Source organism: Ornithodoros turicata, chromosome 6 (assembly GCF_037126465.1).
Source record: "Ornithodoros turicata isolate Travis chromosome 6, ASM3712646v1, whole genome shotgun sequence".
In the NCBI taxonomy this organism is placed as follows: domain Eukaryota; kingdom Metazoa; phylum Arthropoda; class Arachnida; order Ixodida; family Argasidae; genus Ornithodoros; species Ornithodoros turicata.
This window is the reverse complement of record NC_088206.1, coordinates 1,208,483-1,348,737: the sequence shown is the minus strand read 5'-3', so window position 1 is coordinate 1,348,737 and position 140,255 is coordinate 1,208,483. Positions and strand designations below refer to the sequence as shown.

General features: G+C 45.5%; 12 protein-coding genes and 1 long non-coding RNA gene across 20 annotated transcripts in view; 4 read left to right on the top strand and 9 right to left on the bottom strand.

Moving 5' to 3' along the window:
* LOC135397542 (galactosylceramide sulfotransferase-like) overlaps positions 1-14,332 on the top strand; it is a 15,718-nt gene extending 1,386 nt beyond the window's left edge. The window contains exons 1-4 of one of the 3 annotated variants that reach the window (XM_064629137.1): positions 3,773-3,885; positions 5,492-5,545; positions 8,764-8,842; positions 13,098-14,332. In XM_064629137.1, coding sequence (XP_064485207.1) covers positions 8,811-8,842; positions 13,098-14,148 — 1,083 coding nt within the window. In that variant the 5' untranslated portion in view covers positions 3,773-3,885; positions 5,492-5,545; positions 8,764-8,810 and the 3' untranslated portion in view covers positions 14,149-14,332. Of the gene's footprint in view, positions 1-3,772; positions 3,886-5,491; positions 5,546-8,763; positions 8,843-13,097 lie in introns of those variants that run through there. The other 2 variants (XM_064629135.1, XM_064629136.1) reach the window with 2 other exon arrangements.
* Positions 14,333-16,486: 2,154 nt separating this feature from the next.
* LOC135398784 (galactose-3-O-sulfotransferase 4-like) lies at positions 16,487-21,396 on the top strand. The gene is made up of 3 exons (XM_064630231.1): positions 16,487-16,687; positions 17,768-18,131; positions 19,661-21,396. Exons 1-3 carry the CDS (start codon positions 16,605-16,607, stop codon positions 20,468-20,470), a joined length of 1,257 nt encoding a protein of 418 aa, XP_064486301.1. The 5' UTR covers positions 16,487-16,604; the 3' UTR covers positions 20,471-21,396.
* A 1,187-nt stretch (positions 21,397-22,583) lies between these two features.
* LOC135398782 (uncharacterized) lies at positions 22,584-25,344 on the bottom strand. The gene is made up of 2 exons (XM_064630229.1): positions 25,028-25,344; positions 22,584-24,212 (listed from the first exon to the last, which is right to left on the bottom strand). Exons 1-2 carry the CDS (start codon positions 25,107-25,109, stop codon positions 22,666-22,668), a joined length of 1,629 nt encoding a protein of 542 aa, XP_064486299.1. The 5' UTR covers positions 25,110-25,344; the 3' UTR covers positions 22,584-22,665.
* A 1,884-nt stretch (positions 25,345-27,228) lies between these two features.
* On the bottom strand, positions 27,229-35,913 carry LOC135398783 (neuronal acetylcholine receptor subunit beta-2-like). Its single transcript, XM_064630230.1, has 6 exons — positions 35,781-35,913; positions 30,886-31,016; positions 30,031-30,075; positions 29,849-29,955; positions 28,275-28,771; positions 27,229-27,771 (listed from the first exon to the last, which is right to left on the bottom strand). Exons 1-6 carry the CDS (start codon positions 35,836-35,838, stop codon positions 27,443-27,445), a joined length of 1,167 nt encoding a protein of 388 aa, XP_064486300.1. The 5' UTR covers positions 35,839-35,913; the 3' UTR covers positions 27,229-27,442.
* Positions 35,914-36,283: 370 nt separating this feature from the next.
* LOC135398780 (ADP-ribosylation factor-related protein 1-like) lies at positions 36,284-41,501 on the top strand. Its single transcript, XM_064630228.1, has 7 exons — positions 36,284-36,615; positions 36,679-36,766; positions 36,831-36,913; positions 36,971-37,052; positions 37,119-37,189; positions 38,921-39,021; positions 39,940-41,501. Exons 1-7 carry the CDS (start codon positions 36,523-36,525, stop codon positions 40,025-40,027), a joined length of 606 nt encoding a protein of 201 aa, XP_064486298.1. The 5' UTR covers positions 36,284-36,522; the 3' UTR covers positions 40,028-41,501.
* Positions 41,502-45,704: 4,203 nt separating this feature from the next.
* On the bottom strand, positions 45,705-50,851 carry LOC135398779 (inositol hexakisphosphate kinase 1-like). 3 transcript variants are annotated; one of them, XM_064630225.1, is made up of 8 exons: positions 50,681-50,851; positions 50,211-50,336; positions 50,023-50,149; positions 49,640-49,784; positions 49,397-49,572; positions 49,154-49,329; positions 48,074-48,241; positions 45,705-46,960 (listed from the first exon to the last, which is right to left on the bottom strand). In XM_064630225.1, exons 2-8 carry the CDS (start codon positions 50,268-50,270, stop codon positions 46,688-46,690), a joined length of 1,125 nt encoding a protein of 374 aa, XP_064486295.1. In that variant the 5' UTR covers positions 50,271-50,336; positions 50,681-50,851; the 3' UTR covers positions 45,705-46,687. The 3 variants fall into 3 exon arrangements, with proteins under 3 accessions (XP_064486295.1, XP_064486297.1, XP_064486296.1); XM_064630227.1 differs by having other exon boundaries at positions 50,211-50,332; XM_064630226.1 differs by lacking the exon at positions 50,681-50,851 and having other exon boundaries at positions 50,211-50,674.
* A 358-nt stretch (positions 50,852-51,209) lies between these two features.
* LOC135398774 (neuronal acetylcholine receptor subunit beta-4-like) lies at positions 51,210-118,209 on the top strand. Of its 4 annotated transcripts, none has more exons than XM_064630216.1 (8): positions 51,210-51,495; positions 56,318-56,509; positions 58,974-59,058; positions 111,573-111,721; positions 111,817-111,861; positions 113,153-113,453; positions 115,097-115,426; positions 117,298-118,209. In XM_064630216.1, the coding sequence occupies exons 1-8, from the start codon at positions 51,403-51,405 to the stop codon at positions 117,618-117,620; spliced, it is 1,518 nt and encodes a 505-aa protein (XP_064486286.1). In that variant the 5' UTR covers positions 51,210-51,402; the 3' UTR covers positions 117,621-118,209. The 4 variants fall into 4 exon arrangements, with proteins under 4 accessions (XP_064486286.1, XP_064486287.1, XP_064486289.1 ...); XM_064630217.1 differs by having other exon boundaries at positions 51,213-51,495; positions 56,318-56,473; XM_064630219.1 differs by lacking the exons at positions 51,210-51,495; positions 56,318-56,509; positions 58,974-59,058 and adding an exon at positions 110,857-111,017 and having other exon boundaries at positions 111,576-111,721.
* On the bottom strand, positions 67,801-75,757 carry LOC135398776 (neuronal acetylcholine receptor subunit alpha-3-like). The gene is made up of 8 exons (XM_064630222.1): positions 75,454-75,757; positions 75,240-75,379; positions 75,137-75,181; positions 74,809-74,918; positions 73,581-73,683; positions 72,550-72,701; positions 70,132-70,388; positions 67,801-68,189 (listed from the first exon to the last, which is right to left on the bottom strand). Exons 1-8 carry the CDS (start codon positions 75,521-75,523, stop codon positions 67,888-67,890), a joined length of 1,179 nt encoding a protein of 392 aa, XP_064486292.1. The 5' UTR covers positions 75,524-75,757; the 3' UTR covers positions 67,801-67,887.
* LOC135398777 (acetylcholine receptor subunit alpha-1-B-like) lies at positions 76,876-83,721 on the bottom strand. The gene is made up of 8 exons (XM_064630223.1): positions 83,095-83,721; positions 82,868-83,007; positions 82,764-82,808; positions 82,497-82,606; positions 81,120-81,222; positions 80,174-80,325; positions 78,228-78,484; positions 76,876-77,397 (listed from the first exon to the last, which is right to left on the bottom strand). Exons 1-8 carry the CDS (start codon positions 83,162-83,164, stop codon positions 77,096-77,098), a joined length of 1,179 nt encoding a protein of 392 aa, XP_064486293.1. The 5' UTR covers positions 83,165-83,721; the 3' UTR covers positions 76,876-77,095.
* Positions 86,748-93,404, bottom strand: LOC135398775 (neuronal acetylcholine receptor subunit alpha-5-like). Its single transcript, XM_064630221.1, has 8 exons — positions 93,268-93,404; positions 93,039-93,178; positions 92,937-92,981; positions 92,607-92,716; positions 90,555-90,657; positions 88,897-89,048; positions 88,339-88,595; positions 86,748-87,149 (listed from the first exon to the last, which is right to left on the bottom strand). The coding sequence occupies exons 1-8, from the start codon at positions 93,335-93,337 to the stop codon at positions 86,848-86,850; spliced, it is 1,179 nt and encodes a 392-aa protein (XP_064486291.1). The 5' UTR covers positions 93,338-93,404; the 3' UTR covers positions 86,748-86,847.
* LOC135397541 (acetylcholine receptor subunit beta-like) lies at positions 98,140-105,716 on the bottom strand. Its single transcript, XM_064629134.1, has 6 exons — positions 105,500-105,716; positions 105,019-105,176; positions 104,901-104,945; positions 103,914-104,020; positions 102,653-103,161; positions 98,140-98,542 (listed from the first exon to the last, which is right to left on the bottom strand). Exons 1-6 carry the CDS (start codon positions 105,561-105,563, stop codon positions 98,241-98,243), a joined length of 1,185 nt encoding a protein of 394 aa, XP_064485204.1. The 5' UTR covers positions 105,564-105,716; the 3' UTR covers positions 98,140-98,240.
* On the bottom strand, positions 106,944-108,172 carry LOC135397540 (uncharacterized). Its single transcript, XR_010423655.1, has 2 exons — positions 107,785-108,172; positions 106,944-107,715 (listed from the first exon to the last, which is right to left on the bottom strand). It is a non-coding gene; the product is annotated as an uncharacterized LOC135397540 (long non-coding RNA).
* LOC135398778 (uncharacterized) lies at positions 118,144-139,053 on the bottom strand. The gene is made up of 2 exons (XM_064630224.1): positions 138,587-139,053; positions 118,144-118,896 (listed from the first exon to the last, which is right to left on the bottom strand). Exons 1-2 carry the CDS (start codon positions 138,786-138,788, stop codon positions 118,478-118,480), a joined length of 621 nt encoding a protein of 206 aa, XP_064486294.1. The 5' UTR covers positions 138,789-139,053; the 3' UTR covers positions 118,144-118,477.
* Between the last annotated feature and the right edge of the window lie 1,202 nt (positions 139,054-140,255).

The window sequence follows — 140,255 nt, the reverse complement described above, 5'->3', positions numbered from 1 at the left end:
CATTCCAGTCGTGAAAGGTATAGGTACGAACGTACAAATAAATACTAATACTAATGGTGCCGTGATGTTTGCCTAGTGTGGCGACATGCTGCACGTGCCGCCCGAATAGGACTGCGGACACAAAAAATATGCTGATCATACTCAAAGTATGGCGGGCTAGAATGAATGGTGTGCTGAGCGAAGGATGAAGTCGGGTCGGGACGATGGGCCTGCCGACAGGTGGCTACCACGGGCTGCTTGCGCCAGAGCCGTATATAGGGAGAGTTTGGCCATTCTTTGATCTTTTGCCGCCGCGAGGGAGGAGCTTGTTGATGCGTCAAACGCGTCGCTTTCCGGCCAAGTAGTTCGCGAAAGCGAACTTAAGCCAAAGCTGAGCCAAGCCGAGTGAGCGTGGTCTGCTCCAAAGCGGATGTTCCGCCATTATGCGACTACTGCGAATCTGCGCTTCGTAGCCGATTGCTGTAAACGTTCAAACAATGTCTTGTGAGTCGTTTTCCGACCGAAAGTATCGGCTTGCGCTGTCGTTTCCGGCGCCCTCACCCTCACGTGATAGGGTATGTGAACAGCATCTGAGCGCGCTCCGGAGTGCAGCGCACGAGAAAAATAGATGGAATCTTCCGAAAATACAAAATAAATAAAAGCGAAGCGTGCGCGTGCTGTCTGTCTCGGCAGCTGCAACAAATGCACTCTCAAAGACAAATCGTGTTTCCTTCAACATGTACAGTCAACCCTCGGTTTATGAACACCCCTGGTTTCTCGAAAAATCGTTCATTGATCGAGGGATTCATAAATCGAGGTGCAAGGTGCGCGGAAGAGAAATGGACTAAAATACGACAGGAAATGCACTAGGTTATGTTTATTTTTGAAAATACTCCTTCATTGTGCTCTGCACCGTGCATTCGGCTGTATTTATCCTCTTCAGAAGAGACGATAGAAGACTGATACTTGACTCGTCCGCCTGGTCCTCCAAGTACTGTATCGCACTATGCATGTGATTGCACGTTGAGCGAGCTGTTACAACTTCGGAGCAGTCCTGCTAGTTATCTTCACTATCACTATAATCACTCTCAGCACCATCATTTGACAACTACACTACAGTACCATCATCAGACTGCTCACATAATGTGTAAAACCGTGCAAAACCACAGGAAATGCACTCCTCTGTTCTCACTCTCTAATTGTTGTGGGTGAGGGACAGTGCACGGGTGCTTGACATTCACTATTTGTTCATCTTTATTGCCGCTATCCTAGAACTTCCCGTGAGTCAACCTGTGGACGGCTCTCCCGTCCCCGTTCATAAATCGAGGTCAGAACACATACATTTTCGCGGTTCGTTCCCTGAAAATCCGTTCACAGTTCGGATATCGAGGGTTCATAAACCGAGGGTAAAATACATGGAAAAAGTGTGGTTCCTTCTGACGCAGTTCATAAACCGAGGGAATTCGTAAATCGAGGATTCATAAAACGAGGGCTGACTGTATATGGCAAACATAAGCAGAAACGGTAATGTGCGAACATCATTTGCACGACTGGTGAAGCACACAAATAGAAACTTTAGAGTGCCGCACGGCTCTTTACACATAAAAAATTATGCGGCGTATCAATTAAGTGAGCTACTATCGATGTGTACTGTGATGGGCGGTCTTGCATTGGCAGCTGAGGCAAAGGTGGTTGTCCCAAATAAAAAGTCATCATGAGGCATATTATTACCTGTTTCGAACACAGTTTTGGTAGAGCATATTGGTGGATGACGAAACCAACGCGAGCCGTCAAACTACTGGGTAATGAAATGTGTCCCATGCGGTACATCTCAAAGCGTACGAAAGGAGACTGTTCGTGTAGAGCTGTCACAAAAAGGCACGATTTGATTTCCCCATCAAAGCAGATTGAGGATGACGAAGAATAACAAGCATTGTGTCCTGGTCTAATGCGCCCAGTGATAGTACAGATCGTGTGTGTGTTACTCATACAGGTTACTGCACTGTTTCAGATATTGTTTTAGTATATTCAGTAGCATATTCAAAGTTGCGGAAGAGAGCTTCTTATCTCCGCGACGAACACTTTTAATAGCATGAGAGAACTGATGTTCTGACGCTGGAATCCAGAACCGGTAATCCAGAAGATGTGGGTTCGAATCCTACAGCTGGCTAACCTTTTCAGTGACTTTCATCTTTCAACTTTTAATAGCAATTGACTGCGAAAAGCTACACGAACTGCCTGTGGCCTTTAACCACAGTGCAATGAAATAAGCTGCGCCTCTACGGTTTCATGGTTAAGCAGCATGGTTAGGCTGTATATGCCCTGACAAGTGCGGTTTCGGAAACGATATTGTCAAACGCAACCTCTTCGAGTGCAACAGGGGAAAGTGGTGCGGGGCTCAAACCCTGTGATCATTTTACATATACATACTTGAGGCATTTTTGATATCGTTTTGATATCAGTGATGTAGCATGAACTCCTCAACGTTCACGTTTGGGAGTCATGGTTGAGTGGTAATTCAAAGTTGAGGAACCTTTGAAGTATTAAGCGACGCTTACAAAAGACAGTTTATGAGGACCGAAAAATTGATCGCACATAGCACCTCTATGTATTCCCAAACCACCCGCAACTTCGCCCTAAGGGCACTCGTTGTCGTTGCCCAGGGACTATTGACTAGGGACTATTGACTCGGCATTGCCCTTAGCTGTGGTTATCGTCGCGATGTTTGTTTGTGTTTCCGGCGATTATGTGAAGGTGTATGCCGGCTGATATCGCACGGATACGATACCTTCATCTCACTGATACACGCGAAAGTGGTCGCGTTCGCTCTGTGGGGCATTTTCAGATTTGTGATAAAACAAACGAGGATGCACGGGGTCTACTGGAAAATTTATTGGGGTTGCTGTTCAGCTTTGCGCGTATCAATGAGATAACAGCATCGTATCCGCGTGATATCGGCCAGCATATACCCAAGCAGCACAATGCACTGAAAGTCGAGTGCAATGGGAGTGGTCGGTATGTGTCTTATCAGCGCTCTTTAGCTTCACCAGTCTGTTCAAGGCCTTACACCTACCCGTCCACCCCTGTTGCACTCGACTTTCAGTACATGGTGCTGCTTGGGTACCTTTACATAATCGTCTCAAACCCAAACAAACATCGCGATGATAACCACCCTTGAGAATAATGTCGGTTCAACAACTCATGCCAAGGCGGACACCCTCGCAGATCATGGCCAGTGGTGGTCATTTGGTGGCCACTTTTTTTATTTTTTCGCCAGATCCCGAGCAGTCAAGCGATCTTGCATGTTCGCGTGACACTTTCCGTGCGCCCGGAATTTCCCAGCTCTATTACTTTTTTCGTCCGGTCTCGAAACGATCAAGCAGCGGGTTGCCCAACTATATCCGGTGTCGTCAAATCCACACTGCAACGGTGGCGAGTGCTCTCATTGGACCGCACGTCGAAGTTCACGTTACTTAGCAGACGACGGAACCCGAAGACAGGCGACCGCGATGGCCCTAGCGTGATCCAAGTGTGCGAACTCTGTCTTGATTCAAAAGAGATGAGGCGAGCCTGATCCTGATCCAAAAAACCGCCAGATCCCTGGAACTCTTGTTCGGGTGGCAACTGTCACATGATCCAGCTCCGGAGCCGACCTAGCAATTTCCGAGCGCCAGGCAGTGTTGTAATTAAATGACCACCCGAATTAGCCATAAGTAGGACAGTGGAAACATTATTTCCCTTTATTTCTCCTACGCGCCGCTAGGGTGATTCTCTTCCCGATTCAGCGGTCGAAGTAGCGTTCCAGTTAACTTCGCTTCGAGCTGTACTTCCTTCAACTCGCCAGAGAGGGTCACGTGGGTTCCTGACTGCTGTTCATCCGGTGCTCGAAATGTTCTGTAGCGTGAGGTATGCGGTCCGTTGATTTGCACAGGTTCCTTTGTTTCCCTGCTTACTAATAATTCTCCTTAGAGATGTAACATATATGACTAATATAAATATGAGAGCTGATGCACGAGAACTATATTAAGGAACCTTGAGCGTAGTTGGATAGAAATGACACGACGCTCGGTCTGTACAAATGAGATCGCGTTCAAGAAGTGATCTGAACGGAGAGGTATCCCGAAAATGAATTTTATTGGTATGCACGTTGCTGACGGGAGAAGCACTATCTTCGGAAGGTCATGGAAATCCGCGTCATGATTCACGGTAAAAGAGCATGGTGGGAGTGGTATGTTCTGTGGCTGGAAAATTTAGCGGGACGGCGGAAAACACACAAACCTCAAGCGCCTTCAGAGGAGATATAGACAGTTCAGACGATATGCTGGTTTCATGCATTCATACTCTTTGCACGCTTTTTCTAGGGGTTGTTTCAGCCGGTTAATAGCGTGTTTTCTGAACGTCTGAACTGTATTAACAGAACCCATAAAAGAAAAGTAAAGGAGGAGGTCCTCTTTGTAACCTTCTTCGAGACCTGTGAAGTGGGCGCTTTGTTACTATTTGCTTTCCACTATGATGACCTACACAGTGCCTGGAGCCCGGTCACTCACATGGAAAATATCTCTCTGTTCGGATCGGATGATTTCTTGAACGCGATCGACATCAATAATACCTTTCCTTTGCAAACTTCACTTCTGACTCAGTTGCAGGATTGGATTCCCGCACACCCAAAAACCGCTCAGCCTTCCTCCTTTCCGTGACAAACAGAGGAATCGTTTCCTTTCAAGTATCCCGATTTCGGTGGTTCTGGGCACTCGGATGAACAGAGCTTTTGGGGGATATGGGTCACTGCCACCCGCGTGCCCAGATCAACCGAAAGCCCAGAACCTCTGAACATTTTTTTCGGATGAAATGAGCTATTGGTTGATTTGGGACGTCGGTGGAAATGGGCATTTCGAGGATGACGACGAACAATGTCCATCTGGGGTCAGCTCGTATTGGGAGCAGCAGAGAGGTAGCAAGCGAGCTGGTGGTATAGATCCATAACTTAAAAACCCGAGACTAGGGGACAAAAAACGACAAACACAGACAAGGTCTCAAAAGTGAAGACACGTGCTGGACAAGATGGCACACAACGAGGTGAGCGCCTTGAGACTTTGAGAAGTTAAGACCTTGTCTGTGTTTGTCGTTTTTTTGTCCCCTAGTCTCGGGTTTTTAAGTTATGAGACTGTATATGTTGATACCATAGACACCCAAACAGCACAATGTACTGAAAGTCGAGTGCAATAGGGGTGGACGGTATGTGTCTTATCAATGTTTTGTAGATTCACGAGTCTGTTCAAGGCTTTTCACCTACCCGTCCACCCCTATTGCGCTCGACTTTCAGTACATTGTGCTGCTTGGGCATTGTCGGCGACAGAGACACCCGTGATGTGATGCGATGTTATAGAAAAAGAAGGCAAAAAAAGAGGATATAAGTCACGACAAAGACACCCGTCTCTCGTTCCGTCTCTTTCCTTTAATCCTGATGATAACTTTGTTGCGATTTGATCGTGTTCATTCTGCTTTATCGCAGTGTTGTCGTCAAGATCGAGAGCATGGCTGTCAGTGGCAAAGCGTTCGTTTTCAGGTAAGGTCATAGGAAAGGTTTTCTAACGGACAAGGCCCATTAAAGCAGGCTCTTTACCATGCTGCATGAGTGGACACAGACACACGAACATGACAAAAATGTTCTCGTGAATGTGACCCAAGTGTTCCTTGAGGCTCAAGTGTCGGGATCTCGACACCACGTAATCATAATCAAAGTAATCCTTCTCAGACTGGAACACACACACACAAGCTTCTTTTGAGCTACTACATGTCTGCGTGTTGCAGTGCGTTGTAGGCGTCTGGGGTAGCCAGCTGTCCGATATTGTCGCGACTTACATTCCCTTTTCCTTCTTCTTCTTCATCACCATCACACGCATCTAGCAACACGAACGATTCAAATATGGCAGCAATTATATTCGAAAAAGCCAGACAGCGGCGGGAGTCGACCCACGCACCTCCTGGTTGCCGGTCAAGAGCACTAACCGATACGCTACAGTTACTTTTTTTCGAACTTTTCCAGTTACTTTCCATCGTGGTCCCCAGACGCCGTTGCCTGTGTCCCGTGTTTTATGTATTTGTGTGCCAGTACCACCCCCCACCATGTATATGTAGGTATGATGAACCATGTAGGGAGGAAAGTGAAGAAAGTGTCCCGAAAGTTCAATGAACATTGGAATTGGACAATGGAAAGTTCAATGGACAATGGATTCCCAAAGTTCAATATGCACTGTTGATGGCGGTACCACTCGGCAGAAAATCAACATGAACAACGCAGGCCTTGTCCCAGAAAACCGTTGCCTTGACCTTACCCGCAGACGGGTAACTTCGAAACTTCTTGGGAGCTAGCGAGCCCGGATGCTTCCACTGTTCTGATGCGCGTTTAGACTCACGAGTGAAATGGTGCACCCACCTTTCATCGCACGTGATGATCCGATCAAGGAACGGCTGTCCTTCAGTGTCGAAACGGTACCTTAGCTCTTGGGAGATTTCCAGTCTTCTCTGCCGGTCAAACACGGAGAGCTGCCTCGGGACGGTACGGGGCCATTACGTCCAACGAGCTGTTACATCCATCGTGTCGTTACATCCATCGATGGGCGTAATGGCACGATGGATGTAACAGCTCGTTGGATGTAATAGCACGGTATGGATGTAACGACGCGTTGGACGTAACAGCATGATGGATGTAATGACACGATGGATGTAACGACACGATGGACGTAACGGCCAAAAAATCTGGGTCGCCATGGAGGCGATGGGAGGTAAGAAGGTCGACGGGAGGAGAAGCTCGGATTAGGAATGACAGGAGTGAACAGGTAACCTGCCTGTGTTCAAGACGACTACAATCCGCAGGCGGTTGCTGTGTGTGTGTTTCCTTTCTTTCTTTTTTTCTCGTTTTCTTTTTATGGAAGGAATAGCAAGTCGGCCTATGCCTGGCTAACCTTTTCCCGCTTTTTTTTTTCAATGGAGTCCATTGTGCCAACCCTCAACCACATTCGCGGTGCGTGCTCCGTAGTTGCCAAAGTGGTCCTATACGTCACGGACGGGAACGTATGTCAGCCAAAATTGTGGAAGTAGGATATGAAGTGCCGCAGCAGAGCGCTCAGAAGAGGTGATACTTGCTGAGGTGGATTGGAAATAAAATCCTCGCTGAACGGGAGACGGATATGTTCGGGGAGGAAGGGCAGGTGCCTTACCGTCCTGAACCACTCTCGTACTTCTTCATTGTCCTGCAGACGGTTCTCAAGCAAAGCTAGCCCCGCTTTTCATTTATCGCCGTCGCATAATGAAAGGCGCAGGTACTTATTTTTATGGGCTGATTCACACGTACAGCGCTGAACACTGTCACTGCTGCATTCATAGCTGCAACTTCGAAGTGAAACATCCAGTAACCTGAGCTTTGTAGTGTTCCCAAGTGGCTGAAACGGTGTGGGAGTGTGTCACGAATTACACCATGGGTTTATTCATGGGCGGCTGTGTCACGTCGCCTGGTGAGAGCAAACACCACAGAGTGACACTCTCCTCGTATCGAGACATGAAGGGTGTACAACGGGATTCATGAATTCTGGTGAGCTATGCTTAAAGTTTCCGTCCCAAAACACTTACTCGGCCGACAAAAGCGCTTCTAAGTCGCTATCTCCGCACAAGACGATCATTTCGCTGTCCGGTGTGGAGTCTCTGGAATCGTCCAGGCAGCAACAATAACCCGTTTCTGGGTCAACCCGTAGTTTTTCCCGGATTCAGGTGACCAGGTGTGCGCACCTTCCCCACCTTATCTGGTATTCACAGCAGGTGATTCACACCCATGACGCTCTCTCATAGGTGAAGGAGATCATTGGCAATAAAGCGGAGAACCGCGACATCCGCACGGGGACCACTCAGTTTCAAAGCAACTAAGTTTCCTAAGTTTCAAAAACAACTAAGGAATTAACGACCTCAAGACTTCCTGGCCACTGACGTAGGTGCGACAAAAAAGTACAGAACAGCGATGTTGGAATGAACCGCATTTGAGATGGTCGATGGAAGGCGCTGCGTAACAAGCACAGAACAGCGACGAAAACATTGACCGAGTATTCTGCGTCCGTGGATGTAATGGCTCGTTGGACGTACTGGCCCGATGGATGTGATGACTCGTTGGATGTACTGGCTCGTTGGATGTAATGACCCGTGGATGTAGTGGCCAAAAATGGATGCAACGTCTCGTTGGATGTAACGGCACAATGGATGTAACAGCATGTTGGACGTAACAGCTCGTTTTTGGATGTACCGGCGCGTTGGATGTAATGGCACGTTGGATGTAGTGGCACGGAATCCCTCGGGACCCAAGGGGCACTAACTTTCCGAAACTGGAGGTGTTCATGAATACTGTTCAACGTCCCCACAGAAAGGTCCGTCTTTCGAGCCAGTTCGAGACATGTTATCGGTCGGTCCTTGAGGATCAGGTGCTCCACAAGTTATATGTTCTCAGGAACTGGGCTCTGAGCCGCCCCGGCCGGGACCGTCCTGCACATTATCATAAAACGCACTGGAAGTCCGGTATTTTGCGCGTTTATTTCGCGAAAGAGCATGAACGCGGGTGTAGCACGGGTACCTGCACGACCCGCAACGGCAACGCGGGTGCACGTGCACATTACCCGTGACCCGCATAAAGTCACATTTTCTACCCGCAAATTCGAGATTAGTGCGGGTATCGACGCGGTTCCGCGGGTACAAACAGCGCAGACCTCTAGCAAAAATTCGGTTGTTTATCCTTTCCGACAGGTCGTGCCTGGAAGAATGTGTCAGTCATCGTCGCTTGGCTCGTCATAATGATGCTTTTCGTTTCTTGGCCTCAAAACGGGTAAGTCCATTTTCTCTTTCTGTATAGCCACCTGGGAACATTTCACTAGACTCTGGGAACGGTCACCGCTAGTGGTCATGTCGCCTGGACGGTTATGGTATAGTATAGGCATGGGCGTTCCCACGATTTTTTTCAAGGGGAGCCAAAGTGCTTCCAATGGGAGCCCCTCACCTCTTTTTCTGGAAACGGACGATGCTGACTGCGCGGGTGTCCAGATGTTCATAATATTATGACATCTGAGAAAAATCATGACGATGTATGAACAAACAGTGCACAATTTTCACAAGTGAACTTTGAAGCTCCACTAGCCCCCCTCTCGGTACATGAACGGGTATACGGACCGTTTCGGTTTACGGACGTCTCGGTACATGAACATCTCAATACACTGGCCAGACTTGTACGTAGTATTGTATTTAAAATACTGTATTTTAAATACAATTTGCGGTATTTTGGTCCTCTACTCAATACCTTTTGTTTTGTGTATTTGTACTCTATTTAAAATACATTTTATGGTATTTCCTACTCAATACTCTAATCACATACTTTGGATCTCGCTTTCAGACTTTCTGTGTCGCGTCTTTCCATTATCTTGCTTGTTCAGTGCCGAATTCTGACCTCGCCGAGCAGGGACATGCTAGAAGTTTGCTTTGTTCTGGGTCACATATACTTAGTGGAGTTATGTGGTATCTCTTTGTCATCTTTTTGGGATTTGTGTTTAGATGACTCATATCACACAGCGGCGCTTAGCGTAGTGCGCGGGGTTTAGGTGATTCATGTCACGAAGCGGCGACTTGCCGCATTGACCGGTGACTTTTTGCGTTCAAGGATAAATAGTATCTTAATTGTATTTCAAACACTTTTTGAAGTATTTTGTACTCTATCTTAAGTATATTTTCATGTATTTATACTCTATCTTAATTACATTCTAACGTTAGTATTTATCATCTTCTTATCTTACCTTAATACATTTTTGAGTATCTTGTACATGTCTGACACTGGCATCTCTGTACAAGTCATGCGCGGGACGCGGCGCGCATGTCTTGCACCGTCAATGCGTCGAGTTTGAAAACGAGGGTTAAAACCTGTGCGGAATACATTATCTTACCGAGGTGTTTTTGCAACACGAAGGTTATTTGATGGGTCCAAAATACTTATGCTCTTTTCTAATTATGAGGTACCAAATGATATGCATACAAGAAATGCTACGCGGAGAACACTGCGAATAATTAGTCTTAAATTTATTTTTGGCGTGGCCGTTTCCTGGAGGAAAGGAACAACTGGACTATCAATTATGTAACTCGATTGAAACAATTATGTAAAACAATAATATTTATGAACTGTTATACGTCTAATCCCGAAGTTTTGGCTCTTTTAGAAACATTGCAGTAGCTGTGCTTAGCAGGATTTCTTCGAATACTGAAGCGAATACTTGTGTATTCGGTTCGATTTCCGAATCGAATGTGGAATATTATATGTTGGAATTTCGAATCGAAGCGATTGCTCTTCTAAACCCAACACAGTAGAATGGTTCGAAAGCTGCTGAACCATGTGGCGCTTCTGCACAGCCACAAAGAGCTCTGCAAATTGAATCTTAATGCCTTTGCAGACGTGTTCATAGGACGGTCCGCAGTGCGAAGGAACACATTTTTCACCACGGCGTAGGAATAGTTCCCAATCTCATTTCGTTTCACTCGTGATTCCAGTGTAGAAATGGAATAAACATTGCGAGCCGCACATACAACAGACTCTGGTATTTCTAGACACACCTTACCGACAATAACTACATCTATTCTTTCTGGCCAATGTCAATCAGACTCAGATCAGTGCGAGATTTGGTATGAGTGTACTCAAAGCGCTAACAAAAATACTAAAAAATGTATCCAACGAAATTGTGCCTGCGCAATAGTTAGAAATTCCGCGCAGGGGAAGAGTAAAGGCGTAAAAGTCGCCCTGCAAGAGGGAAGTCCGGTGATGCCCCAACGCCCCAAGTTTTCAAGAATTTCCTTACACTTTCTTAAATTTACCTTAATTTCCTTAAGTTTCCTTAAAATAAAATTGCCTTAAATTTCAAGAACACCCTAGCACTTTTACGATGTCAAGGTTGCGGTTGTAGTCCAGTCGGTCGAGAGCAGATTTCATGGTAGCCCTTTGAGGTGCGTGTCTAGAACGGTTACACAAAGTGTACAGTTCGCTGAATCAGCCTCCCCAATTTTATGGAGGAAATGGCGCCCGTACGGCGGAACCTGTGCAAGAGCGTGTAGAAGACGATGGTCTTCCTCCACATGAGTCCCGACGGTCCCGACCGACGGTGATGGCATGCCACGGAGAGGCGAAGATGGTGGCCTATCTCCATGGCCGCGCCTGTGGAACTGAGGCAGGTGCTCCAGGCGCGTGGCCATCTTCGTCATTGTCCACGGCCCGCTACAGTGCTCCCCCCCCCCCCCCAGACGCGGAGCGGCGAGAAAGAAGAACGGTGAACTACGTCTACACCGGAGGGAGAGAGCAAGAGCGCCCGTGGATGACGTGCACTACTGGACGTGTTCGTGGTACGGCACAATACCCGTTGCGAGAAGCTCTCGATGAGCGGAACAGATGAGGGGCGAATCGTTGGGCGTCAGAGTCGTGGCCTGGGGTGCCGCAACCGGCACGGGAGTGAGAGCTCGTGGGGCCCCAGGAAGTGAGTCTGCGCACCCGTGAGGACTGCCGGGAAAACTGCCGAGACGCCGGCTATTGCGTGCCGTGGCGCCGGCTGCCGCGACTGCCGACTTTGCTCTGGTGTCGCGGCCGGCTGCGAATGAGCGTCGAGAGGCACAAAGGAAGCGGCGGGTCGTGAGTGTGCCGGGGTCCGTGCACAGAGCAGGGCGGTCCCTGGAAGCCGTCAAGCGATAGTCGGTTAGAGGATGGCATGACCAGTGAGCGGTCGGATCGTTGCATGGTCGTCCGAATCGGTACCGTGGAGGGGGACGGTACGTGAGCGGTCGGCGAGTCAGTCGACCGGAGAAGGGCAGTCGTGATGCTGTCGTCGTGAGACGAGTAATGGCGGTGACTTCCATGGATAGAGCGCTGTGGTAGTGCTAGTCGATTTTGTCAAAAATTTGGGATGGTGAAGGGTCGAATTGCTCCGAACTTGATGTTCATCGTCCGGGTCACCAAATGTAGAGGACGACGGTCTTCCTCCACATGAGTCCCGACCGACGGTGATGGTATGCCACGGAGAGGCGAAGATGGTGGCCTATCCCCATGGCCGCGCCGGTGGAACTGAGGCAGGTGCTCCAGGCGCGTGGCCATCTTCGTCATTGTCCACGGCCCGCTACAGGGGTCTAGATCTGATCATCTGGATAGACCGAGGTAACGTGGACGGAACTCTAAATTTCAGATCCGGGTCATCTAGATGGAGCAACGTGGAGTTCCCATCGCCTTGTAGTCATTGCTGTCTAGTCGTAGTCTGTGTAAGAGACCTCAGTATGTCTTGCACATCGGTTTTGGCGTACGGCACTAGATGGTTTGATGAGGACAGGTGTGCTATAGATCCGCTACTTCACCAGCCGCTTCATTCCCCCGTATGCCTGCGTGTCCAGGAATCCATTGAAGTTATGATATCATGGCCAGCATCCCTGGATTGCATGTACACTGTCAGAATGTCGTGGACTACGGGTTCCATACATCCGCACATGTGCTGCACGTGTATCCCGTCCGGTTTTATAACGTATTCGCTACGCATTTGCCTTATGGCTATGTATCTATTCGCTTGATATTCAATTCAGTTTTAAAATTCAGTTTTCGAGGCTTACTTGATGAGCGAGCGTTATTTTAAGTTGACGAGCTCCAAACATCACGCTCGAATCCCCACATCACCCCCCCCCCCCATCCAAACGTCACGAGGGGATTTTAAATAAATTAAATTTAAATTGGTCTGATAATCACGGGGCGAGTTTATCGCGGCTACGGAACATCGACAAGTTGACGATTGTCCATCTGCCGTTTGGACGGCGCCAATTTTAAAAATATGAGGACTCATCAGTTACGCGCGCGAGTTGAGTATGTGGGCTGCACATCGATCTCCGTAGGTGGTGGACGAACGCTGAACGAACATTATACTGCTTTTGAAATATATTGCAGTCGCCGAAAAAGCCATACAGCGACTGTCTGGCTTTTTCGACGCCGACTGGCACGACAAAGAGAGCTCTTTCACTTGTTTCGTTCCTCTTGTGTTCAACATGGCAAGTCACTCTCCCATGATCTTTGCTGCACGCAGGTTTAATATCAAAGGTCCAAAGTGGGTATTCAACGTCCATCCCGCCCAGTGTCAGCGCGCACGAAACATCGTCTACCTGAAGACCCACAAGTGCGGTAGCTCCACCATGTTGAACATTCTCCTGCGTAACGGCATCGCCAACCAACTTAATTTTGTCTTACCTAAGGATGGCACCAACTACATAGGTCATCCGAAACTGTTCACGCAGTCGCTCATCATTGACATGCGAGATTACAATCAAACAAACAACGTCATCGCCCACCACACGCGCTTCAGCAAAGAGGCCATCATGGAAGTGATGCCCAGGGATTCCTTCTATATCACCACACTTCGTAGACCCGAACAGGTCTTCGAATCAATGTTCTCTTACTACAACCTTGAGCGATACTTCAGGAAGAACGTCACTGCATTTGTCAATGATAGTAACCTAACGGGTATTCTGAGGAAAAAAAGGGCGCGAGATGGCAAGGTGGGATTCAACCAGATGTCTTTCGATCTTGGACTCGCGCCAGAGCAATTCGATAACGCGACCGCTGTTGATGAGTTCATTAACTTCATCGACAGGACGTTCCATCTTGTGATGATTGTTGACCGTTTCGACGAATCGATCGTCCTTTTCAAGAATTTATTGTGCTGGAGAACTGAAGATGTGGTAGCCTTTAAAGTGAACGCGCGGAAAAGTACTTTTAGAGTTCCCATGGCACCGGCAGTCGTGGAGACTCTTAGGGCATTGAACAGCGCTGACACGAAGCTCTACGAACACTTCGTTGGTATCTTCCAAGAAAAAGTAAGAGCGTTTGGTGAATCCAGGATGGATCAAGAGGTGAATGCACTGAGGAGATTGAGACAGAACTACTACGACCGCTGTGTTGAACGTGAGGACATATCTAAGAAACTTACCCGTGATGAGTGGAGTTATCAGGTGTTGGGCTTCAAACTTAAGGAACAAAGCGAGAAGTGTCGTCAGATGACAATGACAGAGTTGCAGTTTCACAAGGTGCTACAACGGAGACAACGTGATCTCGTTCTTAATGTGCCAAACAAAGTGTGATGCTCCACGGGCATGTGTTCACAGAGCAGTGCTGTGCCGTGCTATGCAGTGTGTGTGTGTGTGTGTGTGTATGTGATCTGCAGGTGGTGCGAACGACGGAATAACCGCTTGGAACCGAAAATGCTTTGGGAGCGCGTGATTTTACACTTGCATTGGAGAGTTTTAAGTATGTGCATCGGAATAAAAAAATGAGTTGGCATTAAAAGTTGAAAACCCTCGGGAACCACACTTGGGAAGACCCCGATATTCTCAGTCACGGAACCCCCGATCTCGAAGTTCACATTCTCGAAACAATGAAAACCAAAGAGAATTCTCGGTTGCTTCGTAATATGACAACATCACTGAAATCCACGGGTTTTCGATGTCTGTCCAAGTGGTATTAGCGAACGAAATTCTCATCTTAGCAGCCGTTAAGCTTTGCAGGGCGGCCACGACGGAACGCAGTGTGTCGGTTAGGTTATTATTAGATTATTCCAAGTTCGGTGTTTGCATCTGTATGTTCAGGTTAGTCTCAGTTCGCCGTTGACAGTTTCTCGTGCGCGACTGTGCATTTTATAGACGGATAACATTCATTTACAGTAGTTTATTTTGAAACGGGGATTTCGATAACTTTATTTCGAGGTACACCTCTCCCCTTCACAACCCTGCATAACCCTTCAACGGCCCTTCACACGACCCTACACAACGCTAACGCAAGACAGCATTCGCAGCCAAACGAGCCTTCACGCTTACTCCGATTCAGCCAGAGCCGTATATTAAAAGGGAGTCTGGCCATTGGGAGGAGTCGCAAAAAGAGGCTCGACATGTCAATCACAGTTTATACAGGATCACAGGATAAAACTAATTACCGTGATCGCAAGACGTCCAAAACGGCGCGCAGAAACAGCAAACACGTTGTTTACAAACGGTTTGGCCGCCGATCACAGGCGTCGCCATCTTTAAGGTCACGTGTGCTTTGACCTTTGCTGTGACGTGCGACCAGGACCTGTCCAGGATTCATTGCGTTCGCCCAGCACGCTTTCGTCTACGGAGTAATACGTTGGATGCAACCCCTGTGGCTGGGTTCCACGAATGGGCTCTTGTTCGCTGCCTCCTATTGAAAGAAAAGTAGGACTGGAGGTCGCGTCCCTTTCAGGGACCATCATTCGTAATCCCCTCAAGACCGTGGGTTTCAGGAGCGACCGTGTATTGGTGGCGCTGTCGAACACTATGACGTCATTTGTTTACAAACATGGAGAGGTCTATTGATGCAGGTGCCGTTACGTCTGTCATACCTGGCAAAGACGGTAGGACGGGCATTTGCGGCGCTTTGTCCTTCCTTCCTTAGAGTGAGGATCGTACACTCTGCTGTGCAAGAGGTAAAGAAACGAGTTTGAAATCCGTCGAAAACTGTGTCCAGTGTGTCACAAACATTTTACAAACAAATTTGCAGACCGTCACGGAAGGTGTTGCGACATTTAGCAGCAATGTCAAACGTTTCGTCGGCGTCAGCAAAAGTCACTAACAGCTGCATCTGATCGACATTTTGTGACACTTTCTGGCTCCTCGTTTGTGACAAGTGTTCCCACTAGTTCGTAATGTTTGTCTCCCCCCCCCCCAACTACTGGGTTTGATTTCCTTATTTTATTTCAACTAACTGCGGCTAAGTGGTCTGGGGTAGCCAGTCTGACTTAGTCTTGACTTACGTAAATCCCCCCCTTTTTTTTTTCTTCCATCTACTATCCCATCACATCACATCACTAACAACCGGTCGCTGAAAATCACACCACCTTTCGTGATCGCCTGCAATTTGGTGTTTTTTTTATTACGTGTTAGCGCCGCGAAGCAGCTGTAGCTATTAGCAGCGTACAGACGTGGTCAGGTGGAAAGAGGACAGCGGACAAGGAAGGTTAGCGTGTGCCCCGTATCGACTTCAATGGGAACTGCGCCGACATTCGCCTGGAGAGTCTACCGGAAAACCCGGGGAAACCCCCAGACAGCACAGCCGGTGATAGGATTCGAACCCAGCACCTCCCAGTATTCAGCACGACCTTGACCACCACCAACGATCGGACGCTTTAACCATTCAGCCATGCCGCTGGTGCAGCGCTCAGAAACAGCTTTCCACCGGAACCTTGTGCAAGACATCAACAAAAGAGACGGCTTCCTTCTTCCTTGAGCTTCGCGACACCTGCTTTTCTCGAGTAGTATATCATCCGTAGCAACCACAGTGGGCTGGCAGGAAATATTAACAGGTGTACGATTTAGACAGCACCTTTTGAACCAGCTGCGGTATGTATAATGTATTACATCTTGGGTCGTAAAATTTCTACGTCGCTTTCACATCAGGTCGGCCGGTTTCTGAAAATGACATCTGTCACGTCTCGGGCCCTCAGGAATGTTAATTTTCCTGCCAAACGTGCGATTTGAGTTTGTGCGGTTGGCACCTTCGTTGCACAACGCCTTCCGACTCACCCATGCGCCGTGTTTGCTGTCGGTACGTCTGGGCTGCGGCTTGCTCCTGCGTGGCTTTAATACTCGCAGGGTTGGTTCTTAAGAGGTACGTCAATTTTTCTTCCCTTCACTCTATTATGCGTAACGGGACACCTATCCCGTTTCTGCTTAAAACTGGAATCCGAGCTCTAACGAAAGCAAGTTATATGATACAATTCAGTGTTCAGAGTCACCAAAAAATGTTCATTGATTCCCCGTTAACACCTCGAAGCAAATGTGGGTATACTGCGGGTATATATGGAGGAAGGGCAGCAGGAATGCGTCCTGGTCCGACTTCTATGCCGTCTGGAAATTCTGCTGAAAATCATCAGATAGCACAGCCGATTGGGATCTCTCAACTCTTAGCATGACCTTGGAGTTGCTATATACACTGGCCCACGCCGGTGAATTTCACACTTGAAATTCTGCCAACCAGACTATGTTATGTATGGATCGGAAGAGTCCTCGACGCGCAACCAGGTACCTCGGTATATAAATCTAAAGTGTGTATAGTCTCCTCCCTCCGTAAACTTTGACCAATATCCGCATGTGAACACCGATCTGTGGGAGACCATGCACGGCAGGTGCATTGTCTTCTCACTGGCTACACTTTTGAAACCGTGACACTTTCTAAACGTCACCTTTTTGCAAAACGAAAGAATATTAAAATGGTGACCTATGTCATATTCTATTGCTGTTTTGTTTTCAATTCATCAGTACTATATTGCTGGTACCTAAAGATTATTTACCGTGCTGAAAACATATTTACGCATTTGACGTCCGTATATAATATGTAGTATATATATATATATATATATGCATGGCATTAGGAATGCATTAGGAAGGTGTGCATTACTGTTGTTGTTTGCATTAGGAAGTGGTAGTTTCCGTACCCCGTCGCTACCGTCGTTTCCGGAACGTGTTGCTAGCACCACAAAGTAGCGTTCTTTTCCTTTTTTTTCTTTTTTTCGTTTGCCGGTGTAGCTCTTTTCCCATGGAGACATGTTGTTTTAGTGCGCAGGATACAAGTCTCAGTTTCGGAACCGCCGATCTTTCTGAGTTTGTGTAGCTTTAGTGTCGAGTTAATCCGCCGAGTATCTCTCACGACAGACCAACAATTTCCTCTAAGATATTCCCTTCCCTGCAGCTATCACCACAGCCGGTTCCCCTGGATCGTGCTCTCGACGTACCGACCCAAGCTCCAGTCGCTAGCGGCCAATGTACCGGCACCGGCTGCGATAGATGTACCGGCAGCCCCGCAGTGCAAGCCTCGACGAAATATATTCTTCCTGAAGACACACAAATGCGCGAGCTCAACCGTTATGAACATTTTTCTCCGGTACGGAGTTACACATGACCTGTACTTCGTGCTTCCGCGAGACAAGAAGACCAACTACGTCGGGCATCCGCGCCTGTTTAACAGGCGGATGGTGCTTAATTTGCGCCCTCTCAACGTAACGTACAACATCTTCACTCATCATTCCCGCTTTCAAAAGAAGGAAGTGGCTGAGGTAAGCTTTACTTCCAATTTTTTGTCGATCAGTCAAACACTGGGTGAGTAGCCACACCGCCTCGAGCGATAAATGTTACCTCCAACAACACCGAATATCCTTTGGATGTACGCATAATGTCCTAACGACGTCCGATGGATATCCTCAGAATATCCAGCGGACGTACGAGTCCGTTAGGACATTATTCGTACATCCAGAGGATATTTTCTGTTGCTGGGGTACTTTATCGACAGGTATAGCCTGTAATACCCCTGCCACACGGAATAATTTTATTTTTTTCAACGGGTGACACACGCACTTAGTGTCGTTTCTGTGCTGTCTCACGGCACTTTTTTAGTCACACTCGGCAGAAAGTGCAAACTCACTTCAAAACTTCACTTGACTTCAAACTCGCTTCACTTCTCTTCGGCGAACCGAGTGCGTAGCCTCGACGACAGGCGTTGTGGTACGGGTAAAGATATCGAGAAAAAGCGAGGGGCCCAGACACCACAATATTTTTAAGCGAGTATTTTCAAGAACGCGTTTATTTGATTTTAGTACAGCGTGACCTTTTTGTTGTGGAGCATCTGGCACATATTTGAGGACAATTTGTTTTATGTTGGAAGAAGATTTGCAGAAAGTGCTTCTAAATCGACGTGAAACGTGCTCATGAAGGTATTGTGGCGCACACCTCAAAATTCTGCCACCGTTTATTCTTATCTACCGTAATTGCCATAATCGCTTAAGTGTGGTTCAGAAACCACATGTAACCCAGTACATGTACGGCTCCATTTAATACGTTGTAGTCTATATCGATTAGACACGCAAAGTCACACATTGCTTCCTTGAATGTTTTTTTTTTTAACTGTTGGGGTTTTTTTAAAACTGCTATATTTTCGAGCCACTGCTGACGGTGGCGCCGAACAGCGCTGAGAGGCGTCGTCAGACAGACGGGAAGTGACGTTTTAGTTGTGCGCGCCGGCCCGAAGGTCACCGAAACGAAGGCCGTCATGCGGTGTCCGGCTCCTTTTACAACCACCTGCGTCGTCATGGAAACGGAAAACTTTCTCCACGGTAAAACGTCACCGCAGAAACGGGCGAGGAGGTGAAGGGTTGAGCGTGACGGAGGAGCTCGCCCACCGTGCGACTTGCGGAGTAAAGTAGCCTTGCAACGCGGGATCGCAAAAACATAGCGTTTTGATGTACATGTTTAGCAGATATAAATCAATGTTTACAACGTTATTTCTTCACAAGTTTGGAAATGGCTTCACAACAACCATGTAGCAGCACGTAGTGAAAGTGACACCCGCTTCGTTGGAGCGCACTTCACGAAGATGACACTAAATTAGCCCGTGTGATAACGATCTCCTATCGAAAACCGGAAGCTGCCCATGATTATGTCACATGGCAGACAGCAAAATAAGTTTAGTTGTAAATAATAAATAGGGGAGGCGAGTTTTTTTTTATATAGTTCTTATAGTGATTTTAAGCATCATAAGCAATCATGTGACAGAAGCTTTCTTAAACATTTCAAATGGATCGCATTTCAGGTGATGCCGCAAGACACGGTCTACGTTACGATCGTCCGTGCTCCAGAGTTCTTGTTCAACTCACTGTACAATTATTATAACGTAAAGAAATACCTTCACGTTGAACTGCATGACCTCCTTCGCAACAGGACCTTGCTCAACAAGTTTAAGGAGCGCCGAAAGCGCAAGGGTGCCAAACATGGTCAGAATCAAATCGGTTTCGACATGGGACTAGACGTCATGAAAAATCAAGACGCGACATCCATTGACAAGTTCATAAAACACATCCAAGAAAGCTTCGACCTTGTGATGATCACCGAACGCATGGACGAGTCATTGGTACTCCTGAAGCACTTGCTGTGCTGGACTACGGAAGACATTGTAGCTTTCAAACATAACGCAAATAACAAGGCGTCCTACAGTGTCGACTTGAGCGATGACGACAAAGCTAGGTTGAGAAAACTGAATTACATCGATGTGAAAATTTACCAACATTTCGCAAAAATATTCGATCAGAAAGTTGTCGAGTTCGGCATCGTGCGCATGGCGCGCGAGGTTGCAGAACTGCAGCAAGTCAGTGATGATTTTTTCGATGCCTGTAAGAAATTGCAAGAAAAGCGAGATATTGCGAATGTGCCGAAGAAAAAGAGGATATATCTACCGCGGAGATTCCAAGATGTCGGTATGAAAGAGACGTGTAAGTTGCTCACGATGTCTGAACTCCAGTTTCACGATTTTGTGTGGCGAAAACAGAATGCAACGCTGCGAAGCAAGATGTGGATGAGTGCCGCCTTTGCGCCGCCACACCAGAAGAAGAAGAAAAAGTCTTGAGAATGCTTCATGCGGCTCGGCAACGACTACAAAATGTGACGTTGTCTGTTCGTACACCTGCGTCTCCAGATATTACTGCTCTTTTGACCAGGACCGAAAACGGAAACCATTTTGTCCTGCTCGTCGTATAGTAGTTGATAAATCCCCGATATGCGAGTTTGTAAAAAGCTACGGGACAGCGTATAGGTTTCTGTGGTTGAAACCGATTTTATGCAGCAGACGACATCCGCTATCGACAACCCGCAGGTGTAGCAGACGAATCCGAGTGATGTAGTGTCAACAGCCATAAAACTTTCACTTAGGCCATCTAGGGCAGCTGGTCGCGGTTCACCGTGTTTAAACGCAGCAAAAACACACGGGAGAAAATAAGTACAACTTATAGAAGCAGTTGTCCTGCCTTTGGTCATCAATCTATATATGTTGTTCGTGCTGCTCTTATACGTATCTTATAAAGTTTGCGCGCGTACATATTGTTGCTAACTGTACGTTGTAAACTATATTGCGGCAACATTTCCCTCTCACCCATTCCAACTGACGTCTGCCGCAACCGACAGAAACGCACGCAAAACGAATGCTACAATCACGTTTTGTTTCATGAATGCATTCAGGATATCATGCATCGAATGAACTTCATGCGCATGATTATTATACCCGCTGCGTCACACAGGCTCACAAAACACCCAGCGTTCGAGGTCGCCCACTTGACAATTCTACATGAAGAGACTGCGTGTGACAAGAACTGCTCCTGCTTACGAGCCACCAAGACCAGCAATCTTTGGCCACGAGAGTTCTGGAAAAGTCCTGGTCGCGAGCCATTGCACACACGTGAGCGTAACAACGCTGTTTCTGTGGCGTCGTTTCATTCAATCTCAGTGATTGCTTTTATCCGATATTCTTGCAATAAAACACGTGGGACCTGTGGTTAACATGATGGCATTCCACGCTGGTATAGGTGGCATGGGTTCTAATCACGGCACCGGCTGTCTGAGGTTTTCCCTGGGTTTTCTGTAGACTTTCCAGACGAATGTCGGCACAGTCTCCCCCTGAAGTCGGCCCATGACCCATACTAACTGTTCCCTATCCCGCACTCCCTCTTGCTGTCCTCTCTCCATCTATCCACGTCTGTACGCGCCGCTCATTGCCACAGTTGCTTCGCGGCGCTAACATGGAGTTTTTTAAAGAAAATAAAACGGGTAGCTTCGCGGTCTTCCCACAACGAAGTGATAACGGCAACAGTGCTGAAACAACCGGTACGATGATGATAATTCGCAGAGATACATAACAGTATCACATCGAGTGCACTGTGTAATTTTTACTGTCATAAGGATACCAGGAACAATTTTACGCTGGCGCGGAAATGTCGCGCAGCAGCAAATGATCAAAGGACCTGAAAGTTCCGTATGTCGTGTTATCTGACGTGTGACCGCCTCGGTAGCTACAAAAATGCACGGTATATTTCGCCTCCCGCATCCGACGATGGTGGTGGCAGTAACTATACCGTACAGCACGGCTGTCGTCCTGAGAAAGCGTTCGAATGGAAGAAAATTCTGGACTTTCATGCTTGTCTCAAAGAAGGGATTTCCAAACTTCTAACTTCCAAACTTTCCAAACAACCGCGTCATACCAAGCAGCAGTATTGTCCCCAAAAATCGACCTCGGGGAGGGAGGGGGGGTAGCTCGCGCGGGGATATATATAGAAGTTGCAAAAAAAGACGCGGAAACAGATTTTAGGGAAGTTACAAACACTACTTTATTGCATAGGGAGACGTTAAAGAGTAAAATGGGCAAGGGGTCGACGTTTCGACAGTGGCACTGTCTTCGTCAGGACAAAAGATGTCAGATTTTTCATATGTCAGAACGTGAGAATAAAGTAGTCCTGAACTGCTACAGCCTGAATATCATGTTTTGTCACTGGGCCTTTTCTCATATGCACGCAGTTGACAGATACAGCTATTAGGTAATGGTTCACTGTTGACACAGCTACAGGAAGGAGGCTGGGTTAGTGCAAGAAGAAACACCGTTCATGGTGAGGCAATATGCCGCCTTACCCTGGCTGGGCCTTTATGCCTTCTCCCGGCAGACCTTGCCTAAGATGGAAGCTAGAAAATGCAAATTAAATGCGCAAAATTTAATTCCAACGTGTACTGTACAAAGCTCTGCTAAAAAGACATACTATCCATCACTGTTCCTCCACACTATGTCACACCATGTGGGCTGTGCATACTTGAAGGCTGCATCTGAGGCGCCACAGAACACAGCATGAATGGGGGCTGTAGCTCAACCACCCGCGGCTGGCATCGAAAGAACCACTCTTCTTTTGACCGCAACATAACCTGGTTAAAGGGCACCGTAAGAGGCTGGACACTCGTAAGAAATGGCTGCAACTGCATAGCTGTGGTCGGAACTGGGCACTGCATGACGGAAGGCTGCACAACTGGCATCGGAAATTGCACGTTTGTTCCCGTAGGAGGTGTTGCGGACAACGACGTTGTGTATCCAGCAGATGTCTGTATGGGCAGGTCTGGTGCAAGGCCTGCAGGTGACCCTCCATCTGTTCCTGCAGCCAGGTGCTGCATGCTTGCACCCAGAGACACTACCTGCGTAATTCCACACGCTAATGATGCGCCGTATTCTGGGATTTTGCAGTTTACTTCGGGTTTAACTACAACACCGTCCAAACTTGGACAAGTAGATGCTGGAGTAGCTATACAGTCAGGGTAGTCATCAACGGGCTCAGTCTTCACTACCACACATGCAGGGTTAGTGCCCAGCTCCAGTTCGAGCACCGAAGGTTTCGCGTCACGAGGTTGGCAGGGAGGAGACTTTCTGAATATCCTGCGGTGAATGTCCCTCAACACTCGCAGCATCGCTTGGAATGAATCCTCGTCTGACCTGCGGAGCTTTCTCCGCCACACCTGTTCCGCAAGGTAACAGTCGAGATGCCTTTCCCTGTATCCACTCCTCACGATGCCCTTCTTTATCACGCTCCACGTCGACCCTATCGTCTGCGTGTGCACTTCACGGTCGTCGTCCGAAATAAATCCTCGACCTGTAGCGTTAACGACGGCGTGTTTGTAGTACGGCTCGCGTTCCTGCGCTTTCCATAACTGCGGTCGACCGCCCAAGGTGGCCAGTCTCGTGAACACATTTGAGGGATCTGTGATCACTGTTGTTTCGCGTTTAACATTTTTCTTGATGATGCGTATCACCGTCTTCCTATCGAGCTCGTTGGAACAGACGATCAAACGCAGTTCACCACCCCGCTGGCTTCCTAGCTGGCATCCAGGCAATCGCTCAACCATTCCTATTATCCGCGTCCCTTTCAGATTGCGGCTGACAATTTCCACAGTTTTGCCGGGGCCACCAATTTTTCCTTTCTCCACGACGTCTCGCTTGACGCTGAGACGTACAGCCTTCCGAAGTCGCAGCAACCATCGGCTGATGATGTGACGAGTCTCTTTGACCTTGGGCTTCCCAGACTCGTTTGTGAGGAAGTGCATGTCGGTAATGTCGCGGGAGTACCAGTACGTCAGGGTTAGGGCGCGGTCCAAGGAAAGGTGAGAATTGTGAAAGATGGAGTTGGCAGAGATGGACTCGGACCAGTTGTGTCCACGAGAGTTGCATACCCATACGTAGGTCTTGCCTTTTGGCATCAGGCGTGCTGGAGCATCGCATAGGCTACACCACTTTTCCGCATCTAGCAGCCCTCGGTCCTGAAGCCATTTCAGAGTAGCTGCATTACCTGCAGTAATAGACAGATTGCAACAGGTCGTACATCTACGTAGCACACACATTGTGTTTTAAAACGAGCCCTTGTGTGGCATAAAAAGAATGTCTGAGAAGTGTGTAACAGAAACCCGATACCCTACATATGAGCGCATACACCTACAAGCCCTTCTCCGCAGTTCTGCGGTGAAAATTAGGGTTGGGGCATTACACGAACAAATGCTAGTAATTTTGTTTCGTCTTTATCAAACTGGACTGCTCACGGCTGATAGAAAAAGACAGAGAGAGGAGTGTGTGTGCGTGACTAGCAGTCTGTGGTTGACATGGTCGACATCATCGCTCGGGTCATTTGACGGATGTAGTTGACAGAATGTTACGGAGTCCAGAAAGACTTCGCGAAACATCATAAAATCGATCACTGCCATGCTGGGAAAATCATACGCCAATTTCTGCGAACAAACACATTGGCAAAGTTAGACGTTAACTGTAGAACGTAAAAACTAAATGCAAGCATGCTGTTGCTGTTGGTAACACTCCCCCCCCCCAAGACTGGGGAGACTTGTCCGTTTGGGTCGGTCCAGGGCCAGCGTCTCCAGGGGGGGGGCAAGAGCACCTTCCTTGAACGCGCCCGCCTAAAGGGCAGCCAAAAAGACACAGTTCGGGCAGCAACAATGCGGGGGGGGGGGGGGGTACTGTGCCCCCCGGAGGCGAAAAGTAGACGCCGGCCCTGTGTCGGTCCTTTGTACGTACCTCTGAGGACACAGGGAAATGTTACCAATAATTAGACGCTTCCTCATAGGCTCTACACACATGTCGTACCAATTTCCTTACCTTGTAGGAAAATAGCGGCCAGCGCGTCGTAATTCAACACTGTACTTTCACGCTCTTTCTTTTTAGATGCTTTCTTCGCCATTGCAGTATTTGTTCATGCACTTTCGGACAGTCTTGAGGTTTGCAAATATGCAATTTAGTAATCATGCGTCACATCCCATGCTGCAAGCCCAGCCGGAAAGTGCACATTCTTCTGCTGCAGGTGCACACTGCAGATAAACAGATAAACGCATAAAGGAGCAGTTTTGACACACGGTTTGACAGGTACGGTACCGCGCAGTTTTTGCGAAGGCGATACAAAATACAAACCACGTGATACAAACCTACCGGACGTTAGTCGGCTAAAGAGCCAATCGTAGCCGTCCCAGTGTTGCTAGGAGCACGAGCAGGAGAGTAGGTCGTGGCTAGGAGCTGGGGGAACCGGTCCACTCGTCACCGGAAGACTCGTCACAGGATAATTGGTCACACCAGCCCTCTGGTACGAGGTCCTTGTGTCACCGGAACTCTTGTCAAGGGGGTGGTTCGTCACCGGAACACTGGTTGCAAGGCCGTTCCAAAGGGAATGCTAAACTTTGTAATCCCTCTTGTGTCGGTCAGAAAAAGAACAGTCTCTGTTCGAAATATCGGCGGCTTCTGTCCTGAGGCAACTCCTTCCTACATTCTACCGGTTCGCTGGATTTCTACCCATCTACTCTTGTGTCTTTGTGTCTCAACTTCTAGGGCGTGCTTTGATGAACAAGGAAATAAATGCCGGGATTCTCTTGTACCTAATGCCCCATCAATTCCCCCTTTTAAAAAAGGAAAGAATGAAAGAAAACAAATGGGAGAAATTCCAGTCAGCTGAAAGTCTGGACACTGCGGGGAAGTGTGCTGGACACGGCTTGACGAGGAAGGAAAGTATTTCGTGTACTGAGTAGGAAACACTAAAAAAAGTATTTTAAATACTTTAAAAATACTTGTCACGAGACCAAGATAACGGAAAAAGTATTTAAAATACTGTATTTGAGTATGTGATGGTGGTGGTGGTACTCAGGCGTACTCAAGGGCGAAAGGGCGTAGTACTCAAGATACGTACAAGCCTGGAACCAGTCACTTGAATCAATTGAAAGTTGCATGTGTGTTGTTGTGAGGTGCTAGTGCAAACTGAATGGATCAAAGTTACGTTTTCTATTTGCTACGAAAGCAGTGCATACGCTTTTTACTTACAGTTAAGGTACGGTATATGCAAGGTGTCAAGTAATGGTACATCCCCTATTCTGCGCTTCTCAGATCAAATTGTACTTGGCAATTAATTCTGATCGTGGTAGGAGGATAACATCTGATTTCATAGTGCACGTGTTGAACCATCCCAAAAATCCGCCATGATCGTTGCAATCTCCTGTCCCAGTCCACCACGGTGCTTCACCTAACGTGAAAAAAAAAAAAAAGAAAAAAAAAACCCACATGTCTGAACATTACTGAGTCAGCGCTATTTACCCCATTACATTCTAAAATACATTCCCAACTGCTTCGGTAATAGCTGGAAAAAAAAGAGCGAAAAACGTGGTTTTGGGGCTCAGTTCCCCCTCAAGCTAATGCAAGATGCGTCAGAAGAAAAACGATCATCCGACCCTTCCTGTCTTCTTTGAGTTAGTTGCAACCATGCTGTCATTATCAGCAGAAGCTTTGAAAAGGGAAAGTGACAGAGCAGCTGTACACGGCATCCTCGCATCGTTTCTTTCGGAGATCGAAGCAATTTGCGCGTCTCGAAACCACGGTTTTCGCAATTTTTTTCCGGCTATTATGATTGTAGTAGTGAATGTATTTTGCAATAGAATTGGTAAGTCCAGCACGCGCTTTGTTTTCGTAAGAAAAAAGTAAACTCTTGGCAAATTTCGGAGTTCAATAAACCTCTTCCTGTTTATAAACAAATGACGTCATAGTGTTCCACAGCGCCACCCATTTGGTAGAGTTGAACTAGGCTTGAAGCTAGAGGCGAACAAGGTCGCGCCCGAAAACCACGCCGGTCTTGAGGGGATTACGATGGTCCCTGGGAGTCTGGTTGAGTGTTATGGGTTGTCCTGGCGTTATTTGTTCCACCATGACTTGTCCCGGGAGCGTTGTCCTAGTATGAACTAGGACGTCAGTGTTTAATCTTGCGGGACATGCGAAATGTGATGTTCGTCTGATTTTGTGGTAGTTCCTTAGGAAACAGCACCAAATAAAAACTGTGTTTTGTTTATTCACTCGTCCCATGGTGGATCCTTCGCTCTATTTTTCTGTAGCCTCAACTCTAGGCGCCACGTGGTTGAAGAACGAGGTACTAATTGAGGTCTGTCCATGAAAGTTTGCCATGGTTCAGTTCAACACACTAATTTCTTCTACAAAGTCGCCTTGTCTTTCGCACTATGTGCTCTTTGCTTACAGTTAGGAAACTTATGACCGGGCTCTCGCAACAATATAGCTTATAGCAAACATAAAAAAGAATGCCCTGTCGAGGGCCTGTGCCACTGTAAACCATTCCTGTTGTCGCCTGGCTTCGTGCTTGATGAAAGGCGGCGTGTCGTCTGCAAGGTGTTCCATGTCCGAAACGCGACGGGGACTTTGGACGGAAACGCAGAGGAGGCGACCCAGAATGCCTTGTAAGAGGTTGAGAAGCGGACGCGGGACCGAACAACCCTGGGGTCCTCCAGCGATCCTCAGGATAAGGACGCTGACGACGAGGGATGCTGTTGTTAGTGCTGTGCTGTGGCTGAGAAACGCAACTGTGGTAGAGGAAGCAGAAAAGCTATTAGAAAGGAACCTACTTTGTCATATCGCCATTTTCACTGTCCTCTGTACTCATATATGTCACTTATTCATATGACGTATTGCTGCTGCTGAGCCTTTGTAAAATTGCCATGGCAACTTTTTGCACTGCTGCCCATTCCATGTACGTGGAAAAATAAACAAAATAAAATGTAAATAAAAGAAATGAAATTATTCCCGCAAGGTAATCCGAGCGATGATGCCTTAGTGTGCCTGTGGAGGCGAAAATGCTTTCTTTCTCTCTCTCTCTCTCTCTTTTCTGTAAGCGCATATGGGCATGGGTCTCTATAATAACGTCCAGATTTAACGAAAAGTTTTTTTTTTTTGTTTCCGTTCCCGTAATCGCCGTATCCCTATTCTTCACCCAAGCCTCGAAGAAGACATGGCATTGAGCTCGTGCTACCACATCGTGATCACCACACGCACATTTCCGCAATACCGAAAGCAGGAAATAGCTCACCAACTCTAGGAACGTTGCTTTGACCTCGAAAATAAAAGTCTAGTTCAGAGAGAAGCATAGCCAAGAGGAACAAGTTGATGCACCCTAGGGTGACTTTCCGTCCCGACGTCGGAGGCAGCCAGAACGTGACCAGTGTTAGGATTACCGATGATGTCACAGGGTACCACAGTGTCGGCCATTTCTTCCTCTCCATGGAGAATTTCAAGAACAGAAAGTCCAATTCTGAAACCCCCGCTTTCCGGAAGGTAACGGGCGAAATTGTCCAACTTGAGTGCGTACGTCCGAATTGGCTGGTTACTGAAGCGCCGTCTAGTCTCATGGCGTCAAAGCTCCGAAATCCAGACATAAACATAATGCGACAGGTGTGTCTCGTTGACCAGAAAGTGTAAAATTGGCTGCCGCACGTTGCTTGGAGCGTACGGCGGGTGACGAGAGTAGCGTTTCCGCTAGACGTGACGCCAACAGTCGCATGACTTCCCAGGCCGTGACTTTGGGGCCTGCAAAGAGAAATAAGAGCGGTAATTTTCGGGGAGTCGGTCCTTAGTTTACTGACTTATTTCTCACTCTCTAAGGACGCCCCCTCCCTACTGGTGGTATTGCATGACGGAGTGGGCAAACAAATTCCATGGCATGTACAGCACAGTGCAGGAAAACAATAGACCTCTACCCGAGAAACGTCATCATGACGTTGGTTGACAGACTGAAACCGAAACAAATCGGGAAGGGAGGCTGGGTTCCGCGGATGGGCACTTGTTCGCTGCCGCCGATTGAAAGAAAAGTAGGAGCGAAGGTAGCGTCCCTTTCAAGGACCACCGTAATCCCCTAAAGAGCGTGGCTTTCGGGTGCGACCTTGGTCGTCCCTAGCTTCCAGCGTAGTAGTTTAACTCTACCAAATTGGTGGCGCTGTCGAACACTATGACGTCATTTGTTTACAAACTTGGACAGGTCTATGAATATGGATGACGTCATGTCACATCACAGGGGTGACACAAACCCGCCATTGTTGTAGCTACCCTCAAGCGGGTGCTTTCCGCAAAACTACCATCTTGTCCTGGTCGCACGTCATAGCAAACCGTCATTTTGAGGTCATGTGACTTTGTTTACATGTCGTTTTGCCGCTTAGCGACATATTTCCGTCGTCATAACGGAAAGAATGAGCGTATTTTGCCAGCATGAACTATGCGGTGCTTCTTCCGCAACATCGTAGCCCGTACCTCTTTAGTTTAAGTACAATATCGCATCGGCTCAGCGAGTCTTAACGCGTGGTCGTCATCACATCTTTGGAAGTCGTCAACAGTACGAGACCTTATGTGCAAAACTGTGCGTTTTACTGCGGGATTATCGAATTACCGTGATCGAAGAACACCCAAAACATTGCGCAGAAACAACAACCGCATTGTTTACAGACGGTTTGGCCGCCTATTCGCACGGGCGCCGCCATCTTTAAGGTCACGTGTGCCTCGACGTTTTCTGTGACGTGCGACCACTAACACCAATGCAAGCGAGACGAGCTTCTACTCTCTGGTAAGTTGACAAAGAGTCATCCCAAGATCTGATCGCTATATCTTGCTTACGTCTCCGTAAGTATGTCCGGCACCCAGATGGTTTCCGGCGACAGGTGCAGATGAGAGGTACCATTGTAGTCGTTCGGGTTCCATGTTAGAAGCTCATCTCTCCACCTCTTAAAAAAAAAAAAGAAAAAGAAAAAGAAAAAACTGTTACAAGCCAACTTGCTCATTGTATAGCTGATACTGACAATGGTAAGTACGGCGAGTACGCTGGCAACGTCTTTATTGTCCTCCTGAAAGGAAATAAGAGTTTCATATATAAAACTGTAGCCCGCATCTTCTCGCAATGGTCTAAAGGTGTGAAACGCCCATCAAGACAGCATCATGGAAGCGATGCAATAAACAGGCAAGTGTTGAACTGAATGTCGCTGGAGACCAGTGATGGCCAGTAGTTAACTACATGTAGTTAAACTACTAGTTAAACTACCTGATTGTAGTTAACAAGTAGTTATCAACTACTTGCAGAAATGTAGTGTGCAACTACTAGTTAAACTACTATTTCGAGTAGTTCACTACAGTAGTTAGGTTACTGCAGGCGCCAACTACTTCCAATTTTGCCGCAAGCTTTACGGCACGATTGTGCGTCCGACTTTTACCTTGGGGTACGTGTTTGATGAGAACGGAGGTGCAGAGCAATTGTGCCGTGCATGCGTACTAAATCTTCACTTTTACCGCTGCTTGTGATTCATATTTAGGTGTCCAAGAACACTATAGAATGGGATTGGTGATGATGGACAACGTTAAGTAGTTAGAGATGTAGTTAAAATACATTGCAGTAGTTAAAGAAGTAGTTTTAACTATCTCCCCTGAAAAGTAGTTGAACTACTAGTTAAACTACTCCATCGTGAAGTAGTTAGTAGTTATAGTTAAACTACTGTAGAAGTAGTTAGTGGCCATCACTGCTGGAGACAGCCATATGCTGCTCAGCAACGCAGCGACGTGCGGCATAGATGTGCGGGTGCTCAATGCATTGCTTGGCGACAGCCTACTTTTGAACACTTAAATATAAAATAAAAAGCGCTTCATCTGAAACATGACCTTACCATTCCCAACATGTCCAAGATGGCGATTGTTGTGTGTATGTCTGTCAAGTTGGTGCCAGGCGAGAGGGGGCGAGTCATGGGGTCATAGCGACTGGCATTCAAGAGAAAGTTCTTCAGGTCATCAGCTCCACCTAAAAATAAAATAAAATAAAAAACTTAGTCAAAAACTAAGAATCCGGTGTCATCTGTAATTCGGGTGCTATCGTGTTGAGTCAAAAAGGAGCAAGCATCGTTCCCTTCGTACCTACAATAAACATATGTGTATTAAAAATGTCAACGTGTTTGTTAGTTCGCATGGGCGTACCGAGAGCAAGCACAACGGTCCCCCTTGGAAGACCGGAAGCGTTGACGTAAGTTTTGTCAACAGCTTTCACCGGTTGACCCGGCCACAAAGATCTGAAGGACAATTCGTGCTTTGAAGGATGCGCCCCCACAAAAGAATCCTCTCGCGGCATTGGCTATCGTTAAGGGTGTAGACGAAATCACGCTAGCGACAGATTTCTCCGTCGTCCTAACGACACCAGCAGCTACCTCGACGACAGCGGTACACAGCAGTTTTGTCCAGAGCTTGACGACAGAAATTCACCAAGACTGCATGGCCCCGTCCACCGGAGGTTAAGGACCGCGACTTCACTCTAATCGAGCTGAAAACTGCGTTGAAACCTGTGAAATACACGATCGTCCCCAGGACCAGATAAAATCACCTATGCCGCACTCCGAATCCTTCACGAGCGGTCACTCCAAGCTCTCCTTCATGTTTATAATACGCCTTGGCGACAGGGATCCGTACCACCTACGTGGAAGGAAGCATTAGTTGTTCCCATCCTGAAATCAGGCAAACCTCCAAATGCCCTATCCTCCTCCTGTGAGCCTCACAAGCTTTGTGGGAAAACTGATGGAGAGAGTGGTTTTGCATCACCTCGACTGGTGGCTCGAAAAAGAAGTTCCCTCGAAAAATGGCTGGATTTCGTCGCCACCGAAGCCCCATGGATCCAGTTCCCGACCTAGTGTCTACAGTCCAACATGCTCGTGCTCATCGGCGGATCGTTGTATCGGTCTGGACATCAAGCGCGCATATGATACCGTCTCGCACATTTGTGTGCTCCACGCCTTGCGGTTTTTTGGAGTATCTGGTTGACTCTTCAGCTGGCTCCACGATTTCCTTACGGACCGAACTGTCCCTGTCCGCACATCCCACGGCCAAAGCCCTAAGCACCCTGTTCATCAAGGCGTACCCAAAGGAAGCGTTCTGAGTCCTATACTATGAAATGATTTTCGCGAGTTCCGAGTACTCTGCAGGAAACCGTTCTCATGATCTCTCATTATCGTACGCACATGGACTTTTAACCGTATTCAGCACAGCGGGGACGAAGTTATCAGACAAAAATAGCAGGGCGTGACTGCTGGATATATGCCTTCTAAGCGGGCTAGCTTACGTCATCGCCATCTATTTCTCTCAGTCAACTGTGAACGACGAGGAGGACACACCCCGCGGGACCATGTGGGTGCATGGCTTCGGTTTGGACAACAACGACGTCGTCAGGCTACCGTCGAAATCATGGAAATATGGCGAAAGGCAAATTGTCAGCAATGGAGGAAGAGATTATGCGACACGCACAGAGTCTGTAGATCGTTCGGTACTCAGCAGCTCCTAAATTATCACCGACGGAGGTATGTTCTGACGAAGAAGTTCAAAGAGGGAAACGTGCTGCGGTAACCACGCCGACAGTAAACGGCTATATTACATTTCTGGTAGGATTCTGTGCCAACGGTTAGATACAATCTTGTCTCCAGGTCAAATTAAAACATATTTCATGGCGAAGTATGCAAGCTTGTTTGCAAATTTTGCAGTTTGCTCGCAAAAGCCCGTCCACGAATCGGCAACATGTTCTATGTATGATGCCACGGCCAGCTCGCCTCGGAGGCGAGCCGCCGTTCACGCCCGTGGTTGATATAGAATATCTTCGCTATTTGAACCATTTTCAACTTCATATTTCACAAAGCGAATGCTTTAGTACAGGGGAACAAATTAAAAATGATTGTGGGCTTGTCAAATATCCTTTCATGGTCCCTTTAATGTGGTAATGGCCGGCCTAGAATGGATAATTCCTCGCAAAGTAGCATTCTCTGTGTATGCCGATGACGTTGCTCTTTGGACAGTAGGCAAGCCATTCAGCGCCGTTTGCAGAAATGCCCATCTGTATCTCACGCGAGTTGGAATGGATCTTTCGCCCGAAAAGTACGTCGAGCTCCCTTTCACTCACACGGCTATGAGAAATTTCCCTCTTTGGGTTAGTGCAAAGAAGTTCGAGCTCCCATCGGTTCCTTGGTGTGGTCCTGGACTCGAACCTGCGCAGGGCTCGCCGCATTAAGCACCTTGAAATCAAAGTGCAGCGATGGCTTACTGCATTTCAACATCTTTCTGGCTTAGGATGTGGCTGTGATCAACGCTCCCTTCTAGCCGTTCACGCGGCTTTGGTGAGGGCGACTGTGCTTTACAGCCTTCCAATCTTGCACAGGATTTCTACAACGTCGTTAAATACCCTTCGGACCCTGCTCGCCTGAAGCATTCGTCGCTGCCTTGTAGTTCCAAGAATGGCTGAAACGCGGCAAGACCTAGATGAAGCTGGCGAACTCCCGGTGGAGGTCCTTCGTTAGCGTGGAATGGCTTGACACTTCCTACGCTTGCGCGCCCATCCCCCATCACCCACTCCTCAGGAAAATTCGATACCGTCCTGAAACTGATTTCCATCGCGTAGCAGGACACGCCAGGCTCTCACTGGCTTCGTAGCTAAGGACGTCCGTAAACGGCGTGTCTAGAACAAAAAGCGCCAGGGTAACGTTTTAGTTACTAATAAAGGATCGAGCTGGTTTTATTCCAACGTACTGACTGAAGTTAGCGTACACTGTTGGGTTAGTTGGCAGGGATACCTTACGTAAAAAAAAAGAGCGAAAACCACACACGACGACACAGGCAAGCTCCAGCTACCCAGCAAACCATCAATATACCACAGACCTCCCAAATTGGTCTCACATGTCACAAATGTCACGTGTATCCTCACAACGTCCGCTGTATATCCACAATGAGACGTCACAAATACCCCCTAGTGAATATTCTGTGGATGCGTGACAATTTCATTCGTTTTCCATCAAAATGTTATTAACTATATTTAACTAAATAACTTCTCACTTCACAGACATGTCCCACACAACAAATAAAAAGCTCTCATAGAATAAGCTGTCAGTCAACAGCGACTGTTGATTTAACGTAGAATGTACGTTGTCTAATGTTGACTAACGCTGAGCAATGTTGTATGGAGATAGATAGTATTGAATCAACGCTGTTTCAACTGTACCTGGTCAATGGTGGATTGTGAACATAAAGAACAACGTTGATTTTCCAAGAGCCACTCTAGTTACGCAGCAAATATTTGCGTGGATTCTACATTGTATCCTGAACATGTTGTCAAACTTTATCACGAATGGGAAAGTCGTTGCGTCTTTACTGAACATACTGCGCACCCAATTTGTTCATGTGCCGTTCGCATGTAGAGTAAGACCTGTTTGATGTGGTATTTATCTCACGCATTCCTCATAATAATAATATCTATTTTATACCCTCATACCAATACATTTGCTAATCATATTTGTAACGACTCATCACGTATCGCACCACAGTCAATAAAAAAAATTGGGAAAAAACATAGTTTCGCTTTTCTACGGGAATTATAATCATCGGGCATGTGACCATCTATGCTCTGAAAGAAACTGCAGCAAGTCATTGTCTTGCATTTGTTCACACTTGTTGTTCTTTACGCCTATATTTATGGCACTGCTTGATCTGCGCTATCCCAATAGATCGAATGAAGTACGTTATTGGTTATCTTTTGGGGATGACGACTCCGAAGAGGCGTAGCAATCACGCGATTATTATTGTTATTATAATCATTATCATCTTATTATGCGTCTTATCAGTGTCACGCTGTATTGTTAATTATCAGCGTATTTATCTTTTCATATCATATTTTGTACTATTAGAAACATAGCTTTTTACAGTGCACGTAACATCGGTGTACTTGGTTTGTGTTCAGTAAACAAGAGTTCGTTGATACAATGTTCTCTATTGCAGTGCACTATTTCCATAGAATAAGTAAAAACTGGAAAAAGCAACAAATAACAATAATAATAATAATACGTCCTCTATATGTGCTCTATATGCCCAAATATCCCTGGGAGACATTCCTGGAACCTTCCCAGGAACAGCAAATGCGGAAGAAATACGGGTCCTCTGTCTGTCCCAGAGACGTCAATGGGCTATTCAGCCTAGTCCCTGGGATATCCTAAAAACCCAAGTGAGATATCGTGTGGACGTTTCTGAGACATATATAGTTTACTGGGTAGCTGTTTCCCATCCGAAAACCTTTGTCTTCTGTTATCTGTTTTCGGATGGGGTTCTTTTATTAAAAGTCAGTTTATAGTTTGAGCTTGTTCGTGCCGTCGTGTGTGACAGCTCTGTTCGAAATGAATGCTCGCTTCTTTAGACTGCATAGTGTCAAGGAAATTGCATTATTATTGCGAGTGCTTTAATATTATTTGTAATTATGGATCTTCCATATGGGATGGTGGTCGTCAAAGGGCTCACCGTTGTCGACCTCACAGAACAACAACTGCGACCACTCATAGCGCTCTCTTCTGTAGCTATAAATTTAGCTCTCTAAATCACCAAGAAAGTCAGGCACTATATTTACAGTTAACTGGGTAGCAGGGTAGTCTGCTTTTACTATTGTATACGTTACATCAGGTTAACTTGGTTCCAATATAACCAAGTCATCATAAGCAGGCTCCAAACTGCTGAGAATTCACTCCAAGTTATTACATAGAGAACAAGTACTTACAAAACGTGGCAAATGTGATGCACAATGTCACCTTTAAGACAACACGCTGTTTCGACATATTCGCTAGCTGCACATTCGAAAAGCCGACGGGAATGGTTTCCGCCTTACAAGGAGGCGGCAGATCCGCAGGTGTTTGTCGTCGGTTGCGTTGGGAGGTGCTGAAATTAGATTACTTCGCAATTTGGGTTATATGTTGCTCATCTCACGTGAGACAACTTATTTCAGTTGCTTTGGTTGTGTTTTCTAAGGCATCTAATTTGCATAGTCACTTATTTTGACAGGGATGTTTAGTAAACCATTTTTAGTATACATGCAGGCAAATCGGTAACATTAAAATAACTCTAAAAGAAGAAAATGCAAATGGTTGGACTTCACGGACTTCACAAAGTGCGGAGTCAGAACGTGATGACGACAAATCACTAAAAACGGCTTTCTTTACGACTCCGTGTCGAAATAGAAACCGAAACTATTGATTGGTAGATGATGACACTGATGACGTCACTGCGAATCTTTCGCTGAGCGTTGTTGTGGTTGCCGCGCATCGAATACGTGGAGTGGTTGAACCGAACACTATGATTCACGAATGTTTCTGTTACCAAAGGCTGGTTTCAAATGATGTTTCAGTTATGTACTCAAGGTCCTCCAACTGTGTCTTATGCTCATGCTAAATGTTTCACACCTTACTGTGTTCACATCGCACACTTAGCTGAAGTTGAAGTCGCCTGTGTCGAAAATTATCATCATGTATAGTCTCCTGTACGGCCTTTGGAGGTATGTGACTCAAAGAGACGAGTACTACGTCTTAATACTGGGACTTGACAACGCAGGCAAAACAGTAAGCGCTTTACTTCACATTGTTAGGCTGGTGATCATTCAACTGCCGCGTTAACTATTGCAGACGTACTTAGAGCAGACGAAAACAAAGTTCAACAGAGGATACAAAGCCTTGAATCCTCACAAGATAACAGCGACTGTCGGACTTAACAGTAAGTATAACGCCAACATTTCATGCTGTCGGTTCATTAATTGTGCTCTGTCTTGTTTTCAAAGTCGGTAAAGTTGATATCCACGGCATCAGGTTGAACTTTTGGGACCTAGGTGGTCAGGAGGCCTTACAATCTCTATGGGATAAGGTAGCACAAGGTATGCAGTCTACGGTTTGGTGTCAACTAATCTATTGCAAATTCCAGTACTATGCCGAATCGCACGCTGTTATTTACATCGTCGACTCGTCCAACAGGGATAGGGTGCAAGAATCGAAAGAAGCATTTGGTAACGCATTTATTATGCTTTCGTTGCACTTTTACAAATTCCGCTTATTGCACATGCAACTTTCAGAAAAAATGATCAGGAGCGACGCACTGCATGGGATTCCCGTACTCATTGTTGCCAACAAACAAGATATTCAGGTTTGTTCTATTGGTATTCCATGGTGGGTTTTTGATCAGAACAGAGCACAAATATTGAAGTGATCATTCGGAAAAACATTACTGCACTGTAGTGCTGCTCTCGCACAAAAAGTGTCAGAAGCGTTGCCACCCTGATGGAACAAAGAACTGAAGTAGTAACGTAAGATGATATGGTAGAGCTGTTACGGGGAGCGTTCTAGGTGTAAGATTTATTAGGGTACCATGCCAGATAATGCTACTGTATAGTCTTCATGGACGCAGACCAGTGATGGGCAAAGTACCTCAAAATTATACTTAAAGTAAAGTACCAAGTACCTGGCGACATTAGTACTTCAAGTACAGTACAAAGTACCCAATTCCAAATGTACTTCAAGTAAAGTACAAAGTACTAGGCAAAGTACTTCAAGTACTCATCAAGTACATTGCCAATTTAATTTGTAACACTTTGCATTTCACTGTTTAGTATCTGTGTCTTGCATTTTTGTCAAAACTTTAGCGGGTATTCTTGACAAATGCTCTGAAGCCATAAAGTCCTAAGTTAAGTGCTAACCCGTGAATATGAACTTCATCAGATGTCATAATTTGCAGTAATGTGTAGAGAGGTAATCAGTCAGCTGTGCTGTGATTATGCAAAATAGTATTATGTCCTGACTGATCCAAGATCACACGCCTGGTGTGGTGTTCCAGTACTAATCTTCTGCTATAACAGGCTGGGAAACTTCAAGGGGAAAAAGTACAAGCAAACATAGATTATATATTTCTGGGCATTCCTTGATGCTTTTGGAAATACAACATGTTCAAAAAAAAAAAAGAATATGAAGAAAGTAAAAAAGGATGAAGCTCAATGTAAGCCTTCATTTTTATACGACTGTGATCTGCAGTAATGTAATGTATGTGACCAATTAAAAAACGTAAAACGTAAAAATGAAAGCATGTGTGTCTTGAATGAAAGCAGAGTGTTCATCATGTAATGCAATCACACATATAATGTGATGTAAAATGATAATTAATTGCCAATGAAGGAAACAATATAAAAAAGCATAAAACCCTCCACTGGGAGAACTGAAATGACAATGGACCAAGTCATTGCGCTGCTGGTTACAGTGTCCATTCCATTCGTTTTACATAATCATATACTTTTTCGACATTTCAAACTTCTCAACAATAGATTTGCTTCAAGAAATATGCTCTTTAAAAGCACAAAAATCATATTTGGTAAAATGTCAGACTGGGACTCTTGGTACTGCATCCCACTAAAAGCGCTAAAATGACGACAAGACGACGAAAACTCAGAGATAGCCCTATCTGTGTGTTTTCGTCTTCTTGCTGTCATTTTAGAGCTTTTAGTTGGGTGCATTTTTTATACTCTTTTGTGATTTTTTTGTCTGCAGTCCAAGTTTGGGTACTTGAGTACTTGATGGGAAAGTACTCGTAAAAAAGTACTTGAAGTACAGTACAAAGTACACGATTTAAAATGTACTTAATGTAAAGTACAAGTACACAGAAATGTACTTAAAGTACTACTTGAGTACTTGGTACTTCAAGTACTGCCCATCACTGACGCAGACCATGCAGAAGTTTACAATGCAGACGACAGGTTGAATATTCGGGAACAACTTGAGATAGCGCTATGTCCAGTTAAGTGCACAGTGCAGTAGATGTGCACAGCCTAAGAGAGTTCACACAAAAAGTAGACAACATTGTACTCACTTAACGTCCGTTCCTCGACAGGGTTGCCTGTCCGTTGCAGAGATTCGTCAGCTGTTCCGCGACTGTTCTCACTTGTTGGGTCGAAGAGACTGTCACATGCTGGGAGCATCGGCGTTACATGGGTAACTGCTTTGTTTTTTCAAGAAAATGTTTCAACAGAGGCAGTAATCAGCAGTGAGGTGACATTTAACGTGGCTTGAGACCCTGCTGAGACCCCAAGCTGTCCATGAGGGGTGACCATGTAAAATATTTTTGCTGTGCGGAAGTTTGCCGCCACCTAGTGGAGAAGCAGTTAGTTTTGGGACAAAAATATTTTGCATTTGTCCTGTGCACGTGAAGTGGAACACCAGAAAAAAAAAATAATAAAAAATCTGCGAACTCCCTGACGGTCGAGCCACCGACCTCGGATGTTTGAGCTGGAATGAGCCCACTGTGTAATCAAATTCACGAAAACGGTAGAAGAATGCAACCACGGACTGCCGACGTGATCCTAAAAAAGAGCACTGTGTGACCCCAAGTTTTTTTTTGTTTGTTTTTTGCTGCGGCATGTTGTGCAACAAAATAAAATGAGCTTCTGCGAAAGAACGACAAGTGTAGGTGATCTACAGAGCACGTATGTGGCCTCTGCGCTGGACATCTTTAAAAAATCCTCCACTCACGGAACGAGGGCGTCTGAGAACGATGGAACGTCGTGATGCAGAATTATGAACTATGAACCGCTTCAGTGTATATTTTCCTTTTTGACAATCAAACTAACATAAAAAGTCAGATCCTAAATATGAGCTGCTTCAGTGTGTGTTTTCTTTTTTGACAACCAAATTAACATAAAAAAGTCAGGTCTTAATTATGAGCTGCTTCAGTGTATGTTTTTCCTTTTTGACAATCAAATTAACACAAAAAAAGTCACCCTAAGTATGAGCTGCTTCAGTGTACATTTTCCTTTCTGACACTCAAATTAACGTAGAAAAGTCAAATCCTAAATATGAGGTGCTTCAGTGTGTGTTTTCCGTTTTGACATTCAAATTAATGTATCCTTGCAGGGATGGCATCAATGAAGGCATCGAATGGATTGTCCAGTGTGTGAAACGCAACATCCTGCGCCCAGCACGCAATAGCGAGTGTTCCTGAGTCACACATATCTCTATACGTATACTTTTATGTGTTTCAAATGTTTTTACTGTCGTTCAACATTTTATGAAATGGGAATGCGGGTTCCAACAGTTTTCAATTGTTTTCAGTTGCAATAAAATGAAACATTTAAGTCTGCCAGTCATCAACAGAGGCGATGAAAATGGCACTATTGCAGTGCATATACGGAACTGGGTACTGTACCACTGGGAGACGCTGTACATAGTTACATTGTCATTTACGTATCATGGCCTTGTATGGCTATGCCTTTAAACTTTGTACATATGTAAATTTATAAGAAAGATCCGTTTATTCAAATTTTTAGAACCAGCCTTTACAGTGTTTTCATTCTTGCTTCTATCCTGTCTTCGCAACATAGGGTAACCGAGCTTTGGTCTGGGCTAGATGGTATTGCATACTGTCGAAGGAATTTCGTGCTCATGTAAGACAGCAGATGGAAGAGGCACAAAGCAAGGGCAGAGAAAGTGCAGCGGTACAACTGTTTGCGGCAGCGTTGGCAAATGAGTTACTTACAGTACAATGTTAGAGGAAGAGAGTGGTTCTCATTAGAGTGTGCACGGTTGCCTGTCCCAAGAATTGTACTCCCTTCTTTAAGAGGGTTAGCTGGTCGCAAAAATATTTGTGCTCTCGCAGGGTCTGTCCAATGTACACTTTCTTACACGGGGATTTTTGTAGGCAGTAGAAATAGTCTGTACCTCTCTCGCACATGGGACAAAGTTCTACTCATGCTCGATACAACTTGCCACTTCCAAATTACAAAAATCATCGCAAAATGTTGCCACAAGTCTGAAGAGAGCCTTGACAGACAAATAGTAAAGCTCAGAGGAAGCAGCTACCCTGCCCGAGTGGTCACGCTGACAACGGGAAACTGCGTAAGAAAGCCAGAGAAAATGGCTGTACTATCCTCAATGCTCCTCGTATTGCCATATGTTCGTAATGGTTCGCACAGACTAAAGAAAGTTGCAAACAAGTTCAGGAAAGACGTGGTGTTCTAAGCTCCCAACAAATTACGACGACTATTTGGTATGCAACTACAATTGTTGTAATAGTGAACAAGAAACAGGGAAGTGAAGAGAGCGAAACTTTGTGCCATGTGTAAAAGTAGTAGTTTACAAGATCCCCTTATTAGACAGACAGGCAAGTGCCTGTGGGAACACAAATGCCTTTGCGACCAGTGGTCTCAGAATCTAGCATCCCACTCTTATAAGTGTACCTGTGAGCCCCAATTTGAAGCAACTCAAGTGTTAGCGAAAACAAACGAGAGAACGAAAGGGAGATAAACGAGGCACTTTATGTCCTTGTTTTGTGTCTTTTCCGTCCTGTCTCTCACGCTGGTGTGTAGTCCTTTCAACAGCAAACAAAAGGCTCTACGATGATGCATTGCTATTTATCACACAATACAGGATGGCAAGGAGAGAATCCTGCTAAATAAATATTTTTTACTTCCTTTTAACTCATATTTACAAGCTCTTTAATACTAACAACAGGCATATACTGTACTGTACTAACATATTTTGCCTTCCTAACCTTCAACACTGTACACAATTAGATTTTTTTTTGTGTGTGTGAATGCTGCTTGTACTAAGACCATGTAAGTGTGCAACATGCGTTATACATGCGTAGTTTTGTTACAAGTGAGTCACATTAGCTAATTTATGAAAACACAAATTTCCATTTAGATGGAATAACATACTCTGAGAAATGTAATTATTGAAAAGCAGAGTTACAGCAACATGTATAAAATTTTACATATTACCATGATATTGATGTAAAAGTTATGGAATATCATTGCACTAATACAACAGTTAACCAAAGTGACTACTGGTAATCACTTCCTAAATGTTACACTTTGTTACAGCCTTCACTATTTTGGAGGCATCATAAAAGTTCATCGTTGTCAATGGACACCACCTGCATGTCCGGCTTGGACAGAAATGTCACCTTGGAAGCTTCCCATGCCAATGAACAATGTTACTTTGACAGAACATATACGTGAACAACATAAATACTACAGATAGGTCAATATGGTCTGCCATTTCTTTCCTGTTGTGGTTGAACATAATTGGATGCGATATAAATGATGCAGCACATTGTTCAAATTTGTTACACCCAACTCGGAAATTCATATCACCGATGATATTGGCAACCAAGTAGTCTGTATTGCTGATAAACAATGTTGGAAAGCCTGTCTGTCAAAGCAAAGTTATCGTCATGAAATTTTGTGAGTGATCAAAGACTAGATTATTTGTGTTCTAATTACATAATTATTGCATTACCTACAATTTTTGAAAAGTACATGCATATACACGGTGTTTTACTTATGTGATTAAAAATTACTTTTTTTCGAAGGAAAAAAAAAATTTTTTTTTTTCCTTCGGTATTCTGGTGTGCAGTACAATTGCGTCCATGATGTAATGGACCAGATCTGTGAAAGTGTCCCAACCCCTTTAAGTGGTATCATAGTTTTCGTGCTCGCAAGGGAGTACTACTACATGTGTAGGTCTAAAAATAGTGTTTTTTTTTGTTTTGTTTGTTTTTTCGAGCCATAAAAGACACGTAGGATATTTAGCTTTAAAGAATCTACACCGGTATATATGATCTTCACAACACGCACGAGATCTTGTCAACTTCCAGTATCTGACAGCTATTCAGAGAAGCAGATAAGTTCCAAGAATGAGTGAGCCATAATATCACAACCTAGCACATACTTGTTTGTGTACTTAATCCCTGTTGATACTGCCAACATACTGCAAGATAATGCAATTAGCAGAGTTTCCAAAAAAATTTGTTTGTAAATCTAAAACAACACGATCACAACACCTCAAGCTGGATTTACTTGAGTATTGGCTGCAGACCTCGTTACAACCACACCATTTAAACTCTTACGCAAATTAAGGAAAACATTATCAGCAAACTTGGGAAAGTGGCACTCAACAGGAATACCATACAGGTTTAGCATCTTGCAATGTAATACACAGTGTTGATAGGGAAGTTTTCCAAATACATATTATATTATATATATTATGAAATATTTTATTCCTTCGCGCTCATATTCCATCTGTGATGCCTTGCCAACAATAGCCATTTTGGCGTTGCGCTTCACCAACCAGTTACAATACAGAACGCCCTAAATGAATTTATTGCAGTATCGAGAAGTAAGGTAAATTCCTTCTACTTAGAATCTCTGAGTTGGCAGCATATCAAGATTATGCAGTGTTTGATTTCACGCGGGCGTTCTGCAAGTGGGGATGAACATCAGACATATGTATACCCGTATACTGCCGGTCTTAGATCGTGCTCAAGCCTGTATTAGCCTTGTTAGTTAGCCACGGTCAACTTTTACAGCCTGCTACACTGGGCTGGGAGGGATAGCCTAGAAATTTCTCTAGCCGGGCCTGTGCCTAGGCCTAAGAATGCAGCCTGTGCAGTGCTTTTATGTATCTTATGGAAAATATACATGCAATCAGGGATACTTTTACTTTTAAATACTACTTTACTAATACGTTTAAAACGTATGTCAGGCACAGTTACAAATAAATGGGTTCAAAAGCTTAAAAGGTACACTTACAGATACTGCATGAAAAAAATACATTGTTAGAGTTACTTCCAAAAAAGTACTCAATTCATTTGCATTTACTTTCCTCCACCGTCTTCAAAAGTTAACTACTGTGCAACCCCCGTATAACGATATTGACGGTAATCGCGAATTCCATCGTTATATGGGGTACATCGTTAAACGAGGGCTGACCTAAATAGCGCGTCTACGAAAAGTCGCGCGCCACCCCGCGTGTAGCAAAAGAAAAAGAAACAGATACTTAAAAAAACGCGAAGCTGTGTGACGTCGCACTGGCTTGGGAAAACAGCGATCAGAACTCGTGGAGGGAACCAGAGAACATAGCAGGACAACTTCTGGCAACACTACACGTCACCATTCCGCAAGTCGGCTTCACCTAACGCCTGCGTGCTTTAGGAGAAGCTCGCTTTAGAACACTGTCGCGCGACTCGCGGGTGGAAAGCACGTGCTGGGCCTTTTGAATCATCTCGCGAATTTGAGCAGCATTGGCCAAATACGGAGGTCTCCATCGCTATACGCGGGTCGTTTCCCCGTAGAAACAATGTATATTTTGGCGGTAAAATCATGAACCATCGTTTTACGAGGGATATCGTTATACGCGATATCGCTATCCGCGGGTTTTACTATGAAAAACATACTCTTATCAGGTCACGTGGTGTATTGAATAATGCATTTCTTACTCGCGTATGAATGATTAAAAATTTTCTAAACGCATTGTACACATTGCAATGACAATGATAATATTTTTGTCGAAGAAAGCATGCCTAGATAAACAAATAAACACTAAAAAAAAGGACAGGGAATTATGAGGCTGTGTGAATAATTGGATAACTGACACGGGAGAGCTGCGCCATTATAGATTGTCATCGATTTTTTTAATAACTAAAACGTACTCAAAAAGAGGATATGAGTTACTGATACAAGGTATGCACACGAAAACCTATTTAATATTTTCGAGATAAAAAAAAGTATCTAGATACAGGTACCCAGATACTTTTACTCAGTTACCGAGATACATATGCATTTTATACATATTTTCATAATCATACTTTGTATTTGTAACTAGTTACTCTTTCAGTAACTTGTAGCCTCCTGTTCAGTGCTTTTTAGATACTTAAAAAAAACCACAGTCACAGACAATATTCATGAACAGGTGGCATAGCAGCAAATGGGTACACGTAAAGGGATGCTATTTTATTTCGTGCGTCATTGTTTACTTTACTGTTTATTTGCTTTTCTAGTCACTCCTTTGTCAAAACATTGTCATGACTCATCACTGACATGTACCTAGAATATTTAGACAATTTCCAAGATGGAGGAGAGTAAGTACAAAAGTACCGAGTGCTTTTCTTAGGAAGTATCAGGGTGTCTTTTCCGTGGGGTATTTGTAATTGTAACTCAGACATATTTTAAAAGAAAATTTACCGACCCTACACTTTAGCCACATCCAACCTGTGGCCCAGATTTTTGTCGCGTTATTCCTGTGGCAAAGGACTGTTGTTTTGATCCCGCATACTACTTAAGGGCTACAAAGGACGAAGAAGGTGTCACTAGCTTAGTGGCTTTCGGAAAGAATGTTACGATAATCTAGTCCGGCTCGATGACCTATTCCACATTTGGTAGTGTCCACGTTACTCGGTACAACAAAGCCACAAGGGCTAATATGATAATATTTTCACCAGATTTCCTTACGTTCAAAAATCTACCGAACAATTCTTCCTCATAATAAAAACGCTTCCCTGCATTTTCGGATAGCCCAATCTATGTTGCAATACATATGCCTAAACAGCATTTCGCCCTTATATTCCAACAACTGAACTGTGTGTTCCTACCGTATTCCTTTTTCCTGCCATATTTCTCCCGACTTGAAAATGTACAGTATATTTAGGGATATTTTGCACTAAACCATTTCATGGTTTCCATACAACCGCATCTTCCATACAATATTCTACATTTAGCGCATCACTCCCGCGCAGGTATGTACACATTTAGTATGCAACCTCTCGTGATACCCTTCACAATCTGTACTATGTTTGCGAACAAAACGCTGAAACTCATAGGCTATGCAATGAAGAAATTGCGTCCACAAAAACACAACCTTTACTTTCCAGTTGCATACAAGACACCTCTATCACCGTCGCTTAATGCAGAACATTAAAACCTACCATGTGTCTATATCTATATATCGCAACATACAACCATAGTTTTGTCAGTGTCGCAGGTAGTATATATGAAGGCCACACAGTTTCACCTGACACTGCCGACTGATGCAGCTCTTACAGCTGATACTGGTGACTTGTATTTGCCGATGCACTCTTCTTACAATACAATATCTTTGGCATTAGTAGTAATTAGTAATGACTAAAGACTTCAGAGTAGATAATATTGCACGACTTGCATGGCCCTCAACAATATCTTCCTCTTGTAGGAAGCGAGCTTATAAACGGACTCGATGTTTCTGCGATAACTTCTGTACGGAGAAATAATTCCCTAAATATTCCCCGAATAATTCCCTAAATAATTGCTGTGGAAGGGCTACGAAGTATCATCAATGATACGCACAAAAGAAAATTTAGCGTTAATAGGAAAATTAGTAGAGGTAAAAACACTTTCGTAAAATCTCCAATATTACGATCAATAAATTGATGCGTTGGTACATATCACAGTTGCCATTGCAGTTCATAGACATTGTTGTATGAGTAGAAAACAGGTCCTGACATATTATAAATATGTTATAACACCTTTGCAAAGAAATATTCGTGTTTGCTTCGGAGGATCTTACGGGTGCAAATGTTCATATAGTACAGCCTCTTAGGTTACGTAATTTTCTTCCCGTTTATTATTATTTTGTCATATCCTCACGATAGCATATTGTGTGAACATAAGCAAAGTGATCTTGCTTACGGTTTGATTAGAGACCTTCCACAGACCTTATATCCCGAGCATCTAAGTTGTTCTCTACAACTGTGACCTTGCAGTTTTCGGGTGGCAGTCAGTATTTACCGAAACAACACGCGGTGATGACAAAAGTGGCGCCACCTATTACACTCTGTACCGTGCATAGTTCAACAGTTGTCCGCCTTCAGGACGTGCAGCTGGTCCATGAGGCTACGTAGACCGAACAGGTACCCGTTGTCTGGTCCGTCGTTCTTTGGACTATACACTGTGTGAGCGAAGTCAATCATGCGTACATTAACACAAGCAGTTCGTCTTCGTACGTTCCATTCCCTTGAGTCACTGTTGCACTTGTCGTTGGAGTTACCGTCGGGGACTTGGCCCTCGTAGAGGATGAGCAGAGAGCTCGTGTAAAAACGGAACCCGTCCAATTCTTCTACAGCCTAGAATGGTTTTGTTGAGAAGTTCGTGAACCAGCGCAAAAGACCATTTTACTTATCGCTTATACTTGGGTTGCAATGGTGCAACCTACTTGGGCAAAATTACTCAGGGGACTATAAATTGGTGCAGCAAATTAGGAAAAATAACGTGTATTTGTGCATAAAATTTACGTGTAAAGCAACCAAATTTCTGTTCCGAGTCTGGGGAAAATAACAATTTATCGTGTAAACTAAGCGAAGTCACTTGCACAGTATCACTCACTTGTACGTGTGAATAAAACATGTATCATTTACAGTCGCCGTACGATTTTTCGGACTCTGCGGTGATCGCGCAAACGTCCGAATAATCGAGCAGTCCGAAAAAACGAATTTTGCTTCAAAACTTTATTAAGCACTACATAGGCACATACATAAGCACTAGTAAGCACTAGTGGGCTGGAAAAATTTGTCAATGTTTTCCTAACGCACCTCAAGCTCTCCTGATAACATCAGCTTCTATTTCTCGAAGCGACATTTCGTCACTGTACAGTGACAGGGGCACCGCCGTCATCAAGTCGGCTTCACCTAACGCATGCGTGCTTTAGGTGAAGCTCGCTTTACAGCGCTGTCGCGCGACTCGTGGGCTGACAGCACGTGCTGGGCCTTTTGAATCAAGGGGTTGGCCAAAAAACAAAGACACAAAAGTGTCTACATCATCTACTCAGGGGAATGGAAAATGAACAATCGTTGCCTATTTTTTTTTTCCATAATATTTTAGTTGGTTGATTTCTTTTGATTACGAATTTCGGATGATACCAATATAATCCGTCTCCCCAAGAGAGAAATTCGCTGGTTGAGCAAACAGAGTCCGAAATATCGAGCGACGGGGCCGCACGGCGGCATCCGAAATTTTTGACGTTCTTATACATCAACTCTATGGGACCCGCGGCCGTTCCGCGAATGAGTGCGAATAATCGAGCGTGTCCGAAAAATCGGTCGGCGACTGTATTACATAACGTAGAAACATTAGGATAACAACAGAACAGGCCAATACAAGACACACGTTGAGGTAAATACCGTGTTTCAACCCCAATTGCCAAAATGACCTCACAATGACGGCTCAGCAACTGTGCCTACCTTGTACAACGCTCGTAGTTTTTCCAGAAGAGGTGCAAGGACGTCGGAACGGAAGCAAACACCGTCGTGAAGGAAATGGTACAACGTCTGGCGGAAGCCGTCTACGTTGAGGGATCGGCCAAAGTACCGGTTGTGGCACTTGTAGTAGCCCAAATTCTGTTGGTATACCTGCGGAAAGGAATAGTCATGTTGGCTTTCAACAGTTTAACCTCTCTATGCGACGAGGGGATAAGTTGAAATCTTCAAACTGAGAAAGCTTCGAGTGAAAGTTTGGTAACGTGTCTACAGCTAGTATTCCTCGAATGACGCCGATGAAATGAAATGAAAAAATATGTGTCGCTCAACATTACTGGGTGATGTCATTTGTAGTCCATTAAAAGATGGTGAGGACAATAATAATGGATTTTTAAAATTTCTTTCAAGTTTGAAGTTGAGCATGCTTAAGGAGACGTAGAGCAAAGTTACAAAAAAAGTGGCAACCCCTCGTTGTCCCCTTTCTGTAACTTTGCTCTACATCTCCTTAAAGTGGGACTCCGCAACAAAATCACCACAAAGGTTGAGATATATACCATCCGTAATCTTTGGGACGTCAGGAACGTGTGTACGAAATATCTCGGTCCAAAACTGCGCAGATTTTAATCAAACAAATTATTATGAAGCGAGAGGGTGCTGAAAGCAACACACTGCTCACATCATCTGACAAGCGAGAAAGAGTGCAGGCTTGGAAGCAGACGACAATGCTGGATGACGTCGTGGAATCCGGACGAACCGTCGTAGTATGGAGCTCCATTTTCTGCTATTCGATTTGCTACTGTCATCATTTACCAATTTATTTACTCGCACAAAATGAACGCGAATGTTTTTTTTTCCTTTCTAATCCTTCCAAAGTCTCCCTTTAAAGGCCGGTATTTCCCTCCTCGCCCTGGTCTTTTGCAACAGAATCGCGAAGAATGATACGACACTGTAGTTTCGAAATCGACTGGAACAGACGCGACCGTCCCTTTAAACATGCTTAACCAACCAGCCCAACTGTCCGCATCGAGTTTCAAGTTCAAGTTTTTAAGGACATTTCTCCGTCACCTGCATTCCAGCGACTCTGAGCCCTAAAGTGCTCGAAGTAGTGGAAGCCACTTTGGCCTCGAGACTCTTGCGCTTCTCTTCAGTGGCGTCGTCTGGGTGCTGACGCGTCCCCATTTTCAGGTCCAGGATGCAGGGAAATGCGTAACAGGCAGTCAAGTTCTCCAACAATATGAACTCTACATCGGATAAGACAAAGAGAATGTCAAGTTTTCAATCCCGGTCGTTCAAAATGCACAAACGCACCCTTGGGGTTCCCAGAGGATGACAAGAACTTCTGCACCTGCAGGTTGTGACAGCGGACGATCCAGGGGTTGTGCGTCGTCAGCGCGTCGGGCTTGCCGTCCTCGTCCTCGAACAACTGCGCGCCTTCTTTGAGGACTGGTTCTATCTCCACGCTGCCAGCTTTCTGCCATCGCATCCTGATGACAACGTCCTCGTTAGTGAGGTCTCGTTACATACGTGCTTGCGCACGAAGGCACCTCGTACCTGTACTTGCATGCGCGTGCAAGGCTGTCTGTGCTCTTGATGGAATGACTAGATGCGCATCCATTCTTCAAGTGTTCGTACGAAGAGTGGGCCGTCAGGGTCAGGTACCCGTCTGCATCTTCCGACAGCGCCACCTCCACAACGCCTATCAATCGACGCTTCTTTTGAACCATTACATGAGTAAGACAGACACATGCTTCTTGACTCATTTTCGATGAATTAGGGCAGAACAAAACATTAGGATGTTATCCGAAATGTTATGAAAAAAAAAAAAAGAAGAACTGGTGGTGGTTCTGACGGGCTTCATATCCCGTCACGAGGTACTCGAATGGCTGCAGATAAAAGAAGAGAGCAGTGTTGTTTAGGAGAAACAAATCTCTGACCTTTGTATTGCGAAGTAAAAGGCTTGAGTATATCCGGAAGTGTCTCATAGAATGTGAGCTCCTGAGGGATGAGTGGTTTGCACAGTGTGTGTTCATCGAGACAGAGCATAGACGACCTGCCTCCAACCTGAAATGCATTGGCACGTTATTTCAATTTCATCCAATTTTTGCGGAGGTGTTTACTTCACCTGATGAATGTACGGTTCAAGAACTACGTGCTCATACCGCCCGCCGGAATCTGCTGCCATGAGTTATAACATTTAGGTTCGTAAAGATGGTTCTTTCTGGTAAGGAAGTGGCATTCTCGCAGCTACCTGCACCAAATGTTTCGGTGTGGGTGCGTTCGATCAGACACTTTTCAGATAGATCTCTTAAACTGTAGACTTGAGCCCGTCTTTATTTACGGGAAGGCCTTTATCTGATCAGACAGGAATCCGTATGAATGAAGATTCATTCTCGCCGCAAAATATCAGCCTCCGCCTTTTTGACAGTTTAAGTACATCTAGGTGCCTGATATGGCGGACCACTTATTCAGCGACAACTCAAGAATGTCGGTTCAACGTCCAGTTGATGAAAATAAGCAGTTTTTCACAATCGGGTAAACTTTCGGGCAAACAGAATAACAAGTAACTCTAGGGGCATTCCCGCTGGTGTGTACCTTTCACAGGTATTCTGAAAGTCAACAGCCTTCAATTACAAGATACCAATGGTATAAGTCGCACTGGTATTAAGGTGGTAAAGAAATTGTAAAATTGATGCCGCACTTCAAACCCCAAATCACACGACTGAAACACTGAAAGCTGAAAGCAATCGAGATTCAGTTCATTTTGTGCACGACAGAGGGCGAAGTTGAATTGGTAATCGATGTTTATTTCAAAAGTGCTGACAATTTTATGTCATATTTGATAAAAAAAACATCAGCCCGAAATGCTGAATGGCTATTACACCTATCGTGTCCAGCAGAACCTGATACTATACTGAAACTGACAGAATGTTAAAACTATATATCGAAACCAAAACTAAACATGCGCGTATCTGTTTTTGTGTTATGTATTTATGATGTAGATGTTCATTTATATCTCGAATATTGGCACTAAATGTAAACACATGACAAGCAACTATCATCTGTTGCATCACATGACTCCACTGAGGAGTATCATTTTCTTCATTTGCAAGAAAAGGCCCGATATCACGTCGCTATCAGTACCGGCGTCGGCAGTACAAGTGGTACAAGTCTGTGGTTGAGAGTACACGCTATGCCTCACAATGGCCGCGGAAGAAATCGAAGTTAGTGCCCCTCGGTCTGTGCATACGACCGGACAGCGATGAATTCGTATCAGTTGGCACTTTGAAACTTTGTTCCTTCCTCCTGAGGGAAGTATGAAAGAGAAGCCAAATTCCACCCGTACGTACGATGAGGACGGTTTCAGAAAACGTGCAGCCTGCTTATGTGTGCGGCGGGACGAAAGCGAGGTGAGCCAAGATCTCTTGAATTTCATCCGCAACGCACACCTTTATGTGTTGCTTTACTCCTCTACAGCATGCGGTGGTGCTTCGGGTCACGTACGCGGTGATTGCGTTGTTGTCTTCCGCTGTACTCGGTTTTAGTGCACTGCCCGTTAACTGATACTGCAAAAACCTTCGTACCCGAAGCTCATTCATTGAAACACGCAATCCAATAGGCTTTCTGTAAGTTATACACATTTACATCGCATGTTGTCTGCGTGATTTCGTGGAGATCATGTTATTGCGCAATGTGGATTCCCTACCTAAAATTAGCAACATATCGGCCGGCACCTTTCATCGAGTCGGTTTGCGCCGATGTATGACCCGTAGCTGGTGAAGGTCTTGCGGTTTATTTCAGTGGAACGGTCAGAAGGATGTTGCGTGTGCCACCTCTATACCACGCTGGTATGATGCCTTACAGGTTTTGATTCGGCCTAAGTCACCCGTGAACACGAAATGTTTTGCGCGGAAGAAAGTTGATTGGTCGGCAATCGCTGGATTTTCAAGCATTTCTTTTGCATCGTAAAACTCGAAAGAAGGGAAAAAGAGATGAAATTAAAATATCAAGGGCAGGAAATAGAAAACTTGGTCAACAGAGTTATGTTTAATACGTCAAAGCTAGTTCGAGCCGAAGTTCGCACCCTCAGGGCACTTATTACGTGAGGGTTGTGTCAACATGTCTGCGGCAGTGATAATAAATGATAGATAGGGTATCCTGTTTCGTGTGATGGCTGTGTTTTGTCTTATCAGGGATAACATGATGGTCTTTCAAATACACGTCCTTTGCAGTCATAACATATTCACCATTAGCGGGTTTCCTACATTCCAGCTGTTACAGATAGTACTCGAAATTCTCGAGTAATGTCTGTTGAAATAAGCAATCCTGAGCAACAGAGGATGATGAGGTTATAAAGGATGAACTATGTTAATTTGTCAGTATTGACAAAACTATCAAATAGAAACTACCGATTGTTTCATAGAAAATATTGGATTTAGTAGTGAGGCTGCTCATGGTGAAAGGTGGAATTTTTGCAAATTTTTAATGGGTGTCAATGCCAGAATAGTGGTTTTTGGAGAAATACAAAAATTATACCACTTCTCCAGAAGTTAGAAATTATAATGTTCTACCCACTCCGACAAAATTATCTGCTAAGGTAACATTCTAATTGACGATTTCTGGATGGAGCTTTTTAACTCGACAGAAAAAATAAAAATTTCAGTCTACCTTCACTCAAGGACAGTCAAATTTTTGTGTGGTATAGCAGCCTCGTTATATTCCATCCCGGAAAGACTGTCGTGCCTTGTGGACGAACTCGTTGAGTTTGCGGCCCGAGACTAGCATCTTATCGGGGCATGTTTACATTTGCATGTGACATGCACCATGTGGACTTCCACATCTAAAAGGGCAGGAATGCTATCAGATAATGGACTGTTTTTATGGGCTGCCTGATTTGCATGAGTCACAAACACTTGCAATTGCACGTTGTATGAAAGAAATGGACGACGAAGGAACGCATACAAAAAGTATTTGATATGCCATGTTAAGTACGCTTTTTTGTACTTCAATAATAATAATAATAATAATAATTTTATTTTTGGTTAGGTGCCCATAAACAACCCAAGGAGCGAGGAAATGGTGCACCAAAGGCAGAAAAAAAAAACCTATTATTTAAAAAAAAGTCCTCTCCAGTCGTCTTTTGGATAAAACCGGGATTTCTCTCGATATTTTTGTATAATATGGAATATCGAGCGGTGTGAGGAGGGCAGGCCCAAAATGTGTTTTGCCTTAGTTAGTGTCCCATTGAGTCTGTATTTTTTTTTTTCCCATTTTTCATACTTTCTGTGCTAAAGCAACTTCTTTCTCATTAGAGAATTTAATTAGCGAGAAAATCACGTAGGATACCTCTTCGTTTGAGGTTTGACCATAGGAACAAAAGTATTAGTATCTTAGCTGTGGTATCCGTAAACCGAGCAGCAACAACCTCAATATCATCGCTTCTTATCAGGAGGAACAAGGGGGAAAAGTGCTTCTCCTGCACGAAAGCTAGACCAAACAAGATCAAGAGTATTTTCGCACACATTCTGCAGTGTGTCTAGTTGAATAAGACCAAAGGTGGTGATAAGGTTGGGAAGATAACTAGCCTTTGACCTTGCTATGCCTGTGTAGCTTCATGAAATCAAGGGAGTGCCAAAATGTTCACTGTGGAGGGAAGTAACAGTTCCCACCCAGGGTTATTTCAACCTATACGACTTCATGATGCTGATAAAACCAAACCAATGATTAGTGACACATGGACAACAATGAGTACACATCGAGTACTTTAGGTTTGCTTCAAGAACATTAGTATGTTGTATTGTACATTACATATATTATGCCATATACATACATTACTTATGCACATACATATACCGGGTGTTTCAGCTAAATAATTCGCGAACGGGTGCACTGATCGACAAACTTTCTGTTTTACAAGTATCTGTCCGACACCACCTACAAGCTGCGCACCGTGTCAATGAGTGGGAGGTGCTCATTACTTAAATAAAAATTCGAATGAGTTTTATATAAAAAAAAACAACTTCTAAAGCAGGGAGCTGTCGGCATTAAAATGGGTTCTACCCCTTTTGGGACCTTGAGTGGACACCTTTTAGAGAAAAATGTGCCACTGAAGCGGGTCATTTGTTGCTGTAATTAATTGGTTTCGGTTTATATATTTTGTCGCGGCAGGCCTCAGCTATAACTCTGCACGTGTGTAGCGCTGGTATGGCAACGTTTGAGTTATAAACTTATAGTTAAGCTAGTACTGCACTGCTGTTATATAGTTCAATTAAAGCCAGGGGCTTGAAATTTCCAAGAAAATTGGTGCCAAAAGAAATGTTGCTGGAGGTGAAAAATTCAGCTTAAGATTGCGACAAATACTACATAGGACTGTCAGCTAATTAATTTTCGTGAACTACACAATAGTTCTGGTAACGCTACAGCGACGTTGCCATTACCTGAACCTGTCTTGTGCGGTTTTGATTGTGACATGTCAGTAGTGGGGCAAAGACTGAATCAAAATCACGTGACATACTGCGTGACCCATCTTGTCCCCTGTACCAACTGCTATCAAGAGCAATCTGATAAGGTCCTCAAGAGAAAGTGTCAGCTGACACATAAATGAAGGGTGTATGGAATATATCTGCTGCATGGGGATGACTGTTATCTCCTTTGGTTATGCCATTCCTCAGCGAAAAGGATAAGTTATAATAGGGTGACATACACAATGTATCACTGAGAAAATGTTGAACTGATACCCCTGTGTGCACAGGTACTTGAGTTGAAGTATTGGACTGTGTGTATTGGCACGGTGATGTTCATCAGTTGCTCTTGGGGTAGAGTATCGCCTGTGTCAGTGAAGCTGCGGAAATGAAGTTGTTGTTAGCGGAGAGTCTAACCAAATCTGAGCCGAAAACCGCTATTAACCGTTATTTTTTGCCGAACCGGAACTGGACCGAACCGAAAGAGTCGACGCCATCTTGGAGCTGAACCGGAACTGAACCGCTAAAAAAATACCGGTAACCGGTTCGAATAACGGTTCATACGGGACTAAGGGCGGAACTTTGCATGTTGTGCATGAAAATAAAAACTATGTTTCTTTTTCTCCTTTTTGCTTCTTTTATTAGCTTCGTAGCCTTCCTTTTGCTTGCTGAAAAGGTCGTGCCCTGCAGGGATGCTCTGGATTTTCTCAAGTCGCGAAATAACTTTATTTTAAGATGATGAATGGAGAATAATGAATGGGAAGTTATGACTGAAAACTGTTATGACTAATAATGTCTAAGCCATACGTAAGAACTAGGTATCAACGACAGTTTTGGGTAGCATTCGGGAAGAGACATATATTATAATGGTATACTAATCAACCTGACCTTAAAGGGTGTCCAACCTAACTGCAGAAATGATTGCTGACACATAGCACTGTCCAAGAAAAAAACTGACTCTGGTTCAAAGACCTCGGGTTCAGAATCGCACAATTCCAATCCAACTACCATGAAGCATCGTTTGCTGATTAGCGTATATTCGTGCCTCCTGACTGGTAATCAGTATACCAATATCAGTGACTTAAATGACTTAGGCTGAGGTAGCAGGCTTGGTTGACTGTTATATTCCTGCCGAGATTCCGCAAACAACCCGGTGAGTTAGTTAACCACCGCGACATGAGCCACTTTCTGGGGCAGTCAGCACAAACCGGTAATTCATGGTGACGCTGCTGTCGTAACCACTACTAACCTTGTCTTCCATTTCGCCGAACGACCGTCGACGTTTTCCTGTCTACTGTAACACAGCACTGTACCAGCACTGTAAGACACAAACGGAAGTGTGCTTTAACCTGCCCGTTGCGCTTCATTCCCACCCGTGGCCTCCTGAACCGGTTCTTGAACCGAACCGTTTGGCAAAAACTGGTTCGAATCATTATAGTTACCTCCTCGGAGCTGAACCGGTACTGAACCCTTACCGTCGAACCGAAAAACGTTTCTGTTCGACTCTCTGGTTGTTAGGGCCCCTCTGGAGAAGTGACATGTGCTTTTAAAATCACTTCTACATGCAACAAGTTACAGAATAAAAATATTAATGCGCAGTAATTAACATAGAGGAAGGAAGAAATATTGGGGACATGGTAGTGAGAGATATTTAAAATTTGGTTCAGAGAACCTATTACATCTGTTCCATCTCTGGGCACGTTATTGCCTCTGTTCATCACCAGGTGGTTGGCCTCACTCTCGTTGAACTTTTCTACCGTTCTTCCCTTAGCTTCTGCTTGTGTCGAGCAGCAGCGCCCCAGACCGCTGGATCGTTCCGGGAGGTGGACTGGAGCCCGAGGAAGAACCAAGTGCAGCCGCCATGCGAGAGGTCATGGAAGAGGCTGGTGTCCGCGGCCACCTTGGACGATTTGTCGGCACATTTGAGGTGGGGGGTTCTCCGCTCATCTCTAGTGCCCTGCAGGTGCTCTATTTCATTTGGTTTAACGTTTTTTACTCTTATTCTCTCGCAAAAACACAACCCTTCTATTTTTTTTTTTTTTGCAATTCACTTCGACCTTTCTCCACTTTTGTGCAGATTTGTGAACATTTTATTAAAGTTTGAAAGCGATAGATTTAAAGGTCCAACCAATGTGAGAAAGATGTATTTACAATGGCAAGAAGAGAAGATGATCGGAATAGTAATATGGCCGTATAAAGCCACACGTGTTCCAAAACGGAGATTCAGCTCTTTTTTGTGTGTGTATTCTGGAGGACGTTATCATCGCCATACCATATCCCTCTGAAGTTGCGTTGGTGAGTTAATGAGTCCGCTTGCTGATCCCCAGGGCTACGGGTTGCAGCTGTCAACGTTCACAGCTTTGTGGCAATGGTACACATTGCTTAGGCACACTCTTTGAGGAAATAGGTGCGATGTAATGGGATCTGGCACGCGTTAAAGGACCCCGAGGGCAAATTTAACCCACAGACTGATCACTGGGATGTCACTCGGGACTTTGCTTGTCTCGTAACACAAATTCATTCGCTATTATTTTTCTCTGGAGGTTTTTTAAAATATTATTATTATTATTTTAAACATAATGGTACAATGTCACACCTAGCCAATGAGGATCTAATACAGTTCAACTGGATCCAAATTTTCATTTCGTTTAGTTGATTGCAGGGAGCTACTAAAAGTGACACATATTAAAATTGTAATATATGTCTCACAAAGCTATTACTTTTTTTTAACAGTGTCTGCAGTGTCACATTAAAAACAGTGAGTGGCTTTCGATATGTGTGCATATGAAACTTTTCCTCTCAAGTGGGAAATAACCCAGGGGGTTTACGTTGTTGTAATTTTATACCAGTGTGTCCAAAAAAAAAAAGAGAAAAGAGCTGCTATCAGAGCCTTGGCATCCGTTTTATGTTACGTGCTGTCTTGTTGCTATGGCTTACATTACTAAAGGTTGGAGGCATTCTAAGAGGATACTAAAGGTTGGATATGTGAACATTTTAAGATTGTGGTGAATGTGCTGATACATCACTCAACTGTCGAGGTATATTTATTGATGCATTAAGCAGTAGTTAAAGGGGTTGCAACACCTTGCCCTAAGTAATCTCGATTGTTATTAGGCTGCTTCCACATGAACCTGCATTCAAGTTTCACAGCGAAGGGGGTTATAGAAGCGTAGAAAACCAGAAGCGCAAATGCCAAAACTCATTCATCTCTGACATGACTGCAGTCATCTACACCACAGTGGGTCACCTGCTTCTGACCATCAATGAGAATGTCTCATGTTTGAGCTTGATGTGTACGTGCATTCAAGGGTTAATACTTACAAAAATTGTTCTTTTTCCCTCAATACACTGGCATGCAGTCCAGTGCGTGCAACCAGAACAACTTCATTTCGATGATGTTGATTGGGTTGTGTGTGATGTAATGTGATGTGCATCAGTCAGAGTCACAACCCCTCAGTACTCTGAATGGCAACATGCATTCCATTTCGATGAACACTTCGTATGGGGTACTGGAAGTGTCTTTTTTTTCTATACATGTACACTAGAACTGATTAGCTGATATCTCTTTGTGTTAATGCTTTTTGTTGAAACTGGCACAGAAGTTTTAGGACAGGTGTCACAGCTTGTAATATGTTCAACCCTGTTGCTCTCAATGTTTTTGTTATTATTCAGTTTGTTACGTTATCATTCCTTTTGAGCAAATGTTACATGAAATTGAGCGGATCAAGGATTTTTCTGAGGGGGAGTTCAGCGTAAGGAAATGACGCTGGTAGGGGTACTAGAAGCAGGCATATAAGTTGGCAGTGGCTTTGGCACAATTGTGATCATACTCCAAATCTCCACACTGTGAAACAAGACTGGCAACGACAAAAACTAAATTATTTTTGTCTTTCTGTATACATAGTGCTACTCCAAATCAAGCATATTGTATATGGAAAGAGTACATAAAAGTGATGCTACAGCGCTGATGAACGGACGTGTGGAGATTGCCAGGCATTTTCCTGCAAGCTACAGGCAGAAGAGCATCAGCTTTGCCTGCAAGTGACACTTCCAATGAGTTGGACACACATTTTCTGCCGTAGGAGCGCTTATTACCTCGCGTCAGATCCATTTCAGAACTTGGAGACATTGAAATTGAAGGAGGGGTGTGGACACCCAGAACCTACCTCTAAATCCGCCCCTGCTGAAATGGCGGCATTTGACTTTTCTGCAAGCATGTAAAGCTAGGAATAGTATCATCCTCACCTGCTATGGTCAGAGACAAGAAGTAGCGTTTTAATTTGGGCAGAACCTATAAAAAATTGAGCACTATCACTGTTATTTTGTAGCATTCGGGGCTTATGCCACAGTGCTTGCCATGCCACACAATTTTTTGTTGTGATTATTTTTGTTTCTAAACCTCCCATTTGCATGTTTCTCTTTTTTAGAACCTGGAAAGGAAGCATCGCACCATGGTATTCATATTGGAAGTCACGGAAGAGCTTGAAGAGTGGGAAGATTCGAAAAGCATAGGTGAGATTTTGCCCTATCATGCCATAGCACTCGCCATTATTGTTTCATATTTTGCTTGCAGTATTACGGTATTCGACCACATAACTAACACACTTTTTATCTAAACATGATGCACGGCGGAGGGGATACACCAATTACAGTCGCCAACCAACTTTTCGGACTTCTAGGAGCCACAAAATCGGTCAAAATTCTTAGTAATCGACATATATCCACTTTATTTCAGGTCTTCTCACATACCATTCGAAGTGACCCACAAAAGTATCTATGAAGATTGACCAAATGCCGGGAAAACCATAGGTCGAGAAGTTACCCGTCAAAAAGAACTCGTTACGAGTTAAGTTACCGGGCGCAAAATGTAACTAAGTTAATAACGAAGTTCTTCAGCCTGAAATGTAACTCGCAGTTACGGAGTTACTTAAAAAAAGAAACTAGTTACTTCCAAGTTGTTTCGTACACAAAATAGCACCACACAGGTGCTGGACGCGCGTGAGCAGTTGAGTTCGACTTTGAGTTGCCTGCGGAGGAGTGCAGCACGCTTAGATCGTTTTTGTTTATGTCCAATAATTCTAAAGCTTTGCATTTTAGTCCCTGTGGGCGCACAATGGTTCAGCTTCGTTTCAATTGCAGCGGTTCTTACTTCCTGAATGGAATACTGTAACTGATTGAATATCTCGTTTTATGGCCTAAAATGCGACGGAAAAACCTGAGAGAAAGCAAGAAAATAAGTGGACGCGAGTGAAAAGCGAATTAAAAATAACTTGGAACTTAGCTTAAGTTACTTTGGCAAAGTTACCCGAAAAAGAAACGAGTTCCTCTGAAAGTTACCAAGGTACAAAAGTACCGAGTTAAGTTACACGTTACAAAAAAATAACTTGGTAACAGTATAGAAAAAAATAAGAATAGAAAAAAAAAGAGCCCACAAAGGGCTCATGTCTCTTTGGTGTTGTGATGTATAGCGTACTGATCCAAAGTGAGCGTGTCCTCAGTAACGGTGTCCCGACGAGCGGGCTGAATGCGGGCACAAAACGTGGGGTAGATGAAGGGTACATTCCAAAAACAGAACCGCATCGCCTGCGACGGTGGCGACACTGCCCATTGACCCTCCTCATGAAGTCCCCTCACTATTAAAAAAGAAGTGCTTGGGGGACGGAGCGTCTCCTAGTACCGTAATTTCACGCGTATAAGCCGCACCGCAGATAAGCCGCAGGACGCGTTTTTAGGAACGTTTTGAAAATTTTCTGGCAGATAAGCCGCATTCGGAGATAAGCCGCGGGCAATACGAGACGACTGATTTAAATGACAAAGGAGACCATAGAGAAGGCCATAAACCCTGTGGTCCATAGTGTACAACAAAGGAGGTCATCTCTAGAGTTCTACCAAGATCGGATTGTGCCCTTGTTGGGCGTTTTTTATGGATTGATGGGTCAGTGGTCTTCCAGAAAACGTGAATAACTGTCACCACTTTCGTTAAAGTTGCTTGGGGGAATGCACCAGGAAGATTAATCTACTCGAATGTGGACCCGTCCCTGTTACGCACTGTTCGTGCATCGGCAGGGCAGTGCTGTTCCAGAGACACTGTAGGCCCGGCCCTTTCGTTAAAACTGGCGTATGGGAAAAATGCCAGGAAAAAATAGTCATCAGATAAGCCGCACCGGTGGATAAGCCGCAGAGCCCCCGTGAGAAAAAAAAATCGCGCATAAGCCGCGGCTAATACGCGTGAAATTACGGTAGTACACAATTTTCGAACCGGGATGTTGGAACAAGACGAAATGGGAACCGAATGTCGGACTGTAAGGAGCATCCTGTAGGTTCTTGTGATGTGATAGTCGGACTAGAAGATAATCGACAGTACCTGGTTGACGCTGCAGTTGAGTACTGTATTTCCACGATTGTAATGCCAAACATTCAAAGACTAACTAGTTTCTGATTAAACCGTACATATAAAAACATTGAAGGTCGAACACCACACACCTCATAAAAACATGTTGTACGGAATATGCATACCTGATGAAACTTTCAGTTGACACAGTCCCAGGTCCTTGACATACCCTGAAAACACTTGCGTCCATTAAAGGGGCACTAAAATGCCACCGCAAGTTCACTTCAAATTACGTTGCACCAGAGCGTCGAACCTAAACGTTTTTCGGTTTGTTTCGGGTTCGGCTAAAAAGGTTTGGTTCCGGCTCAGCTCCGGAGTTCACGTATATCGGTTCAGTTAACCAGTTCAGAGGCTGTAAACCGGTTTGAGGTTGTAATATGCTACAAAATTATCGGTAGCCACTAAAAATGATACAAGATCTTTTGGTTACGCTTTTTATGTATTTATTTCTGTTTTCCGACCAACAGGACCCCCTTTCAACCCCTCCCCGAGCAATGTGCCGCCAGCCTAGGCAAGCAGACCGCTTGAATCCTTAATCTTAAATTAAATCTTGAATCTTAAAACTAGATTCACTGCAAAACAGTTTTTACCGCAATCTGAAATAACTCAGGAAGCTAATGTAGAAAGCCACATGCAACAAGCGTGTCTGAAACTTAACGAACGCAACAACCAAAGACCTATAGTCACATGGCAATGTAACTAGAACCACTGTAGCTAGTCACCTTACACTGAGCTTGTTAATCGTTTTCTCTGAAATTCCGTTGCATTTCTAATGCGCTAGTGATTTGTAAGCGCATACTGTATTTTGAGAAGGGAGTACACGCAAGATTGCACAATAAATAGGATTATAACCTAAGGTAACTTGCGTAAACAGATATTACTTGAACCACTGATACCGACCGAATTGAAGGAAATACAAACGAGCAGATATTTTCCCTTTTAGGTCCAAAGCAAGGTAAGCATTGGATGTGTGATTTTGTAATGCCTGTGTGGCGATAAGTACGGTCCATCATAGCAGACATATAAAAGTTTTATAAGGGTATTTAAGAGATGACAAACAAGGATGTGTGGGCAGGGGTAATATTATTGCCTTAGTACATTGTGGATACAACATTTTGTGTGATTGTGCAGTTACACTGTACATAAAAAAATGGGGGTCTGGTTCTAGCTTGAGTCATCAAGATGTCATGGGTGGTGTCACAGGTTATGTTTGTTCATAGGTACAAAAGTAAGTCGTGACAGGTGCAAGCAGGCACCTACCATACTTTCTAGTATCATGTGACAAACATAACACATCACTGCACGAAGCCCAAACCAGTTTTCGTGTCAAAACATACGCTTGAAATTTCTAGCCATTTTTTACGAGTGGCAAGCCACGAAATATAGAAGGGCTTCATAGCACCTCTCTTCATGGCCATTGGACTACTTGAACAACGAGGTATTGAATCTCATTAAGCACACCTCAAGTGTAGTGTCTGCATTAAAGGAGCATTAAAGTAGTATCCAACATGGCCAAAAGCTGCTGCTATCTTGTATAGCAGTGTGTGAAAAGCATTCCGATAAAATATTTCTGCTCAAAGTTTTTTTCACTGCGGTGCAACCTAGTTTAGAAAATGGCTTCAACGGAGAGAACTTGGAGCGCTGGAACCCCTCTAGTGTGACGTTTGTGAGAGAGAGCCCTCTCGTTCATTTCGGAAGCCATAGCAGATGCTCCGCACTGAATGATATCGCTAACGGGTGGTTGCCGATGCCACCTCGATCATGTGATCCCAAATCCAAAGATGGGGGCATCCCTCCTTCACATGGTGACGTGTCCCAGCACCCATCACGTGTCTATCGTGAAGGTGAAGGAGGGTGTTTCGCACACGGGAGATTGGGGGGGGCCGTTGTAAGCATAGCGAGCTCGCTACGGTTGAACTGATTGTGCGAAAACAGTTTTCAGTTACCCAACGTTCCATACCGCCCAGAAACGGAAAAAAGTTGTCCACCTCTAGACTTATTCAACTTTGCTGCCATCTGATATATCAAGCTCTTTAATTTTTTGTTTACGAGGTCAAAGACACTGCATTTGACCTTACGCAGTGTGAGTAGGAACAGTCTATGGAAGCACATTGAATCGAATGGAAGCCCTTCCGATTACTGTGTCGGGCATTTGGCCTCGTGTGGCACGAGTGTAGAAGAGTCTCCGTGCCGTTCCTTAAAAGTGTACACCTTGCGTACAGAAACACTGTGTCCCCAGAATTGCAGCCAGAATTGCAACGCGTGGCTTTAACACAAGGTCCCGTTGAACGCAGGTCGCAAGCGGAAGTGGTTCACCGTGGAAGAGGCGCTCAGAGTGTTGGCAGTGTCCAAGCCTGTACAGTGTAATTATGTCAAGCTGCTCATGAAAAACGACAAGGTGCCATGACCACAATGGCAACTGTAGTGTTTCCCCACCCCTCCTCCTCCTCCTCCTCCTCCTCCACCCCCACATTTGTTCTCCTTGCAGGGAGCGACACGAAATATCGTCACCCTGTGCTGACAATGTCTGCCAGCTGTGTATATATACTTACATTGCCTATATTACTGTTAAACAGACAATGACATTTGGATTATGTATTGAAAGGTCTCTGCACTGCCCGCACCTGGCTATTTTAGAAACACGAATTAGACACTCACCAAAAGCCGCGTCGTACGGCAGTTAAATCGGACATTACGTACGCCCTATAAGTGCAGGTCGTGATCCCTGAGCAGAGCGGCGTCGTTATGTTGCTGCGATACTAGCTTTAAAGAAGTGCTAGCAGTGAACGTGAGGCTTGTTGTGCCGCATGTTGACTAAGAGGTCAGCAGCCTTACAAGGGTAGGACACTCTCTTGCAAAGTGGCTGATCCAATGCCATGTCACTTGTGTCAAAGGTTGAGGATACTGTAGGATCAGTTTTCCATGGTCTTAGCTTTTGTAAGGCCTTTCATCTGTCACAATCCCATGTGATGGGGGATTTCTATCGTAAAATGGGACAGAGCAACTTTTGCAGGCTGGAATAATCTAAGATTTAGTTGTTTTCTCATCAATACCTACTAGAAACCTCTGGTTCCATGCAGGGCTAGCTTGCATCACGGATTGTGCTCAACATGGACTGTGCTCAACATGCCTCATGTCCAACCATGTAAGAGCAAAGCAGCCAAGAAGCCTGTCCCGTTAGTGTTACATCGAGAGTACAGCCTATTTCTCTGCACAGAAATACTCACAATAAAGTGTGCGATGAAGAAGTCTTACAGGTTGCAAAGCCGGAAAAAGACTGGAGTGTTCTGGAGAAAATAACATCCAAAAGGGGAAAGCAAAATTAATTACCATTTATTACGTTAATTAATTATTACATTTAGAATTATCCTATGCTTATCCTATGATGCATAGTATGCAAAAAAACATTTTAAATTATATTTTGTTCTGGGTGCCATGAAAACAACTCGCATGTTTGTGAGCAGCTGTGATAGCTGGATATTTTGTTGTTTATGTGCAACATAACGCGTGTCTTAATGTTATAGCCAGAAATCTTTTTTAGCCGGAAGATCCCCACTGCGGAACGCGCCTTTCCTTCAACTAGTCAGTAAGGTTAGGTTAGTTCGCTTTCTACAAACGAAGTCTCCCTGGCTAATTTGTCTCCTTGTCCTGGAGAGAAACGTAAAAATGTCACTGACCATACAATCCAACCATTATGTTTGTAAACGTGAATGTATGTACATGCGAGACTTTTTGAACACTATACGTATATATATACATATACAAAAAAGAATGTGCTTTCTACATTGACACTTGGTAGGAATTAAGGAAAGTAATGTGCCTATTCTGCGTTCAGTGCAGAGTGAAATTTCCACGTAGAGTCCTGACAAAAATCTTAAATTCACGTACGGAGGAATGAAACATCCTTGGCAGTGTGGCACGCCGATGTGCGTGTGCGACGAACCACATTTGAAATTTTTGAAACTGGGGTTCCAGAAAACTCAAAAGAAAACTCAAACTCAGGAGTTCAGCTGTCTCACACCTGCCCTTTGACTGAAGTAGTCTTTTGGGCAGAACGCCCTGCAAGGCGTACCCCCCTCCGAGGGGTTACTTGTCATCATTTTGCGTCGTCCATTGTTTCCAGTGTTCCTTTTACGAAGGCGTCTTGCTGAAGGCACTTGGTGGACTGCAACTTCTGAACAGATTACCTCAGAGCTTTGCAGGAGATGCAGAAACGATTCCAAACGATTTCCTTGTACCCTGACACAGACACCTCGAAACAGAAAGAGATTTCTTTTTTCTTTTTGTTTACAGGAAAACAGCGAGAGATTTGCAACCTCCTCGTAGGATGAGATCGCTTTCATTTTACACGCAGTTCTGGTCAAGCTTTGTATAGTGAATGCTTCTTTTTTTTTGTGTGCGTGCGAAGCTGTAATCATAAGGTATAGAAAAAAACTTGCTAGTTCGTGTATTCCTTTTGGTCACTACTTAACTTCTCTGAATGTATTTTGCCAATGGACTTTAATAGTGCGCTCTTCATTTTTTACTTTCACTGCTGTAAGACTTCCGTTCATGTTCCTACACATCAGCACCGCGAGATTGTCTGCCCCGTTTTCCTGCATCATGTGCAGTGGCACATTAAAGGGGTGCTGAAGTAGCAATTGAAAGGCTCTGGACTTCATTTCTGTAAGGTTATTTTTGAGCATCTTAATAAAACTGTGCAAATCAGTACACTGTGCATGTTTATTGTGCTAAAAATGTCACAGGTGGATGGAAGGTACGTCCGAATTATGTACAGTGCTAACTGGGAGCTATTTCTGAGCACTGTGTGCCAGCAGACAACTTAGAGCATCACAATGCTCAGTGGTGTCACTCGGGAGGGGTCAGTCTGCACCAGGTGACGCGACGGAATGGGGAGCCGTGCCGCACAAGTACTGCCACTTCTCCATTTCTCTGCTGTGCGATGACGCCAAAAACAATGTGAGGAGCCCTCGCAAGTATGTGTTTTTTTTTTTTTTCTGCTTGTTGTACGATATTTTGATCTATCATGTATAAGGCCCCGTTTTCTGCTGCGGCAAATTCAAAATTCTGCGGCACCGGCTTGTAAATTCCGCAATTTTCCGCGCCAAGGAGTGAGCGACTGCTTGAAATGGGAAACAACGCTTTATTTTCTTGGATAATGTGGGAATAAATAATATTTTGTCAAATTACAAATTCAAAGTCTTCTTGTGGCTTAGCATTACATGATATTTTGTGTTCTCCTCTGACAGAGAATGCAGTCTGTCGCCTACAATCATTTTATACCTGCTGAAAGATCTGATGGAATGTCCCAGCGGGCAGTAGCGGTCGTGGCCTCACGCTAGGACGGTGCCGGTAGAACTGGCTGGCAGGGGCAGTAGCGCGTGCCAGCACAGGCACGTCTTCGTCGTCGTCCACGGGCCGCCACATCACTCCCCCCCCCCCTCAGACGCGGAGCGGTGTAAATCTAGCGGTTGAGGTCCGCGTCGATACGTGAAGAGGAGGAAGATGGCGACACGTGGAACAGGGACGGCTGGCCTTGCGTCTGGTGCTGAGTTGACAGAAGTGGCGGCATGAATGGTGCGGACAAGGACTGGCCGGGAGGGTTCCAGGGGTGGGCCGAAGTGGAGAGTATGCAGAGAGGGCGGCGACAAGACCGCGACCGGTTGGTGAGCAGTGAGCTCCTGATGTTGTTGCCAAGGAGAGTGCCGGGGAGGACCACCACGAAGCACGGGGAGACCGGGAGTACAACTCAAAGGCCCCCATACGGGGTCCCTGGTGGTACGTTGGTCCCGGTGCCTCTTGAGCGCCATTGGATGAGCTGCCAGCACCCTGTATGGATGCCTGGTGGGAAGGCAAGGCGGGCAGGGTTCTTGGGACTGGCATGACGATGAGGATGGGGCCGTGCAGTCGCCTGCGGCGTACCGCGACCGGTATGGGAGCGTGATGCTCGGGAAGGTGCCGCTGGTAAAAGCCCTAGGAGTGCCATCGCGAAGCGTGTGGCGACGTGACTCAGAGTGCGTGACCATGGCGAAATGAGCAGAAAGATGGGCCAACCATGGTGTTGAGATGGAGTACGTTGAATGAGCCCGCGGTGAATTGATGTCGTCGCCTAGCGGTTCCTCGGGAGAACGATGCTCCCTTATCTTAGGTCGCATTTTCTCTTTTCTTTTAATCTTTTTTGAGAACGCAAGAGCTCCTTCACCCTCTCACATTGGGAGTGAAGGGAGAAGCGTCTCTGGAGATCGGCAATGAACAAAATAAAGAGAAAAAAAAGGTGCTCCTTCGAGAGAGTTGGCTCTGAAAACGTCTATGGTACCAGGTGACCGAAGGAACCAGATGTTCTCATTGCGACAAATTCGTAGCTCTCCTAATTAAAAAGTTAATTATTGAAAGTTAATTAAGACATTGCCTTAGGCGTTTGCTGCTACCCTCCTAAGGAGTGCCCTTCAGCATATGCTATATTGCAGTTGATTTCATCTCGAAAAAAATGATATATATATATATATATTTTTTTTATCTGTTCGCATTTAGCTCCGACAAACTGTATATCTGAAAGCGTCTGAGGAAATTCCAGGGAAAACCTCAGACAGCACAGCAGGCACTGGGATACGAATCCGGGTACCACCCAGCCTTGACGTGACATGGCAAGCACGCTAACCACTGAGCCATGCAACTTGTATCGTCATAAGTTGATTTATAATACGAGATAATATATATATATATATATTCCTTTTGTCTGTTGTGCCACTTTAACTTGATTGTAAAGTTATAGCCTCCTATAAAGGAGGCTATGGTAAAGTGTAGCCACCCATGAGAAATGACTTTGTTCCAGTGGCTCCATCCTTCCGCGAGCACTGTCGCAATGAGCATGTCACGCTGATTTTATTCATTCCGTCGTCATAGGACATACAGCAGAGGCGTATGACGAACTTGGATCGCTCAGCGACCAATCAGCATAGGATGATGACGAAGGCGATGAGAAGGACTAGGAATAGCAACCGGTCCAGTGCCTGTGCCGCGATGTACCATTCCTTGCGTGCGTTGTAGCCAGTTGTTTCTCCGCGGGCCTCTTTCTCGGAGAGGGCAGGGTCGCACAGACATAACACCTTGCCCAAGAATCCTTCCGAGAGTTTAACGATGAAAGATGGCGGACGGAGAGTGGACGTAGTTGGGAACTTGGTCATGTTCATGCTGAGCATTGTCAAGACGAGTACAATGCCGTCCACCATGCTCAAGGCGCCCAGTGCCGTCACTAGAGTGACGAAATAAGCACACAGTCAGCACGAAAGATACAATGAAGCACACTTTGGAATAATTCCACACATGAGAACAACATTATTGATTTGCTATGGTATGCACATTGACGAAAAGAATTAGTAGCACGCTCGGAGAAAAACGAGAAAGAAAAAAAAAAGAGCAAGAGGGAGTAATTTCCCACTTTTGATCCTAATCTCACTCCCTCTCTCAGCCAGTCACGCCCTCTTGCTGTGCTGCTTGGATTTGTCAAGTAACTCCCTCACTCCATAGTTAGTTCCCTATTCCTGTGCAAATTTTAATCCACATTGCATCTCGCGTATGGAGATTTTCGAGTTATAAAGTTGTATACCACGGTTCAGCTATTCAGTTGTTGTACCGGCTCGGTTAATTACTTATTGGTTTTGCACTAAGTCACTAAGTCACAATTACGGGGATGACATCGCGTTGTATGTGACCTACAACGCGATGCTTTCACACGCTTTCAAGCACGCTAATTTCGTTTATCAGCATCATCCCTTCCGCCTCTTCGTTTGATCAGCGTTCGAGGAAGATGAGGGACTACCCGAATTCCCATTCTCCAGGTATCAATACAGAACTGCACAGCCGTCCCTCTTCTGTACAAACACCATGCCTCATCTCTTCCCCTTTGACGCGTGCCTTTCCTCGTCCCATTGTCGAGCGATCAAGCATGTAGTTTGGTGCAGCCATTGAGCTTATGGGTCGCGCTGCTGCTATGTGCACACATGCATACACAAATTTATTAAACGTTGCAAAGCAGGTTCAGAAGTACTGGCATAAACCCATTTCTGTAACAGGTGTCATAGTTACTCCTCCAAAATCGGGTGAAGTTGAACACCCTTTGGAGGGTATAAATTTTACTTCCAAAGATAGTGCTCTTTGGGACAAACTACTTACATCCCCTAAAGAAGTTGTGACGCCCCCATTTTTTTTTTCTCTTATAGGACAACAGAAGCCAAAATATGCTGCCAGTCTGTTTACCTCATATTGCGGTGTGTACCAAAAACATGCGGCTGAGATTTACGTATATTCGGTGAAATGCCGCCATAATCGTGATATAAAATTATAAAATCTGACCGTTGAACACTCTGAGCCCCTGGTGAGCGTCGCCGCGCCACCGTAGCGGACAACAGAAGTGACGCACATTATTCCTCCTGTTGGAGTTCCCGCCTTTCATTTCGCAGTTGTTTTGCGATCGGAGGTTTATTTCCGCAACAATAAATTTATGCATGCTGGTGAAATATGTCCTGCCTGCAGCGTATTGCCGACTTCCTTTCGACAACTGGAGGTCAGGATATTTCTTGGACGAATGACACACGGACAGACAGTACAGACACGGCATCAAACTCCAACTCCCACTCTTCGTATCTGAGCCTAGTGTATGTTTCCTGCGCTATCTACGTGGTATGGAGTAGCCGGCTTCCACGTTGGCGGTGCCAATTTTCTCTCTCGTTTTCTTTTTCGCTTCACTTGGACTCCAAATGACGTTCGTTACAAAGACCACCCTAGCGATCGAGGCTGGCCCCTTCCCAAGAAAGGTGAAATCCTTCCAAATGCTTCCCAAGAAAGATTCTCTCCAGAGGTGGGAGACTTGTTGCTCACATTCGCCCAACGCATGTTTCGCAAATCCGACACGCTCTCCTAGTCTGTTGTTGTTTCCGAAAGCCGTGAATCCGTCTAGTGCGCGGCACATTTTGTTGACGAAGGCTCCATAACAAAGCCGGAGGTGCTCATCAGCATTTTGTATTCTGCCTCCAGATTACCGCGAGACATCAGAACCTAGTATTTTGATGCGTTGTACTACGTAAGGTCTACTCCTTATTTGGTCCTTTTTTTTGCAATCACCAAATTTCATTTTTGTTGTCCTTTAAGTGCACCGCAGGACGGTGGACACCGACAGACTGTAAGGAACAGCTCACCCAGTTTGGGTACCTTGACAGATCTAGTAGCGACGTACGAGGTACCGTGCAGTACCATGAGGATGATCAACAGGGCGACGCTGGCCACGGTGATCTTACGGTCCGAACCAGGCGGTAAGCAGACAACCAAGAGGATAAGCATGAAAGTGGCGATGGACGGTACAACGAGGGTGTAGCGATGAAGCTGGTTGCGTCGCTCGAGTACGAAGCGGAGAGTGAGCGTCTCGTACAAGTAGCCCGTATTTGCCTCCAGTTTTCTGTAAGCACAAAGTCGCGTTAATATGGCACGGATGTCCTGCGTCTTCATATGCGATGGGAACACTTCAAACGCGCGACGGAGCCGGTCAATGCTTACGCCAATAAATGCACATTTCCTGTATCCCAATTATGTTACAAATATATACAAAGATTATGGATTTCTTTGCTCGTTTATTGGGATGACTGAGCGGCCAAAATCTACAGGTTTTCCCAGCGATTTTAATCCAAGTGCCAGCTAAATTAATCCACGTGTCATGCAAACTTTATGGGGCATGGATTAACTTAGCTGGCACTTGGATTAAAATCACCGGGAAAACCTGTAGAGCGCTGCTGCTGGGGTGCCCTCACGGTAGCTGGAAAACTCTACTGGGGCAGCACTTCTCTTTTCAGGAATGTGCTCAGTCATCTATGTTCCAGCTCGCAACTGCTGCTGAGTATATATAATGGAGCCGACTTCCTTATTATTTGTCTTGAGGTTGGAACGTCCAGGCTGTCTGGCGAAGAGACATTGTAACCTGGGTGAGCAACTCAGAATGGTGCAAGCGGGTTGGTGTACTGTAGAAAGAGGTGACATTTCGTTGAGTATGAGGAACACACAAAACTCAGTCTTGTGTGTTTCTTCGAGACTGAGAACAACACAGGACTCAGCCTTGTGTTGTCATCTTCACATTGTGTGTTCTTTCAAACTCAAGAAATGTCACCTCTTTCTACGGTAGCCTGGGTGCTCCTCATAGAACGAAGAGGAAAATAGGAGGGGTCCTTCCGGCGACAATGGACCTTTTCCGAGTAAGCGAATGCGCATGCGCAGCCACCTGCGGACGGCTGCCACGTTAGTTTGGGGGAGATAATCGGTTTCAAGGTTACGCGGACATCTGAGGTCGAAACTTGACGATGCTTTGTAGTCGTAATGAGTACAATGCGCTTTCATTCCTTCCGATTTCTTCTTCCAGTTCTTCTCCTGCTACTTTCCCACGTGACGTGCCAGTCCGAAAAGCGGGGCCATGTTTATTTGGGGTTAAAATACGACGTTTGCCATTCCCCCGTTAGGGGCGATGCGAACACGAAAATTGCCCGTCGTATTGCTCAGCCAAATGTTTTCACAAGGGGCTAGTAAAATAGTACGTAATCTCCTGGGACGTATTTACTCGCTCACCTCGCTCCGTAATTAGCTCACCTCCCACGCACCTGTTCGTACTTTGTTGGTACTGCATAAGAAGCATTAGGCGAAATGAGAAGACACGGCTTTCACAGCTTTTTTAGTTGAAGTGTCTGCAACCTACAAAAATGGACGCCCTGCATACATATCTTTTTTTTTTTTTCTTCTCAGATTTGCACGGTTTGTGTGGGTCGGCTCACGTAAGAGGGAGGCCTCGAACCTCCTTTAGCCACCCCCCGTAGCTATTCAAGTCTCTGCCCTGCTGCATGAATGAATGAACCCTCCGACTGGGCTCGTGAAACAGTGCGCAACATTTGATTACTGCGTCACCAAGTATGAATTCGTTTTAGTCTAACGCGAAACTATATAATTCGAAACTGGAATGACCTTCCCCGTGACATGGCTGCAGCTCGAGATTCTCACTCGTTTAAGCAAAGAATAGCAGGTCTTCTGGGCACCTCCATCATACAGCACATTGTTACCACTTGTACGGTATAGACGAAGAATTCCTTTTATGGGTCAGGAAGTTGATTGCGTTCTCCCTGTCATATGATCTCTTTCGTTACTACTCATCCTTGCTACTACTTGCTACTTGCCTGTTATTATATTTTGACAACCGATAGTTCGCTTTGTCGTTCAGTTATTGATTGTGCTAAGTATTAGTATTCATCTTTGCTAGCGTTCTGATAACTCTCTTGATAATATGTAGCCCTGCCATAATCCCTGTCATGAAAAGTTGTCATTGTCGAGCAACTTATTATTCTTAGATCTTTGTATCAAATGTACAGTGTTTCGATAACTTGTAGCATCGTTATTATCTCCAACTATGGACTCTCCACTCCGTCATGTAATGCCCCTGTCGCGCCTTTGAAGTACGATATACTAAACCTCACTATTGTCGTCGGGGTGGCTCATTCACACATGCGTTTCAAAGGCGGCGGCGCCGCAGAGCATGGAACCTCTTGTCACTCTCTCGATGTTAGAAAGAACGTCTCATAACTTACTCTTTCCCGCCGTCGGCTCGAAGGACACGAAACTCTCCTTCAAATGGCCTAGAAGAGACGGTAATGTTGCCGACATTGATGGCAAAGGACTGCAGCATGCTGTAGTGGACGGCACATTCGTGTTTGTCGAATGGGAAATTGCTTAGGTCCACCTGCATGACGGTTGGTTGAGTCGTGTCCAATGTATACGAATGACGACAAGGTTTGTACAAGATACACAGCTTGGGACAAAAGTTTACGGAACGCGGCACTGGCATATTTCTTCATCGGAGTGGCTCCCTGCTATAGGTATCAGAAAGAGATGGAATAACAAAAGGGTGACCGGCTATTCTATTCATCCCTCAACATGTTTGTCCGCTCCTGTTTGCTGCTGGTGTGTCAGTCCAAAGGAGAAATGCGACTCCCCTGTGTTCCATAAACTTTTGTCCCAAGCTGTACCTTCGCAAATGGAAATAGATGACGGAAGAACACAAACGCCAATGCGTACTAACTTTAGCGGCGGGGCCGTAAAGGCCGTTTCTGTTACTATACGAATGGAGTAGACACATCTTTTCCATCAGTGCCGTTTTGAATAACCTACATAACGTGGACACGCAGTTTCTCATTACTGTTGGCAACTCCAATTTCTGTTACCATTCGCTGGACATGTCATCTTCCGTGGACACTGGAGACAATGAGTCAATGAAAAAAACTCCAAGAGTGAAAGGAACAACTCGAAAGAAACGTGCGGCCCAACAGTTAGCCAATAGCCGAGTGTTGCCGGAATGCCAGCAAACGTGTAACGTCACTTCTGGGCAGTTACTACGACCAAGCTGACAGTTTTCGCTCCTTAGTGACGTAGCCAGGGGTGCGCTCCCTGGATTCAAGCTGGAGCTCGCTCCTTTGGTAGAGCACTTGGGGAAAAGAGAACTGGGGCATGAGATTCTACTTCCCCGTGTGAAGCTCCCATAGAACCGCTGGGAAAATATTTCTTCTGGCAGCGGTACACTGTCTCCAACGGTTAAGGATTCAGTAGCAGCAAAAATACTTACTACGCATACAGACTGTACGGGCGATGGCCTACAGAACTGCATTCTGCCATCAAAGGATACCCATACACGAGCAGGCTCCGTTCCGATGGCGGATATGCTGCGCCTGAAGAGCAAATGACATAAATTATACGTTATATAACAGGATGGATGTAGGTCACAGTCCCTCTACAGGGCATGCATTGCCCTGTAGATCCATGAAGAAGACCCAGAGACACGGACACACACAGAAGACGACACCGAAAGCTGTTATGTTGAGATGAGCCAGTAAATTATTGCTATGCCTGAGAACTTGCGTGTGTCGTCTTCTGTGTCCGTGTCTCTCGGTCTTCTTCATGAATCTACACCATGTAGCCTGCACCCTTTCCCTTGTTTCATTGCCCTGCAGTCCTGTACGTCGGACTATCGAAGAAAAAAAAATAGTTATTTTTGTTTTGTTTTTTGCGTACTGCGATTGCCGACATAAAAAAAAACCTGGAACACGCATCTGCGTCGTGCTCTCACGATGGGCTCTCCAGCTGTGGTGTCGTGGCCAACACCCAGCACACGCATTCTCATGAAATGTGCTCTGTACGGCCCGCAAGGGCGGATACTGTGTGATGAGTCTGCTCGTATCAGCGAGAGATCGCTCAACTTAGCTGCACTCATAGGCCTCTATGAAGATCCTGTACTCCATCGTCGGGTTCTTCACCTGTTCATGGACTTCCTGTCGTCTACGAAGTTGCTCCAGACGCTTTAGTTTGTTCTTGTGCTTTCATTCCTCCCTCATCACCTTCATATAATGTTCCACGTGCAATGGGGTGGGTACCGCACCGCCGCGGGGAAACACCCCATCCCATCGTCAGCATCCATTGTTGTTGTTGTGCTCTCACACGAGAAAATCCCTCACGTTCCTATTGGTCCTCGTAAGCACGTGACATGCCCCGCGGTCGCCTCACTGCCGAAGTGAGTTTCGATATTGATGGTATCGCTGTATTGGTGGTACCGAAACTGCTGCTTACGAGTCTATTGTCAAACTTGGATTCACATGAATGTATTTTTCTATTTCCGTCCCGTTCTGTTCGTGTCTTTTTCCTCGTTTATCGATATGTTGTCTTACCAACTAGCCCATTTCACCACGTTAAGTCCATTTACCACGCATAACTAAGGAGGCGGTCATGACCCTTTTAAAATCAAATGACTCTTTTATTTCAATATATTGAAGATTATCATAAATGCTGTGTCCACTTACCCGTTGATATTCATCAGTTCCGGTGTCCAAACTTCCTTTCTCCCCACCGTCAACCTCTGTACTCCACCGTATTGCGATGGATCCCATTCCATATGAACATCTTCCCAGCTCTAGACGAACACGTAGCGTCATTTCGTGCACCACAAGAGAGAGCATGATCGAACAAAGTTACTCTTGAATCGTCTGAGAGATCCACTCCCCTAAATGATATCACGTTAAAGTTCCTGTATAGCTAGAAGCGCAAATCATCATTGTTGACACACTCGCATTTGGCAGTCATAAGAGTACAGGTGTCTCGTTTGCCAATCAAACGAACTGTGCTACTTACCGTGCACAAAATGGCGTCTGCTTGGAACAGATGATTGTTCGTGTCCTTCGGAGGAAAGGGAACAACAGCAAAATATGTTAAGATATATATGACGGAAACTTACCAACGTGGGTGCTCGAACCATATGAAACTTAACATCCATTGGAACGGTGTCTTCGAAGCTGCGAATGGGGGGCATCCTTGGGTCGTACGTTGTCTTATTGAAGAGCACAGAACGCAACCTCCGTGTATGCTGCCTCAATTCTTGGCCGATTTACAGAACAAAGTATATATAAGGACCATTCCACCGACTATTAAGGCGACCATCGATGTCTTACCGTTCTCGGCGGAAACTGTTTTCACGAGGCATGTGACAAGTAACATAACAAAACAACTTTGCAGATCCATTGTAATGCCTGCATAGCGTTCCAGTCGATAAGGGGTGGCAGCTAACTCGAGACCACGGTGAACATACACTTTTGTCTCTCGCTCTGTCCGAAATCGGATCGCACCGCAGGAGGAGTGTCTTCTGTGACTGTGACACGTGTGACGTGTACAAGGAAGTCAGCGATTTGCATTCGCTGGCTGGGTAAGAAACCACTCGACGTGATGGGCTAAGTACCTCAAAAGTGTACTTGAAGTACCACGTACTAGCACCTGTTGTACTGCTCGCGACACGGTTGTCTGAAATCGCCTGTCAGTACCGTAATTTCACGCGTATTAGCCGCGGCTTATGCGCGATTTTTTTTTCTCATGGGCGCTGTGCGGCTTATCCACCGGTGCGGCTTATCTGATGACTTTTTTTTTTTCAGGTATTTTCCCCATACACTGATTTTAACGAAAGGGTCGACAGTGTCTCTGGAATAGCACTGCCCTGCTGATGCACGAACAGTGCCTAACAGGGATGGGTCCACATTCGAGTAGATTGCCCCCATGCAGCTTTAACGAAAGTGGTGACAGTGATTCATGCCTGCTGGGAGACCACTGACCCTTCAATGCATGACAAGCGCCCAACAAGGGCACAATCCGGTCTTGGTAGAACTGTAGAACTGACCTCCTATGTTGTACACTATGCCGATCCCGGAGTATGGACCACAGGGTTTATGGCATTACTCTATGGTCTCCTTTGTCGCACATAGGAGTCGTCTCGTATTGCCTGCGGCTTATCTGCGAGTACGGTTTATCTGCGGGAAAATTTTCAAAACGTTCCTAAAAACGAGTCCTGTGGCTTATCTGCGGTGCGGCTTATACGCGTGAAAATACGGTAGTTCTGAAGCCCATATTTCCTTGATTGCCATCGAAAATGTTGTTCCAACATTGTGTTTCTTACTCGAAATAAATGATCTTGCAACACCTTGAGATTTGAGATGGGATAAAACACGGGGTGCTGATTTCAGACAACCGTGTCGAAAGCAGTACATTAAGTAAAGTACAAAGTCCCTTGCAAAGTACGTTAAAGTATTCAAATACATTACATATTTAGATCGTATCGCTGGATGTTTCAACACCTCGTAGTGATAAAATGTGAGGTAATTATGTTTCGACTGTTACCTTTAGAAAGCTTTCAGCTAGCATTTTTGCCAAGTGCTAGCTGGAAAGCATGGATAATTTACAACTGACTCACTAATACGAACTATGAACCTAAAGAAACTATATTTGCGACCAAGCTTTGCGTTTGTATTGCCATTTAAGTACTTGAGTACTTCAAAGAAAAGTACCACCACCACCGAAGACAAGTATTTTAAGTACAGTACAAAGTGCACAAATTGAAATGTCTTTATATATATTTATCTATTTTTTCCGTAATTACACAAACTTTGTTGTAAAGTGTCGCCACCTCTTGAGGAATGATTTTGTTCTAGTGCCTCCATCCTTCCGCGAACTTTGTCGCGATTAGCATGTCACGCTGATTTTATTCATTCCGTCGTCATAGGACATACAGCAGAGGAGTATGACGAACTTGGATCGCTCAGGGACCAATCAGCATAGGATGATGACGAAGGCGATGAGAAGGAATAGGAATAGCAACCGGTCCAGTGCCTGTGCCGCGATGTACCATTCCTTGCGTGCGTTGTAGCCAGTTGTTTCTCCTCGGGCCTCTTTCTCGGAGAGGGCAGGGTCGCACAGACATAACACCTTGCCCAAGAATCCTTCCGAGAGTTTAACGATGAATGATGGCGGACGGAGAGTGGACGTAGTTGGGAACTTGGTCATGTTCATGCCGAGCATTGTCAAGAAGAGTACAATGCCGTCCACCATGATCAAGGCGCCCAGTGCCTTCACTGGAGTTACGAAACAAGCAGACACTCAGCACGAAAGATACAATAAAGCAGTGATGGGCAGTGCTTGAGGTACCACGTACTCAAGTAGTACTTTAAGTACATTTCTGTGTGCTTAATTGTACTTTACTTTAACGGTACATTTTATATAGTGTACTTTGCGCCCAAATCCTAGAGCAAGAGGTTCTGCACACCGCTTTCTCTCGTGTGTCACCATCATATCTCTCCCCCTCCCTCTTTCACCCTTGTCTCTGTCCTTACGTGGGTACACCGAACCTTTCCCCAACATCATCCCTTCCGCCTCTTCGTTGATCAGATATATGCCGTCGTTTACCGCGTTCGAGAGTGCTTAGGCTCTATCCAAATTTCCATCCTCCAGGTATAGCAATACATAACTTCACAGCTGTCCCTCTTCAGTACCAACATCATCTTAACCTTTTGCTTTCACGCGCGCCATTTTTCGTCCCATCGTCAGATCGAGCAATCAAGCATGTAGTACGGTTCAGCCATTGAGCTTATTGCTCTTGCTGCTGCTATGTGCATACACACAAATATACCAAACCAGAAATACAATGAAAAGTTGCACAGCATATGCAGAGGTGCTGACATGAACCCACTTCACGATGTAAGCGTGACACTATAGTTACTCCGTCATAATGGAGTAAAGTTGACCTCCCTTTGGAGGGTATAAATTTTACTCTCAGAGTGTTCTTGGGGACAAGCTACTTGTTTCCCTAAACAAGCTTTGACGCCACCATTTTTTTTTTCTGTCGAAATGTATCGCAGGACGGTGGATGCTGACAGACATACAGACTGTAAGCTATAGAGCTCACCCAGTTTGGGTACCTTGACAGATCCAGCAGTGACGTGCGAGGTACTGTGCAGTACCAGGAAGATGAGCACCAGGGCGACGCCGGCCACGGTGATCTTACGGTCCGAACCAGGTGGGAACCAGACAACCAAGAGGATAAGCACGAAAGTGGCGATGGACGGTACAACGATGGTGTAGCGATGAAGCTGGTTGCGTCGCTCGAGTACGAAGCGGAGAGTGAGCCTCTCGTACGAGTTGCCCAAACTTGACTCCATTTTTCTGTAAGCACGGAGTGGAAGGGATTTCCTCTGTACTGATATGCGACAGGAACACTTCAAAAATTACGTGCTCGACGAAGCAGCTCAATATACGAACGCCAAGGAATACACACTTTCTCTATCCAAAATGCGTATTATGTTAGAAATCTATGCAAATGTTATGGATTTGTTTGCTCGTTTATTGGGATGATTGCTCGGTCAAAGACAAAATTGTGAGTGATGCTGCTGGGGTGCCCCACCCGGCCGTTTTGAGAACTCTGCGCCCCCTTCTGAGCAGCACTTCTCTTTTCAGGGATTTTTTATCAGCGATCTAAGTGCTCCTCCTACCAGCCACGGGCAGACGCGCACAAATCTGCAAATCCGAGGTGTGTGTGTGTGGGGGGGGGGGGGATTACATACCGGGTGTTTGCTTTTTGAGCGTCCCTGATACATCGGCGAAGATCTGAGCAGTGAGCGACTCATTTTCATTAATGAAATAAAATACCGAACCCTTCGGAACCTTTCAGAATCTCTGTTTTGCAGGTCGCAACCTTGAGGGGGAAAATGTTCCAGAAAAAAAGACCGCGTATCCCAATATTACGCACGATATTACGTCCATTCGCACACATTGGATGCCACCCCTGTGGGGAAAAACGCGTCCGCTGATATTGGCGGGGGGGGGGGGGATATGTTTTATATGGGGTGTTTCAACGCGGTGGTGCGGTACACTACGCCATTGATACTCAAAATGTTTCGTTAGCTCATGACTACCAACAACAACAATTACACTGATGATGATGAATGGGGAAATTCGCCACCTGGGTTGTGACTTTGTTCACTAATTTGTATTTGTGAAACTTGCTCGTTGTTTTGTTTTTGTGTGTTTGGTTGTTCTACTCACTCTGTCTCATATATTCTTTGTAGTGGGTGCGCAATAACTAGGCTACATGCTGTTAGTGGGCACCTTAAAAAAAATAAAGGCTCGATTGATTGATAGTATTTACACACTGTTCGAGAGGACATCCTCCTGGCCGTAGAATTCAAAAACCCACCTGCAAAAACGAGTAAATATGTGGGAGGCGAGATTTACCCGTAAGGAGAGCACTCCCACATTTGTGTTACTTTCACAGCTGTTTTACTTAAAAAAGAAACCTACAACGGACAAAAATGAACGCTCTGCATACATATATTTCTTTTTCTCTAAGGATTTGCACGATTTGCGTTGGTCCGCCCACGTGAGAGGTAGGGGGGGCCTCGAACCTTCTTTAGCCACCCCTCGCGGGTATTCATCTCACTGCCCAGCTGGATAAATGGTATAGTTCATGGTGAAGGCACCAGCAGTGGGAACCCTCCGATTGGGCTCGTGAAACACTGATCAATATTTATTGACCGTGTCACCAAGTATGAGTGAGTTGTAGTATAACGTACGCTGTCGCGCCTTTGCGCATACGTGTGGGATAGCGTTGTGATTCTGCGCAATGCGCAAAGCTCTACTTGTGTCTTGCACGTGCGCAGAACCACCACAGCTATCCCTTACGTACGCAAAGGCGACAGAGTACGATATACGAAAGCTCACGTATTGTCTGCGGGGTCAGCGTTACCCCAACGCCAGAGAGCATGGAACCTCTTGTCACTCTCGGTAATAGGAAGAACATCTCATAACTTACTGATTGATTGATTGATTGAAAGAAAGAAAAAGCTCATAACTTACTCCTTCTCTCCCGTGGCTTGAACAACGCGGAGCTCTCTTTCGAATCGAGCAGGGGAGACGATAAGGCTGCTGATATTGACGGCAAAGGACTGCAGCATGCTGTAGTGGACGGCACATTCGTGTTTGTCGAATGGGAAATTGCTTAGGTCCACCTGCATTACGGTTGGTTGAATCGCGTCCAATGCATACGAATAGCGACAAGGTCTGTACAAGATACAGCTTGGGACAAAAGTTTACGGAACACCGCACTGGCATATTTCTTCATCGGAGTGGCTCCCTGCTATAGGTACCAGAAAGAGATGGAATAACGAAAGGGTGACCGGCTATTATATATTCGTCTCCTAGTATGTGTGTCCCCTCCATCTGAGAAATGCGGTGTTGTGTAAACTTTTGTACCTAGCTATACCTTCGTAAAAATAATAATGCTAAAAAGGAAATATATGATGGAAGAACACAGAACGCCAATGAATACTAATTTAAGCGGTGGGGCCATAGCGTGGGAAAGAGAGCCGCTTCCGCTAGTATAGGAATGGGGTGGACATACCTTTTCCCTGAGTGCTGTTTTGAACAGCCTATACGTAACGTAAACACGTCGTTTCTCGATACTGTTGGCAACTCCAATTTCTGTTACCATTCGCTGGACATGGCAGCTTCCGTGAACGCTACAGTCAATGAAAGGAACAACTCGAAAGAAACGTGCGCCCAGCAATTAGCCAACAGCCAAGTGTTGCCCAAGTGCTACCAAGCGTGTGACGTCACTTCTCGACAGTTACTACGACCAAGATGATAGTTTTTTTTCGCTCCTCAGTTTTGGTAGTGCACTTGGGAAAAGGAGAACTGAAGTGAAATCCCACTTCCCCATGTGAAGCTCCCATGGAAAATATTTTTCTGGCTACGGTACGCTGTCTCCATTAACTAAGGTTTCAGCAGCAGCGAAAATACTTACTACGCATAGAGACTGCACGGGCGATTGCCTACAGAACTGCATTCGGCCACCAAAGGACATCCATACCCGAGCAGGCTCTGTCCCGATGGCGGATAAGCCGAGCCTAAAAAGTGAATAGCGTGAATCCTACGAAATATTACCTCGATTAAATAAAAGAAATCACAGTCTATGGTGTAGATACCTATCGAAAAAGGGAAAAAAAAAATGAGGATGGTCACAATTCTGGTACAATCTCGTGTGTAGAGGAACTGTACAAACGCTTCATAAACTCAACTATCCGGACACTTTTAACCTCCACGAGGCTTCGCACAAGAACCTGAAAAGCTGTGACGAAATTTCGTCCATAAAGGAGTATTTCTTTCGTATTTTACCTTAATGTTCAGTAGACTATAGAAAGAGCTCAAATTGTAGTCAATATGGATGTCTATAACGAAAATACTGCATTTGTAAAAGATATAGCGTCCACATACGACAACAACAACAGATAAATTGATGATGATGAATGGGAAAAACATACAACGTTTGCCGTGCCGTCGATGCTTTTTAAAGTTTTTTCTCTTTTTCCTGCATCCCAAAGTGGCACATTTCATATGTGGGGTTGACCACTAGGCCCGGAAATTTAGGCACTAAGAACGATGGGAATAGGCAAGCAATTAGCAGGGATGGGCATGAATACATTTTTCGAGTAGCTAAATATAAATACAAAATACTTTGTTGAAAGGTTCCCCCCCCCCCCAACACTGCAGAAAACCAAACGGAAAAAAAAAACAAGAAGTGCGAACACGCAGGAACAAAGAGCAAAATGCAGGACTCAGCACGAGACTGAAAGGCGCACTCGCACTTGCACCTCTAGAAAAGGCTGTTATGCCATCCGAAAATGTTAACAAGGTCTACAATTTAATAGAGTCGATAAACGGGCAACAACCCCCAAAAAGGCACTGCGTTTATAGGCAGTTGTGGGCAAATGCCTAAAATTTCGGGCCCTATTGATCACGTCATGCATACATTGCCCTGTATAGTCCTGTATGTCAGACCGCCCCCCAATCGAAGAAAAAAAAAAACATTTCTACGTAATGCAATTACCGACACACAAAACCAGGAACACGCGTCTGCACCGTGCTCTCACGCCCAGGAAGTTCCTCACGTTCCTATAGGTTCTTGTCTCTCGCCTCACTGCCGAAGTGAGTTTCGATATTGGCGCTGTATGAGTGGAACCGAAACTACTGCTCCTTTGTCTACTGTCAAACTCTGAATCACATGGATGTATTTTACGTGTATCCCGCGTAACCAAGGACGTGACGTTACGACCCTTTTAAAACTAAACGACTCGTTTGTTTCAAGTTATCGAATGTTATCATAAACGCTGTATCCACCTACCCGTTGATATTCGTCACTTCCGGTGTCCAAACCTCCTTTCTCCCCACCGTCAACGACCGTATGCCACCGTATTGGGATGGATCCCATTTCATATGAACGTCTTTCCAGGACTGCACGAAAACACAATGATAACTTCATTGCGTGCACCACAAGAGAGAGCATGATCTCAAACAAAGTTACTTTCGAATCGTCTGACAGATCTGCACCCTTAAATGGTACCACATTAAAGCTTTGATGTTAGAAACAAAATCCGACTGTGCCACTTACCGTACACAAAACGGTGTCTGTTTGGAACAGATGATTGCCCGTGTCCTTTGGAGAAAACGACGTACTGCAATACATGTTAAGATATATATATGACGGAAACTTACCAACGTGGGTGCCCGAACCACATGAAACGAAACATCCACTGAAATGGGGTCGCTGAAGCTGCGAATGGGGGGTTTCCATGGGTCGTACGTTGTCTCATTGAAAAGCACAGAACGCAACCTTCGTGTATGCTGCCTCAATTCTTCGACCACAAACATGGTCGATTTACAAAACAAAGTATACATAAGGACCATCCCACCGACTATTGAGCTAACTATCCAGGTCTTACCGTTGTCGGCAGAAACTGTACTCACGAGGCAAGTTACAAGTAACATAACAAAACAACTTTGCAGATCCATTGTAATGCCTGCATCCAACGCGCTCCAGTCGATAAGGGGTGGTAGCTAACTCGAGGCCACGTGCGCAGATATTTTTTCGGACTTTCGCTGTGTCTGAAAGCGAATCCCATCGCAGGAGGAGTGTCTTCTGCGACTGTGACAAGTGTGAGGTGTAGAAGGAAGTCAGCGATTTGCATACGCTTTTTAGAACGTGCGACGGCAGCAGAAGCTGGTAAGAAACCACTCGACGTGATGGGCTAAGTACCTCAAAAGTGTAGTTGAAGTATCTGGTACCTAGCGCGTGCTCTACTTTAAGTGCAGTACAAAGTACCGTACAACAAATGTACTTAAAGAAAAGTATAAAGTATGAAGTCCTTGGCAGAGTACCTGAAAGTACTCATCAAGTACATTACAAATTTAGATCTTATCGCTGGAGGTTTCAACACTTTGTAGTGATAAAACGTGAGGTAGTTATGTTTAGACAGTTACATTTAGAAAGGTTCTAGCTAGCATTTTTGCAAAGTACTAGCTAGAAAGCATGGATAGTTTACAACTGACTCATTAAAATGAACCGGAAGAAATGATTTTGCGACCCAAGCTTTGCGTTGCTATCGCCAATTGGGTACTCGAGTACTTGAAAGAGAAGTACTTTAATTACAATACAGAGTGTACAACTTGAAACGTACTTAAAGTAAAACACAAGTATGAGAAACGGACTTTAACGGGACTACCGCATCCATCCCGATCGATTCCGAAACTTGAGTACCACAATGTTTCTCGGTGATCTCCGACAAGGATAGCGAAAACGCCAAGTGAATAGGTTGCTGAGTATATGCTGAGCAATCTAATGAAATACATCGAGAGAGCAGACGACGAACTATGCAGTCCCTCTCCACAAAATCTTGAAAACGTCACGCCCAACAGGGCCAATGAGAGAGCGTCTTTCCGCGCAACTGATCGGTGGGATCGGCGGGCATCTGAAATGCGAGACGGCGAGCAGACAGCCTGCGCCATGTCGGAATAGCCGGAATACGAAAGTGACGTCGCGTCGCTTCCGTGCGATCCTGGGGATTCCAGCGTTGAAGAAATTGTGCTAGATGAAGACCTTTACTCCACATACCATCTGACACTTGACCCTGCCGCAGGTGAAGGTGCAGGCAGGAAAGATGAACTGTCCGATGAAGACGGCACTTTTAGTTAAGCCTATCATATCCGATCGCTCGTGACGATTGTGCACTGTCGGGCTTTTTGACATTTGTCCACTTGGAAATGACAGATTTAGCGCCGCGAAGCAACTGTGGCTATGAGCGGCGTACAGATGGAGAGAATACAGGCGACAGGGGGTTAGTATGCGTCCTGGACCGACTTCAGGGGCCGACATTCGTCTGGAAAGTCTTGGGAAAACCTCGGACAGCACAGGCGGTGACAGGATTCGAACCCGTGCTACCTCCCAGTCTCGGCGTGGAAAGCGATCATCCCATAACCACTATGACACGTACGGGAGCTGGTAAGAAATGACAGATGCCTCTGCACTCGCTGTACTCCAGTGGAACCTGACGAACACCGGCCGTCTCTGAGAGTGTAGGGACAGTTGTATCGCCGATCACCCGCCATTGATTCAATGACGTTTGTCTGCGAAGGGAGCTCGCTGGTTTACGCACCCATCTTTTGTCGTGATGACCGCAGCATGCGTACTCTCGAGCTACTTGACAAGGTGTACAGTGTGCAAAAACGTTGCATACGTCATAAATGGCGTGATTTCATTCCAATTTCATTTCAAGCACATAGATAACGCTTTACTAAACGTTTGCTGCTGTGTTCTTCTTTATTATTGTTTCACACAGGCGCCTCCGATTCACTGCGTAGTGCTCCTTCACAAGCTGGATTTATGGATATCTTGGCATAAGAAACCGAAGGCAGATACCAAGATGTGTTGTGTGCAGAATCAACACGCTGTACCCATCAGCTTCATATACTGGATAATACGAGTAACATAAGGGTCAAGTGGGCCACTGTACAATGCAAACTATAGGCATATCTTGCATGTTCATGAAAGCTGCTTTTCTATTGAGAAGACGTAACTGTGTACACGCCAATCGAAACAATATCGATGGTTCCTGCTTTTCATAACCATATGTGGTGGAGAAATGTTGTAGTGTGAAGTCACAAAATATTGAGCCGTTATACTGGTCATACTGTTATAGTCATATGTGTATGCATTGACAGTTTCGAAAGTTTTAACCCTTTGTCTCAGTTCAAGAAGTACGTCTCACAAGCAGTGTATAGGCTTGTAGTTAGATATTGCAAGTACAGTGTAATGTGTAAATAATTTTCATTGCAATCATTCTGGAGTACAAACCAAGGTTATCACACGGCGAGGACAAGCACTGGTACTCGTGTAATGCACATTTTGAATAGTCTATTCAGCTTCACCATAGAGGTGTTTCTTTTGTACCACGTTTTTCACCTATATCTGTGGGAAAAAAAAGAACATGCCTTTTGCCCTGAGCATGGATTTACGCATCATTTCTAAATGGAGGATAGAGGTTAAGGCCAATGTGTGTATTACCACAGTTTTATCTCCTCCTGTGTATTTAAAGCTTTGTGAACCGGATACAAATATTAAACGTGTCAAATAAAAGCTGATTACATTATGTCAGTAGATTTTATTTCCCTCGTTCTTGCTATCTTTTCAGTTGCTGCGTGGAGAGCTGGCATTTAGGTTCATGTTGACAGAGTGGTAACAGATTCTTTCCTTCCATACGAGCAGCGCAGATGTCAAACTTGATATGCTGAAAAAAAACACACACACACACATGCACACACACATCGTGCGCATATCAGTGCTCCATATCACCATATTCTTGAACCCTTGGAGTGTCCTCTGTGCTCTGGAACTGTAACTGGAATTCTACTGAATGTCACAGGTGTGCCTATAGTTCATTAGACGCCGTTTATAAGAAGTTGCTAAAATTGAATTTGAAAAAAGTTCGTTAGAATCAGCAATACAACTCGGAAAAGTGTTTGCGGCTGGACCAAAAACAATAATGTGCACGTTGGTGGGTTCATAACGCAATGTTTGTCTCAGCATAAAAAACATTTGATGGTACTCGAAAGGGCCATTTTTACATTTTAGTTTAAACATTTTTAGTTTAGTTTCAATGCCTCGTTCAGTGTGTGACGCAGGGGTAAGCCTCACTTCTGGAACCTAAAAATAAAAATTCACAATATAACATCAGCAAGCAATGACAGTATGCGAGCAATATATATATATATATCACTCATACAGGCTGATACTCCTGCATAAGCTGCCGGTTTCACAACATGAACATTCACTGTGACTCAGAATTCACATTTCATTCACCGTACGTTGTAGGTCCGTCAAAGTTTTGAATTATGATAGCAAGTACGAAATTCACATAGCGTGTAACGTAATTTAAATTAAACTTGTTTTTGCATTTTAGTGCCCCTTTAAACGTTTATAAACCCTCGTTCTACGTGGAGCCAAATAGCTTCTTCCTTATTATATACGGTGGTACTTTTGTCCGTAATGACACTAACTTGATTGTAAAGAGTCGCCCTTGAGAAATGACTTTCTTCCGCGAACTTTGTCACAACGAGCAGGTCACGCTGACTTTATTCATTTTGTCGTCGTAAGGCATACAGGAGAGGCGTATGACGAACTTGGATCGCTCAGCGACCAATCAGCATAGGATGATGACGAAGGCGATGAGAAGGACAAGGAATAGCAACCGGTCCAGTGCCTGTGCCGCGATGTACCATTCCTTGCGTGCGTTGTAGCCAGTTGTTTCTCCTCGGGCCTCTTTCTCGGAGAGGGCAGGGTCGCACAGACATAACACCTTGCCCAAGAATCCTTCCGAGAGTTTAACGATGAAAGATGGCGGACGGAGAGTGGACGTAGTTGGGAACTTGGTCATGTTCATGCTGAGCATTGTCAAGACGAGTACAATGCCGTCCACCATGCTCAAGGCGCCCAGTGCCTTCACTGGAGTGACGAAACAAGCACACAGTCAGCACGAAAGATACATTGAAGCACATTTTTGAATAATTCCACACATGGGAACAACATTATTGATTTACTGTCGTATGCACATTCATGGAAAGAATTCATTGCACACTCTGACGAAAAAGAGAGAGTAACTCGAGCTCCTGCAATGTGCATATACGCAAATACAGTGTGTCTCAGCTAAATGCGAACATATTTTTTTAAAAATACGTATATCACTTTTTCCGAGATGAAATCAATTGCAATATAATATATGCTGCAGGGCACTCCTTAGGAGGGCAGTAGCAAACTCCTAAGGCGATGTCTTAATGAACTTTCAATAATCAACTTTTTAATTATAAAAGCTACGAAGTTGGTCCCCACTACAAGCTACATCTGGTCCCTTCGGTCACCAGATATCGGAGCCGTTTTACGAACAAAAATCCGTTCGATAGATCGTCCGCAAAAAAATTCGTGAAGATAACGCAGTTTTTTTCTTTATTTTGTTCATTGCGCGTCTTCGAGGACGCGTCTTTCCTCCACCCCCAACGTGAGAGGGTGAAGGAGCACAGTGCCGCTCACATTGCGGGTGAAGGAAATACGCGTCTCCAAAGATGCGCAATGAAATTTTTTTTTTGCGGGTGATTTATTAAATGGATTTTTGTTCTGAAAACGGCTCTGGTATCAGGTGACCGAAGGGTCTAGATCTTCTCATGGGGACAATCTCGTAACTTTCATAATTAAAAAGTTAATTGAGACATTGCCTTAGGAGTTTGCTAGTGCCCTCCTGAGAAGTGCCCTTCAGGCTCAGCCTATGCTATAATGCAATTGATTCGATCTCGGAAAACGTGATATATATATTTTTAAAGAATGTGTTCGCATCTAGCTGGGACACCCTGTATATCTAACCAGAAATATAATTCAAGGTTCCAAAGCATGCACGCACAGCTGCATGAACCCATTTCTTGGTGTCAGCGTGACACTATAGTCACTCCTTCAAAATGGAGAAACGCCGAACTCTCAATGAAGGATATAAATATTACTCCCTAAAGAGAATGTTCTTGGGAACAAGCTAGTTACTCCCCTAAAGAAGTTTTGAGGCCACCTTCTTTTTCTTTTCTTTTTTTGTCGAAGTGTATCGCAGGACGGTGGATGCTGACAGACATACAGACTGTAAGGTAGAGCTCACCCAGTTTGGGTACCTTGACAGATCCAGCAGCGTCGTACGAGGCACCGTGCAGTTGCGTGACGATGAGCGCCAGGGCGACGCCGGCCACGGTGATCTTACGGTCCGAACCAGGCGGGAACCAGACAACCAAGAGGATAAGCACGAAAGTGGCGATGGACGGTACAACGATGGTGTAGCGATGAAGCTGGTTGCGCCGCTCGAGTACGAAGCGGAAAGTTAGCGTTTCGTACAAGAGGCCCGTACTTGTCTTCAGTTTTCTGTAAGCACAGAGTCACGTTAATGGCAGGTATTTCCTGTGTCCTCATATGCAATGGGAACGCTTCAAAAATTACGTGTTCGACGGAGCTGGTCAATACGAACGGCAAGAAACACACATTTCCTTTATCCAAAATGCGTAATTATGTTAGAAATAGATACAAAGATTATAGATTTATCTGGTCTTCTATTGGGATGATTGCTCGGTCAAATTTAGTGACCGCGCGTCACCAAATATTGTCGTCGGGGTCACCGTTACCCCAACCACTCTCTAGGTGATAGGAAGAACGTCGCATTACTTACTCTTTCTCGCCCGTGGCCTGAAGAACGCGAAACACTCCTTCCGATGTCCCAGAAGAGACGGTAATGTTGCCGACATCGACGGCGTAGTATCGCATCGTGGTGTAGTGGACAGCACATTCGTGTTTGTCGAATGGGAAATTGCTTAGGTCCACCTGCACGACAGTTGGTTGAATCGTGTGCAATGCACGAATGGCGACAGGATTTGTACGTACAGTGCTGGACAAAAGTTTACGGAACACGCTCCGGTGCATTCGTTCCTCAGAGTGACACGCTTGCAGCGAATGGGACCGTACGAAGTTACAGACATGCGCCTAGATAGCCCAGTCACCTGTTTGTATAGGTCCATACGATACCATTAGGTGCTAGGGTATCACTTTCGTTCCGTAAGCTGTTGCCCAGCACTGTAGTACAAGATACAGCTTGGGAGTTATGACAAAAGTTTACGGAACACGGCACTGGCGTATTTTTTCATCGGAGCGGCTCCCGGCTAGCTATCAGAAAGAGTGCTAATAACAAACGGGTGATAGGATATTCTACTCATCCCTAAGCGTGTGTGTCCGCCCGTGTTTGCTGCTCGGGTGTCACTCCAATGCGACGCCCCGATGTTCTTTGAACTTTTGTCCCAAGATGTGCCGTGCTGATGAAGATGTAAACGCTATAGCAGCGTATTGGACGGACTTAAAGACATGTGCCTGCGTAACCCAGTCACCTGTTTCTAGGTCCGTACGGTCCCGAACAGCACAATCTACTGAAAGTAGAGTGCAATGGGGGTGGACGGGTAGGTGGAAGGCCTTGAAGAGACCCGTGAAACTAAAGAACATTGATAAGACACATACCGTCCACCCCTACTGCACTCGACTTTCAGTACATTGTGCTGCTTGGGGTACCATTCGCTGCTAGCGCGTCACTCTGAGGAAGGAAGGCGCTGGAGACTTTTGTCCGGCACTGTACCTTCGCAAAAATAATAACCCCAAAAAGGATGTACCTAGATGATGGAAGAACACAGAACGCCAATGAATACTACACTGAGTGGCGGGGGCATAGCGTCATTATTTAGCGGAGAAGATATAGAGTGTTTCCATAACTACATAAATGGAGTGGACACCCGTTTTCCCTGAGTGCTGTTTTGAATAGCCCACGTAACGTGTGCGCGTCGTTTTTCGTTACTGTTGGCAACTCCAGTTTATGTTACCATTCGCTGGACATGGCAGCTCGAAAGAAACATGCGCCCAACAGTTAGCCAGTGGCCGAGTGTTGCCGAAATGCTGCCAAGCGTGTGTCGTCACTTTTCGACAGCTGTAGTGTGATGTGATGCGATAGAAACAGAAAAAAACTGGGGATTTAAGTCTCGACAAAGTCAGACTGGCTACCCCAGATCACTTAGCCGCAGTTAATCGAAATAAATAAAAAGAAGGAGAAAACCTAGTAGTTGGGGGCCGGGAGACAAACAGCTACTACGACCAAGGTGATAGTTTTCGCTCCTCGGTTACGTAGCCGGGGAGGCGTTCCTTTCGATATGCACGTGAGAAAAGAGAACTGGGGCATGAGATTCTAATCCCCCATGTGAAGTTCCCATACAACCCTTGGGAAAAATATTTTTCTGGCTACGTCACACTGTCTTCAATAGTTGCGGTTTTAGGAGCAGCGAAAATACTTACTACGCATAGGGACTGTACGGGCGATGGCCTGCAGAACTTCATTCGACCATCGAAAGATACCCATACCCGAACCGGCTCTGTTCCGATGCCGGACATGCCGCGCCTGAAGAACAAATAGCGTGAATTCTGCGAAATATTGCATCGACTAAATAAACGAAAATCACGTTGGTCTGTGGTTCAGATACCGATTGAATCGTAAAAAATACGGGGGATTTGAATTAGTGATCGATCTTCACAATTGCTCGCATTCAAATGGTCAAACTGACGGCTTATTTATTGATTTTAAAAAGGCTTTAGATAAGGTCCGGCATCAACGACTCCTCCTAGAGACTGCTAACTACAAGCTACATGCTCCAGTTCTAAATTGATTGCGCGCTTTCCTTCAAAATATCAATCAGTTATCATGGATGGTAAAACGTCGCCACACAGTTTTGTCCCTCAAGGCTCTGTGTCCGGACCTATCCCGTTTTCGATGTACATCAATCGATTTACCTGACTCTGTTCGATCGACTATCAGGCTGTATGCAGACGACTGTATTATTTATCCAATTATTAAATAAGTAAGGGATTGTGAGATTCTTCAATCTGACCTGGGCAGTCTATACTCCTGGTGTTCTAAATGGCTTATGGAAGTCAATGACGACAAATCTAAATGCATGACAGTCACTTCTGTGACAGCCCCATATTTGTACCCATACACAACTCCGCACGCATTACTGCAAAGGACATCTGCGTATAAGCATCTCGGTATCACTATAACAAGCGATCTCACCAGGACCTCACATATCAAGTCCATCGTGACTCAAACAAATAAATCCCTAGGCTTTATTAAGCGTCACCTGAAATGAAGTCTCTTGCCTACACAACCTTAGTCCGACCACAGCTGTATGTTCTATATGGTCATATGCCTCTACAGTCTGGAACCCATCCCAGCATCCCTTAATCGACAAAGTAGAAACTGTACAGAATAGAGCAGCTGCTTGCGATTATCATCCTTTTTCCAGCGTCTCAGCCATTAAAGCCCAACTCTCTCTTACTCATTTGATTAGCAGAGGAAAGGTATCAGGCCTGGCGTTCTTTCATAGGCTATATTACGGTCACCCTCTTCCTCACCCGACATACTGTCAACCCCGTCACAAGTTATTTCCAGGACTTGATCACCCGCACAAAGTACTTGCTCCAGTTGCGCGAACGAAGAAATTACTCTAATCTCCGCCCCAGCCGATGGTTCCGAACTGGAACGACCTTCCTGCCCACATAGCATCAGAACCAAATATATCGTCGTTTATTTCCATGTGCTATGACCATTTTCAGAAATAAATAATTTATTTGTGTTGAGTGAACGAATTTTGTGTATTTTTGTGTACATCGTTTTGGAATTTGTCGTTTTAGAGGTACAAAACTTCCCCCTTTATGTAAAACCCTTCACAAGGGTCTTTAAAGTAAATAAATGAAATGAAATGAAATTTGTGTTTTCCTAAATGGGGCCATTGTGGATGATGCATCACAAAAATGCCGCCTGTGTAAAAGATGTTGCGGCCCCATACGACAACAACAACAACAGATAAATTCATGATGATGAATGGGGGAAACATACGGCGTTTGTTGTGCTGCTCAAGTTTTTTTTTTTTCCTGCAGTCCTAAAGTGGCACTTTTTGTATATGATATTGATCACGCCATACATGCTTTGCTCTGTAGTCCTGTATACGGCAGATACGAAGAAAAAGACAATTTCTACGTAATGCAATTACCGACATACAAAGCCTGCAACACACATCTCTGTCCTGCTCTCACGCCAGCAGAAAGTTCCTCGCGTTAAGCACGTTTCATGTCCCGCGGTCGCCTCACTGCCGAAATGAGTTTCGATATTGGTGGTATCGCTCCATTGGTGGTACCGAAACTACTGCTCCTGAGTCTATTGTCAAACTCGGAATCATATGTATGTATTTTCCATTTATACCGCACAACTAAGAACGTCGCGACCCGTTTACAACTAAACGACTCGTTTGTTTCAAGATATTGAAGATTATCATAAATGTTGTATCCACTTACCCGTTGATATTCACCAGTTCTGGTGTCCAAACTTCCTTTCTACCCACCGTCAATCTCCGTATGCCACCGTATTGGGATGGATCCCATTTAATATGAACGTCTTTCCAGCCCTAGACGAGCACGTCACGTCATTTCGTGCATCACGAGAGCATGATCAAACAAAGCTGATTTTCAATCGTGTCACAGACCTACAGCCCCAATGAAATCCTATTGAACCTTTGACGCTAAAAGCGCGAATCACCATTGGCACACTCACATTACGCAGTAATAACGGTACGCGTTTCGTTTCAATCACGCAAGTTTGCCAACCAAACGAACTGTGCTACTTACCGTACACAAAATGGTGTCTGCTTGGAACAGATGTTTGCCTGTGTCCTTCGGAGGAAAGGGAACGACTGCAAAATATATTAAGATATATGGACGGAAACTTACCAACGTGGGTGCTCGAATCATATAAAACTTAACATCCAATGGAATGACGTCGCCGGAACTGCGAGTGGGGGGCATCCATGGGTCGTAAGTCGTCTTATTGAAGAGCACAGAACGCAACCTCCGTGTATGCTGCCTGAATTCTACCCCCCACAAAGGTAGGTGATTTACAAAACAAAGTATACATAAGAACCATCTTACAGATTATAAGAGGCAGCTATCGAGTTCTTACCGTTGTCGGTAGAAACAGTTTTAACGAGGCAAGTGACGAGTAACATAACAAAACAACTTTGCAGATCCATTGTAATGTCTGCAGCCAACGCTTTCCAGTCGACAAGGGGTGGTAGCTAACTCGAGGCCACGTGAACAGATTTTGTTTTGTTTTTTGTTTTTTAGTCTCCCGCTGTGTCTGAAATCGGACCCTATCGCAGGAGGTGTGTCTTCTGTGACTGTGACAAGTGTGAGGTGTAGATGGAAGTCAGCGGCTTGCATTCGCTGTTTAGAACGCACGCGGGCAGCAGAATCCGGTAAGAAACCACTCGACGTGATGGGCAAAGTACCTCAAAATTGTACTTGAAAGTGCCAAATGCCTAGCGCCTGTTTGTCCCGTTACAAAAAAAAATATTTAGGCCTAAAACACATTAGGCTGTAATTTGAGACCTTGATGTCCTAATATGTGATAGCAGGCGCTGATGTTTTAATGTCACGCCAGCCAGCTTCATAATTTATTTTTCTTCTCACATATCTCCCCTCCCCCCACTTCCATACCTTGATGTTATATGGGCCATTCCAAATTATCCTCTAGGACACAAGGCAGAAAATAACGCGTTAGGACACAAAGTCGTCTTTCTTTTTTGTACAACCTATTTATTTTTACAAACCCATATTTTTACAGTGCACTTATCATCAAAAACGCCAATACAAGCTGCACCGCATTAATAGGCACTTGCTACAGATGTGTCTCGAAGATCATGCTGTGGCACTCGTGATTTTGTGAGTAATTGTTTTGCTCCAGGAACCTAGAAATGATGGGAGTATGACATAATAAGACAACAAATTATCTTCTGGCAAGCTCTAGACTTTCTCTAACAGCCATGTTCCTCGACGTCTTCTGTACACAAACGCAGACCGCTCACTCGGATCTCATCGGAATGTCCATGTCTGCGTATCTTTTGGTTTCCTTGCGAAAACGGTCAAGCACTTGCTGACAGACGAAATCATCTTCAAGTCGTCGGGTCACTAGATGTCAGTTATTTTGGGCGACAGCGTGTTGTCTTCGTCGGACTCCATGCACGAAAACACTAAAGAACATTCCTACGCACTTGCCTAATATGACGTGAACCAACGCTGAACGTATATATCATGATATAAACACGGATTAAAAGAGATTGAAACGGATTGCAGCAACGGACGTTCCCACACTTGTGCACGCCAGCCCACTGAGATTCAAATCTGACAAAGACGGTTGCGCATGCGCAATTCGTGAAACACGATAACATCAGGACATCAAAGCCGGCTCGAAGGACGCCAGGGAGAGCGTCACGCATGAACGTCAAAACTAAACAACAAATCAAACAGAACCAAGCAACAAACCAAAACATGAACCTGTCGCGAGGACATCAGAGAGAGCATCTGATTTTTCAAATGTCACCCCAGCGTGTTCCAAAGACATCAGAGGGCGGCCTTTCTAATGTCACATCAGAGTGTTTCGAAGGCATCAGAAGAGACATGACAATTTTAAATCATTTCTCTAACGCACTTTTGGGCCTTGGTTAGCGTGGCGTCAGTGGAGAGGGCCCCCTCGTTCGTTTCTTTATCGCGGCACCGGTTCAGTGGGGATTACAAGAAATATAGCTGGTCGGAAGGCCTTTACGATAATGGTTCCGAAAATATAATAAGCAAATCACAGAATTTGGCTGGCATCATGTTGCTGTTGAACATGACAACTTCCAGCTTGCTCTTTCGTAAAGCGCGCGCGCACCCACGCACGCACACATAAAGAGACGATGAGCGGGCTGGGCGCTGCCCCAGTGCCATTTGTAGATAGTGAGAGATAATGATGGAGGTGAAGATGAGGATTCAGGTGATCAAAGCCGGGTGGAGAGTCCTGTTGATGACAGGAAATCCCAAAGGTGACGGAGACCTTGATGCATATGAACGCTACTGGACCATGGGCCCAGCACCTTGCCTATGGTAAGAGGGCGGTGGTCGACTGCTTGCATTCCGTGCTGCAAGATCTCGCGCTCTCGCTGGTAGTAAGGGCAGTCCATAAGTAGGCAGTCGTAATGCGCAATGATGTGCAAAGTTCCGTAATAGTGAGTTTTAGTACATCGTACACTGGTGGTTCTGCGCACGCGCAAAGCATCAAGAGAGTTTCGCGCATTGCGCAGAACCACCACACACAGAGAGAGGAGTAGAGATGTGAGGACAAACTAAGTTGAAAGAATGTCACAGGAGGCGTCTGAAGCCCGGGTTGGATACAAACAGAAGACACAAGAATACAATTGCCCACCTTCTGTGTGACCAGGGCTCCCCTCCAAAGACGTTTTCGCCTCTGCAGTTCCCACGCCAGCACCAGCGTCTGGGACCATAGGGACTGACAATTATTACAGAGACTTAGATTATCCGACAAATTCGAATATGGGCTGTTTTTATGCTGGCCCGACCTTTGGTTTACGCATTTTGACGTTTGCCCTAAGTATACCTACAGAGTCACAAGCTAAAGGAATTCTTCGTGTTGTGTTGTTTACGTGTTTTGCCCATCGCTCAGGCTTGCTTATCATGGAGTATATATCCACCAGCTAGCCTGCAACTACGCGATTCTCTCTATAAACATTTTTGCCATAAGGAACAAACTTGATAGTTCTGTGTTAAACATTACAACCAGACTCTGGTTTTGAAAAAGGCGTTAAACGATCTAACCTGAAGTTGTTCTTAAAAATGAGACGGACCCCAATCTCCTCCGACATGGTCTTCAAATTATGGAAAACCTTGTGGTAGTACGGAACTATTGCAATTTTTTTCTCTTTTTCTTCCATTAAACGTTTCGGGCGAGCTTGAAACTGTGCTAGTAAATTGCGCTGGATTAACGTAAACTCGTAGCCCGCTCTTTGTAATCTGGCGGTCTGTAGTTTGAGAGTACTGGACAGGAAATGCGAGCAAGACTTGAACAGGGCACTGTTTATCAAAGAATTTATGAAACTATTTTTTTACCAGCTTAGAATTGGCAGCTCATTCTGGATAGGAGGGTTTTTTTGCGTGACGCACCATATTCCCAGCACCAACCACCTTTGAAGTGTAAGGTCAAATCTAAAAACTTGAACTTCCCGTTGGCCGGGTGGTGGTGATCGTGAAAGGGCTCACCGTTGTCGGCCTCACAGAGGTGGGCAACGTCACGACTGACGCCCTGGGGGAATGTGCGTCCTGGGCCAACTTCTAAGGGAAATGTGCCCACATATGCCTGAAAGCGTCTGAGAAAAACCCAGGAAAAGCCCCAGCATAGCTGACACCGGGATTCAAACCCGGGTACCTACCAGTCTCGACGAGATGGCGGAGAAAAGAATGATTGCCGATGACTAAACCAAAGTGGCGTTCAAAAGATCCGAAACACGTTTCAACAGCAAAAAAGGGGGGATATGTTTATTAAGAAAAAGAAAGGACAGGTCAGCCAGACGAAGGTCGGCTTGCTATTCCAAACAAAAAAAAAAGGAAAAGGGAAGAAGGAAAGAAAAGGGGACGAAAAGAAAAGGAAAAGAGGAAAATAAAAGGAGGAAGAAAAAGGAGAAAAGGGGGGAGTAAAGCAGAGGGAAGAAAAGGAAAAGAAGAAAATAAAGTAAAAGGAAAAACAAAACAGCAAAGGTTTCCCAAGAGTATCGTACAGATCTTTCACATCCAAAGACATCCCGAACATTTCAGAACCATGAAACGACAAAAGCATTCTGATAAAGTCTTGAGAGTTGCTCAAAGATAAGGAGTTGGGTACACTTAAAACTGACAGTGATTTCTGAATGAACGTTGACACCAACTTCTGCCATGTGCTATTTTCATTAAGTACAATTCCAAAGGTAGATTGGGTTTGTGATGCTTCAATAAAATTTTCCAAGAGAAAGTGCAAGAAGACGTTGCTTTGACACTCTTTACCAAAGCCGACATTATCTTTTCATTCAAAATATTCAAAACATCCTGTTTCAACGTCCGAAGGTTTCCACTGAAAAGCACCAACAGCTCGTCACCCGCATTCGACCGCTTTTTTAAGAACTCTTCTCTCGGTAGAACACCAAAACGGCCAGACTTGTCAGTCTGAAGCAAAACCAGATTTTTAGCCTGTAATTCCTCCCTTCCTGCAACTACAGAACGGGGTCTGACACGGTACCGTGGACCATTGCTCATCAAGAAACTTTACAACTCTACCAGAATATATATATATATATATTTCGCGCCTCGCGAAATATATGTATTAACCCTCGAATTAATGATAACCTAACGTACAAAATTTGTAAAAATTCCGAGTAAAAATTCCGCGTAAGCCCTGCCTGCTTGATTGTCGCGAGGAAGAGCGCACGGAAAGTGCGGGGAGAGGAGGAAGTGTTCCCGCCCCTTGTTTTACCTTTCTTTCCCCCGCTTTGAACTTGATACTAGTGACAACCGTCTTATCACAAAGAAGACAAGACAAACGAAAGCTTCCTTCTCTAGACGCACATTTTACAGAAAAGGGGGGGAAAGCCCCACAAGTAGGTGGGGCTAAAACGGAATGTTTACTAATTGTTTTCATTTATTTCTGTTGCGATGCTGTGCATAGTTCTTGTTGGGTCTGCGGTTATATGTGGATGATTTCATATTTCTGTAAAAAAAGTAACGTAAGCTTGGCAATTTTAAAAGTTCAATCTAAAAAAATAAATTTCTCGCAATTCAAAATTGTTCAAATCCTTCCTCAATGACGCCAAAAGTTTCCAGAAGGCAATTGTCGAAAGTCCCACAATCCTCCGGCGAGTACGTCGCCAGGTAGAATGTTTTATCACGTTAAATGGAACACCCTGTGTATAGGTGTAGTTATAGCTACCGGGCAAGTGCGCCTGAACGAACGAACGCAACTCTTTCGTTCAAAATTCGTTTTGACACCTTTATTGATCTTGTGCCTTGTCTCAACATGCGAGTCAATTTCAACGAAACAGATAACACACGACACTAGCGGCGACGAAAAGAAATTTAAACCTCCAGAGCCACAAAGACAGCAAGAAACACAAGGAACAGAAACCTGTCCAGACATTGAGCAATCATGTACCAGTCGCTGTCATTTTCTTTCGAGTTGATCTGTCCATCGTCGTCTGTATCCACGGCACCTGGGGACTTGACTTGTTGGCTCAAGCAGAGAAACTTCGCCGCTGGACCACGTAGGAAGCGTACCAGGAGGTCGGGACTCGGCATGGAGGTGTTCACCAAGTTCATGGTGACTACAGAGAAGCCAATGACGATAGCTTCAACAAGCATGGTGCTTCCAAGGAACGTAACTAGAAAGCAATAAGACAACATTGTTGGGTGTTGGGTCAAAGGCCGCTGAGGACGCTGTAACACACTATAGAGAATATTTCAGTCTGTGGCTGAAGAAATATAAACTTTAGGAAAATTCGTTGGTCGATCCTTTGGAAGTCTGTTGGCAAGTTTTATGAAGCTGTTAGCATCTGTTTTGGCCTATTCGTACACGGCCTCGTGGTAGTGAGATTTGTGTATGGTTATCGCGTTGGCTTGTACGACCGGGAACTGCTTACGGTTCGGAGTTGCGTGACTATATGCCTCAGGTCCACGGGAACCCACGAATGATGGATTTCGGGGTTCCCTTGGCGCAGACGCCTACCGGTAAAGGATGAATCGCATATGGCACGAAAAATTGTCCGAAAACTGCTATGGTTCTCCTTCCAGCTGAATAGCCATTGGATGCTTCCTACTTTTTCGGTTGGTGTCACTTCCCATTTCAGAGGAAAAATCTAGCTTTGCCAGATCGGGCCGAATGCGGACCGGAATTCTGGTCTCCGAAAAAAAGTCCCAAATTCGGTTCGGAAAAAATTCGAACGCTTTTCAGGCAATGCGGTTCACGCTTAAGACACGCTGCCATACCGATGGTAAGGGGGGGCAGTCGCAAAAAAGCCTCAGGGGCAGACCGTCCACATCTTTCTTGACGTACTTATGCGTGCCCACCGCACCATTTACTAAGCCGTCAGGTACGTCAATGTTGTGTATGATCATGTAGGGATTCTCCAGGCGGAGCCGCTTATCGATCTGCCCAGGATGTCGGAGAACATCATGCTCACTTCATCAACGATCACACGTCGGATGTTTCTGAATGAGCACCTGAAGGTGTTCAAGTCGCTACCGCCGAAGCCTCTGTCCTTGTGCGTGCACACACGGTAAGCTTGAACACCGCATGGACTGTCACACCGCCTAAAACCACGGTGGCTCTTCCCAGGGTGGCGCAGGCGGTGTAGGCATTGACGCTGCGGTCCGTGCCAGGCGTATTATAGTGACGGTTGTATATGTCCATCATGAGGCGGAGCACGAACGTCTTGCCACACCCTGCTGCCCTGGTCAACAACACCTGCAAAACCTTGCTGTCGGGCGTGGTAAGTCGGGGGGTTACCTCACGGAGGATTTCATACTGGGAGGTGTTGGCCATGCGCATCTTTTCGTGGTATTCCACCCGGGGCATGCAATCGACGCGGCTCTGCAGAGCAAGGCACCTCGGACTGATGGCTTTGGGCTGCACTTGCTCAGTGTCCCCTAGCAGGTCCGAGTTGTCGTCGACCAATGTTCGTACGAGGGTGGTGACTGGGTTCCCGACGTGTCGCTGCTGCTGGTCCATTTGGTGGGGCTCCTCTTCTTCCCATTCAGCGCGCAGCGCCTCGGCCGCGATGATCATAGAGCAAAGTTCTTCCATATCTCGAGTATCGACCCCGCTGGTGTACCTTGCTTTCTCTTGTAGGATGAATTATAAGTTATCGTCGTAGATGTTCATGTACTTGTGTGAATACGGGATGTCAACTTCGCACCTAAATGGGTAGAAAAGGAGCACATGCTGTCTCTTGAAGTTCACCACGTCGGTAAATGGGTTGCTGTGGCAGCGACGCAGAGTAGTCTGCTGTGGCGCCCCATACCGATCAATGTATTCTGTAAGGAAGGTCGCGTATGTGAGCCCTTCACGGTAGGCGGGACGGCCCTCGTACTTCTCCATACTCGCCACACGTCGGTGCTCGTCGAGTCGGGGCCTTCCACGTTCATCTGGTCTGTCTTACGAACTCGGGTACCCACCTCGGGCCAAGCCGTACTGGCAGAGACGACCACCTGGCTCGTTTCGGACATGTTTTGGCCGAGGGGGAACCACGCAGCTTCCTGCGCAGACTTTTCCACTGCATTGAGCATTTTGACGCCGAATTCGCGGAGAGCCTTGGTGTAGGTCAGGTTCGCCTCGGGTGAAGCCTCCACAATTTCGTTCAAAGCTTTGTGCAGGTTGGACATGCCTCGGTTTGCCTCGTTTACGTACTCGACGACGTACGTGGCGCAGGCGTACACGTCGAGTATGATCTGAAGATCCATGTTAGAGTCGAGTATGGAGGATATCCAGGGGTTGAAGTAGTTAACCCGCGTTTGGCTCTCGTCTCGCTTCAGCATGAGCTTAAGCCTAGTCACCCCCGCGCGTGCGATCATCATGTAGTCTTCTTCAGTGTGGATGTTGTGGTGGCCCGAGAAGTGCTGTACGGTCAGGTACTCGGTGTCCTCCATGGCGGCATGAATCGCCAAGTAGCGCTGCTTCAGCGTCTCGCTGATACTTTTGGCTTGTTTCTCGTCTGTGGTGATGGTGATGGTGTGGTGATGTGGCGGCAGGCAGCGGCTGCACTATCGTTGTCTTTAGCATCGGCCAGAACGGAGCGGCACTTCTTGCTGTTTCTCTTGTAGCAGGTATGTGTGTGCTGGTGTACCTGCGTGCGGGGGCGCTTCACCTGCTCGTGATCGACCGAGAGCATGTCGGGCCCTAGCTGTGCATTCGGAGCGTTCGCCAGCCACAGGAGTACGTGCGCGTGGGCACTCCCCTTGTGCTGAAACTCGTTCCGTTTGAAATAGTCTAGGACCATATACAGCACAAACGGAGATATCTTCTGGTGTGCAAGGATGTTCATGATTACACGATATGGTCGAAGTATACAGCATACTCCACGGGGTCGTTATTGACGAGACCGGCTCTTTCGAAGCTTGATAACTCCTCTACTGGCACACACACACGTCGACCGGCCTCAACTTGAGCCTTTGCAGCAGAGAGAGCAAGTTGGACCAATGTACTCGTACTTTGGAGGCCGAGAGTGTAAGAAACACCGTCAGCTTTCCGAGTTGACTGATCATGGCGAAGAGGTTCTTCTTTCGGGTGTGTCAGTACTGGACCCTGTCGGGGATGCCGGGGATATCGTGTTGTACGGCGTTCTCCAGGAAGCTTTCGCTCGACAATTGCTCCCGCGTGATGGTGTCCGTGTTGCGGAAGAACACCGCCATGGAGGAACTGATCCTGTGGCACATGACTTTCATGGACATGTAGAGCACGTGCAGTGACGTGGCACCTCTGCGGTCGGCCCTTCGGCATTCACTTGACGCCATGGTGAAGGCTGAGTGCTTGGCATCGGGATTGATCTTACGAAGCTCGCCCAAGTAGATCTGAGGGAACGACAGTTCTTCGGCGTGTTCATAGTAGAGAAAGATAATTTGCCTTCCCCGGGAGTCATCACCAGCATCATGCTGTCATCCCAGACCACCGTATGTTTGCCGAGGGACAGCGCCAGAGCAGCCTCCATGAAGCATTCTATGTTGATGCAGTCCCCCATCATCTCAACTCCTCAGTGACGGCGGGTGCATTCACACAAAGCTCCACCGCCTTGTTGATGCCTACTTCGACCTTGTAGAACTTGTACAGTGCTTTGAGCGAGGAACTCAAGCCACGGTAGAAGTTCTTCCTTCGTTACCAGACCAGGCAGGTACACGTGCTTTGAGATCATGATCATGAGATCATTTGAGTCAAAGGCCGCTGAGGACACTGTAACACACACGAGAGATTATTCCTCTCTTTGGCTGAGGAAATAAAATAATTTTTGAGAAGGTCGTTTTGGTCTGAGTATATATAGTCATATTGTAGCTCACTCAGCTCGCAGTCATATTATTCCTGCTGTGGATAAGCAAAAATTCGTAATGACAGAGGCACGTGCACGAGCTGTTTATTTTTTAAGCGTATCATCAGCCGAGATGTTTCTATACTAAAGTTTTCTTCGGTGGTGACGTCACCCTGACTCTTTTTAAAATGAAGTCTCTCGCGCGAGATTCTGGAGGGATTTTGTCATCATGCCTGAAGCCAGCAAATGAGACTAAGCGACAGGACCTGTCAGTATGCATGTTAGCATTGGCCTAGCCAACGGGGGGTAAGGGGGTTCAAACCCCCGATATTCTATCGTTGGTAGAGCATTTGAGAGAGGGAAATGAGGGGGAAATCCTCCTCCCCACGTAAAGTCCCCATAAAGTCCCCTCCCCCCAAATATTTCGATGGCTACGCCGCTGCATGCTAGTGTTAAATTCCTCAAGTAAGGACTTACTAATCCGAGGCACGAATACGTGAGCCTCCATTGTCCACGTCATCCAGGACAGCAACAGGTACGTTGCGAGCAATCCGAATAGGCCCACGGTGATTCTCCTGTCTGAATCTGGTGGCATCCAGAAGATAGCCAACGTCACGAACGCTAGGGCTAGCGTCGGCAACGTCACTGTGTACGGGTAGACGCCACCTGTGCGACGCATGCGCACCACGAGGTCCAAGGACGTATGGTTGAGGACTTTCCCTTTCTGGAACGAGACTACTTGCACATCCCATTCGGAGCTTACATTGTTCGTTGGGGTGGGCCGAATTTTGGTCGTGTACTCGATTTCGGAGTCCGAATAAGAAAGCGACGCAAACTGCAGGGTGCACTCGTGAACGTCGTAAGGGAAGTTTCTCATGTCCATGGTGCAGGGTACGGTGGCCGTCAGTGAAGGGCACATGAGGACGATGCCATTGTCCTGGACATCGACTACGTTGTCTTGACCTACATAAATCATGTTGGGATTCCTGCAATGGAGAGAGCACAACTTTGTTTGTTCGCGTCCTTTTAACTACGTCGACGTACTTTCCTTTCGATGGTCTCAAGCAAAGTCTCGTTTGCTGCTTTAATGTACGCCCATCGTGACTTCGTTATGTGATAAAGAACAGAGCCTGCCACCAGTGGTACACATTCTCTTTTTCTCATACGTTAATCACTACTACCAGAAGGTACTACATAACCGAGTGGGCAAACCAATTGCGTGGTATGTACAGCACTACAGGAAAACGATTGTACATATTAGATTACGTCGTGTCACAGACTAGTGTCATATTGGGTGGATAATAATTCAGATAAAGCATATCCTGATATGGCTTCTCTAAATGTAATGGGGTCATGGAAAGTGTTGCCTCCGGACAAGCTTGTGTGGAAACTGGGGTATTTCCAACGGAATAATGTCGACTAAAATTGCAGCTGCGGCAGCAAGTAGGCAAATTAATTGCCCCGAATACCAGTGTGGCTGGCATCCAGCACCGGGGGTGGCGGGGGGTATGTTTAATGCTGATAAAAAATAAAACAGAAGGAAGGGAAGGGATCCAGCACGGGATTACCGAATGACCTGTCTTTTGTGTCATACTGGAGGTCTGTGCACGCTGCACGAGAAAATTATTTTGTTTGTGTGTGCTACAAATGGTGTTAACGGAGACATTTCCCATGGAGCCACGGGTCTGTGTTTTAGTCCTGGCGTCAGCACCTTTTTCTGCAGTATTCGAACACTTACGCATTGAGTAATGTAGTGTCAGGCACCCAGACACTTGTGGTTGGCGCAATGAAGAAGGTGGGGTCGTCTTTCTTCCTGTCCCACTGCAGACGAGGGTCGCTCCAAGTCTTCAAGGAAATGCGCCCGCGAAATTAGTAGAGTCCGGTCGGGACTTGATTGGTGTGTTTGTGAAATCTCAGACGAGGTACTTTCCATGTGAAAGCATGCATATTCAGTTCAACCGTATCGTTCGCAAACATCTCGTTTTAGAGAACGGATATACAATCCTTCAAACTCTTCTATTGAAGCATAAAAACAAAGAGGAAGTACGTCACTTATGTACGGTGCTGGAGCTTAATGAGGATTCATACTGCGTTTTACGAGTGCATAATACCGCTCACATCAGAGTTACCTCGAGCTCCATTCCGGCCTGCGGACCCTGGTGGTGCTTTGTAGAGTCACTAAATAGGGAGCAGAGTAGCGACAACTGAGCCACGCCAGCGAGCGAGACTGCCACCTTAGGTCCGGCGCGGCTGCGTCGCCTAGCAATGGGACGTCAATCTCCCCCTTCTCCGCCGGAGAACTGCTCGCAACCGAGGAAACCGATTTTGGATGGAGGGGACTCAACATGGACGGCGCGTTCTTGGAAGGAGACACCACGTGACACGATCGGCCCAATCAAGGACACCGAACGGCGGCTCCTGCGCGGAAAGGGAATGCAATGCTCCGTACCCCTATTTAGTGACTCTAGTGCTTAGTAGATATAAGGGCGGAGTGTGTTACCTATTTAGAGTTAGAGGGGTGACATGAAGGCATTGTTTTCTGCTAGGCACTGGAAGGGTGGCTCTGTTCCCGCTTCGCAGGCTAGAGTAGTGTTCAAGTTAACTTTGACGCAAGCCGTACAAGACAGTAGTACTACTGAAAACGCCTTACAGTGCTGGTAAACAACGAAGAACACTCTTATCACAGGAAAAATCTCAGGATAAAGGACCACGGAAGAAAGCTCACCATGCAATAGAGGAAGCTGATCTCAAGGCTGTCCGTGGACATTCCCTGGAAAGTACGTGGAATACATGACAAGTCATTGGATCGTGCTAAAACGACGGGTTTCAATGGCACATCTCACCGCATGCGCGACAGATTCTGGTACGATGTCCACACCGATAGGCGTCACAGTAGAGTTTATCCCAGTGGGTCGGACTACCCTGTCGTAAACCTTTGGGTCCAGAAGCCGAGCCTTAAGCCTTGCTGTCACCATATACGTGTCTTCGTTTGGGCTATCGTCTGGAATCGGGGCAGTGTTGTGAAACCATGATAAGATCGTAAAATGTGCGTTAATGTTGCACGCAACGAGTATAACACATGGCGTAAAAACGTGGCGGCAAAAGTGGCGTTTCAGGTACTTTTCTTAGGCTATACGTCTTCTTTGCGCACTTGTGTCAATCCAAGTTCCGTTTAATTGATTATAAGCCAAGAGTAGCGGTTCACGTTGACTGGCTACTCTTTAGGACTAATGATGCGAGGAGTATGAGTTTAAGAATAAGAGTATGAGAGAGAATGCAACATCTAGTCAAGAGCTGGATAATAGTCGTAATAGATGTGCTTACCACAGACGATCCGATGAGCGAACAGCGACAAATGAACTATGCACCATACCCAATGGGAATCCATTGAAGCAGAGAGCTCCAGCTGGGCTACGTCCGAGCGTCCTACTTGAAGGATACGTATACGTGTTTGTTGCTTTTTGGTGGGGGCGTCACTCACATGGCCGAAGTAAAGCGGGTGCACTACTCCACGGAGGAAGGAGCGCGAGGAGACGTCTACGGAAAAGGAGAGTGGCAACTACGTGACGTCGTAGAGAGGTTAGTTCCGAAAATGCGGGGGTGGATACGTCCGCAGCGTGACAAATTGGCACCAAAAGCCCTCCCATTGACCTTCACCGGACACTTACAAGACCTCGAAGACTTGTTCCTAACGTCACGCGCCACACGTTCATGGGTTTTCATCCTGGGATGACATCGGGGTGGGGTTGACACTGGTATCTGCCGGTTTCGGGGCATTTTTAGTTTTTTTCCTATATATTTGGCTTTTTACAAGCAGTTTGAGGTGGGGTTGTTGTAAGATATTTTTAAGGAGTCATGACAAAAATCATACCACGCTTTTAGCAAACATGCACTTTAGGGCGCCTTCGTCGTTGCCGCGGTGATGACAAAGTGGTGCGATGCTCACACGTCCGGCATATTTGTTCGGATGCACGATACATAAATGAATATAAAGAGTTTAAGCGGAGGATAATTATATGCCGGACTCCTTTTCTTTTTACCACACGTCGACATAGTTAATGCATTGTCGCCAAAATATAGCTCTACATTTCGGCGACTATTTACGAGTGAGAAAAAAATAAGTAGCGTGGCCGGGAAGTCTCTTTTGTCTTTATCGATATGACCATCGATGTGCTGATAATGAAACGAGCTATACTTTCTCCACTTGAGCTAGAGCATGCAGAATGCAACGAAAAACTGAGGGGGGGGGGGCGATATATTTATTATACAAAAAAATAGGAGGGAAAGGTTAGCCTGCGCTACGGCGGCTTGCTATTCCCAGGAATGAAAGAAAAACAAACAAGCAAAAAAGGAAAGACGCAATAATTAAGCCACTGTCTGTCAAAATCTAATTAAGGTGTGACAAGTATTTTCTGCAGTTTGAATATAACCGCACTTCCGGTCATACCGCCTCTTGAGATATCGATTCCAGAAACCCCCCGTTGGCATTCCGCTCGGTTACCTGAGTCGTTGGAACGTGGATGCCATCTTGCAACGTTGATTGCTGGTGCGTGTGGAGCATGCTTGCGTTTATTTGTGGCATATTCTAACCGTCTGCAGTATTTACTAGCAGCAAACCTGAACAACTGTACACGAACTTGGGCATGCGAAGCTTCTTGGGTTCCTGGATTATCGGCACACATGGACAAAATAATAACACCCCATGCGTAGCTTACATAACTTTCGGTTCTGATGTTCTCAAGTTGAGTCTTTATTTCTCTCACAAACAGAAAGTATAAACGTACCATCCATTTATTTATTTCATCACTGAGTGACAGGGAACCGGTGACAAAAAGCCACTATTCGCGGTTTGACGGGGCCACTGGTCCCCTACAACAGCAGCATCATGATTCATGCACATTCGAATACACAAAGGTCATGTAAGAAAACACAAAAGTACAAAATGCAGTAGCTATATATGATAACAAAATTACGGTACTTCTACTTTTTTCACCATTTTACGTTCAGAAATATTTTTTTATGTTACGCGTGGAGGAATTGAGAAAATCTCGATTAAATACGCTCAGAAGTCGAGGAAGTGCTTCCTAGAATAGAATAGAATAGAAGAAGAAAGAAACAAAAATGGAAACGTAAAGGTCGTACTGGTGCGACCAGCTGTTCCAGGACGCTTGACGTCTTTGACGTGCTTGAAGTGTTCGTTGTATTAGTTGTGTACGGTACGTTGTTCTGCACCTTCTAACAGACCATCTGTTTTGGCGGTGACGAGACGGATAACAGTTCACGTTTGCCAAGAAATTTACAATTTCAAGAAATGTCATATTGCTATTGGCAACTGCTTCTCTGTAAGTGAGGCACAGTTTATAATCGTACATGCGATATATGGAAACAATATTATATTTTTCGAATAAGCCAGTTGTAGTGCAGTAGAAGGGCAAACCCTCCACTCATGGGCGCCAGCTGGGGGGAAGGGGGAAGAGGGGCCGTTGCCCCCCCCCCCCTTTTCGCTTCCAGAAATGTAGAGTTTCTGAGCGAGCTCTCAGCTGAAATGGATGAATAAATGAGTGGTTAAGTCTGAATAGTCCCCAGCGATTCCGACATTTTACACTCACTTGGTCGAAACGTTTGAACTGCATGGTGAACTCCATCATCATATCTGTTCTTCTCTGGTCATCTCTTTGTTTTCTCATCATCTCATCATCTGTTTGTACTTTCTTTGTGTAAGCGTACTGGGGTAGCCAGTTCGACATCGTCGAAACTGACATCCCCGTTTTTTTCTTTATCACATCGCTGTCACCATCAAGTCTGAATGGTTAAAGGGGGACAAGCGCCCGCATGACCAGTTGATTAGGAAAACACTAGACGGAATGATCATCCGTGTCTTCTCTTGGAGCTTATACGACCGGTACACAATGAAAATGGGTCATAAATTACAGTGCGTGGCCACAGGTAGCAGGAGTTGTACTTACCGTGAACGAAGCGTCCAAAGTGTCATTGGCAAAGCGCTGGAGAAGAGTGTCCGAGAAGGCGGATGCGAAGCGTGTTTCTCGTCGTCAGGAGGTTTCCTCTTTCACGTCAGCCTGGCCGGAGGCGTAACACGCACGCTATTTTAAGCAACACCGACGCAATATAAATGTTGGATTCATTTACGAATTGGTATGTCTTTGCTTGGTTCCACCCTGAGTAGCTCCATTCTTAAAGGGGCACAAAAACAACTTGCTCTCAAATGAAAGCCCGTGTTTCAATTAGTATAATGCGAGCAAAATTAGTTAACATAGCTCTACCGTTTAGAAAAAAAATGCAATGAAAACAGAGTCGTCTTTGGCGGCAACGAATGGCAAAGATTGGCGGCATCCAATGAGACAGCAGCAGAAGCGGGCGCATACCTATCCTGGCCGTGTGAATTTGGAACGGGTCCGATCGTTGTGTTGCGTATATGCAGGGCATGATGCGCACTGCTGCATTTTTCAATACCGATTCGCTAATTGTAGCCCACACCAGTTCTCGCGAATGTTCCACATTTATCGTCACGTCCTTTGGACAGCGACGCCAGTCCGCTTCGCAACGCGCACTATGTTTTTCACCTGGACTGCTCCATGGCGTGGCATGGACTAAAGCTACCGATGCATGAGCTGCAACGACGTTCACTGCTTAGCGCGGAAGCAAGAAAGAGTCCGGTATAATTTCCATTGTAGCTCCGTAACGGAATCAAAATTTTGAATTATGATAAACGTACGAAATTAATAGCGTGTAACGTAATTTGAAGACAACTTGTTTTTGCATTTTAGTGCCCCTTTAATGTTGTTTTACTTCTCGTGAGAACCACGAGTTACGAAAGCGAACGCGACAAGACCGGCATTTAGAAATTATAATCCTGTTCTTGACGTCACTCTCGCACGTGCAGCTAACCTTCTTTCTCATTGTTCACCTGTGCATTGCATAAAGGATTCTCGGTATTGACCTCTCAGTACGCGCGTTTCAGGGTTTTTAAATGACGCAAGAACAAAGTTACAGATTGGTACAATTTTGAGGAAGGTTACTGAGTAACGTGGAAAACGTGACTCGTGTGAGCAGGCTTTACCTAGCCATCGTTGTTGGGCCTATAATGCTATGGATCAAAGAACCGGTGGAAAGAGAGTCAGGACGCTAAATAGAGCCATCGCTAATGACACACTATAAAGGACACAGTGGTTAATGTTATCGTCGGTAACATTGTCCTGCATTTTCTACATCCTACCGTAAACTAAAAATGTTGGCGATAACTCCATAGAGTCGTTTAACGATCTTTTCTGTGCTTGAAAAAAAACTGGTTCCACGCGTTAGGAGCGTCGAATTTATTAACAAGCTTTCGTGCATCAGTGTGCACTTCTTCGGGTGTACCTGAATAAATTCGATTATCCTAACCGCGTACTGAGTCTTTTTTTTTTTCTTTTTATTAACACACTTTCGGGAACTTGATATTTTTCTACAGTGTACGCATTTTTGTAGTTGTCAGACAGCGGGGCATTTTCATCTCTTTCTTCGCCTTAATGAGACACCCAGGACGTAGTAATGACAAACTACCGTCGACGAGGAGATCGTCTCGATTATATTGACGGTTAAAAACGCTATCGAGACAAAAAGGGGCTTCCACAGAATGTGTGGTTGTGAAGAATTGATGGTGCAGCCTCAGTTCAGCTCTGTGCGTGCAGAAGAAACGTGGAAGAATTCCAATCAACCTTTTTTTTGGGGGGGGGGGGGAGTATGAAGATTTATTAAAGAAAAAGGAAAGGTCAATCCGAACCTGATCTTCCCTTGCTCATACGGCGTTGTTCTTGGGCCCAGAAGCCACACATGCAACTTAATCAATCCATCATCAACTTAATCATCAATCAACTTATCTGCTTCACGCTCGTGAACTATGACTGGATGACCGACAAAGATTTAACAGGCACCTATTAAAATGTGACAATGTGTTGCTTCTTGCCGCTTCTTGTTGATTCATTGCCGCACTTAACTGGTTGGTTGGTTGGTGTAAAAAAAAAACAACGAGAAAAGCACTTAACAATTAGATGTCATTTGGCTCAGTGCTCTGCTGTTGGGAATTTCTAGGTTGCGTTTCGTTGGCCTTCTGGTGTCGTTCTAGGTTACCCTTGCACTGAACACTTCTTTAGTCCACCATCACTGGCAAACTTGTAAACAGAATCACTATTCAAAACTTAGGTAAATGTGTGCTTTCGGACAGAAGTTCGAAAGGATATTAGTTGACTTGAAATATGTCGAAACAGATAAAGACAGACACGAACAGCGACGCTTTTGTGAGATTTCGGTGAGCGCTGAAGAACACTCGGCTAAAGCAAAATAGCGAGACGTCACGAATCATCAAAATAGAGCGTCATGGTACAAATAAGGCGCACGTCTTCATGGTGTACTTAACGCCCACGTCCTACGTCGTTATTAGGCGAAATGGCACGTCTCATGGCACTGTACAAGCCTATATGAGATGTTTAATCGTTTCACGTCGTAACATTTTTTGTGAAACTCTTATTGCAAAGCGCAGACTGTGTGCTTTGGCCTCCGTCATATTGTTTGCCGTGCCCTCAAAACAAATCTCGACTTGAAGACCCGCACTCAAGGTTTTGTCTTACGGTGCCCGGTTGGCGCAAACTATCCGCCCTCTGATTCGGTTTCTCAGGCCAGAGCGATTGTCTCAACACCCACTTGTTCCCCGTCCGCAGTACAGTTGTGACCGCACGGTGCTTCTAATCAAATATGGTTCTCCTGGCTACCGGGCACAAGACGCTCATATCATCATTGGCAGCATCATGGTTCATTCTAGGATTTGCTTTTGTGTTTGTCAAATGTGGTGAGTGGCGTTCTGAATGCGTGCGCGTTGATATTAGAATTATGGTATAGGTCATGAACGAGTGCTTTATCAAATTTCTATCCACAAATCGAGACGTTAGTGGACACGTCGTGAAGGGATGCATTCGGTGAGCAACATTTGAGGAACTTTAGTTACTTTAGTCAAGAATCTGTTCCCCTACATCGCATAGTTGGAGTTGTTGGGTCTAAAACTTATTTTGTGTCTGAGCCGATTTCTCTCCTCCAAATACCAAACAGGAAAGACAATATAGCGCTAAGGTTAAGACAAAGCCTCTGGAGATGAACTGGTGGATCACCGTCCGCCTTTGGATATCAGAACGACAATAGACTGCAGAATGATGATGATGTGGTATTCGTGCTTGACACTTCTGGACCTTGGAGACACGTAGCTCCAGAAGCAGTGTCGAGCGTGAACAATCAGCACATTGCGTACATTAGATGATGATTATTAGATTATGATGTTAAACACTCGTGATGGACATCTAGCGTTTTTGGGCTTCATTGTCGTTAATGTTCGTGTACTCACATTTGGCAGCAGATGACGTAGACATGCAGACCATGAAGCGTCTGCGGTCTAACCTCACGGACTCCTCCAAGTACGATAAGAACTACCAGCCTAAAAACAGTCGCAGTTCTGAGACTCAAGTGAATTTCACAGTCTATGCAAAGGAACTCCTGTACATGGTAAGATGTTCTGTTAAGGACGGAACAACGTGATCTTAAGGCAGATCAAACTTAAGGACTGCATTCAACAAGACATGTTTTCTCTTTGAATGTAGGAACCAGGCTGGCGTTACATTTCAATGACAGCCTTCGTCTGCATGGTGAGTTCCATTTGATAACGCGCGTGGGTTACGCTCCCCCATAAGTTTCTCGTTCTTGGTTACGGTTGTCCAATGATCCTAGCTGAGCTGTAGCTCTTTGGTTTGGACGCTTTGGAGACTGCCCCATCTTGTAAGATAATGAGTGTGTCGAGGCAACCCACCTATTGATAGAGTCCTGCATGAACCGCGGGTGACCCGCACATTACTGTGGGTGCGGGTCGAGATTTTTGGCATTGTGCCGGTAGTGAGTCGTATGCGGGTATTCTTGATTCTGGAGTGGGTTGTGGGTCGGGCGCGGGTTCTGTAAAAGCGTTGAGAAGGAATACCAAAGCGTCTCTTGCGGCTCTTCCTAATCTTCCATCGCGCCCTTCGTAATCCAGGCGAATGAACACGAAATTAGCAGCCGGATATGTGATCCAAAGAGCGCTTGGGTGCACTGCCCCGCGCAGAAATATGTAAACCGAAACCGATTAATTACTTGAAGAAATCACTAAGTGTCGACGCGTTTTTTCTTCTTAGACTATTGTTTGCTACGTAAAACCAAGGTTCCGTAAGCGTGCGAAGTAAATTTAAAAGTTAGGATGTTTATTTAATTAGTGAGTGTATGCAAATGAGCCGCTCATCACTCAGTTCATGGCCGATGTCCCAAGGATTTCTACCAAAAAGAAGGTGTTTCGATGGCGCCACCTGTTTACGAATTATTCAACCGCCTTTGTCGAACACCCGGAACACCACGGTGCTCATTTCCCAGGGCGTCGTTATAAATTAAATTGCGGAGTGACACCGTTCAGCCAATGTATTTTGCGCACTCCTAAGAGACTACTTCATGAATTAAGCGGCTATTCGTGCTAACCCAAACATCATTACAGTAGTCGTAGTCTGAGGAAACACTAAAAAAAAGCTAAAACGAAACACACACTAACACAAAACTCTTCATCATATGCATAAGACAAGCTCGAGCATTTCAGTATTCTGCGAATATAAATTTATATTCGCAGAATACTGAAATGATCGCCTTTATCGCCTGATCGCATTTACATTAATGCAAAGGCGAAGAGAGTTCAAAGCTGTCCACACCCACTCGAATGGCGATTTTCATGCAGGACCTATTGTTGCGTGATTGTGTCCAAAACGTCCAATTGTGTCCTCAAGGGCCGAAAGTTTGAGGGTTTGCATCCTTTCAAGCGTCCTGCTTTGTAAATATACACTCGGTAGCGTTCATCGAAACAAAATTTGAGGTGGCACAACAAATTGTTCGTTGAGAATCTCATCGACTCGTGTATTGATATAGCACTGGGTGGACGAGGGCCTGTCCTGGACCCCACAAGAGTACGGCGGCGCGACCGGTATCACCTTCGGCAAAGACGACGTTTGGACCCCCAGCATCAACATCAACTCTGGCCACGGGTCTTTCTCCGTGAGGATGTTCTCTGCCGTCAAAGCAGACAATCGAGGCAACGTGAGGTGGTGCCCACTTGTGTACATCTCCTTGCGCTGCACCATGAACCTCGTCAACTATCCATTCGATGAACAACGATGTTCGGTTAATGTCTCCTCCTGGACGCCACACGGGTATAAGGTCAAACTTATTGGTGAGTCAATAACACCTCTACAGAGATGTAGAAACATACCGGTGAACCGGTAATGGAACGTTGAAGGAAGAGCTACGGGACGAGAGCCGCCGCCGGTATTTAGAAAACTTACTGTTCAGTGGTATGGTATTTAAAGGGCTAGGGATGATGTGTTAAAGGCTTCGTGGGCATTGTAGGTCAAGAGCGTGCGTGGATGGGGAAGTTTCAACTATAGGCTGGTTGGGATTTTCCCATCCCGGCATGTTGTTCACCTACAATACCTTTGCACCCTTGTGTGCAAGGGTGCCGCCTCGATTGTTCGTACAACTATGTCCTTCCAACACAATCCAACTATGGCCTTGCCTCCCTTTAACACGTCATCGCTCACCGTCTAAATACCATGCCAATAATGAGAACGATGTCCAGAAGAAGAACAGTCCTTGTTCGAAATATCGGCTGCTCTCGTCCTGATGTTCTACAGAGGCATCGTCACGTGCCCGATTCTCAAACGTGAATGCTTCCATAGTTCATGTTGCTTCTTACGCGATGCCGTCAATGCGATGTAAACGTGCTATAGAGCTCCCCGTGTTATGTAAACATTGCAGCGGACTGATGCGTCACGATGGTGGGTGCCGGCCATCCTTGGAACTATTCGGAATGTTCTGGCGTATATGACCACGTGTGTTTGTTTTGACCACCAGTGGGCAGATCACGTGACAATGAAGTAGTTCTCGAGGAACTCTATTCCACGAGTAGCAGGCCACGTGGAAGAAGAAGGGGTTGTGACACTTTGATATTTTGTCCGTCATTACGCCGTTGTACTGTATGTCACAGTGCTGAGGGAATAATCTTTCTACGTGTCGTAGTTACGTGAAACATGGAGGAAGGAAACACAGGAGCGGCCCCTCGCATAGTTTTCTACGGGGAGCCGGCGTACCCACCGCCGGTGCGTAGGATTGTGGGCACGTGATTGTGGGACAGTCCTGCCTACCACGTGATCGCACACGTGACCCAAACAATATGGCTGTCTCCATGGATGAAAAGAGATCCTGGTGAATCTGGTGTTATCCAGAGGTCAACATAGAATAATACGCGTATAAAAGGTGACATATAATTAATTACGCGGACACCGACGCACGTAACACAGCGATGGAAACCGAAACTAAAAAGAAAGTCACGTGGCGGACAGGAAGTAATGGCGGTTGTGACTCGAGCGACTGCCAGAGGGGTACGTACATCTGTTGGAAACCGCCACTCCTGTGTTTCCTTCCTCCCTGATGTGAAACTACGGTACCGTGGTGAAACTTAGACGTCCAGCTGTGACGCCAGAGGGAGGGAGCCATTCCTATTGGTTCTCCTAAATACTACCGTGATGACTCAGCAGGTTAAGTTTCAGTATTCCCAACGGCCATTTTCTATTACCCTCTTCGCTACACTTAAAATGTCGGTTCACACCGATGCATGACACCCGTTTGTTCAGCATATCATGGGGCCAGTCATGAGTGCCACAGCCCCTTTCATTTTCATTGTCAAGTGTCATTTCTATAAGTGTCATTTTCTGAACTGTCCTATCTAACAGTAACATGCATCAAAGCAGCAATATTGCTAGTCCATTTCGAGTAGTAAACGGAAATTATCGTGACCGTCCACGTGACCATTTTCAGGCAAAGTGGTGAAGAGTGACTTCACTGCCTCGCATCCCAACTGGGAGGGCCGGATCGAATCCATGCAAGTGCAGGAGGCCGAACATCCTGAGGAAGGTCGAGACTCCGTGCTCAGATTTACCCTCCTGGCCAAACGTCGTTCTGCAAACTTCCAGTTCTACGTGGTTCTGCCTTGCACAGCCGTCTCTATCCTTACCATTCTTATTTTCTGGCTTCCTCCTTCTTCGGGCAAAAAGATTACACTTGGACTCGGCAACATCATACTGGTTCTCTTGATCATGATGGACCTCCGGTACGATGTTGAAATCACGACGGAGGTCTCCAAATTAGGTAAGGAAGGTTCTCATCCCGTGGTCATTGTTGGAAGAGGGATCACAGGCTATCACTGTGGATACGGGTCTGGAGAGGCGCTCCAGAGTAGTAGCGCCGACTTTCTCCATCGCACCAATATATTGACGCTATGTTCGTCATCACGTGACTGACTTACTGAATCCGTCACCGCAGGAGTGTTTTAGAGAGTTGCGCTTGTACAGTACGCTGCAGACATGCATCAAAGGAAGGGCAGCAGCCATGGTAATGGGATTGTACGTTTCATTTCCATTTCCCCGACAAAAAGTAGCGCCTCTAGAGGCCAGTACCATAACTAGCGGAAAGTAGGCTCTGCCAAGGTCGGCGCGTGTCCTCGCCATTTCGTAGCTTCGCAAGTTCTCCTTTGCTCCACCGCCGTCTGTGCTGCATGGGAGGTCGTTGATAGGTCAGGAGCGTGTTCGTAACCACGTCGCAAATTCGAAAGTTAGCGTTGACTCCGCTCATCACCATAGCAATAGGCGGGTCACGTGGTGCGCTTCGCGGGGTGAGCATTAAAGAGTCGTTCACTGCCAGCCCGTGCGTCTACGACCGCCGGCGTTGGGAGAGAAGATTGAATGACGCAAATATGTTCGATGTTCTACTTTCGTATTGGAAATAATTCTTTATGCGTTCCTAAATGAGGAAGGTGTCGCTGATGCAGATGCTGATGTTGCTGACACAGTGCGCAAATACCGCACTCATAGGGATATGCTCTCGCTACCATGTGGGGAAAGGAATAAAGAGACAAAAGTGTTTCGAATTAATTAGCGTTTGCTTTGTGCACAATCCAGGTCAGCTATGTATGATGTCATACCCTGACAAATGACGCGATTTGAATATATATCTGAATCTGTATTTGATCCTCCGTGCAATATTTTTATGAAGCTTTTAAGATCGCGAATAAAATACAAGCTTTCAATGAACAATAATGTAGAATAGAATATTATATTCTCCCCGCGCTCTCGTGTAGCACGAAGGTTGGCGATGGCGACTGATAATAATTGAGAGTAGATTTTGAGGCTACGTGCTGCACGCACGCCCCAGGGTAAGATTGCGGATAATGTCGACCACCTGGGGTTCTTTTGACGTGCGCCGGAAATCTCCGACACACGGTGCTGGAAGCAATGTTTACCTCCCCCCCATTGCTACCGTCCTCAGCCGGGATTGAACCCGCGATCTTGAGCTCAGTCAGCCAACGCGTTGCCAGCTGAACTTCCGAGGCCGGCAACAGTGCCTGGGCTACTACAAAGAAATAGTATTTCCTTTCACTTGCACTGTGGCCGTTGACCGGCTCCAGCATAGCGCTGACAAGAACGAAGCAAGCGCGAACTTGCGAAGCTAAGAAGAGACGAGGAACGTGACCCAGATCTGTATATGCATAGTTGTAGTATGGCCAGTGCTGCGTTTGAGAACGTACTGCAGCTCGTGCAGAGTGCTGTGCCGTTGTGTGCGGGACTTCGTTTTTCTTGATGCTGCGTCGAAACTTTCCACGCTGTCTTCATCCTGAGTGGGCAACGCGGTTTTGTTTTTCTTTGTCTATGCCGACTCGAAGACAGATCTATTCCGTGAAGCATCTTGTAGGGGGTGTAAAGTCAATCCTCTGGCGAATGGTTGTTTGTCACTACGGCCAGATATTTGAAACACGCGAACCCACTCCACGAGAACAATTCCATTTAGCGCCACCTCGCGTCCTGTATCATAGTTGCTAGATGGCTTTCATGATTTACATATTTTATAGTTTATTGTTGAGTTGTGTGCATACCATATTGACCTGGTCTTCCTTTATTGTCCCCCAAGAGAACTTTATATCCATACATCTACGTTCGATAATCCGCATCGCATTCGCTTGACAGAGCGTTACCTGGGATCGACGTGCGTTGCTATTGCTGTGGCCACAATGGTCTCTGTCCTGGTCATCAACTTGGTCAAGTCCCCCATGGTGTTCCGTCCACCGGCGTTCTTGGTGGACTTGCTATCCGGTGTAGCGGGACGTGTCTTCTTCCTGTGTCCTCTACCTCCGCCCCGCTCTGTGGATCACGAGGCGCTGACCGACGCCACGACGCCCATCGACAAACAAGACATCATTGCCAAACAGGAATGGTTCTTGGTGGCTCAAGCCATCGACAGAGTCACTTTCGTTCTTTATGCCATTTACCTCCTAGCTTACCACGCGTAGTGATCACGTTGTTCCACAAAAACCTTTTGTTTAAAGAAACTTGTATGGTGCATCAATTTATCCCTTGGGTGGGAACCGGGATTCACGTCACTTGTATCAGTATAGGCTAGTGGTAAGCTTGTTCTTGTAGTACAGCGGTTCTTATGACGAGTGTGGACACACCCTAAGGACTTGGAGCACTCCTGGGCGACTTAAGAAATGGCCAAGTGTTTTTCGCACTTTGTGATTCCTTAACTGACCGCATAATTAAAATGTCGTAACGTAAATCACTGGAATGTACGCAAGATTTCCCGTGGATATCCTTTGCGAGCATTGCATTCGTCCTTGCGAGTGAGCTAAATATGGTTCTGGTGTGTAGATATGTTGGTTGTGTTGTAAAACTCGTACTGTTCACTGTCTACCCTCCCTTTCAAGCGTCGTTTGTGTGCATGCATTTTCTCAGGAATTGGTCTTCTTTCTAGTGATGAAGGCGTACTGGTGCGTTAGGTACTTAAAATAAGTCACGTCTCACGTGATGTTGTCAGTTAGAGACGGTGAGTGAAGTTGTTTTTATTGTGCAAAAATGGCTTCAATACAGGATTCCCTTCAAGGTTTTCGTATCCGTTAACCACAGTCTGCGTTCATTTCCACATGAAATTTGTCTTTTATATTGCGTATGTTCCTACCTTCTAGCACGTTTATATTGTAGCTTACGACACATTAGAAACAATGAATGAAGAAAAGGAAGGGGCGATAAATTCACATGGAGCGGATGTCGTAGAAATGACGAGCGTCCACCTTCCTCGGTATCACAACATTTCTTGGACACAGATCTTCCCTTGTGGTCCCACATTGCATAGCAGTTCCTCGACACACATTCACTCCTCGTCTGTGACCAACAAGTCGTCCGCAATATCTCTACTTGGTCTTTTGGTTTCATGGGCGTCATCACTCGTGGTCAGCTCTCTTTCTTCATCCTCAACGGGTGCCGGCAAGGTGTCATTTCCGTTGTCGTCGAGAGTGCTTTCCTCTACAACGACGATGTCGTCCTCACCTGCCTCGTTATTATTGTCACCGACATCCATTCCTTGGTTATCGGATTGCTGATTGTTGTTTGCGTGATTATCGTTTTCAAAATTGTCGCTTCCGATGGCGTTGGACGGTGAGACAGCGTCTTCGATGATCATGTCAACCATGGCTACTTTGTCGTCGTCCGGTGGCACTTCTGGAGGGGACAGGAATTCTACTTCTTGTGACATGTTGTCGACTTTCTCTTCCAGGTTTAGAATGTCGGGTCCTGGGAAGAATGAGAGGAGGGGAATTACTGACATTCATGAAGACATCGCTGGTACTGCATGGTACCGCGGGTACTGAATGGTACTAGTACCACTAGCACTGAATAATACGGGCACCACATGCACTGAAACACCAATGGTACCTATACCACAGTAACTCAGTAGTCATCATTTAGCACTGCACTGTAAGAAACATTTTCGTAATTTTACTGCACAAGTGACTGCTAGCTCTGTAAGCTATATACTGCACAAAATCCGTTTGGAGTGCATTGCACAATTCCGAACTGGGCTTTCGCAGTTTAAAATCCCTTTAATGTAAGTGTCATTCTTTTGCTTATGAGAGCTGTGCATTGTGCACTCCAAACGGTTTCTTTTTTCTGTTTTTGTGTGGTAACTAGGTTATGGCACATATGACGGCAACAGAGTTAGCAGTCACTTGTGAGTAAAATTACAGTTTTTCTTTTTTTTTTTTGCATTGTGTGTATAGTGATGTGATAGAGAAAGGAAAACATGGGGACGTAAGTCACTACGTAGAACAAGAACGACACGCATTGAAGTACTGAATAAGACTCGTACCACCAGCGCTCAGTAGTACTGCTATCGCATCACCGAATTCTACAACAGCTGCAAAGGCACTGAATAGTACTAGTAGTACTGCCGTTAACGCTGAACAACTACTGAAAAGAAGCCTCAGGTCAGTAGTCGACGATATTTCGAACAGAGCCCATTCTTTAACTGGGCGAAGCCAGTGATCTGAATAGCACTAGTACTGCATCACTGAAGAACCCTGTATTGCATTGAAGTACTGAGTGGTACTACTACCGGTCATGGTACATAGCCGCGAAGACATGCAGAATGAAGAAAAGCGAGTCATGTTGACCACGAATTTCCTTCTGTTTGCTCACTAGATAATGTCGATAGTAAAGCCAATAGCTCTCGAAAAGGCTCATTTCTGAAAACATTATTACCAAACTCCGTGTACGCAATAAATGTTCTGGCACGTGTCACTATGCAGCCGCGGTCGTCCATTCACTTCAATGTACTCAGTCAATAACGGTGCCGCCTGACACGAAAAAAAAATTGCATTTCTAATATGAGGTCGTCGCACTCAGAGTCATTCACCTGAGCCAAGGAAGTCCAGAAACATTGACTAAACGATCGCAGATAAACGAGACGTTTAAACGTCCTCTCAGTTGGTATATGGACATAGCTAGGAGACGCTTATCTGCGAATAAATCGGTCGGTCGATACAGTTCCCGTTCAAAACGTTGCTGACCCACATGGTGGATGCCAAAATACAGGAAATGAATATTTCCGGAACAACGGAATGGCAGTTCGATCGGCTTTATACCCCAGCTCATGCCAAGACAGTTCATAGTGTCATACCGGGACAACTCATACTGCGCTCAACTTGTAGAAGTCTGAACTCATTCCAATTCGTGTCCCGCCGTGAAGTGGCATAGCAGGAAAAAAATGTCACACATTGTGACATGCCCCTGTCACACAAACACGTCGCCATACACATAGTTTTCCGAATGAGGTTCCGAAATTGATTGCAAAAATGAGCAATAAAGTGTTAGTCCTGTTGAACAGAGATCTGACTTTGAAATTGCGTGCCAATACATATTTAATCGTGAGACAACAGTGAACCAAATAGTCGAAAACATGCAATGTTAAAGTAGGACTCTGCAACAAAATCTCCACGAAGGTCGTGCCATATCCGTAAACTTTGGGATGTCAGGAACATGTGTACGAAATATGTCAGTCCAGAACAACGCAGATTTTACTCAAACGAATTATTACGCAGCGAGCGCTTCGCCTCTGTAAAGCGAGAGGGCACTAAAAGCAACACACTGCTGACATCATCCGGCATCCGGCAAGGGAGAAAGAATGCATGCTTGGAAGCAGGATACAATGCTGGGTGACGTCACGGAATCCTCCTCCGCACGAACCGCTGTGGTATGCACACGTGTTTTCTGCTCTTAGCATTTCGGTTTCGGTTTGCTATTGTCATTATTTGGGAATTTATTACTCGGGCAAAAGGAATGCGAATGTTGTACTCGGTATCGAGGGGGTGGTTCGTGTTCCGTATGATGCTCACCTAATTTGTTTCGGATCCTTGCGAAGTGTACCTTTAACTTCGACGGGCGGGCCCTCGCCACCCTCGCAGTGCGAATGTGACGACACCGGATATAGTTAGGCAACCCGCTCCCCAGTTGTATCGAGGCCGGGCGGGGGAAAAGTGCTAGCTGGCAAATTGCTGACGCTCGGAAAGCGCCACGCGAATATGTCATATCGCTGCGCTATGACCAAGCGATCGCGGGTCCGATCCCAGCCGAGGGCTGTAGCAATGTGGGGGAGGTAGACATTGAAATAAGGTTAAAATTTGGGCGGGTTGGTATGACATTCTTAAAATGGATAAAATACCCCAGTGCGAAGGTAAAACAATGGGACAAACACAGACAAAGGGACGACGCACAGCACTGACTGCAACCAAAAGAATTTATTTCCGTCACCATCTCCTTTTTATACCAATACCTTCTCTCCACACTAACTACAGCATCACGTGAAAATACATTCTACGCAAGAAAACATTCTATCTTATCAGACAAGGTTACTGATGGAACACTTATGCACGAATTCCCCAATTTCTTTATCGTTAAAGCTTCCAAGTATAGTAACGATTGTATCTCATTACGGCCGAAGTCTCATTACGGCCGATGTCTCAATACGGCCGAAAGTCTCAATACGGCCGATAATCCTTTAATCCCCAAGTGTCTCATTACGGCCAAAGTCTCAATACGGCCGAAGGCAGTCTCATTACGGCCGAAGATGTCTCATAACGGCCAAATGTCAAAATGTGTATTGTAACCTGCATTGATATGCAATGTCGCAGCCAGGTATGGATATATATTTAGCAGGGTATAAGCCATGCACTGTGCCCTTAGGGCCCTTATCATATTTATATACACATATTGCGAGACAAACGGTATGTTATCATACCACAGCACAATGCAACATATTGTGTAATGTGTACTCCCACAAGGTAGTGTAGGCTGTGAAGCAGGCTACTATGTGGAGTTAGCTACTTGTAGAGAGCTAGATGAATATTGGCTTTGTTGTGACGCTTTTGGAGCCATCCTACAGTCATTGGCCATGACAGAGCACCAATCTCAGTCGATGTCAGTTTATTTCCATTCGCCTTACAATGATACAATTCTTGCTTCTGGAATGAGTAAACCTGCAAGAAGCGATGAGCAACCATGAATAGGCTAGAATATAAAAAAAAACAACAACAACAAGCATTTGTCTCTACATGGCTCGTTTTAATGTGCACAAGCTGCACACGTGTTGATACGTGTCTGCTGTTTCATACAAGGTTAACATAAATATTCATTTAGACAAAAGAATGACAAGCCTTAAAAATGTGACTTCCAGGTAAACACAGAGCATGACCATGATATGAATATAGGTTCAGTAGTTCATTCCCTTAATGGAAACATGTGAATATCAAATAGTAATACATTACAATTCATGAAATGATGCATGCATAACTTTCCATTTCTGGTTTCTTTTTTATAAAAGTAGTGCACGAATTAACATTCGTGCACTACTACAAAATTTCTCACTTCACAACAGAACCTTATGATGATCTTAACAGCTCACCTCTTCGCCAGGACTCCCTGGGCAGCAACATCCTATTAGCCATGTTGTTGTTTTTCTTTTTCGGAATCCTTCGTGCAGCCACATACCATGCCTGGAATGGAAAACCAGCTATAAATAACAGTGTATTTGAATGACTTCCTCTATTTATTCTAATCAGATATGCTTTGTGCCTACAGTGGTGCACGAAGGCACATAAGTACAACATTTGCAGACGTTCGACGTAAGCAGTTCTTGGAGATCAATTCAAGTACGCCGACTTGCGCTTTTATTTTTGAAGAAATACGACGACAAATTTTAACAAATGAAATATGGCTCACAATGATACGAGTAAATGCTGCTGTACGGTGATGCATTATCGGTATCTTATCGTCTTCGAATAAATTTGTTGTTCCTAAACGCGCAACCAACTAGAAACGGCGCAAACCTACGAACGGATACCGAGTTACATCTATTACAGGCACTTCAGCTGTTTTGATTAATTTAAATTACTCTTATGAGAATCCAACTATGTGTGGACAGCACACTACTAAGACAGGCAATCTACGAAAGCATTACTCACCAGAATTACTGCTTGACTTGGTCTTGGTCAACACTGCGCGATATACGTTGGGGCTGTGGCGATTCATTCAACTCGATTTTTACCGGAACAACAGGCGCTGCTCGAAAGACAACGACGGAAAATAGAGAGCCGCTATAAAGTCCGCTAATTTGCACATTACAGCACTACAAAGCGATATATGAACACATCGTAAACAGCAACCACTCGCTCACACACACATGGATGGATGGATGGATTCTTGGTGCACCCCTGGTGGGCCTCTTTGAAACGAGGGTCCAGCAAAAAACAGCGAACTGTGCGGACACAAGAAACGAGGTACCCAACGTTGCTAGACACCATCCGAACTCCGAAGTGAGAGTAGCAAAACAACAAGATATCAAAACACGAAAGGAAGAGTATTGATCCCCCCTCCTTCTATAGCATGCAAAACGTGATTTGCGCTGAGATGAACATATATGTTCATGACGCGAGTAATTTTCACTTTTCACTGATCCAAAGGAGGTCACGTGGGATTGCTCGACGCTTGCGAAATCAACAATGAAAATGGCGAAACGAAACTTGTGAATCGTGCATTTGCTCTTCATGGTAGCTGCCCAAAAATCGAATCAAACTTATGGGACACTGGATTACAGGTAAGTTGGCATCTTTTTCATTCCTGCATATCATTACACTATACGTGAATACATGGTGTCATGTCATGGGTGTCATGTCTCACGATGCTGGGGAAGTAGTTGCAAGGGGAAGTGTGCATGGTTCTAGACTTTTAATTTTTGATCGCGTAATCGAAATATCGGCACCTCTCGCATTGTGGCTTGCATGTGACCAACCAAGTGCTGTTCCCTTACTAGCGCTTCCTACAAACGACAAATCGAAACATGTGGGAATGTATATTTTTGATTACTCATATGTAACAAGAAAATGTATCGTTTTCAGGTTGCTGCCACTACTCCATGTGCCCGCAATTGTCTTGCGTGTATGATTACACTAACGGCGTCGCCCACCACGGCGGAAGTGTTTTGCGTACACGCGTTTCAGCATGAAGCCTGCAGGTAACATCTGATGTTTACCCTTCGGATATTCTGAATTTACATATTGTAGCTTAGAGGAATTCCGAATGCCCAGAGTGACACACACTTTTAACATTGTGACATCAGTGCAGTGGCATAAGCTCTAATGTAGTGCCCCACGAAAATGAACAAGGGGTAGTGGTTTATCCAGAATCCCAAGCACGAGAAGGGTGTTGGAAAAAAATGTTGGAATAGTTACGTCATTACAGCTTAACATATCATTACAGACGTATCTGAAGCTGAAATCGCAAGGGCACCCCCTGTAGGGGGTGCACAGGCAAAAAAGTTAGGGGGGGTCTGGATAAAGCACTGATTTATTTATTTATTTATTTATTCAAACTACCCTACTTCTCCACTTACTGTGGAATTGCGTAGGGGAGAGGGAAATACAGCTGATACAAAAATGTCAATCACTATATCTAGCTAACAGAAACTCAGTGCTTTCTAAGTATCAGGAAGATTCAGACATAAATAAACAAAGCTCCATTGAGAACCTGTTTCTACTGTTGGTGGCAACTAGGTCCCGTGGAAGGCCATTCCATTCTGATATGGTTCGCACGAAAAATGAATCCTTAAAGACCGACGACCGGTGGCGATACGGCTCGACCTTGCATGCGTGATCCAGCCGTTCCGATATAAAATGGGGACTTCGCAAATAATCGTATCGGCTAACACCCGTGTATCCATAGTATATGTCGAAAAAAAGTTTCAAACGAGACGCCTTGCGGCGATTTTCCAGTGATGTCCAGCCCAAGGCTGCTTTTAAATCTGCTGATCTGACATACTGAGAGTAATTGTTCATGACAAACCTTGCAGCTTGATTTTGTACCCTTTCTATTTTCTTCCGAAGACCAATACCAGATGGGTCCCATACTGCGCTAGAATATTCCAAGATCGGGCGAACATACGACTCGTAAACTATTATCTTGATCTCTTTAGGAGCTGATCTAAAATTTCGTCGCAGGAATCCAAGTGTTTTAGTAGCTTTACTAACAGTCCGTTCGATATGTTTATCCCACTTTAAATTCCTGCTCAGCGTGATGCCTAAATACTTGTAGTCTTCTACAGTTTGAAGGACTGTGTTGTTTAGATTATATGTTAAAGTATGTATATTCGAAGAAAACGCGATAGACTGACATTTAGAGATGTTTAGTGCCATGCCCCATTCTCTGCACCAGGTCTCGATTTTGACCAGGTCTCTCTGTAGGATATTAATGTCATCTGCTGAGTGGATTGCCCGATATACTACACAATCGTCAGCAAATAACCTGATGCAAGAATCCACGACTTTGGGAAGGTCATTTATATATATCAGGAACATTAGTGGGCCCAATACTGATCCCTGTGGGACACCAGATGTTACATCAACTACTTTTGAAACTGCACCATTTATCACCACAGATTGCTTCCTATCTTTAAAATAGTCATTGAGCCAATTCAATACCATGAGGGGGACTCCTCCACCCCATGTCAAGCCTCATAAAACACCTCCTGAAATAGTTTCCTGGCTATGCAGCTGCATTATTATGACGTAATTGTCATTGTTGTCCATAATTCTTGAATATGTTTTGAATATATGAAAAAAAAAGTCTGCTTGACAGCATATGTCTTATAGTCATCATCAAACAAGAGCATATGTCATTTTGTTCAGTGGCTTATGTACTTTTTTGTAAATTTCAGGTGGACGTAAATTGTAGAAGGCAGCTAGTGGGGGAGAAGATCATGGTCATAGGTCATGTGACTCCTGGAGCTCCCAGTGGGCTCCCTTGTGGAGTACTTTTCAGAACACACACACACACAGTTTGCTCACAGAACCAACGAGTAGGATGTTGCTTGAATACTGAGAGAAAATGGCGTAACACATACAAATATCGTGTGACACATATGACAATAAAAACATTTTTCACGAGGGATGCATGAAACACTGTCGCAATATTGTGTGCATGAACCATTGTGTGTGACACAAGCCGTGGGGGCACACCGCCTCGGCCACATTTTGGGAAGCATAAAACACAGTATATACAGAGCTACTATGGTGGATGCTTCTTTTTTCTTTTTGGCCGTCATGAGACATCTTCGGCCGTAATGATACTACCTTCGGCCGTATTGAGACTTTGGCCGTAACGAGACACTTGGGGATTAAAGGATTTTCGGCCGTAATGAGACTTTCGGCCGTAATGAGACTTCGGCCGTAATGAGACTCGGGCCGTAATGAGATGTTACCATAGTAACGCCCCTTGTTTCTTGTTTTTATACAAAACCTTTGTGCTCTTTAAGTCGGGTTCACATCCATTACACTGTGCGAGGTGCCCACCTAATGTCGTTTCCATTCTTTTACTATTTTTGTTATGTTCTCTTAGTCTTGTGTTTAAGCACCGTGTTGTCTGTCCAACATATTTCTTTCCACATTTTAATGGAATACTATACACTACCCCTATAGCACATTTAACGTACGTTGTTTGATGTTCAACTTTACACCCGGTGTTCCGCTCCTTATTTACACTATTTAGTAGGGAATTAAGACCCCATCCCTTTCTAAATTCTTTTGGTTGCAGTCAGTGCTGTGCGTCGTCCCTTTGTCTGTGTTTGTCCCATTGTTTTACCTTCGCACTGGGGTATTTTATCCATTTTAAGGTAGACATTGCTTGCAGCACCGTGTGTCGGATATTTCTGGCGCACGTAAAAAAAAAACCCCAGGTGGTCGCAATTATCCGCAGTCCTACCCAAGTGCAACATGTCGCCACACTGGGCAGACAAACCTTACGTGTAACATCACGGTATCATTATTATTTTGACCAAGCGAACATGACAACACGGGATCTGGCAAAAAAAAAAGAAGAAAAAGTGGTCAGAAAATTGGTCATTCGAATTCGGCATATCACAACGGCTCCGAAAATATGATAAGCCAATCGCAGTATTCTTTGAAGAGGGTGACATCACATTGCTAAGCTTGGATTTGATAACTTTCTTTATAGTAATCGTTTCCGTAGAATTCTTCCGGTTTATTAAAGCGCCACCACGGACTAAATCTCGTGTCTTCAGAATCCTACCAAAGCTATGTTACTGAAATCTTCTTGTCTCACTTCACATTCCTGCAAAATATTTTGGCTCTACGTAGATTAATTTTTATTTTCGAGAACTGCCACGTCATGCTAGGCTCCGACGGAGCGCCCGGCTCTCATGTGGCAACGTTGTTGCCCTTCGCGTCTTCCGGGGGCTCACTTTTTGCACTCCGATAGCGGAGCCCCATGTGACATATCATCCGACCGCTCCAACCTTCGAGAAAACACAAAGGAGGGAGAAGACACCTCTCCTATTTTCCCCTCTTTCGATTGGTGTCACGTGACTTCTCCATCACGTGACCCTCCCCGGACGCCGGCGGCGTTGCTAGGAGACGAGTGCCCGCTCCAGAACATGACATCATTGCAATTTGTGGGCTTATGATTACGTCACCCGCTCCTCGCGTCATCGAAACTTGTGGAGGCTCAGCAGATCTTCAAAAATTGAGAGAAATACACAGCGTTCGTAAACAGGATTGAAATTTCGCATATAGAATCCTTGAGGCACATTCTTTTCATGGATTAAATAAAATAAGCACTGCTTTCCGGAGTGGCACTTTAAAACTCGCTATTTTCGGTACATCGGAAGAATTCTAGGAAAACGATACGTTAAAGGAAGTTATCAAATCCAAGAACTAGCAAGGTGATGTCACTCCCTTCAAAGAATACTGTGATTTGCTTATCATGTTTTCGCAGTTGTTATCGTGAACACTTTCCGATGCACTAAAACTCTCTACTGTACTGTTATTCTCTGACTGTCAAGGGCACGCGTGACAACCCACGGCAGTCCGAACCATTTTTAGACACGGAAACAATTGACGACTCTGTGACAATAATAGAACGAAGAAAAAAGAGCCATAGCAGTGGAGCGAAGATGTCGGGTGTGGTCCCGAAACGTGATTCTGCATCGGATGAGTGCTTCGCTCTGCTTTAGAAACGCGTGTATTACGACGAATACTTTGTTTATGATAGTTGGAGCGACCAGAATCGTAAAGGCGGAGCCACTTAATATGCTTTTGTTTCTACGATGGCAGCTCGATAGGCGTCACCAAGTAAGTGACCTTGGTTTGGCAGGGACGGAAATAGCGGGGCATTGAAGCTGTGGCGCACTCAGTGTCTTACAGACACTAGTGGCGAATTCGCGTGGTCGTTTCCTGGCATTTCTTTCTTTCTTTTTAATTTTTTGCCAGGTTTTGAATACATCTGTTCGCTCGCTCAAAACGTAGCAATCTCGCGTGTTCGCGTGCCGTTTTCCAGGAATCTGTCAGCTAGTACCTTTCTTGCCCAGTCCCGATCTGGCCGGGCAGCGCCTTGCCCAATTATATCCGGTGTCGTCACATCGGACGCGTTATGTTGGTGCTCGGAAGCGTTCCCTCTCTCCCGGGATCACTTAACAGCACCAAAGCAACTTCCGGTGCACGTTCCCGTGTGCACCCTTGCGCCCCTTGTCTCATGCAAGGGTAAAGCGGTACGACTTTCGGCCCGTGACGCATTTTCCGGTGTACGCGCTGTTTGGCCATAAACATGGCGTTGGCGGGATTGGTGGGCGGCTTCCCTTACAGAAGGCAGACGACAGAAGGAAACTCGAGCAGTGGCGCACGTGCGGGGCGTTTGGCTTCCGGATAGCCTCACAAACACCGTTAAGTGGAGACACCAAAGGTACGTTCTCCTGAGAACCCGGGAAAGGACGGTCGGGAGCATCCATACCGCAAGAGCCCGCACTGGCCCCGATTAGCTCGCACGCCGAACCTAGCGTGATCCACAAGCGACTAAAACACTTACATTCCTGGCACTCATATTCGGGTGGCAGCGGTCACGTAATCCACCGTGGGCGCCAGAGTCCGTGTTGCCAGGAAATGACCCACGCAAATTCGCCATAACCATGCGCGAGTATTGGATTTTTTCGAATACCGAAGCGGATAATTCTATATTATTCGGTAGAATACGGGACATATTCGAATCGACGTTCCTTCCAAACCTAATGTATTCCAATATACTCAAGCCGTACACGTAAGGCCGACACAAGAAAGGGCATAAAACAATGTCAGCGCTACCTGTTTATGTCTGGGCATGTGTATTATGTCCTGGTTTGTATTCAACTCGGTTTTAGAACAATTCGTTTCGTATTTCTTTGGGTTTTTCGCTTCGGTTTGAAGAAAAATTATTCGCGCATACCTAACAGACGCGGTAAAAAAGATACACACAACGACGCAAAAGGCACGCACCAGTGGCGTGGCTTTTGTGTGCGTGGCTTTTACGTTGTTGTGTGTGTCATTTTTAGCGCTTTCAGCTTTTACGATGATGACTTCGGTAACCGTGCTTTGTTTTTTTCTTCTTTCTGTTCGTTTTTGCTCAGATGTATCTTTGTTTTACTTTGTTTGCTTTTTATGGATTAGTGATGTGCACTAGCTTTAAGCAACACGCTTTCACTCGTCATTCAATTATGTTAGTCTCACGGACAGTTTATGTAATATTCTTATAAATCGAAGATGTCCTCGTTTACTGACATGATGAGTTTTGAGAGAAACTTTAGAGAACCCCGATGTTAGAAACCAATGCAAGCAGCGTAAAACAACTACATTTGTCCCATTCTTCACTATTTTAATGTACTTGCGATGCATTCGTCAACTTCGTCAAACCACCTCTGCTATTCACTTATTTAAGCATGTCAATATAGCACGTACGTACATAACTTTGTCAATACAGCACGTCAATACGTCATTGTTTCACAGGCTCCGGCTCAATGTACCATACAGTGCAAGACTCCTGTACAGGCTTGGGAAGGCGGACTCTCCTAACTGTCCAGTCTGTGGCTCAATCGAAGACGTCGAACATATTATAGTTACGTGCCCAAGATACTCTGAGTGTCGTGACAGACTTGTAGCCGCGTTAGGCCGGGTTGACAATCGACCCTTCGGAGTGCAGAAGGTGCTGGGCCCATGGCCAATGAGCACTCAACTGCCAGCTTTGCGAGCCGTTACACAGTTTTTAAGGGACACCAAGCTGTTAGATGGGCTATGACCTGTCTGTGGCGTTCGTCGCCGCTTCGCGACATCTCCAGTGGGTGATGGTGGATGTGTCTGGAATTCCTTTCCTTAGGTGATCTGGGGTAGCCGGCCCTCGTGATGAGGGCTACAATCCCCATTTTTTTCTTTCTTTCAATCAATCAATACAGCGCGAGCTGGCAGACACCGTAGTAGACGACACGGGTGTCCTCACCCTATACACGTAGGTGGAGCTAGTATTGAGCCACCCTACCTATATACCTAATCCGTGTATGGCACGCCAATGTTGTTGACGAGGACAGCAACCTCCTTAAGGTCATTACTGGCTTAATTTCATGCGTCGCACGGGAAGACATCAATAAAACCGGGAACCACCCTCAAAAAATGCATATTTTGCGGGCGAATTAGCTCTCGCTCACTCCCACGATCGTGCCGAAATTATTTTATGAATCGCCTGTTGTTCAGACGCACCTTCGGTGGATCAGCATGTCCCGCTAGTGATCCCAACTTGATACGGTAGTCGTTCCTGGCGAGGGACGTTCAAGGAGCAGGGTGAGACCATTAGCAGCGGCCGGTTGGACGATAAACAACATGCGACACCCTGTACAGTGAGCTTCGTAAGAGAATGAACACGTTTATAGGAGTGCCCGTATCACGCGACTTTTTAGTGACAAGCAGCAGGTTGGTCCACACTACGTCAGCAAATCAGGCTGAGTCTCCAAGGTCACCCCATTTCGCGTACAGCTTATTTTTTGGTCTGAGATTTTGGACACCCTTGAACAAAAATATTTTGCGTTGTATAGCTCCCGAAATAGCCCGATGAACTAAGCAGAGTTTCATAAAACGGGATTTCATTGCTTCTGGCACCGACAGCTGAGACCCTTAGGTTAGCAAAACTGATCCTTGGACCAGCGGCGCGGCTCATGGTCATATAGAATTACCGTATTTTCCGGTGTATAACGCGCACTCGTGTATAGCGCGCACCTCTAAAAACGGGCCGAATTTGAAAAAAGTTCCATGTATAACGCGCACCGCAATGTTGCTACAAGCTTATGTGCTGCCACCAGTGTACACAATAAACCAAGGCGGTGTATTATGCATCCATATGCATTATTTGAAGCACATTTAGTCAGAGCCGTTAAACTCCGATGCAACAGAGTCGGTGTCACATAGTATACTTCACTCGCCTCTCCGCTTTCGGTTTCGCGTCCCTTCTCAATCACGCCAGCCTTCTGAAATGAATTCAGGATTATTGACCTTAAGTAGCATCATTAACGTTTTAGGAAGCCGGTGCCCTTTGGCCGGTTTCGTCAACTGACCCTAAGAGATTTGGGAGAAAGTCACAGCACACCCTGGAAGTGGCTAGAATTTGTACGTCGCCGACCTGAGAAAGACCTCTGCAGGAAAATATTTCCGTGTATAACGCGCACCGTTAAATAACGCGCAGGAACTCTTCAGAGCGCTTTTTACTATATAACGCGCGCGTTATACACTGGAAAATACGGTACGTATATTATTGTGTAGTCCATCGATGGAATAAGAAGCTGTTTATGACATTATATAGCCCGTTGCTGAAACACCCGTCGATGAACCCATTCCGAGATTTCTGTCTAACAAATTGTAATCGATTCGTGACAATGGTGTCTTTTCTCATCCAGGGAGGCTTTTTCTGAAACGGAAGCTACCGTGCTCAGGACCATTAGCTTACAAAAGGATGAAAGTAGGCCATCAAATATATACCTAAATACCAGGCCTCTAAAATGATTTTATCCACGCGATCTGCACATGCTTCGATTCTGATTATGTCTGGCATGTCTTCGACGGCGCTGAACGGATCCCTACAGCTATTCCTTTTTTCTTTTTTTTTTGCCGACTCGGGATTTTAAATACGTGTCTAGCCTCGTTGTTGCTGCATGGGCCGTAGAGGTAGGTGAGCCGTGTCTTCCCATTTCCGCTATTCCCAGTTTGCCTAACCCTTTTTAGCGGATCGTCTACGCATCCCTTGGCATGTTAACCCATCCCGAACTGCACGGGGTCTCATTTCGCTTACGGCAGGCAGTCCCGTTTCGCCTACCGGCCTGTGAGACGTGAAGATAGAAGGCGGTTCCTTTGCACATGACCAGCAATGTTTGAGACATATTTCTCTGTTTACCTGTACTCGCCAGCTGCCCTTTTAGCTATACACCTTCGGTCACGTATTTTTGGCTATGTATATTGATGAAATCAGGGGTAGAAACAGGAACACTCACGTATATGTTGAGCTACATATTATATCTAAGGGGGGGAAAAGGATATAATAATTTCAAGCTATAAAACTAGTTAGTGAAGATGAGGATTAACGTGACGTTCCTAACGTAATGTAAAATCCTTGACTCCATTTTCACAGGGCCGCCGTGCAGGCCGGCTGTAGCGGACGACTGCGTGCTCGTTGTTCCTGAATGGAAAGTAAATCCTACGATGGCACAACAGCCGAATGCACAGTTCAGTTTCAGTGGCATCGGTTGCCTGAAATTTCAACGAATCTCTGGACTACTGCAAAGAACGATACGAAACTGAACAGGAAACAAGCTCCAACGTACTTGTCTCATCCCGTCTTGCAGCCACCTTTTTTTATAATCTTTCTACTGTTGTCTGTCTGCAGACTCACAGTAGTCTCCCAGGTTTACGTGAGTCGCTTCCTTCTTGTTATTCGTTTTCAACATACGCACTCACGTCCGTAATCCACACACACACACAACGAAATGAAGATGAGATGGGACTGATGCACTCCAGCAGGCTGGGCGCTGCCCCAGTGCCAATTATACATAATGAAGGATTATGGTGGAGATGGCAGTTCAGGTGATCAAAGCATAGTTACCTACGCAAAAATTACCTATGTGTGCATTGAAATGGGTGTGTATGTTGAAAAGCGACGAATGAAAAGAAGGACGCAGCAGTATATAGGAGGCAAGCGAGCATGCTGGTTTCGTGGAACAGACAACATTTCATTGAGGAGGGTAACAAATGGGGATGGAGACTACTACAGACTCTCTAGACTTATTTAAGAAACGACTGCAAGACGTCTCCCGAGAAAAGACCTCGCGACACCCTTTGAGTACCACAAAGAAATGTTTTTAAACATTACATTAGCACAAAAAGCAATTCTTCGAGATGCACGAAAAACGTACATTTGTTAGCGATGTTATGTATATATTGTAGTAGCGGACCCCGCTATGCACGGGAATCAATCCCTCTTTTTACCTTTAACATCCATTCATAAATCACCGAAAACGCTTTACTCGATAATTGTTCCATTTGTCATTGTGTCATGTCGTTTTGTTTGATGTGATATGGCACACACCTAGATTTCGAAATGTACGTGAGGAGTCCTTGTTTGCGCGTCACTTGTTGGCAAACGACTTTGCGCGGATTGACAGCCGACCCGTTGACGTCAGACTCATTATGGGACCATGGGACAAACGAAAGCAGATGTCCGTCTTGCGACCCTCTATCAAAGTCCTTGAAACTACCGGCCTGATCGACTCCCTCTAAGAAACCGTCAACGTCGTCAGCATCATCCTCATCACCATCCTCTGATTTTCCTCCAATAGCAATGGGGTAGCATTCTGCTCAATGAGCGGAAGACATCCCCATATCGTCGTCATCATGTCGACCCATGAGCTAATTCCTTTCCTGCAGACCTCAATCGCTAATGGTGCGGGACGGGTATAGGTAATGCCCACCTGGTCACGCCTAATACACTGCGGGGAAAAAAATGGAGGTGTCACAACTGCACCTTGTCCCTAAGAACACTCTCTTTGAGAGTAAAATTTATGTCTTCCAAATGGAGTTCATATTTACTCCACTCTCAAGGAGTAGCTATGACACCAGTTACAGGTGTCACGCTGACACCATTAAACAGGTTCATGCCGCCACAGGTTCTGCACATGCTCTGTAATCTTCCATGGTATTTCTTGTGTTTTCTTTTCGCTTATTTCGTGTGCATATGCACAAATGTACTTCGCTCGATGCGACGTTTGGGAAACGGTAGCGTTATGGTGGTACAGAAGAGGAAAGGGTGTGAAGCCATGCACTGCCACCTGGAGGATGGGAATTTGGGTAGTCCCAAAGAACTACTTATAAAAGAAAACACTCGAGGTGTCCTCAGTGGCCTTCATCGGGTAGTTCCCTCGAACGCAGTAAACGCAGAAATAAATAAGTAAAGAAACTGGCTTGACAGAAGGTCGCATACTACGCGATGCCCTCCCGTAAGGGTGAAATCCTCACCAACTGAGAACTTAGTGCAAAGCTAATGCTTAAATAACCGAGACGATACAACAACTGAATAGCTGGGCAGTACACGTGTTTATAAATCGAAAATCTCCGCACGAGAAGCAGGGCGTTGTCACTCGCAACTCGTTGATTAAACATTCGACATCGATGGGGAGTAACTAGTCACAGTGAGGGAGTTACTTGGCAAATGCGAAAGGCAGGAGCAATCACTGACAGGGGAGTGAAAATGGAGTAAAGTGGAAAGTTACTCCCTCGTGACTCCCTTTTTTTCTCAGAGTGAATTCGATTGCGCGGCAGTCTCATCTCGCCTAACGCCACTCACTCACCCCACCTGTATAATCCGATGACTTGGATCAGGCGAAATGAGACGTAACCAGATGAAGAACACGCTATAAATCCACTTTTATCTCGTGTTGTTGCTGAACACGAAAACACGCTTGCTGTAACTTGAAGGCCCATGAGCGACAACCAAACGGACAACCGTCAGACTACAAGCACGAGCGCAAAATACACGGCTGTGTTGTCTCACTGCACACTCAGACTTTTAATCGTAGGACGTCATAAGCTGTTCTCTGAAACCTTCTGCTGTCGCAAGGGTCATTAAACGTAGAGAGTTCTTACAGAAAGAAAAGCCTGCGTAATCAGTTACTTCATCCGGCCAGGTTGAACAGCCTATCACAGACGAAAAATTGCCTTTTGTTTGCCCGTTCTGCAAAACGAAACTACTTTTTTTTTTCTTTTTTTGGTGGCGCCCTCTGGTCACGTCGCGCATTTCAGTGTCGTTGACTCGTACTGCATAGCGATGATAGCAGCGCCGTTGCCATGCTAACACTGTCGCTTCACAGTCTGGACACGACAAGGTTGCCTTCATAAAAAGAATGAAGGGTCGACATTGTAGCCTTATGGGATCAAGGAGAGGCCGGCTGCTGTTTTTATAGCGTCACGGTGAACGACAGAGGTGATGTAATTGTTATTCACTGGCGTGTAACACGTCGTTGGATTATAGGCGTCATTCGCTTTGCCGCTTTCGGATTATGTTCGCCTCGTTCAAAGAAGTGGTTGTAACATTACCTTTAAAGTGGAATCCACGAAGAAAATAGTCTGAGCTTTGGCAGACACCAAAAAAAAAAAAAAAGAATAAGACAGCGACACGGACGAAAGCTCAGAGCAGCAAAGTTGTCTTTAACCAACTGTTTTCTTCATGGCTCTCACCGACCAGCTTGTTTATGCTACTTTATCTTTGAAATGCAACCTCGCTGATTTTTTATTTTTTATTTTTTTATATCGCGCGACCGGTACAACGAGCTGACGATTTTGCGTTTATCAAAATTTCACATTTTGGGTGTGTTTTTTCCGGTCACAGCACGCCGAATCCCACTTCGCCGAATGCAGTTAAGCGAATTATCTGTGATGGGGAAGGCCTGTCGGCGAGTTGGATCACGGCGGACAATGACCGGAAAGGTGCGACAGCAGATATCTTCTACAGTGACAAATCATGGAATCGCCTAGGGAACCATAGCCGACGAACTCTAAGCGGTGTAGACAGATGACGCGTGTACATGGCACACTGCAACCATCCGGCTGTGGAAAGTGCATCAACATACACTGTTGTATGTCTATCACAATATCAGTAACAATATTCATGACGGGAAACTCCCGAGTCTTGAGAGTGTATATAGCAAGAACACATATAAACAAGGTCTGAAACACAGCTGAGAAGTGTAATACAGGTGACAAATTTATTCAACAGCAAGAGTAACAACTTCTCAGATGTCTTTGAGGCCTTACTTGTGTGTAACCTTTCCACGTTCCCTGGCCTCGTCATTAATTCTTGCCAGCAGCTCGCTTGTTTTCTCACCATTCGTTGAGTAAGGATAGCTCTGCTGTTTTGTAATTTACTCACTTAGAAGTAGGAAAAAAAATATTGTATTTAAGGGCATTAACTTTCTCTCGGCTGTTTCGCATGCCAGGTATTCTACTACTGCTCTTATTGGTCGCTGTCGACTCTGCGTTGCTATCGTGAAAGGGGAGTGTCCTATCACAGGCTTAATAAGCAGTTGCAGCGAAAGCAGAGGCAGCGTTATTGCTTAGAGTTGCCGTTGTTGGCCACACGCGAGTGGGCATAGAGCATAATAATAATAATAATAAGAAGAATAACACAATGTCCCATGAGCAACGGAATGGGCTGCGATCTGCCTGTGGCGAGCGCAAAACAGCACAGTCAACGCCAGGTCACCTCACAGTCTGGACGCGCAATCGTCTCTTGGGCGACTTAGGAATGGACATTCGGCAGGTTGCGCTTTTCAATGCCTTCAATGCATTCGGCAGGTCAGGATCTTGCAGACGCACGTGTCTTTTATATAAGTCGTGTCACACGCGTTTGATTTTACCGAGAAATATGTTGGACTTCTTTCTGTTCATACCGCGACTCCAATGGAAGAGACCTTGGAGATGCTCTCGACATTGCGCTCTCATTTACTGTGCGTGTTTTAGCATCGTCCGCGCATCTGGAAAGGATTGATGGTGTGTGCGATCTACTATTTCTCTTTGGTCAAGCAAAAATGAAGAAAAAGATTAGAGACAGACCAGGCTGAGAGCGCTATCAGTACTATCGAGTAACTAGTTAGTCCAGGAAAGGGTCATGAATGAGCAATCCCAGTGGTTGGTGTAATCAGTAATGTCAGTGGCAGCCGCTAGGTTTACTTTCACTAATGTGCATGTGATTGTTCTGTTTGCGATACACTTGCCTCAAGTCTCTCCCTAAATGTTTGCATTGCCATCTGTATGATGGGACAAGCACAATGCTTGCCCACATCACATACCAAAAGTAGTACTGCCCTCGCCCCAAAAACGGAGAGCGGGCACTCACTGCTTTGTCTCCCTTCCCGGCTAGCATTAGGACGCGGATTTGAAGGGAAGACACGAAGAAGACATCAACCTAATGTTTCCGAGTTCGTCTACCTGTCCCATACTTATTCTGCACAAAGAGAGAGAGAGGTAACCGGGCTCACGGAGCTGGGTAACACCCAGAAGTGATCCGTAATTGCTCCGTTTCTTTTAGTAAAAGGTGGCCACCTCGAAGAACATGTTTTTTAGTTCGGTGTTAGCGCCGCGAAGCAACTGTGGTGATAAGCGGAGTACAGATGTGGACAGGTGGAGAGAGGACAGCAGGAAGGAGTGGGGGACAGGGTGTCAATTTGCGCCCTGGGCCGATTTCGAGGGGAACTGTACCGACATTCGTCCGGGAAGTCTTCGGAAAACCCAGGGAAAACCTCAGACAGCACAGCCGGTGGTAGGATTCGAACCCACCACCTCCCAGTCTTCAGCAAGACCTTGGCTACCACCAGCAACGAGCGGGACACCTTAACCCGCTCGGCCATGCCGCTGGTAAGAATATAAAGGGTGTAGGCAAGCAAGCTGGTTTGGACTGGAAGATTGAGGAAAAATCTTCCCGGGAACAGCACTGCAAAGGATGTTGCCCCGACGAGCGTTTTATAGGCCGTGCAATCAAAGACATGGCCCACCCGGGGGCGGAACTGGGAGAGGGTAACGCATCTTTGAGTCTGAGGAAGGTAAACGCAAGTAGTATGTGAGGAAAGTAGGCGAGTGTGTGAACAAACAAAAAGAAGATGATGAGCGTGCTTTCAACGACGGTATTCATGGTGCCACGCGCACTGGTCTCCTCTTTCGCTTTTTCCTTGTCTCATTGTGCCATCAGCAGCCAAGGAAAATGTCAGTATACGGTCTCTGTCCACAATCAACGAAGCTCAATCTGTAGGTGAAAAAGCATGGACCACAAACAGATATTCTATCGTTTCTATAAAATCTTACTACCAGATATCGTGCTAAATGCGGTTAGACACAATTTTTGCCCAAATTACCTTTGCAGAGAACCAAAGAACCGAGTCGTCCACGAAGTACGCTACAAATTTTGTCTCGCGTTATGCGAGAGCAACACTGTAAAGGGTGCTTTTCCTGTCGCGTCACAAGTGCTACAGTGAAGTGTGAATGATGTGCTCGTACCGCGCACACAAAATCCCACGTGTACGCACCCGTCAACTCACCCGTCATGTGGCCGCTCCCATTGGTCTCCATGTCACCAATTTTAGATGTCTCCTCTAAAAAGTCTCCGCTGATGACAACCTTGGGCGGGGGCTGGTTGATGAGGTTGTTCATCCTCTCCACTCCGTCGGTCACTTCAATCGGTGAGATGCCGTTCTTGGGTGTCATGGGTAATGTGATCACCTTCCCGTTTGCACAGCCCATGGCGCCTCAGAAGTTCCAATCAACACGAACCACAGAAAGTTACCTCTGAAGCTCTTAAACCTTACGCTGCTGACGAAGTGGCGGTGTACATGTTTCCTTATTCTTGAGCAGATCGTGACCGAGAGCCGTGCACAAATACGTCGTAAAAAGTTTACTTCTAGTAGAGAGCAAGGTGGATGCCAACGTTGGATGTCAATGTTTTTACCAACAAGCTTCGGCTCTTCTTGACGAAAGTATCAAAAAGTCAATCACGAGTACGAGTGGAAATCACCGTCACGTTCACTGACGCACCTGTTTCGCACGATTCGCGAGTCCATGAAATGTTACAAATCCCTTCGAAACCGCAGGTTTCTGCTGCGAGCAGCTCTGAGCGCCTTCTAGTTATATCCACAGATCCGACTTAATTCCCCCAGAAGAAATACAATATCTTCACCAAACCGATTGGGTGTCCACGTCTGGAAGTTACATCTTCCTACATGTGACTGATGCACTTTGGTCAGCAACTCTGGAACTTTGAGGAGATCCACTGAGTCCGTTTCTCTGACGACGTCCCGCAGAACGCACTCCAGTCAATCGGAGGCGGTCCTGGGACCACGTGGTCATTCGTGACGTCACATCGACGCAGCTCGATGCCATCGATTTTACACTGGCAAAGGACGCTCGATGCATTAGCATGACTGTTTTGCTTGCTTCGACGATTTCACCTGGCTTTTACGATAACCGTATGATTGATGATATCCTAGGTGGCTTGTGTAGTTTCTTTATAATAACCTACGTGGCGATAAGATAGCGCCCTTATGTCTTAATATAACAATGATGTAAAGCAACTGAACGAATGATTTTTTTTTAATTACGAGGCATATTCGCGACGTAAAGCCGTCCTAACGTTGTTGATACGACATTTCACACGGCACACAGTCCACAAGAGCATAAAAAGGAGAATGCCAAGTTTATGTGAAGCACGCAAAGTAAGGTAACATTTAGCGACCAAATTATGCACTCTAAAAAATGAGTAATTTTAGTCCCTTTGGAGACTAAATGCATTGCCACAAAAATCAGTCACTTTCGGGAGTAAATGCACGGGACGAAATGAATGTCACAGAGTGGAGACTGCATTTCACGCTCTGTTCAAAGAATCCCAGGTACATAATTCATGGGCATGAATGAAAATACTTTGAATTACTTTGAATTAAACCGTCAACCGTGATATGTCGAGTGATATCGAATCTTCCGACATGCATAGGCCAATTTCGCGAGAAAGAACCTCTATTTTTTTCCCCTCTGTGTTGGTGGAAAATTGCTAAGATAAGTCTATAAGTCATATAGACTTATTCCAGGAAATTCATAGACAGCACATATTTACGTAGACTGCTGCAATTCAGGAGGCCACCTACGAAGTTCAGTGACTACTTGCAGTCCTGGAGAGTACATTTCGGGATTTGGGGGAGTAAAACGGGGGAGTAATTG

Bases quoted from the DNA above. Each gene is read 5' to 3' on its own strand.
- LOC135398777 (XM_064630223.1), bottom strand. From the start codon at position 83,164: ATGGATCTGCAAAGTTGTTTTGTTATGTTACTTGTAACTTGCCTCGTG. The intron at 83,008-83,094 runs GTAAGACCTGGA...TTGTGGTCGAAG, and splicing joins TACAGTTTCTGCCGACAACG to AATTGAGGCAGCATACACGA. The intron at 80,326-81,119 runs GTAAGTATTTTC...ACCGTAATGCAG, and splicing joins CCGTGCAGTCTCTATGCGTA to GTGGACCTAAGCAATTTCCC.
- LOC135398778 (XM_064630224.1), bottom strand. From the start codon at position 138,788: ATGGGCTGTGCAAACGGGAAGGTGATCACATTACCCATGACACCCAAG. The intron at 118,897-138,586 runs GTGAGTTGACGG...CATTCTTCCCAG, and splicing joins TGGGAGCGGCCACATGACGG to GACCCGACATTCTAAACCTG.
- LOC135398774 (XM_064630216.1), top strand. From the start codon at position 51,403: ATGAAAGAGAAGCCAAATTCCACCCGTACGTACGATGAGGACGGTTTC. The intron at 56,510-58,973 runs GTGCTCTATTTC...TCTCTTTTTTAG, and splicing joins TCATCTCTAGTGCCCTGCAG to AACCTGGAAAGGAAGCATCG. The intron at 113,454-115,096 runs GTGAGTCAATAA...GACCATTTTCAG, and splicing joins GTATAAGGTCAAACTTATTG to GCAAAGTGGTGAAGAGTGAC.
- LOC135398782 (XM_064630229.1), bottom strand. From the start codon at position 25,109: ATGGCGAAGAAAGCATCTAAAAAGAAAGAGCGTGAAAGTACAGTGTTG. The intron at 24,213-25,027 runs GTAAGGAAATTG...CTATTACTGCAG, and splicing joins GGCCGCTATTTTCCTACAAG to GTAATGCAGCTACTCTGAAA.
- LOC135398784 (XM_064630231.1), top strand. From the start codon at position 16,605: ATGCGCCGTGTTTGCTGTCGGTACGTCTGGGCTGCGGCTTGCTCCTGC. The intron at 16,688-17,767 runs GTACGTCAATTT...CCTTCCCTGCAG, and splicing joins GCAGGGTTGGTTCTTAAGAG to CTATCACCACAGCCGGTTCC. The intron at 18,132-19,660 runs GTAAGCTTTACT...ATCGCATTTCAG, and splicing joins AAAAGAAGGAAGTGGCTGAG to GTGATGCCGCAAGACACGGT.
- LOC135398775 (XM_064630221.1), bottom strand. From the start codon at position 93,337: ATGGATCTGCAAAGTTGTTTTGTTATGTTACTCGTCACTTGCCTCGTT. The intron at 90,658-92,606 runs GTAAGTGGATAC...TTTGTTCTTCAG, and splicing joins GAACTGGTGAATATCAACGG to GCGCGGCATGTCCGGCATCG. The intron at 87,150-88,338 runs GTGAGCTCTACC...TCGTCACTCCAG, and splicing joins TGTCAAGGTACCCAAACTGG to TGAAGGCACTGGGCGCCTTG.
- LOC135398783 (XM_064630230.1), bottom strand. From the start codon at position 35,838: ATGTCGAAACAGCGTGTTGTCTTAAAGGTGACATTGTGCATCACATTT. The intron at 31,017-35,780 runs GTAAGTACTTGT...TTTTATTTTTAG, and splicing joins CATCACATTTGCCACGTTTT to GTGGAGCTGATGACCTGAAG. The intron at 29,956-30,030 runs GTCAGTATCAGC...TTTTTTTTTAAG, and splicing joins TACTCGCCGTACTTACCATT to AGGTGGAGAGATGAGCTTCT.
- LOC135398779 (XM_064630225.1), bottom strand. From the start codon at position 50,270: ATGGCAGCAGATTCCGGCGGGCGGTATGAGCACGTAGTTCTTGAACCG. The intron at 50,150-50,210 runs GTGAAGTAAACA...AATGCATTTCAG, and splicing joins TTGAACCGTACATTCATCAG to GTTGGAGGCAGGTCGTCTAT. The intron at 49,785-50,022 runs GTCAGAGATTTG...GTCGATTGATAG, and splicing joins TTTTACTTCGCAATACAAAG to GCGTTGTGGAGGTGGCGCTG.
- LOC135398780 (XM_064630228.1), top strand. From the start codon at position 36,523: ATGTATAGTCTCCTGTACGGCCTTTGGAGGTATGTGACTCAAAGAGAC. The intron at 36,616-36,678 runs GTAAGCGCTTTA...TAACTATTGCAG, and splicing joins TTGACAACGCAGGCAAAACA to ACGTACTTAGAGCAGACGAA. The intron at 37,053-37,118 runs GTAACGCATTTA...TGCAACTTTCAG, and splicing joins AGAATCGAAAGAAGCATTTG to AAAAAATGATCAGGAGCGAC.
- LOC135397541 (XM_064629134.1), bottom strand. From the start codon at position 105,563: ATGGATTCCCATTGGGTATGGTGCATAGTTCATTTGTCGCTGTTCGCT. The intron at 105,177-105,499 runs GTAAGCACATCT...CCCCGATTCCAG, and splicing joins CGCTCATCGGATCGTCTGTG to ACGATAGCCCAAACGAAGAC. The intron at 98,543-102,652 runs GTAAGTCCTTAC...ATTGCTTTCTAG, and splicing joins CGTATTCGTGCCTCGGATTA to TTACGTTCCTTGGAAGCACC.
- LOC135398776 (XM_064630222.1), bottom strand. From the start codon at position 75,523: ATGGATCTGCAAAGTTGTTTTGTTATGTTACTTGTCACATGCCTCGTG. The intron at 75,380-75,453 runs GTAAGACATCGA...AAATCGGCCAAG, and splicing joins AACAGTTTCCGCCGAGAACG to AATTGAGGCAGCATACACGG. The intron at 70,389-72,549 runs GTAAGTTATGAG...TTGTGCTTACAG, and splicing joins CGAGCCGACGGCGGGAAAGA to AAAACTGGAGGCAAATACGG.